Raw genomic sequence first — 134,169 nt, 5'->3', positions numbered from 1 at the left:
GCCACTTCTCGACACTTTGCAAAAAAATCTTTGGTCGCCACAAACGTCGACTTACGCCCTGGGACACTGGCCATGGGAACCAACTACCAGGCTTTGACCTTTTTTTTTTTCTGTGCATCTCAACCGGATTTGCGTGGCATAGCTCAGATGGCACCTTTGTCAATCTGTGCCTGATCTGGGCTTTGCTCTTTTTTGGACTTTCTTCTTCTTTCTTTCAGGGATTCTTTTGATCATCTTTCGGCTATAACGACTCAGCATGAGGCTCTGTTTTCATGGCACATAAGCGCCGGCATGATTGGCATTTTGAACCCGCATACATAGCAGGAGGCGTTTTCATTTCAAACTCGGCCGTTTTCCTCGTCTTTCACTTGGAACGATGGATTGTATTTTGGTGGTGGGAAGGAGGTTTGATAAAGAAGAAGTCGATTGTGGCCTGGATTATTCGAGGGAAGGGGCGGGAATGCTTTGTGCGTGACGCAGTTCGGGACTAATGAAGGGATGGGACAGGACGAGATGGTATGAGAGCAGCAGTTGGAGACTGGTAAAGGAAATGGGATGGCATTTGATGCTTTGATGGAGCGAGAGGCCAAAAGGCGCTGATGGGGCTGGATGGGGCTTGCTCTATGTGTCAAGTCCATGTATGTTGTAGCTGGCATGTTACAATTCACGAAGTGTATAAGCAAAGGATGGTCCGGGGCGTCTATTTGGTGCACGGAACGGACCGGTATTTACGACTTGAGATAGCATTTTGGCGATAGCTCTAGGTAGCAGCAGCAGCAGAATAAGCAGGAGTTAATTGGGCAAGTGCTGGAATGAGTTGCTGAATCTTGATACGTATATGCATGCCCTGGTGATGGTCCTCTTTTTGGGGGTTGGGGGTATTATTCGCACTGTATGCGCACCGTACATACAAGGCAGCTACCGCATGTGACAAGCTCTCATCATCTCACGCCAATCTGGAGCTTATTATAAGGCACCTCCTCACATACAGATCCCTCAGCCCACGACTCTACCTAGGTACCTTTACAGCTCATCCTATGCTTTGAAAGACTTTGATCTCTTTGAGGCTGTAATAGATATCCCAAGCTTCAGCCATTACAAGCACGCTCAAACACATCACCAGCCATGGACCCCGACTTTATATCCCCGCCATCGCCCACCACCACCTCCCCCCCTCTCCCCGACGCAGCAGAAGACGCCAACAACGCCTCCTCGGCCAGCAACCGCGAGGGCGACGACAGCGGCGCCGCGTCGCCCGAGATCCCGCTGACGCTGAGCGCCTCGGTGATGCTGGCGGACCTGCCGCGCGACGCGACGGCGGCGCTGGCCAGCGCGGGCGAGCTGTTCCCGGCGCACAGCAAGGTCGTGGTCAAGTTCAAGGCGGTGGGGTCGGCGCCGGCGCTGCAGCAGGACGTGTGCAAGATCTCGGCGGGGCGCAAGTTTGAGGAGGTGGTGCGGTACCTGCGGAGGAAGCTGAGGTGCAAGGAGACGGACAGCGTCTTCTTGTATGTGAACAGTGCGTTTGCGCCGTCGCTGGATGAGGTTGTTGGGAATTTACACCAGGTGAGTTTCTCTCCTTTCCACTTGTTACATGATGAAGGGTGAGAGATATCATGGGAGGGGGACTGACTAAGGAGCAGTGCTTCAAGAATGCTCATGATCAGCTGGTTGTGGCCTATTCCATTACTCCGGCGTTTGGATGAAAGCTCATGAGAGTGGAAGATGAGAGAGACACACAAGAAAGACGAAAGAAGAAAGGCTTCAGGGTGCTATCTAACGCAGTGGTATCCTTCTATATCAACCCATCCCTCTTTTCCATATCCCCTCCTCCCAGGCCTCCCCAAGAGACTCGATAAAACGCCACTTCAATGCTTGCAGAAAATAACACAGAAAACGCAATGTACGGACCGGAATGAAACCCAAACAAACAAACAAACGCCACTGCTTCATGCTGGCATGCCTTGGCTACCACCCCTCACAGGTCCTTTGCGGCCTTGGCAAACGACTCAAACTCTTCCGCAGGCATCGGATACGTGTGCTCAGGGGCAGGAAACTGCTTGCTCTTGACCTCATCCCGGTAGGCCACAACTGCCCGCGCCGCCTCGCCCCAGATGTCGCCATACTTCTTGACAAACTTGGGCATGAACCTCCCGGGTGGGAAGTTGCCAGTCAAGTCGATCTGGACAAGCACCTGGCCCGAGCAGCCGTTGCCAGCGCCGATGCCGATGGTGGGAATGGACAGCTTCTGGGTGATGAGGGCGGCGACCTCGGCGGGGACGGCTTCGAGCACCACGGCAAAGGCGCCTGCTTCCTGCACGGCAAGGGCGTCTTCCAGGACTCTCATGGCGCCGGCGGACGTCTTGCCCTGGACGCGGAACCCCCCGAGGGCGTTCTGGCGCTGGGGAGTGAGGCCGATGTGGGCAAGGACCGGGATGCCGGCGGAGGTGATTTTGCGAATGGTGGGGGCAAACTCCTTGCCGCCCTCGAGCTTGACGCTCTGCGCCTTGCCCTGCTTGACGAAGCGGATGGCTGTGGCCAGGGCCTGTTCGGGAGAGATTTCATACGAGCCCATGGGCAGATCTCCAACCTATGATGCCGCTTGTTAGTCGGGTTTGACGAAACAAAAAGAAAGGAGCAAGAGGAGAGAGCTCACGGTAAAGGCGCTCTTGGCGGCGCGGGCTACTGAGCGACAATGGAGCAGCATGTCCTCGACCTCGACCTCGTTGGTGTCTTCCATGCCCAGCGCCACCATGGCCAGGCTGTCGCCCACCAGAATCATGTCGATGCCGTTCTGGTCGGCGACGTAGGCGCTGGGGAAGTCGTGGGCGGTGATCATGGCGATGGGCTCGCCCTTTTGGTAGAGCGACTTGATGGTGCTCATGGTGACCTTTTTGCGCGCGGCCCCGGACTGGGAGCCCATGGGGGAGTGCGAGCTGTATCTGACATGGAAGAGGGTGGTGGGAGGACGAGGCGCGAGGGATGGGCGTGTTGGAGATGAGGATGAGAATGATGAGAATGATGATGATGATGATGATGATGATGATGGTGAAGAAGAGGACAAGCGGGCCGAGGGAGAGGAAGCAGCAGCGGCAACGGAGCATCCGAGGCTGGTGGTGAGTCGCGTGCTGCTGCTGCTGCTGCTGCTGCGGGCGATGGCCGCACAGGATCTGGCCGAGGCTCCGATCGGGAACATGGCTCCCAGTTTGGAAATTTTTTGGTGTTGTGTTATTGGCAGGTTTCTCAGACGTACTGTGCAGCGGCGGCGTGTATGGGAGGGTACCGGTGGGGTACTTTTGAGCGAAGAAAGTGGGAACCGGGGATGCAAGAACCTCAACGTTGCAGGATAGACGAAAGATGGAATATTAGATGAGGGCCGCGATCTGTATAAGCCAGTCCTTGCACAAGAACGGAGATGTTTATTTGGTAAGAGAAAAAAGAGACGAATGTGAATTGAAGCAAAGGAAAAGAAGGAAAAAGGGAGGAAGCTTGAGGTGGCGGACGAGGCGCTGTTTTTTAATACTTTGAATGAGGCATGCTGGTTTTTACGATGTAGAATTGAGTATCTTGGGGGCAGTCGGAGTCGGTCGGTCGGGCTACAGGAAGAACCAAGGGAGGGAAATAAGGTAAAGAAGATGGTAAAGTCGCACAAGGTAGCGTTATAGTGAGAAGAAACCGTACTGTACTGATACGGAGTACGAGTACGGGCGCCACGGGCAGAGTAAGAGTACGAGGTCACCCTGTTCATGTTTGGTGCAAAGGGCATGGGCATAGTACTTTATGGTATTACTGCTATTACTAAGGTACATCATTGTTTTGCTGCGCAGCCTTTCGGCGATTCCAGATGGGTTACTATTATGAGGGATGATGCTGATGGACAGGGGTTGATTATGTTTTGATTTTACTTTATTTTCATTTTTATTTTTGTTGTGTTATTAATGGTTGAAGCATTTGGAGTCGTTTTTACCTTGGGTGGACGGCAGTTCTGGCTGGGGGGCACGGTGCGAGAGGGTGCGGACTACCAAGGTACATAAGGTACATAACCGGTGCCGAGGCGAGGGCGGTGCGAGGCAGTTGGACGCGGGCTGCGGTGCTGCCGAGATGGCGCGCCTCGTAAGGCTGCAAAGTGACCTCGAAAGACAGATACTAGATAGTCCTTCAAAGAAAAGATGGGTGAGAATGGTGCGTCAAGGAGTATGACCTGTGAGATTGAACAGATGCACAATGACGAGAACGGGGGTGGGTTTTATGACGGGGAATCCAGTACATGTAGCTCAGCCTGGGTTGGTGCAGGTGTAAGTCGAAGCTCACTAACTTTGGGGTGCCCTTGGGAGTTGAAAAGCCTGAGCTTGCTGTGCTGACTTGCATGGGCAGGATGGATGGGGGGGGGGGGGGAGGGGGGAGAAAATGCGTATTACATAGTATCATGCTAAGTTGTTGGCTTACATGTGAATGTGCCTGGGCTTGTCGGAGGGAGGCAACATGAAGTTTTGCTGCGTCGAGATGCGTAAGGCTGAGTGGTGGGCGGGATGGATGGGAGGGAATGAGTACTAATGACGGGGAGTGTGCATGTGCGTTGCTTGTTATCGGCTGGTTGTCTGTCTTGATGATGGGAGTTTGAAGAATAGTATTCTGTTTGTCCATACGATGGAAAGGCTTTTGAGGAGTTATAACATATTCATTCCTATTCTGCGTGTAAGTCGAAGATCGGAAAAAGGACATCATCACCACAACAATTGAAAGCCATCATTGTCGTCATTCCAGCTGCATTCACGCCTTACTCGAACAAGAACACCTTGGATCCCTGCCCGCCTCCAGCTGACAATGTTGAAGTTCGCCCCTCGGCACAAACAACAGAACTAAACACCTCAAGCCCACACATGACAGACCTTACACGAAAAGGCAAAAGTGGCCAAGCGGCGCACCTGACAGCTCCCTAATACTAATTCATCAAACAACACGCAAACAGCAACCCGATGGCGTCAAACCATAACCCCCCCAACCGGGAAACGGCTCAAACAGCCACCGTACTCGTAGGTGCAGCAGATGGAACACTCACTCCCTGTAGATCCAGCGCCCTTGTCGCTAAATCCTCGGCGGCCCTTCAGCGCCGCTGCTCGCCGGAACTGGTCCGCTGGGTCGCTGTTGGACAGTAATATGTTCCACTGCCAGAATTGCCGGGGAGGGGCTGCAAGACGCGGCGGGTGGGGGAGAGTGACAAGCCGATGCAGCGGAGGGCCAAACCTGCTTTGATTGCGTCCTCGACATCGGCATCACTCCTCGCCAACTCACGACCAGATCCGTCCACTCCATCGACCGACTGACTGCCCGATTTTTGCCTCGTTTTTCATCGCTCGCCCTCTCTGATTCACGTCTACCCGAAACCTCGTCTTCAACCTCTTCCCACCCTCCGTTCCATCGTCTCTCTCTCTCTCTCTCTCTGTCCTTCCATCGTCTTCTCCCGCCGATCGACCCTCGTCTTCCGAGCCTCACCCGTCCATCCGCCTCTCCGAACCGAAACCGAATCGACTTGCTGCAAGCCTTACCGGCAACAGACACGCTACTGCAAGTCACGACGCACAGCTGGGCGACGCCGAGAAGTACACCTCGACAGCCTTGGACGCAACTCAGCTCTTCCATCTCCACATAACCCTTTTCGAGTTTCTTTCTTTCCGTTGGAACGGGCCGGAGAGTCCCTCGATAGTCGCCCATCATGAGCAGCCCGCGCCGTCGAATCGAGACTGATGTAAGTCGCCAGTCTGCGGCTTCTCCTCTGCCGCCTCGGGGAAGCGCGGCGAGTCTGTATGGATGTACAAAGGTTCCAAGGCTGATGAATCGTCTCTTTTCTCTGGATGATACAGGTCATGAAGTAAGTCGGGTCTCTCGACTCGGGCCTTGACGGACTTACAAAAACAAGTGTTTTGGCTAACAACCTCGCAGGATGTACGAACGCCAACGATGCACAACGCTTCTCTTGGCCCGACTGACACGAGCGATGCAGGTTGATGAGTGACTACGAAGTGACTCTTGTCAATGACAACAGTAAGCAGCAGCCTGAACAATCCTCCTCCAACGCTGCAGGACTGCTGACTGACTGACTCGTTGCAGTGTAAGGCATCGCCGACTGCGCCCTTTGTTTCCGCCCGTTTCGAACCGACCGATCTTATAATCCTTTTGCAAACTACTGATCACTTTCTGTCCTGCAGGCAAGAGTTCTTCGTCAGATTCAAGGGCCCAGCGGAGAGTAAGTTTTGGCATGGACAAGAAGAGGCGGAGAGCAGGCTGTTTTGTGTGCCACGACTAACGCGGCTCGGCAGCGCCCTTTGAGGGAGGTTTGTGGAAAGTGCACGTCGAACTGCCCGATACGTATCCCTACAAGTCTCCGAGTATCGGGTTTGTCAACCGCATCTTTCACCCCAACATCGATGAGCTGTGAGTCTGCACCGGAGCGAGAGGGAAGATGAAAAGTGAATGGTCTGCTAAGGCATGCCGAATCGAAACAGGTCCGGGTCTGTGTGTCTGGATGTCATCAACCAGACATGGTCTCCCATGTTCGATATGATCAACATTTTCGAGGTCTTCCTCCCGCAGCTCCTCCGCTACCCCAACCCGACAGACCCGCTCAACGGCGAAGCCGCTGCTCTTCTCATTAGGGAACCCAAGAGCTACGAAGCAAAAGTGAAAGGTGCGCCAATACCGCACGAGGTCGAACGAACAGGACGGGTTACTAACAGGCTTGGGGGTGGGTTCAACAGAATACGTCCAGAAATACGCAAACAAAGATTCCGTGGACGAGGCTGGCGCCGAGAGCGAGGATGAGGATGACATGTCCTCGGTGGCGAGTTTTGATGACGATGACGAGGAGCCTGCTGGCCAAATGGACGACGTATAGGGTGAAACACTTGATGTTATCACTTTGGACCCTTTTCTTTTCGTCTGTCAAATGTCACAGCGCTCGATTGAAGGAGCAAACCACTGCGGCCCAGTCAGCAACAGCAGCGTCACATGGGATTCAGTCATCAGCCTAACCAGCCAGCCACATCATCTCGAGTCTCGACTCCTTTTCTTCTCTACTTCGTTCGTTTCTCACCATTTTTGAAAAAGCAAGATGGGAGAGTTTCGTCTGCTCTATCTTGCCGGTACCTTGTCTGTCCCTTGTACTGCGAGTAGGGAGAAACAGACGTCTTGATCTGCAAACTTGTATCTCAGGAGTTTTGGTATGTACGTATGTCATGGATGGAGGGGGGGGGGCAGGTGTGGATGAGCAGCTCAGGGAAATGAGTGGTTTGTGTGTCAAAGTATGTTGAATAAGATACTTTTTTCGTTTAGGCGGAACAGACAGTTTACAGTATAGCTTCGTCAATCCATCTTTGATTAACATAAGATGTGGCTATGCGCCAGCTTTGGGGTATCATGTATGGAACGATGCCATGTCCTCCTGTTTCCCCCGTTTTGATTGATCCTCCTGTTGATAACGCCTAGTCTATCCAGCCCCCCCCCCCCCCCCCCCCCCCCGTGATGAAACGCCATTGACCCCGTAAAGAAAGTAAAAAGGGTAGAAGAAAAAAAAGAAGAGAAAAATAAACAAACCCGTCGCTCCAGATGTTTTCAATCAGAATCATACTCCACCAGCCCCTGCACCGACACTCTTGTCGCAACACCAGACACTACCCTGCCGTTGTCATTGTCCTTGTTCGCTCCTCCTCCTCCTCCTCCTCCTCCTCCGCCGCCGCCACCATCTGCATGCTTCCCCTTCTTTCGTCTAATGATGCCGAGAGACGACGACAATGACGGTCTTTCCGCCGCTGCTGCCCTGGTGTTTCCGCTGCTGCTGCTGCCGCCGCCGCCGCCGCCGTGATGTTGCTGTATGAGAAAGGGATCCTGCGCCGCGCGCGTGTTGGACAGGACGTTGGCTACAAAGGCCTCCTTTCGCCTCGACGCCTGCTTTTCGGCCTTGGACGCAATTTTTGGCTGCATCTGCGTCTGCGTCTTCTTCTCCGTCGCCGTCGCCGTCGAAAACAAGGGCTTCAGCAACGCCCCATCACCACCATCATCGTCATCCACCGCCCCGAAATCCACCAACGCAGCCCTCTGCGCATCCTCCTCCGCCTCCGGCACAAGCTCCAACCCCCCAAGCCCCATCCTATCCTGTAAATCCCGCGCCCTCGCGGCATCCTGCTCCCTCTGCTTGCGGCCCTTGCGAAAATCCCTCCGCAGGCGCTGGTTCAAGGCATACGGATCGCTCCAGTGGCGCTCCGACAGCGCCGCAAGATCCTCGATGCGGTCCGCCGCCATCTCGAGCCTCTTTCGGTCCGCGATTGTCCTTTCGAGGCTCGCAAAGGCATTGTTTCGCAGCTCGTCCCGCTCCTTGTCCGTCAGAATCACCGCCCCTTCTCCTTCTTCAACCCCCTCAGCAGCAGCTTTGGCGTCTCCGGTATCCCTCTTCCGCGCCCCCTCGACGACGACGTAGGCCGTGTTCTTCGGATCGGTCCTCATCTCAATCCACCCCCCGCACTCGGCGTGCCTGAAGCGAAAGCTCCAGACGGGCGTCGAAAAGTAGCTGCCCGCGCGCTTCTTCTCCGCGTTGAAGCGCACGCCCTGGCCGATGACGGTCGGCCTCGCGCAGTGCAGGCACCATATCGGGTACGGCATCTCGAAGCGCACCGTCAGGATGCCGTGCGAGGCGAGCTTGGAGGCGCGGCTGCCGAGGGCGTGTTTCCCGTGGAGGCGGTTGCCGGAGGGGACGGTGCCCTCGAGGTCCGGGGGGACGTAGCGTCCCATGTTGAAGCCCTGCATGGTGGGCGGTATTGCGCGATGTGTGAAAGGCGCTGGGGCGGTTTTGTTTTCGTTTGGTGGTGAGGATGATTTGGAGGGCAAGTTTGAGTTGCTGGATTCGAAAACGGAGAGGGTACAACTAATACGTCACTGGTGCTGGGGAGCTGGACCCTGGAATCAAGTGGGGCACTCGTTCGTGTAAGTCATCAACCGTTGACTTGACGAGTCTTGTGTCGTTCGATTCAAGTTTTAGATGTTAGGCAAGACAAGCTCATCAAACTGCTTTGCGCGAGAGTCCTGGGTCTGGGCTTCGATGTCTTGACTATTGGCAGAGTGCAGCCGCTGACAGGTCATGCCAGAGCTTGCATCACGCGGCAACACCACCCGAACTCCTAGAGCATCACGAATACACAAGGTATACCGCATCATCAACGCAACACTCCGTCTATTCGTCCCTCATCATCTATCATAATCACACCACATCACGTCCCAAGAGTCCAGCTCGGCGGCCTGTCCTTCACATCCCGCCCCCACCCCGACTCCTCCGCCCCGAGCACCAACTCCAGCGTCCACCCCTCCGTGAAGAACTCGTGCCCGATCCACGACCTCGTCCACGGCTTCCCATTCACCTTTGCGCTCTGCACGAAAATCTTGTCGTACGACGCGTCAAACCCAATGTTGCGCACCGTCGCCGTCTTCCCCGTCACCGGATGCCGGATGCTAATCTCCTCCACAAACGGCGGCGAGATCAGGTACACGTTCTGCCCCGCCACGGGGAACAGGCCCATGACGGAGAAGACGAGGAACGCGCCCATGGCGCCGGAGTCGTCGTTGCCCGGGAGGCCGCCGGGCGACGAGTTGAAGTCGGCGGGGACGTACTGGTGGATGCGCTTCGTGGAGAGGCCTGGCCGCCCCGTGTAGTGGTAGAGGAAGACGGTGAAGAAGACGGGCTCGTTGGAGATGTCCGCCAGCCCAGACGTGTGGAAGAAGTCGAGGCGCGAAATCATGGCGTCGTCGCCTCCGAGAAGCGAAATGAGGGATGAGACGGAGTGAGGGACGTAGCTTGTATGACACAGGTCAGCTTGCTCGACACAGCATAGATTAACGGGCTTCGAACTTACAAGAGATACTGCCAGATGCTGGCTTCAAACGTCTCACTCGGATTCGTAGTCAGCGAGCAGAACCCAGCCAGCGCAGAGCACGCAATGGGGTCCTGGAAGCCCCAAGTTCCGTTCTGGTACCGCGGCTGGAAGAAGCCCCTGAACCCCGTGTCGGTGCCGTTAATCAGCGACGTCTGGTCCGCCTTCCACAGGTTCTTCCAGTTCATGCTTCGTTCCTGGTACTTTGCCTGCAAGTCCCGTCTGCCGAGGCCACCGGCCAGCTCCGAGAGACAGTAGTCGTCGTACGCATATTCGAGCGTCCGCGAGATGCTGCGCGAGTTGGTCCCGAAGCCGTACGGGTCAAAGTCCAGGTAGGGAATGTAGTTGAGCTTCTTCCAGCTGTGGAGGCCGCCTCGGCCGTGGTACGACCACTCCTGCGGCTCGTTTTCGGCGTCGGCCATGACGGCTTCCAGGGCGAGTTCCCAGTCGATGGTCGTGCTGAGATTCTTCGCAAAGGCATCCGCGATGACGACGTCGGCGTTGGAGCCGCCTTGCGTCCAGCCTTTGCAGAGGGACATGCGGCAGTCGGGCATCCAGCCTTCGTGCTTGTAAATGTCGAGCAGGGCCTCTACCATTTGCGTCTGAGCATGGGGGTCGAGGATGGTCAACAGAGGATGCTGGACGCGAAAGCTATCCCAGATGCTACACACACACATACACACACATCCGTTAGATCTTCTCTCCTGGGACAAAGGGGCCAGATGTGAGCACAACTCACCAGTAAAAGGAGTCGAAATACGGCTTGTCGCTCTTCCAAAGCGGATTCTCCCCCGTGTAGTTCTGCGGCGAAATCATGTTGCGATAGACTCCGCTCCAGAAGCTCGTCATCAAGTCCTCCGTCGCGCCGCCGCTCTTGACGGAAATCGGACTCAGCTTCTCCGTCCACGCGCTCTGCGCCGCGTCGACAAGCCGATCAAAGTCCTCGAGCGGATTCGGCATCTCGCGCTCGGCGCTGCGGCACGCCTGCTCGCTGCTGATGTAGCTGATGCCCATGCGCACCGTCACGACGCCGTCGCCCGGGGGCTTGACGCGCACGAAGCCGCCGCCCTCGAGGAAGAAGAGGTTGAAGCCCCGCGTCAGGAAGACGTGCTTGGGGTCGGTGCCCGCGCGGCTGTTGACCCAGACGCCCGTCTCGTGGATCGCCGGACCGAACACGTCGGCGCAAAAGTACATGGCGTACGACCCGGCCCCGAAGCTGGGCAGAAACGTGCCGTTGCCCGTCATGCGGCCCGTCTTGTCGTCCACCTGGATCGAGGCGTTCTGCCGACTCTGCCACAGATCCGTCAGGTCCAGCAGAATCAGCGGATGCTTCGTCTTCGCTTCCTCCTCGTCCTCCTGCGGAAACGTGAAGCGGTACAGCGCCGCGTGCTGCGAGACAGTCATGTTCGCCGCGATGCCCGACTCCAGCTCCAGCCCAAAGTATCCCGGCCCCGCAGTCACCGAGTCGTTCACGTAGTGCAGCTTCCTGTCGCCGATGCGGAACCGGCACGAGTTGACGTCGCCATCGTCGGGGCAGACCTGCGGGAAGAGCGGGAAGTTGCCCAGGCTAGGGTTGCCCCCGGTGCCGCTGTCGTGCACGCTCGAGAACCCGACGACGTTGCTGCCGTCGAGGCCGAAGCCGCCCGTGTTCTGGCCGTCTACGTCCGCGGACGCCTTTGCGAGGCCGTAGGGGAGCGTTGCGCCGGCGAAGACGTTGCCGCCGTTGGTCGTGCCGATGAGCGGGTTGATGTACGAGAGGCCGTTGGGCGGCTTTTGTCCTGCTGCTGCTGCTGCGGCGGCGGCGGCGGCGTGTGCGGGCGAGGGACCGGGCAGGATGAGGGCGAGGGAGAGGGAGAGGAGGGAACCAGCTCTCAGACGCATCCTGACGAGGTGGAGAGGCCAACTGAAGCGACGATGGCCTCAATTGACTCTCGCAGACGTATATATATGTATATATATATATATACTGTATTAAGGATGATGTGCCAGCAAAGAGCGAAAGGAGAACATCAACCCGGCGAGCAAAGAGACATGGAAGCAGTCCCATATTTGTACGACATCCCTCGCGAGAGGGGGGGGGGGGGGGGGGGCAGCAAAGAGCGAAAGGAGAACATCAACCCGGCGAGCAAAGAGACATGGAAGCAGTCCCATATTTGTACGACATCCCTCGCGAGAGGGGGGGGGGGGGGGGGCAGACTCCGGCCAAGACCCTCTCCAATGCGACTGCACTTCTTCTCCGATGATATGTAACCTACATGTAGGTATGTAAGGTATACACAAAAGAGCTCTGCAGGCACGCCGGCTCTCTGCCATTAACCACCGCAAAATCACACAAACGCAGACGACGTCAGCGATCTGCATCAGATACGGCATGTCCCTCTCAGTGTGAAAGGCATTTGAATCAAAGTCACTAACGGCATTTCTGCCGACGGCTGCAGTTGGGCCCAAAGCATCCGCCTGGATGCAGAGGCATGAGGCGGTCATGATGATGATGATCAGATCCATGGGAGTCGGTTATCGTCAACCCCGCCTTGAGTGACGGGGGGAGTCGAGTATCAGTTGCCTATTGTAGACAAGCCGACCAACCAAAGAGCAGGGGGAAAGGCATCCAAGCGGTTGGAGAGGGGAGTTGAGGAGGGGAGTTGCACAGATGACTTGGGAGATGGGACGGAACTGGAGTTTGTGGTCTCGTCAGCTTGGGCGAAAGTAAAAGTCATGAGTATAAAGTGAGTCTTCAAGCCATAATTACAATATAAAAAACTTCATTCATTGCGTCGTCGCTATTCATGCATACTGTGACCCGCATCCAAGTGAATCCGCGTGTCATGATCTATAACCCAAACGTATGATATAACCAACCGTAGATGCGTGCCTCATGTTTTCATCCAAGCAGGAAAAGAAAAGAAGAAAATGGAGGAAACTCGAAACACCAGCAACAGACAGCAATCAGGACCAGCGTACGTCATTAACTGGGCCATTCGTCACATCAGGGCATCTCGAACTCGCCATCTTCGTTGAGTTTGCCGATAACGGGCTCTAATAGAACTGGGAGGATTTCGGCGGCATCCTTGCCAAAGGCAAAGTCGCCCGGCTTCACCTTGAACATCTCCGCCTCGTCTTCCGCTTCGAGGTTGATGGTGACGATGCGCGCGCCGAGCTTGCGGGCCTTGTCGATGTAGCCAGCAGCAGGGTAAACGCCCGCCGAGGTGCCAATGACGAACATGAGATCCTTGAGACGAGAGGCAAGCATTAGCATAGACCCAGCCACTACCTCGAAAGGGAGAACAAAGAAAAGGGGGAGTCCCAGCCTACGTACCAGCGGCTCAGCACGTAGCCATGCCGAAATATCCATCATCATGGTCGCGTCCAGGTCCTCTCCGAACCACACCACGCCCGGCCGCTGCAGGCCGCGGCTGCACTGCGGGCACTTGGGCAGCTCGTCCTCGGTGATGTGCTTGACGCGGTGGTACGGGTCCAGCAGCGGCAGCGGCTCACCATTGGGCATGTCAACCGAGGCCGGGGCGAGCGCGGCGCAAAAGGGGTCGTCGAAGTTGCCTTTCTGCATCCAGTCGCAGCTCTCGTTGGAGCACTTGATGTCGAAGAGGGAGCCGTGGAGGCACTTTAGCTGTGATGGGGGGTGTTCTGCTCGCTGCGAGAGGTCTAGGTGGTGGCGGCAACTCCATGGTTAGCCAACAAACATTGCCGTCAAATACATACAAGGGCCTTCCGACCCCTCTTCCCACCGATTCTCCTCCTGAAACTCACTGTCAACGTTCTGCGTCAGACACAAAAAGTCCGTATTCCGCCTGGCCAGCGCAGCCAGCGCCCTGTGCCCATTGTTGGGCTCTGCCTTGAGCGCCAGGTGCCTCCGGTAGGCGTAGAACAGCCAGACCATGCCGGGGTCCATCTTGAAGGCCCGCACCGTCGCCAGCTGGGTGGCATCGTAGTTTCGCCAGAAGCCGCCGGCGCCCCGGAACGTGGGCAGGCCGGACGAGGCTGACAGGCCGGCCCCACAGAGGGCGAGGATGCGGCGGCTGGACCGCAGCACTTCGTGGAAGGCCTCGATGTCGTTGTGAGGGGCCATGGGGCGGGAGACTGGGTCGGGTCTTGATTCGGATTGCGTTTTGTCGTGGCGGTTTGCGATTGTCTGCTTGTAGCTTGACGCTTGACGCTTGACGCTTGATGCTTGCTCTCCGGTGAGACGGGTAGTATTCGTCTGGTTAGGTATGCCGTCACCAGCGAAAGACTTGCTAATCCCACCACGACTTGTACGGTAGGCAGAAGAAGATCAAAACGCTGAGTCAGACCACCCAGGGAAATCAAATCCGTCCACGGAGAAGCAACGAGCGATGAGAGGAACGGCTCAGAAAACGATCTGACGAAGAGCAAGGAAAAGCGAGAGGTGACACAAAGGAGGGGAAAGACGCTGGCCAGACACAGAAAGCAGGAAGCAGCTCAGGTTGGTTACTCAAATAGCTCCGTCCTTGCTGGCGGCTCGCGCACCTGCACCTGCAGCAGAAGCGGCGCAAGGAACAGTTAGCGATTAATATTAGCAGCTGCGGAAAAGGCAACGAGGCTGCAGTATCACGATGGCTGGCGACTGGAGGCTTGCAGGGGCGCCAAAGCCGGGGCGTTTAAACGAGCGTTTCGGGAGGCGGGCGCGCAAGACAAAAGGACAGGAAGCTGATGACGAGAAAACAACTGAGAAAAAAAAAAAAAAACAGCCAGAGAGAGAGCGCGGCATCGGAAAAAATGCATGCGCGATGCCAGCTCTACCTGGCCGGCCTGGGCAAGGTCCTGACTGACTGAAAGCTCCATTTGACAGCTCCACGTACCAGAGACCTCGTCATGGCAGTGCGGGCTGCAGGCAGAGCCCGTCCCTGCGACCTCTGTGCATTGGGCCTTTGTGGGAGCAAAAGGACGTCATGCGATTGGAGCGCGGGCTTTGGGCAGTTGGAGTTGCATGCGATTAATGACTAGACGGCGAGCATTTTCCTCTTTTCCTCGTTGTGCGCGCTCCGCAGCGTTGGTGTTGTCGAGGTGATTGGCCGGAAGCGGCTCCGTACCAGGTAAGACGTGCTCCTGTACTTCTAGGTAGGTATTATCTATAAGCCGGCCGCATTGGACTGGCATCACAAGCTGGGCATCTACAATTTAAGAGAGAAGTTTGGTGACAAGGCAATACACGTATCCTGCCGTCGAATTTGTCTCGCCACAGGGCTGACTGATGTGTCTTTGCTTTACGGCACTTGGACTCCAGCTTTTAGAACCGGGCCAGACCCTGAAGCCAGCCCCAGCCACCTTCTATAATTAGCGACAATGGGGGGTTTGACAACCCATCAGCCAAAACTCTAAACGAAGGTGGCTTTTCCCTTTCAATGTGTTCTTTCTCTCGAGGAGTGGGTCGCGGAGATGCGATTCCATGTGATTATGAAGACTCTGAGCCTCAAAAGTTGATATGAATGAGATGTTCGTTCTCTACAGCGGGGGTGCCTCAAAGCATTATCGGCTCTGGAGAGGGGAGATTCTCATACAACTAAGTACCATATAGGCGCTTACGTAACAGTGGCAGTAACGCTGCATCACCAGCATCAACATTGGTATGTAGGTACATGTACATAGCTCTCATGCATCAACGAGGCAAACATCAGACGCAGACACAGCTCAACCATGCGCGTGGATGCAAGTGATCTGATCCAAGGAACGCACTGGGCACCGCGGTATGCACCTTGCCGCTGTCGAGGCACATGTATAGTAGTTCGTCCCATGTGTCCCGTGCAACCAACCAGACAAGTTTGGAAGCCATCTCAAGAATGCAGACGCGAGCTGATCGTCGTGCCGATTGCTTCTCAACCGCATACTACTACGACAGATATCGCAAGATGAGAGTCTGATTCAATGGCAGCCAACAGAACTTGCAGCATCGGCTCGATGGCTTCGTGTCCTGTCTACATGCGGCGGTTGCCATCACCACTTCTTACCGAATTTTGTACCATCATCGTATCGTGGGCACCACCTAACCTGGATAATGGATCTGGATTGCACGGAGACTTCAAATGCAACAGATGTACGTACTAGAAAGGTTTCAACGGTGCTTCAGGCCCATACTCGTACATGTGAACTGCGCTGAGGGGCCGTAAACGTCAAAGCCGTGGTACGTCGTAATCATTGATAGATGGATAACTTGACGGCTGCCCATCCTGCACATCGATAACCCAAATTCTCGATCTTGACGAACCCAGACGCAAACCACAAGGGCAAAGACGAAGAAAACAAACAAACAAACAAACAAACAAAGCAACCACAACAACCGGTTGGTCGGGCTCTAGTATTGCGTCAAAACACTGTCTGAGACACCACTGCCTATCTGAGGACAACCACGAGTTACCCGAGCGGGCAGTGTGCGCAGCTACGAAGTACGTAGTAGTCATAACAAAACATGTACGTTCGCTCATATGATACAACAACCGACGAGTTGAATGGTCTGCGAACAAAAGCTCCGCCGCAAAAGGCCGAGAGATTTACGACTTGGAACCCTCATCACAGCGGGAGGCAACCCGAAATCCCACTATACAAACATCATCAAAAGGGAGTACTACGTACTTCGTACTGCTGCTTCAACTGAAGCGAATTGTACATACTACATACGAGATCGCATGCACGTTCCTCTAATACCCCTCAATTTTCGATACGGCGACAAATCTCCAAGTACGAGCAATGTCTTTCGTGTTTCTGAAGCAAAGATGGCCAAAGTTCCAGATCCTCCTTTGTCGCAACTCATCGAGCCGGGAGAAAGGGAAAGCCGCGGCCACGGCTCTGTCTCATCCCGCCCTTGCAGGAGCAAAGAGCAAAATCTCGATCTTCCCCCCCAATGTCGTAGTAGTGAACCGGTGAAGGGAAGGGGAGACGAAAGCAGATGGATAGCCTTTTCCCCTTCTTCCTCCCCTTGTTCCTTGTCTGTTTCTGTACCGATACTAATAAGACACACACAAAAAAAAAGGTCAAATGAGTGATTCGGAGAGGCCAGAGCTGAAAGGGAAAGAGGGTGCGAGGGCTGGCTTGGCTGCCCGAGCTGTGTTTCGTGTGAGTCGTCGCGACGATGATTCAAAACAGTGGCTCGACAGTAAGTTGCATGTTTCAGACGGATGTGATCACGGGCTTGGGGCACAAAAACAGCAGATGAAGCTTTCCTCTTCTTTTCATCGACTTTGCTTTGGTTTTTTCTCACCCAGGGAGTAATCATACTTCGTGGTACTAATAATAAGCAAGTAGGTATGTATCTACCTCGTCATGGGTCAGAGAACAATTAGAGGTGGTTTGCAAGATCAAGCCGTATGCGGCCATGCCCGACATGATCACTGAGCAAGCAACGGAGTAGTACTACTATGATAGGTACCTTACGTTACATGTAAGCCTGCTATGAAAAGAGTCAATGCCCAGGTTGCCCACTCCCCCTCCCTCAGCGGTGAGGCCGTATTAGAAATGAATACGAGAGGGACGGTATGCAGCGGCCATCACCAACCGAGATACGTGTGAGTGACTGTGCTGAAGGTGCGAATGGAAAAGAAAAGAAAAGAAAAAAAAAAAAGACGAACCTTGAGATTGAGTGTGTGAACGTATGAACCGTATGAACTGATGTGTCTGTTTGTGGTGTAAGAGCAATTTTAGATGTGGTTTTGTTTGTAGGCGCCCTGATAACACGCAATGCATACAAGTCCACTTAGAAGGATGAAGGCGCATGCATTACTAGCAGGACAAGACAGGTCAGGTCAGGACAGGCCCAGTGTTCGTGGAATACGAACAATTCTTCTTCCGAAAAGCCTCACATGCCCGCACAAGACTTGGCTGGGGGAGAGAATCTGATCATCTACTTACTTACTTACATTGGTAGTAGTAGCCAGGATACCTACTCACACGACAGGAAAAGACACGAAGAAAAAAGAAAGAGAAAAAGAAAAAGATGTAAATTTAGAAACATCACTGCAAAAAGTGCCGACCACCCACCCACCTTAGCGCAGCGGGTTCCCCCGTATCTTCCATATCATCATCATCTTGAAATCATATCATGCCATCGGCAATCTCGTGTTAAGGCGAAAAAAAAATGAGAAAAGAGAAGAAAAGAAGCTATTCTTATCGCTGCGGTGCCGCGCATGCAAGGCTAGATGAGCTGGCGGTGCTTGTGAATAAGTGGGAGCTTGAAGAAGGGAAAAAAAAAAGGGCCATCAAATCAGATGAGCAAGCCCTGACTCGGGGCGCCGTTGATACCAGAACTGTAGATGCTTGGCGTGACAGCTTCAGTAATACTACTACACCTCGGTAACTGCAGAGGAGGCGGCCATGGCGGCTGACTCCGGAGCTAAACTCGGGAGGCAAAATCCAAAAATATCACTTGAAGGGTGGATGAGATCCAGAAGCAAGTATCCGATCATGGTTGGAAACCAAGAGAAACCAATGCATGATGCAAACAATTCACATTGTATGGCAGAGAAGGAAGATGAAGAGACTTGGAAGAATGCACGATGAAGTGAAACAACCCACTGCTCGACGAGGCAAGAGAAAAAGACCACAGACAGCCTGCCAAGCAGCCAATTTTAAGACAACGGACAATAGACGCTCTCCCATGGACCAATACGGCAATCGCCGTGCCGGGGGGCTTGGAGTTGTTCACGCATGGCATCGCGTGTAATTGGACCGGCCGGGCGCCTCTTTTTGACTCATGAAAAAAGGAAAGGACAGCCATCGAAAGTGCTCAGAAAGAAAAGGAACAGGAGAGTTGAGGATTTGCCGATACGTAGTAGAAGCAATTCCCCAGTGCTCCTGGCCACCATGAAGATGTGAATGACTAGAAACGGTATTGACCAGCCAGTGAACTCCGTGGAGGTACCCTGCTGAATACGAAGGGGGCCCATACGAAGCGCATGTGCATGTACACGCAGCACGGTGAGAGGGCAGTTGCCGCAGTGCCGTACTGTAGCAAGTTGTAGCCCAGAAGGTGGCAGCTGGAAGGGGAATCGGCACGAGAGCCTTTCCCCCTCGAGATGTGGTTTGGGGTCACGGGGCCGGCATTTCGACCTGGGGTTCCCGGACTCCTTTTGGTTCTTGTGTCTTCTTTTGACGTTCAGTCTTGAGGGAGAGGCCCTCCCGGTGCTCCGTGCGAAGGGGGCTTGAGTATGGGGTTCTGTTTTTGGGTACATGATATCATGGTCACGGGCAACTAGCCACCTGGGTACGGGGAGGACGGGAACAAGCACGGGTACTCGTACGAAGTACCCTGTTGTTGCCTTGCCAAGCACTTTCCCGACTCCTCGTGAAGAAAAGCCAGGAAAAGGAAACACAAAAGAGGGAGAAAAAGGGTGTGGAGGGGCGAAGAAGGGGAGCCAGCGAGGGAGGTTGGGCAGCCCTCCTGGTGTAAGCTGTCGGTAGGGCAGCTGCAAGTTTCCGCCTGCCCAACTTGCCAACCCAGAGCCGTCAAGTGTATGTATTGCAGAAACCGAAAACTGGAACCATGACAATTTCTTGGCTTGTGCTTCTCCATCCCCGTAGCAGAGACTGTGCTGTAGTAGTTGTAAGTACGCGCAATGCTCCGGCGATCGGACGAGCTTGGAGTGGACTGAAGTGGCTGATGGGGAGGAGCTTCTGATTGGAATAACCATTCTTCAGCTCTGTGTTGAGGACCTCTTGTGACGAAACTTTGGGGAGCTGTGCTCCGAGCTGGGTCTCATAATTGTATGAGAAGTTGCCATGGAGCAGGTTTGCATGAGTTACTATAACCGAAGTTGTCAGCCAAGGCGTTTTACTGTGCTGCTAGTAGTAGTGGACGCTCTGGCATCATGGCGGAGCAGAGCAGCCTCGGGGGAGTAGGAGGAGGGGCTTGATGGATCGGATCGGATCAGAGGGAGTCGGAAATAAAGAAGGCGGAAAGAAGAAGAAGAAGCAGATGAGGAAGGCTGACTGACCTGATTAGTAGGGTAATATCTACAGTGTTTGTCACACGGAACATGCATGAAGACGACGACATGCAGCAGACAACGAAGCTGTAGATTTGATACGTTAGATTGCTGTGCGCTCGTAGGGTGTAGCGCCTGTCATACGGCACACAGCAGCTGCAGATAGCACCAGGTACGTGGACTTCGTACGAGTCTGGAGAGAGGAAATTGATATGATTCATGGGTATCTTGGGGGTGGGTTGATGGGCCAGGTGGGATCACCGTGCCGAGGCGCTTGTCCGATAGAGGCTGGTTGCAACCGGGGCCCTGCGGCGGGGTCTCGGAACAGCGAGGGATGGGAGGAAGAGGAAGAGGCCGGCGGCTGACATTTTTACGAGATTCTGGCGACGTCTTGTAGCGGTACCTCGTACTTTGTAATTGAGGTTCCCTTTCGCCTGTTGTTGTTGTTGTTGTTGTTGTCGCTGCTTTGAAGGGCTCGGCAACAGGCCAGAAGCACAGACGGCGAGGAGGGAGGGCAAAGGTCGAGCGAGCGTGCTGCTGGTGAGGGCACCGTGCTTGTGATGTTCCGCTCGGACGGTGTTTCCAGTGTTTTTCCCAGCTCGAGGCCCGGAGTGGCAACAAGCTCGCAAGGCTCTGACGACGATCGATCTCAGCCGCTCGGCGTCTCGAAAGGGGGAGCCTCCGTGACACGACACGGTGTCTGGGCGAGCTGCACGAACGCCGCTCGATCGGAGGTGCCACGATCACAGCGGGAGTTGTCGTGCGTTATCGCCTGGTTTCGCAACCACGGCGCCTTTTGTGGCTCGTTTGTCGTCGTTGTACTCGTACTTTTGTGACGGAGCTCTGACAGTCGACCCCCTAGGCCGAGAGCATGCATGTCCAGACCCTGCAGCGCCAACGGGGCCGTCATCAGGGGTAAATCCGCCCACCAATGACGTTGGTGCCTCTCCAGGGTCCTTTTTTCTCACACCCGCTCGCAAACTGCACGACGACGAGGGAGCGACGATGCTTCGACTGCTGGACATTGTCGTACTGTGCCCGTACTGTACGTTACGGCGCCGCGTGCCGTGCTGTAGTAGTAGTTGTAGGAGTAATATCAGCGGCCGAGCGAAACGGGCGACATGCTACATGCTGCAAGGCAGCGCACATGTAACCTCCCTAAAGCAGCAGGTCCTGTGGCAGCGATCCCCAACGGCTGTTTCGAAAAGAGGTGCGAATCGCTGCTAGTGGTGATGCTTTTCTTGTTGATTACCGTGATTGACAAGCCAACGGACCGAAACGGAGCTGGAAGAGGAAGATGGGAAGAAGAAAAAAATTGGGCAAGCAAGCACGGGGCGCCGTGTGAGCTGACTGTGTGTGCGATTGTTTGCGTGGTTTTGGCTCTGGGTCTGCGATCTGGGCTGGTGTTTGAGAATCGGCGGGCCTCTGCGCGTCATATGGCCCATCTTTTGTGATTCATAGATTTTCGCTGCCTGTAAAGATTGTCGCTCATCAGTTGCTGCTCACGAAGCGAGACAGTAGTTGCAATACAGTATCGCGCAAAGTGGCGGTAGCAAAGTGCGGCGATTCATCAGAGAAGGATTGAGAAGATTGTAGATACTCCGTAGGTGGGCAGGTATTCGTAATACGAGGCTACTGCCTTATCTGTGCTGCTGTATCGTGTGGGTGCCGCTGCAGACGCCTTTGATGCGCTCCAAAAGCACCTCCCGGCGGGTTACGCGTACCGGTACGAAGTCGAGCCACCTTCACTTGGCTGCGTGACTGTGCAGTGCTTCGTATCTAGACTTAGTACCTAGGTATGAGGTAACTGCAGGTGCAGTGGGAAAGAAACGGCTGATAACGGGGAACCGCCGCCACGTTGGATCTGGCGACTGGCTGGGTCAGGCGGCCACGCAGCTTTCTTCTCTCCTCCTCATGTTCGACCCTCTCTCTTGTCCCCAATTCGAAGCCTCTGGGCGGCTGCAACATGGGAAACCGGCGACACGAGGCCCATTTGGGCTACCGGCAGGTCGGAAATGGCAGCCAGCCAGCAAATACGATGCGGAGTATCGCTACTCGCGCTGGGTGCATAGCCGCAGCCGGGCTGGCCAGCGTCGAGTATTGCTACCTTGGACGAGCACTAATCGCCAATAATTGACAGCCCGGCCAAGACTGGCAGCGCCACCAACACGAGGCCAGGCGTCGCCCACCGTTCTGGACCCTGGCGCCCTCTCCACTGCTGAGAGCCGAGGGGCTGGGGGTGATTCAGAGCTTCGACGCTGGCGGCTGCTCTGCTGGTCTCACTCGGGCTGGCTCAGCCGCCCTCGCTGGTTGGCCACCGCCGGCGCAACCAGGCAGGTATCGACAGGGGCCTCCCTCGCATCGCCGGTCTTGGCCCTGCAGGGATTTGCGACAGGGGGGCCGAGTGGTGGGACCCTGGGCTGGGCTCAGCACCACGGGGGACAGTGTGCGCAATGGAATACTGCCAGATCCAGCCCGCCAGCCAGCCTGCCTACCTCAGTCAACCGCCGAGTCCTTCACATACTAATAAGACACGCATCTCACCACCGCCTCGATCCCTCTCCTCCTCCTCCTCTTCTCTCCTTCTTCCCTCGTCCCTCTTATTAATTCCCCATCACGCTGCCTCGAGCCCCTCCAACCTTCCTCGAGCCTCCTTCCCGCGTCTTTCTCTTGCGCAGTCTCTCGCTACCAGCTCTCGGCCTCAGTCTTGACCCGACCATCGCTTAGGTGTAATAATCGTTTCTCTTCTCGCCAAATCTTTACCAGCCCGCCAATTCGGCTATATATAAACGCATCTTTTCGACCAGCACTCGCTATCGTATAATCAATCCGCAAACATGCTGTCCAAGACCTTCACCACCGCTGCTCTGGCTCTTGCCGCCTCTACCCTGGTGTCTGCCCAGACCTCCACTGACTGCAACCCCCTTGAGAAGAGTAAGTGAATCATCTGCAACCAAACGGGCAATATCGAGAGGAGTTTTGGGAAGGAGGCACTTTGACGACGCTGGATGTCATTGGGAGGCATCCGTATCTTGTTCAAGGACAAAATCACTGACAGCTCCTCACAGCCTGCCCCAACGACCCTGCCTTTGGTAAGAACTCGGGCAACTGCGACTTCAGCAAGGGCGCCTGCAGCAGCTTCGAGAGCCTGCCTGGAACAACCCTCAAGTACAGCGGCAACGGCGCTGTCTTCTCCATCAGCACCGAGACGGAGGCTCCCACCATCCGCACCGGCAAGTACATCTTCTTCGGCCGCATCGATGTCGAGGTCCAGGCCGCCGCTGGTGCCGGTATCGTGACCTCTGCCGTCCTCCAGTCCGACGATCTTGACGAGGTATGTCCCCTTTTGGTCCTTTGCTTGATCAGCAGCAAGTCTTGCTGACGTGATTCCAGATCGACTGGGAGTGGGTTGGCGGCGACAACGCCCAGGCTCAGACCAACTACTTCAGCAAGGGCAACACCGCCACGTACGACCGTGGTGCTTTCCACCCTGTCGACAACCCTCTGGGATCTTTCCACACCTACTCCGTGGAGTGGACTTCTGCCGGTGTCACCTGGCTGATCGACAACAACGTTGTCCGCACCCTGACCGCTGCCAACGCCGAGGGCGGCGCCTCTGGCCTCCCCCAGACCCCCATGCAGGTCAAGCTCGGAACCTGGGTCGCCGGCCGCAAGGACGCTCCCACGGGCACCGTCGAGTGGGCCGGTGGCTACACCGACTTCTCCAAGGCTCCCTTCGTCGGCTACTACAAGAGCATCTCCATTGTCGACTACGCCGGTGCCGACGCACCCACCTCCAAGAGCGTCAAGGAGTACATCTACGGCGACCACAGCGGCTCCTGGCAGAGCATCAAGGTCGCCCTCGGCGACGGCAGCGACGACAGCTCCGACGCCACCTCGACCTCTGCTGCCCACACCTCCACCAAGGCTTCTTCCTCCGCCGCTCACACCACCAAGGCCTCCTCCGCCGCTGCCTCCACCACCGCCGATGAGGAGACGACCAGCACCGAGGTCCAGACCACTCTCGCTACCGCCACTGCCGCTCCCACCACGAGCACCTCCGGCGGCAGCGCTGGTAACTCCACCGTCTCCGTCGTGCCCAGCGGATCTGCCCAGCCCACCAAGCCTCCCACCGTCCCCGGCAGCGCTGGTTCTCGCACCGCCGCCACCATCGGCAGCGTCTTCGCTGTCGGTGCCGGTCTTGCCCTGGCTCAGTTCCTCCTGTAAATGGAATCCTGCGGCCACGGAAACCCCTTTGGATTTGCTTTCTAGGAATGTACTTATTGCGGGCATGAAAAGCATGTAGATGGGGCGACGCGTGCGCGTGCGGAGCGGAGAGCGGACCAAGCTAATACTATACAAAATCGAGATTTACCCAGGCCGCCCTCGTTATTTTTTTACCTTGTTCACTTGTATATTTGGCAACGGGATATCAAAATCTTGCGGCACGTCTTTCGGGCTCGAGCGGTATATCTCTTTTCTCCTTTACACTTTTCACCCTTTCTTTTCTCCGACGAAAAACGCTTATAATGATCTTTTAATGGGGGAGGTCTGCTCTTTTACTCCGCCGAGTCGACTTTGTGGTTACGACGTTTGCTTGGACTGACGAAGAGAAGAGGATCGATGATATTTTGATGTTTATATCTGCTGTTGGTGTTTTTTGTTTTTGGCTTGATATCCTCCCTGATGTTTACTTTGCCTTGTTGGATCATGTATCTCGGCGCATGCCCGATTGAGGATGCGTATGTAGAAGGATGTTGAATGAGAAGCTTGATAACCGATTTCCTTACTCTCGTCATTGCTATGTATGCCATGTGATTTCATCGCCCTTGATATCTTGTGCTGTCTCTGCTTGTACTTGTTGTGAACCACGTGTTTGACGTGACTGACTCTCGATCTGATCTGACTGCCAAATCCAAACCTGGCGATTCTTCAACTCCTGCACCCCATACTTTGGCAGCCTGTTGTCAGTCTCGTCGTTGAAATGCGAGTGAATACGGGGTACGGAGGAGCACGGAGCATCCATGTTCATGACCCATGCCCATGATCCATGCCCCCCCATGTCCAACGGCCATACCCAACGGGGCAACCGTTTAAATTGCACACCAAGAGACGCGAGCTAGTGTACTTGTACTTAGATAGCGGCCTCGCACTAGTAGTTCCGTCTTCTCTTTGTCCCCCGCGCGATATGGGGATGGAGTTGGGAAAGGTGTTGTTGGGTTAGGCCCGAAGTGCACATGGCGTGGGCAAGGGTCTGGGAGGAGGCGGCTTGTGGTGCGGAAGTGGCTTGTACTCGTTCGGATAAGGGTAGTGGTGGTGGAGGTACATACATGTACAAGCAGTACGAGGTGCAAAAGTACGAGTTGATGCTAAGAGGCTCATTTCATGTTTGGTGCCTGCCAAGGGCTATTCTTTACAAGGGGGATGGATGGGTTGGGATTTGTTGTGGTGTGAGCGGTCTGTGGCTTGTGGTTCGTGATGGGGGATGGGAAAGAAGAAGAAGAAGAAGAAGAAGAAGAAGAAGAAGAAGAAGAAGAAGCGATGGAGTTGTTTCGGGCTGTGGGCTTTGGGCCTTGGACGGCCTGTGCTCGGTGTGAATTGTGTTTGAGAGTTCTTGGACGCAGTGGTTGGCAATTGAGTGAAGAGAGTAGTACCTCCAAGTGAGGGAGAGGGAATTCGTTCTGGGCGTGGGATGATTTTGCTTGACGGGCGGTTCGTGTTGCAGAAATTACATGCATGAACAATTATGTAGTAACCCTCAGGCTGTCATCAATAAAGGTACCTCAGTCAAAAAGATACGAGGGAAAATACTGGCAAGACTACCTTACAATGAGGAATCTCCGGCAAACGAATCAAATGCACCCTCTTTTCCCTTGCCCTTAGACGCTGGGACAAGGGGGAGCTTGTCTGCATCGGGCAAGAGGGATGTGTTCCCGTCATTACGGATATGACTGGGGGAGGGCGAAGCTATCGATGGTTTGGTCAATTGCCTTTTTCTACAATGGCAGTAGTAGTATCTTCGTTTGTCTAATTTGGTTTGTTGGAGCTACGTATGTAGGCGGGATGGGGGATGGGGGATGGGCGGTTTGATGGGCGTGGGATAATGATGAGGTTCTATGCGTACCTACTTAGTCGTACGCGTAAATGTGTGTAAAGACGGGTCTTTGAAGAGCATGGGGCGCGGTGGATGGGTAACAGGTGTAGTTGATTGCTGTGTTTCATGCTGCTTGAAAGAGCCATAAAGGCAGCAAGCGGCCCTGTTGTTGTCCTCTTCAATGCGCCTTGCTTCTCGCATTTTTAGCCCATTTTGTCTTTTATGCTCGTCTTGGGGCTCGCGTAAAGTACGTCCGCATCTCCCATGAGTTGCACGAGATGGCGCGTGATGGGATGGAGGTAAGGGACTGTTGATAAAGATACTCCACAGCTGCAGTCGGTCCAAGTGATCCGTACTCGCTTGTTAAACTGACAACGCCGTGAAGCTCACAAATGCAATGAATAGCCCTAGCCTACAAGCTTTTGTTTTTATAGGCATTTCCCAAGGAAAGAAGACGGCAGAACGAAGAGCTGCCCCAAGAGAAGGGCTGCGCCGAAGCAAGCGCACAAAAGGCGCGAGTCATGGAGCTTCAGCTTTGGCTTCAAGTAGAAGATCTTTGGTAGCGGCTTGGCTCTTGGACTTTCTTTTCTTTTCTTTTCTCTTCTTCTCTTCTTTCGCAGCTATTTTGCTATCATGGGGGGATGCTTCTACCAAGGATCCTTTTGGATAGTAGTTGTTCTAGTTTTGCTGCGGTGGGTGGAACGTGGGTTTGTGTGATTCGAGGGTGTAAGTGACGCAGGGTGCGATGGTGGTTGGCTTGCGAGTTTGGGGATTTTTGTTGACGGGACGGCTTTACATTGTGCTGTAGTTCTGAAGTGAATCTTGCAAGTATAGAGTTGTTCATCTACCCAGATAGGAGGAGGAGACGGTTGGCGTTATAACTATCGCTCCCGAAGAGGCGCGCTTACATGCAAGGTATGTAGTATCTATATACCACCCACGTTCGACGCGAGACGCATGCAGATGCCAACGCTGACGGGAGTTGCGTGGTACCAGAACGTATACACAGCTGTGGCAATCGCAAGCCTTCTGAGCATTGCCATCCATCATCACCAACAGCGGGTGTCTCACTCAGCCATACTCGCAACAACTGTCAAACTCGGCTCTTCATACTCCGGTAGGAAGTACTGTCAAGCATGGCGGCGCCACGGGGCAGCTCAAGACAACATCACATCATGGCTGTCTTGGACAGAGACCTGGAAGCGAATTGCGGTTCCTCTTTCAGATAGCAGGACGGGGGAAGAGCCCCATCCTGTTAGATCTTGCGAGTGTTTTGCCTGCCTTGTTGACACAAGGACACAACGTGACTGACTTCAGCTGTACGATCTCGTCAACTCTGCCATACTCGAGGAAGGTACAATCCATCCGGCTGCGGTTGACAAAGATGAAGTCTGTTATAAAGGAGGCAGGAAGTAGGCAAGCTTATGCTCTGTCTCTCCATATCCCACTTCCAGTCTGCATCTGATCCTTCAACAACTCATCCGTACAATACCAGCATCATTATCAACATTCTCATCTTCATTTATATCGTTACGTTCTATCACCTTGCTGTATCTCTGCTCTCCTTGAAAGTCAGGCAGTATCCCCCCGCGACAGACAGCATCTGCACCATGGCCCACCGCTGCTACATCGTCCCGCCTCACCTCCTGAAAGCCATCTCCGAATCCTCCCACAACTCGGATAGTATCCGCCAAGCAGCTCGATCAGCCCTCATTGCTCGCGAGACACTTGCCGCCAAACGCAGGCTGCACATTGAGTCCGTGGTCCAGAGCCGACGCACCAGCCGTGCTCCGCCGCCAACCAGTCCCTTTGTTCCCGCCTCTGTCCTTCGCTCTCTATCTCAGTCTGAGCATGTGGACGAGGAGGCTCGAGCGCGCGCAGCCAAAGACCTCGAACATGCTCTCTACCTTGAGTCTCGAGCAAAGGAGGGCGGTGAAGCGGCTCAGGCTCAGCTGGATGCAGACCCGGTAAAGTCAACGACAAAGCGATCCATCTACGACGCCGGGCACACCTCGAGCGAGAGCAAGCTGCCTGGCAAGCTTGTCCGGGGTGAGGGTAACAAGGAAGCCCAGGACAAGAGTGTCAACGAGGCGTATGACAATGTCGGAACTGTGTTGCAGTTTTACAAAGACAAGTTCAAGTGGATTTCCATTGACAACAAGAACTCCGACGTTATCAGCTCTGTACACTTTGGTGAAATGTACGAAAACGCTTGTAAGTCATGGCCTCTCCCCTTTCTATATGAAAACAGCACGTTGGCTGACGTGAGGGCAGTCTGGGATACCGAGGAGCGGCAAATGGTGTTTGGCGACGGCGGCGAGTTTCTGAGCAACTTTGTTGGCGCCATTGACGTTATTGGGCACGAGTTGACGCATGCCGTTACGGAGCATACGAGTCCCCTCAATTATCAGGGACAGCCCGGTGCTCTGAACGAGCATGTCTCCGACGTGTTTGGCATCATGATCAAGCAAAAGGTGCAGAATGAAACGGCAGCCAGCGCCGACTGGCTCATCGGCGAAGACTGCATCCTCCCAGGCGTCAAAGGAGTTGCCCTCCGGAGCATGAAAGCCCCGGGAACAGCATACAACGACCCTCGTTTTGTAAGTTGGGAGATTCTTGCCACGTAGGGTACCCCTGACTGACAACCACTCAGGGCAAAGATCCCCAAGTCGACAACATGAAAGACTATACCACGACATTCGAGGACAACGGCGGCGTCCACATCTTCTCTGGCATTCCCAACAAGGCCTTTTACCTGGCGGCCAAGGCCTTTGGCGGCTACTCGTGGGAGAAGGCCGGCCAGATCTGGTGGAAGACGATGCGCAGCGGCCAGGTGTCTGAGAACAGCACGTTCCTCCAGTTTGCCGACGCCACCGTCGACACTGCCAAGAAGGAGTTCGGAACTGACGCCGCCAAGACGGTTCGCAAGGCCTGGGACGATGTGGGCGTGACTAGGAGCATCTAGAAGAGGAGCCCGGGTGGTGGTTGGTGTACCGTTTTGTAGGTGCTGTCTTGCTGCGATTCTCCTATGAGCTCGCTCCCTAAGATGTATTCTCTTCTTCATCCGTTCCCTATAGTCTTAGTCTCTACAGTTTGGCTGAACAGAATTGAAAGAGCCGTTTCCACAATGGCATCTCCTAAGATGTAGGAATAGTAATCGAGGTGATTGCGATGCTGGAATTTCAGGAATGACGTACCAGTTTGATCAGAATGAGTGAAGGTACCGAGTACTTGATAGAAGATGAGAAACGATGAAGCCCAAGGCTAGGGAAGGTGCGACAGGCCTGAGTTCATGAAAGCATGACATGGTGATTTTAGGAAGGAGCTACTTGACTTCCCCTTGGATGACGAATTCGACATGTCCGTTCCTCTTAAGGTACCTATCTGGGGCAACTGTTTTGCTCTTCTCATCTCTACACATCCAGATCGACTTGTGGTAGGTAGTTGACAGTCCGTCGACTTGCATCATATTGCCACAAAGAGCTCGAGCGTGCTGGCCACAAAGTCAAGAAACAGCCTCATGGCTTCTTCATTCACGCCTCTCAACCGAACCGTTGGCCATAATGGCAGTTCCACAGGACCGCCGCCTTCTGCGCCGACCCTGCAGCAAGAAGGCTCCTGTCAATCACCAGACCTTCCTGTGGGAAAGCCAGACACGCCGAAGCATAATGACATCCGGCTTCGATACCAGCTCTCGCTACCAACCCTCAGGGCCCTCTCCACAATTGAGAAAGCGCCTGATCGTCGAAAGGTTCTCGAGACTGCGTGTCACGCAGCAGAGTTTCGGTCCTTCCCGATAAAGCAAGACCAGAAGAACCTGTTTCGAGAAATCAACGACCACACGGGCATTCCGTACCCGATCAATGGCCTCGTCACTGATCCATGGCAGAAGGTGTTTTTGCTCATCCAGATTGATCTCTCACGAGCAGGATGGCCCAACAAGATATCTGCAAACGGCCGGAAAGAACTGATGCGGGAGAGCGGCCGCATATACGTCGTGCTGGACCGTGTGCTGAGATGCCTGGCCGACATGTTTGGCGAGAGAGAGGACGGCCGGGGCGTTACCGTCACTCTCGATGTTCTTAGGAGCGTCAAGGCGAAAGTGTGGGAGGGCACCGAAATGGAACTGCTACAGGTCGAAGGGATTGGCGCGGCCAAGATGAAGCGTCTTACCGATGCGGGTATCAAGACCATCAAGCAACTTGCTGGACTGGAGTTTTACCATATCGAACGACTTCTCAGCAGAAACCCGCCCTTTGGGCACCAGCTGCTCACTCAACTGTCGGGATTTCCACTCCTGCATATGCAACTTTCTGTGATATCCGAGTATGTCTCTGCGCAGCATGACAAGCATGGCAAGCAAGATACCGCCGCGTCAGTTCTTCAGCAGCCCTGGATCACCAGAGTGTTGTTGGGATATAGCAACGACACTCTGCCCACCTGGTGCAAACGAAATCCATGGGCGACTTTGGTCATTGAAGGCGATGATGGCCGGCTCTTGTGGTTCTGGAGAGGGAGCGTAAAGAGGATTGAGGCTACAAAGGTCATGTTTGTCCGCCTGGATGCCAGAAAGGGGGAGAGCATCAAGGCTACCTTTGCCTGTGAAGGGATCGTTGGGACTCTCATACGAACGATACTGGTCATCTAGGATCTGCTGCTTGCAGTAGCATTGCATCTGACCTGCAGGCAATATCTCGACTTGGCAGTTTGAATCCGCTGCTCGCATCCGCACCCCACCAACTTGTTGACTGTATCGAACGAAGCGTCGATAGTATATTCATGACTTGACGGATGGCCAATGCGGCTCGTCCAGCTCTTTCTTGACCAGATTGGAAGGACATTTCCCACCACACTGGCCTGCAGCTGTTGAAACCAATGGTGACGGCCAATCTATTTTTGATGTAGCGCAATGCGAGGCAGACTGGCTCCAATCACAGTCGCTGACAACTCAACAGACTAAAAAGTTCAGCCGCAATTATTCTGGTGATCCTGGTTCGCCCCTCCGTAAGGGAGGGGGAACATCATGCCGAATCTAGGAGAGGCGAACAGAGACTGAGAGTACGAGATGAAGGAAGAGAAAAAGAAACATTATAAGGGAGAGGAAAAAACCAAACAAGAAGGGGAAGAAGGAATCAAGTAATCAGCGAGGAAAAGGAAAAGGGAAAGATGATGCTGCATGTTTTGTTCACTATCGAGAAATGGGTTCAAGACTCGCGAAGAGTGTCACAGCTGCATACTAGTTAGTGGCTTATACTGCATCGGCCGGGGCCTGATCCAGCCCGATGGATTCTTCCCCGGCAGGTCGACGCAGGACGAGACTTTGAGCCCCAACTTGCTTTTGTGCCATGAAAAGCGGCGAGAAGGTCTCATGGCCTGGGGTGCCTTCGCAGACGCGCACAAAATACGATATACGATCTGGTCGGCGTCAGCGAGCGTCGGCTGTGGCTGGTGCTTGTCTTAGCCTTGTAGCTAAGCTTAAGTGCGGCTCCGCTGCGACAGCCGACTGAAGAGTTACTATTCATCAAAGGGAACTGTTGCCGTTTACAACCACCGTTCACGATGAGCATGTATTGCATGCAAACAACCGCCGCCAAGGGAGTGATCGAAGAGCACGGCGACAGCCTCATCAGCCAGATTGACTGTTGGACTCGCTCAGCTATGGACAGCACCTCCTGGAGACGAGAGCGATAGCCGGCCTCTCGGTGCATACATAGCCGCACTCGAAGCCTAGACTTGGTCGGACTCTCGCTGCCATTGCTGGGGTATATGCACGAGCAAGATCGCCTGCAACGGTCTGGTTTTCAGCCCCGGTTCACCAGTCTCTATCGCTGGCATCATGGGGAGCTATACTCCGCACCATCCAACAGTTGCTTTGCGCCATTCCCAGAACCGCTCATCCCGCCCACATGAGCTGAAAGAATCGGCCCCGCTGCTGCACGAGTCTTTCCTCGTTCAACCCATCATGGCAAGGCATCAGTTGTCGTTGTTCTTGTCTCCGCCATAACTACTATTGTTGAATATCGCACCGCGACTGACCGCCTCAAGAGGAACGGGAACGAGAGCGTTAGGCACCCACCCTTTCGTCTTTGGTGTTGGGTGCCTGACAACCCATTGGTCCAGCAATCCTGCGCGAAGCCACGCAGCTGGACAAGCATGAAGATGGGCAGTTAGCTCAATCCATCGGCTGAACTGTGACTGTGCCACTGGAATAAGGCTTCGGCTGCCGTACTGGGAATGCTTGGCGAAATGGGCTGAAGGGTTAGTGCCGGCATGGGCTCTGTCAAACTCCAGCCCGTCCATGAGCTTCGCCAATCAAGGGCAAGATGGAGCGTTGCTTCTGGTTGGACCCCTGAATCAGGATGGCCCTTTAGCTTGTGATGGCTTCCCAGGATCCCCAAGGATTTATGAGCCAGGCACGGGGTCGAGCTACAAGAGTGATGGAACGGGGAAATTGTTGAGGGCATCTCATTGCAGCTTTGCGTACGGTAGCTGCATATAAAGGCGGCCGAGACCCTGCTTCAGCTACGGTAGTTGTACGTCTTTCTCTGTCGAGCACTCTTGCGGTCCAAAGGCAATTGCTTCTCCCTATCAGAGGTGTGTGTCGTCGTCTACTCGGTTTGCCGTCAATTCCGTCAACTCTATTCAGCCGACCACATGCCTGTCTACTCTGCTCTTCTCCTGGCCGCGGCCGGGTTCGCCGCTGCCGACAAGCTGGCAGCCATGAACATCGGGGAGGCCACTCTTCACAACGTCACCGTCGCCGGCCCGGGAGCTGCATCGTTCGGCGTCCATTCCCTCTCCGATGGCTGCGGCATCGGAATGACCACCTGCGACGTCAACAACTGCATGCCCCTGACCGGCGTCTGCTGCGGCCTCGGCAACGGCGCGTACTGCGACATTGGCTATGCCTGCGTCGACAACGGATGCTGTCCCGTCGGCAAGGTCTGCAACGGGCCGCCCACCGGCTGCGAGGGAGACCGTGATCTCTGCGGCGAGTTTTGCGTGCCCAAGGGGACTTGCGATGGAAGCGGTGGAGGTGGCAGCGGTGGCAGCGGTGGCAGTGGCGGATGCCCTTCCGGATACGAGGCCTGCGATGACGAGTGCATGCCCGCTGGCAGTGTCTGCTGCCACAACGGCTATCACTGCGATGCCGGCCAGACGTGTACGTCCGACTTTAAGTGCCGTCTCGGAGGCAGCAGCGGCGGCGGCGGGGGATCGGGTGGCGGCAGCAGCAGCGGTGGTGGTGATGGCGGCGATGATGGGCCGACTTCTTCCATCGACGACAGTTTCACTTCCAGGGGCTCTGGCAGCGGCCCTCTCCCGACTACGTACAGCCTCTCGCCGGACCCCGAGCCCACTGCCGCCCCTACCGAGTCGAACCCCTTTGGCGGCGGCGACGATGTCTTCACGTCGACTGAGGATAGCAGCCAGCCCACGCCCACGAACAAGGCTTCTACAACTCCCAGGCCTACTTCCAACGGTAGCAGTGGCAGTGGCAGTGGCGGCAGCAGCAGCAACGGTGGAAGCAATGGTGATGATGATGGCGGTGATGATGATGATGGAAACAGCAGCGGCAACGGTGGCTCCGGCGGTGCAAAGAATGGGGACAGCAGCAGCAGCTCTTCAGACGACGACGATGGAAGCAGCGGCACGATGAATGCCCCCAGCCTCATCGTCGGCCTGCTTGCTTTTATTCCCTTTGTTCTATAGACAGCCTTCTGTGTTGGGAATGTCGGACACGTAATATATGATAACGGGTGTGAGGTCTGGTAATGCTATATATCTATCTCAATGGTGATGGTGATTCCGGTGGGGGAAGGAAATTATGAAGAATGATACCTTTTTTTTGTTGCTGTGTTTTTGGTTGGGGTGGGTAGTATAATGAATTTTGCTCACAGTTCAATGAGATTTTCAATTCTTTTTCGTTTTGAGAAGTTACGTGAATGTTGGTGTTCTTGTGTTCAATATGCTTTGCGCGTTTTGCCTCTTACTACTGTTTTTCTGTTTTCATGAAGAACGAATTTAGAGAGACATGTCGATCGGGAGCTTAGTTATTCCTTTGCTGTGATGATTTGAAAGTTGGTATTTCGCCTATTCATACACAATCGTTGTATCGCTCTCTTCCATCCCCCCCCCTATTTAAACACAGGTAGTTTTACATATTCGAAGAGGGCAGAAAGTACAGACGTAAAACAAAACCGCAAAAGGGGAGGAAGTTCACCATATGCGAACCAAAAGTTCGCACGAAACGCCGTGCCTGCCCTGGTCTTTCTTCTTTCTTCTTTTTCTCTCATTTTCGCTCATTTTCGCTTCCTTCATAGCAGTTTGCAGTCGTGACAATGAGGCCAACAACGCCTTGTTTTTTTTTTCCCAACACCCCCTGTTTTTGTCCACGTCCCACCACTTTAACACTCATAATGAGTCCTACAGTTCCCTATCTGGTCCCGTCTGTTATACTTGATAGATGTTTGTTTCTTTATTTTAGTCCTTGGTTTGATAGGACATTGTTTTGTTTACCTTTCTTCACTTCCTGCCGGTGACCTGGTTGAAGCTCTCCAGCACCTTGTCCTTCAAATCGCCCTTGTTCTCGTTGGCATACTCTTCCGAGGGCGTCTCGCCAGATGAGGGAGCGCTGCTCTCGGCCTCGCCGCTGGAAGGCGGCGTGACCATCTGCTTGGCCAGCACCTTTGCCTGGGCCTCGCTGACCTTGCCGTAGACGTTGAGGCCGGTGGCAATCATGCCGCTGATGTCGCCCACGTTCCCGGGCACGACGACGGCCGTGCTCTCCTTGGCGAGCTTGCTAAAGGCCTCGACGTACTTCTCCGCCACCGCCAGGCTCATGGCGCCCTGGGCTCCGTGCGAGCCCTTGAGGATGCTCGCGGCGACGGCGTCGATTCCCTCGGCGGTCGCCTTGGCCTTGAGCAGGATGGCCTCGGCCTCACCGTCGGCCTCGTTGATGCGCTCGGCGCGCAGGGCCTCGGAGGCGAGGATGACGCTCTGCTTCTTGCCCTCGGCGATGTTGATGGCGCTCTGGCGCTGGCCCTCGGACTCGAGGATCTCGGCGCGCTTGGAGCGCTCGGCGGTGACCTGGCGGTGCATGGCCTCCACGACGGCCCCCGGGGCGTGGATGTCCCGGATCTCGTAGCGCAGACAGGTGACGCCCCAGGCCTGGGCGGCTTCGTTGATGGCGGCGGTGATGTTGGTGTTCAGGGCGGCGCGCTCCTTGAGGACGTGGTCCAGGGTCAGCTGGCCGATTTCGGATCGCATCGTCGTCTGGGCGAGCTGGGAGATGGCGTACTCGGCATCCTCGACGCCGTAGCTAAAAGCAAGGATCCTCGTCAGTACTCAGTTGATGGAGGTTTTCCCAGATTTCCCCCCATGAGCAGCTCTCAGACTTGCCGGCCAGCTGAGCAGCATAGGTGGGGGGAGGAATTTGAAGCATGAGAACCTGCAGCTCACCTGGCCTTGTACGCATCAAACACCCTCGTAAACAGCACGCCGTCGAGCTCCAGCGTGACGTTGTCCGCCGTGATGGCGCTCTGACTCGGAATCTCAATGGCCACCTCCTTCAGGCTCTTGACGTAGGCAATCCGGTCAATCACCGGCGCCAGGATGGCCAGCCCGGGCTCCAGGATGCGGCTGAACTTGCCCATGCGCTCGACGATCCACGCCGTCTGCTGCGGCACGAAGCGCACAATGGTGTTCGCGGGCAGCCGCGGCTTCTGGAAGTACGAGGGCAGCGGGCCGCCGAAGCTGCCACTGGAGCCGGAGAAGCTGGCGGGGAGGAGGGTGCGCGCGGAGGTGGTGAAGGAGGAGGAGGAGAGGTGCGGCCGGGTGCGGGGCAGGAGGAGGGCCGCGGTTGTCCTGCCTGCGCGGAGGGCGGCTCTTGCGGGTGGGAGTGAGGGCATCGTGGAGAAATCGGAAGAATGTGTATATGTCGTTATGCGAGCTGCCTGTGTATTGCTGCTTGAGCCGCCGAGTAGCTTTGACTGTCCTCGCTAGGGTCGGTCCTGGCCGTGAAGCAGCGTCACCCAGATGCCGAATTGGTCCCGAGGCAAAGCGCTGGACCAGCGGAGGAAACAAAAAGGAAAGTCGTGGCGGTCGTGCGAGGGAAAATCAGCTTCAATGTCGAGATGTCATGATGCTTGACAAGGTGCAGCAGCTTCTCGAAGAGCTGCCGCTGTGCCTTTCTCTGCTGCGTAGCCCGGCAATTACCCGATCTGCCGTGGGCCCTATGCAAACCGCTAACGTGCCAAACACCTCGGACAAGGTACCTCGGCCAAGGTCACTTCACTCAACAACTTGAACCCCGGGCCATTCCGTCATATCACTCATCATCGTTTCTCTTTTGCTCGCTGGTTCCAGTCCTGCATAAACCACCAAAAACTGCCCCGCGCACCAGGAATAGCTGCACCTTTTTGCTGCTGATCCATCCCGCGATAGACCGCCCGATTCACGACCAAGTACGATTACACTGCGATCTCTCGATTTTCGTTTGGAAAAAGAGCATTCATTATACACACACCTATAGAAGACAAGGCCCATTAGCTGCTACTCTGCGACGCAACCCCTCTCCTTCGTATCCAGCGACAGACAAGAAGGAGCTCGGGAATACCACATACACGCACGCAGCCCATCGAGAAGAGAAGAAAGCGAAGAGAGAAATAAGAAAAGACAGCAAAGATAGCCTCCGCCATGTCTGCCAAGGTCCCGCGCAACTTCCGCCTGCTGGAGGAGCTCGAAAAGGGCGAAAAGGGCCTCGGCGCCGAAGCCTGCAGCTACGGTCTCGAGGACGGAGAGGACCTGCTCATGTCCAACTGGAACGGCACCATCCTGGGACCTCCTCATGTAAGAATGATTTTGCAAGAAACCTCTCAAGAAGCCCGTCCTTGTCTCGGTATCACATTTGAGTCAAGCAAGAACTGGTTAGGACATACACAAGGCTAACACAAGCAAACACCACGTACAGTCGGCCCACGAAAACCGCATCTACAGCCTCAAGATGCACTGCGGCGAAAAGTACCCCGACGAGCCCCCCACCATCCAGTTCGTCAGCCAGATCAACCTCCCCTGCGTCAACCCCCAGAACGGCCTCGTCGACCCCAAGCAGCTGCCCTGCCTGGCAAACTGGAAGCGCGAGAACACCATGGAGACGATCTTGATTGAGTTGCGAAGGTGCGTTTCTCTTCTTCTTCTTCCCCTTCTCGCATGTATAGTGGGATTGTTGATGCTGATCTTCGGTCTGTATAGATATATGGCTGCTCCCGCAAACAAAAAGATCCCCCAGCCTCCCGAAGGATCGACGTACTCATAATTCACAAGAAAGCCAGAAAGGAGGGCGTAGGATGGAGGAAAAGCAGCCGTTGATAGATGATCAAAGTGGGCAAAAGCAGAAGCCAAAAGAAAGGAGGAAGAGCAGGACAAAACAGGCTGACGGCACATGGAAACCGTCTCCCCTTCTTTCCGACAGCTAACAAACCCGCAAAGAAAACGTCACTCACAAAGATTCTTTACGTAGCGCCATCTTCATTCAAAGCACAAATCAAGTCTTTCTCAGTTCACACAAATTGGAGGCACCAACGTCATGGCATTTCTCATTTCGAGATCGTCAACCCTTTCTCTCTCCATCGCGTACCGTAGTTGAAGCTTTGTTTCCGCATGAGCAAGCCTCAGGTTTGACGTTGTATATGAGCAACACCGCACGAGATACCGCACTCCCCCGTTTCATTTCCACAGAGGTCCCATCCGTCCATCCATTCCTCCAAAAGACTATGGTTCCTCCTCTCGACCTTTCGCCTCGACCTTTCTCGAACCCATAAATCCAACCGGTTTCGTTTTATTCCCGCCCCCTCTCTATCTCCAATCATGGATGAATAAACAAGAAGAAAAAACAGAAAGAAAGAAAAGATATAGAAATGAAAACAGGTATAAGCACAGGAAGAAGAAGATTGACTCTCCCAAATGACCAGGGGTATCATATCAGTTTGCTTGTGTCTGCCCATAAGATAGTGACAACCAATCCATGATATACAGCAATGTTCAACCTGACGAATTAGGAAAAGAGAGTATTACAAAATTGTAGTTATTCAACGACGCGTGGTATAGGCATGAATCGAAAGGTGCTCAAGATAGAGCAGTTCGTAGTTTCAAGGACAGAATGACATAGGCGCGTGTGTGAGTAAGGAAGCGTAATGTATTGAAAAGTCGTTCAGTCGTCATCTCCCCACCATCCCAGCTCGGGATCCCTCCGTACGAACCCTACAGCGCTCAAACGGGCCGTGTTCATCGCAGCACGGCGCGGCTGCTGTGGTTGGGGGAATGTCTCGTTGGAGATTGGGCTGTCTGGTCGCGGCACGTCCTCGTTGCCGTCCTCGGAGAGCCTGGTGAGCTTGGAAGGGGACATGCAGTCGGCCTGAGTTTGATGCCGCAATGATACTCTTCCCTTGGGCTTAGATGGCCGCTTCTCCTCTGGGTAGTCCCATGGGACAGACTGAAAGCCCGATGATAAGGCCGCCTCTTCCACAGGTTGGCCGTCGCTCCCAACTTGACTCCACTGGCCGCTGGAGTGCTTGCCTTGGTCGAGATATACAAGGACGTCTTCTGGTTCGGCAAAGTCCTCTGGTCCGCGAATGGAAGAGACAAAAGACGCTCTTTCGGATCCCGTGTCCGCAGTCAAGCGAGAAGGCGCTCGGTAGTTGTCGTCCTCGCCGTCAGGGTGCTCCGTAATCGGCGTGCTCATGAACGAGCTCGCTTGAGATTGCCGCGATTTCGTTGAATGGGTTGGCGGCGCGGGGAAGTCAAAGTCGAGCATCGAATCCGTCACTACCTGTACTTGGGACGGATTCGAAACATGTCTCCGAGTCGGAACAGCATCCGACTGTGAGTTGCTCGAGGAAGCCCGCTGCGACTTCTCACGCATGGCCTGGGTTTTCTTACGGAGGGCTGAGATAAGCATCTCCTCCTGGCGGGTAAGTGTCATGACGCAGCCTTGGCTTGCAGAGTCGTCAACAGACGATCGGGCAGACCGTAAATACCGGTTGACTGAGGTTGGGCTCGGTGGCACGGGCTCGTGGTCGGGCTGGCCCGACGATGTTGCTACCGATTCGCGGCGCAACGAGGATCCTGAGCCCCTTGTCAGCTGTGCCAATGCTTTTTGCCGATCCAATTCCGCCTGAGAAGGGCGACGGGCTGGCAGAACTGTCGTAAGATGCGAGTCTTCCGCGCCATAGCCATTTTGGCTGGTCATGGCTGAGCCGGTAGAGTTTGTAGATCCCACAGAGGGCTTGGGCGAAGAGGCGCGAGAGCCGTCCCTCACGGGCGGGTTCAACCGCGAAGGGGATGGCGACATGCGCTTTCGCTCGGCGCCTGGAGTAGCGATGTAAACGTTAGATGACGCGAAGCTCGTCTTCTTGCCTGGCAGTCCGCCTGACTCACGCCCCGATACCTGTCGTGCTCGTGACGGTCTCGTCTGGCCGTGGCCCGGTGCTTCTGGTAATGGTCGCATGGGAAGAGGCAGATGGTCTCTGGTCGATGCCTTCGCATCATCATTTTCCTCTTCTTGTTCAGAATCGGAAGACAGAAGCAGAACACTTTTATCGTAAAAGTCGGCTTCCTGGATGATACCGCTGTCGGTTTGCCGAGAGGCTCTAGAAGTTCGCGTGTGTCTGCTTGAAACACTCCTGGCACCATCGCCTGGAGAAGATGAGTACTCCGAGTGCGCCATCGGCTGCGGCTCATTTGATTCATTGAGGGGCTTGTGAAGCCAGTCGAGATTGCGGCGTGCGGCCGGCTCTCGCCACTCCTTCTCGCCCTGACCGCCAGCTGGATCCTTCTGATCAGCAGCGCCACTCATGAACTCGGGCTCATCCATAGCATCTCGAAAGGTCATCTGTTCATAGTGGTTATATAACGTAGAAAGCCTGTTTTCTGAAGAATGAGATGTCATCCGACGGCCTTCTACGGCGCTTTGTGGCGTGCTATCCGTCATAAAAGACCGAAAGCTGTCCTTTGTCCGTCGTTTGAACATGCCGCGGAGATCGCTCTGCCGATGGGATGCAGCAGAATATGGTGTTGTCGACGGGGTTTTGACTGAAGCGCTGGGGATACCGTTGTGGATAGTACCCATCTCTGTTACTCGAATGGGCGGCGCTATCGAGGTAAAGTCCAACTTAGGGGGCTTCCGCCGCGACTTGGGAGACTCGTCAGCATCGGGAGCAGCCTGCGTGTTCGACGAGTGGCTGCTGTTCATGACCGGGATCGAGGCTTGTCGCGACAGCGAACGTGAGTGCTTCGACTTGTCATGCCAAGATTTGATAGTGGAAGATGACTGGGCCTTTTTGAGAGTGCCAGGGAGATTCTTCGCCCCGAATCCGATGCTGTCGGTGAGGGCGCTCAACCTCCTGTTGGAAGGGGACGGTTGGCGCTCGTTTCTCCGTCTTTCGCCAGGCATATTCATATCCGGTTCATCCAGGGCCTTGTTATCGTACATGCCAACACTCACGGTTGGCAGCTTGGGGTCGTGAAGAGGAGCGTCGATGTTGAGCGGCGTCGAGCCCAAGATTTTATGAGCCTTGCTCATAGGCATCGTACTCGGAATGGCAGGCGGCTGAGGCTCCTGCGGCTTCTTACGTGCCGGCCTCGAAAAAGTAAACTTCTTCATCCTGTCAGATGTCCCCAAAGCGCTGGGGGAGCGAGGGCAAGAAGAAGAAAAAAAGCAAAGAGAAGGAAGAAGCTCCCGTCCCGACCCTGGTACCGATCGCTACAACTCCGTCATCTGACAAGATGCTCTAATGATGAGTCTCCTTCGCATCCAAGAGCCAGGCTGAGTGCGCGGAGCTGCACCCTTATTTCCAAGAACCCCAGACCCTCGATTGAATTGCTGAGAGTTCGAGTTCAGTTCGGTTGGTGAGGGCACATGCAATCGCGAAAAGGGAAAGCCTGGGAATGGCTTTGGAGTTCGCGTATCCCGCTAGTTACAGGGGCCCCATTCGATTATTTGCGTGTTCTCGCCCCTTCCCGGTCGTGGCAGCAAACTGGAAAACAAGGCAAGGAAGCAAAGAAGACGCCGCAGGGAGTACAGGAGCACCCGACTTCTCTGGCTGGGAGGCGCGTGGTAATGGCGGGGAAGATGCAAGTTGCAGAAGAGACAAGCAAGATCGGGAATGGGGGCACTCGTGTAAATGAACAAAATCTGCGGGTACCGTCTGGGATGAAGTGAAGCGAGGTCTAGTGCTCTGCCATGCTGAATTAGACCACTGCAGAATCCGCAGCCGTCTCCACAGGTCCAGTTCCTACCTTGGAGCAATATGCCTGTAGCAATGCGGTCGGCCGATCAGGGACGAGCCAGGGAGAGCAAGATGCGAGGAAACGGCCGTGGGTGATGAAGCTTCAAGGCCGCCCAGGCCGTGCGTGTCTATATTTGTACGAGCAGGAACGTGCTCCCGAGTGGCAGAGCGAAAAGAAGACGTCGTCCGAGTTATGGTAAGTGATGCGTCTGCAGGTGAAGCTCGAGGCCTGACGAACGATGGCGGGCAAGCTGTTCCCTGTCCGTTCGTCCCTTGGTTCTGCTCTGCCGTGATAGGAAGAAGTAGCGAGAGAATCAGCCCTGGCTGAATCACGAGGGAAGGGAAATGGGAAGTGGCGCTGGCATCGACAACCGCGGGAGTCTCAGACGATGTCGACAATGCTTGCAGGGCCAGGCAACCGATCACCGACCTGGATGCAACGCCAACAGCGTTCGTCTCTCCCCAAGGGCAAGGGTTTGCCAAGCTAGGTGCTGCTTCCCGCTGCAGGCTCAAAGGCAATTGACCGGCAGTAACGGTGATACGACGTGTGCCAGTCCCAAGCATGCAAGCATCCAATGAGTATGCACAACTCAATGCCACCACGACCACACCCGCGCTGCTGGACTCCGTGCTACCAGCAGTGCTAGCAGTAGCGTGCGTCTGCCGGCCTGGTGCTAAAAGGTGTAGGAACTTGCGGGAGATGAGGCGATTGTCACCTTTGCCTGCAGCCATTAGCTTCTACGCGTCAAGCACTGTAGAACAGATGGTATAGTATGTGGTAGTATTGTACCTTACCGACAGGCGCACACCTGAATCTCACTCGCGGGCAGCAGCAGCAGCTCCTTGAAGCACGGGCTCGTGCATTCGATCAGTGCTTCACAGCGGTACTTGGCGCCTGTGAACGTGAAGCCGAGCCAGGCTGGCCCCAAATCATCTCGGAGTGAGGCCCTCGTTGGGGAGACGCTAGCCACGATCTCCACGGCAGACCCATGCACGAGTCTCTGCCTCCCTGTCACCACTGGCTGCGGGCAGGTCCGGGCTCAGTGGCCTTGCAGATAGCATCCTCGTGCCAGAGCAATCAGGCGCGGCAGCACGCAATGACTTGGCTGCGCACACTCGGCTCGCTGCACCGCGGCCAGTCCGGGTGGCCTGTCTTGGACGTACATTGTGCGCATCTTGTATCAACGGACAAGGTATGTGTGTTGCCTTCTGTCTGCCTCTTTTGATGCCCTTGGCCGGTGACTGTGCACACGATGCCATCACCATCGTCATCATCATCATCATAGATCCCAGTCGCCTCGAGTCGGTGTTCGTCGGCTACTGACCAGGCGTCGGCTGTCTAATTTCCGCTGGGACCCGTCCTTGGGGGGGCTGCTGGCGCATCTCAGCCCTTTTCGCGGTGCGAGTGCGACACATGGCGAGCAATGAGGATGAGTCTCGCAGAAGAGGTGCGAAATGGGAGAGTGGGAAATGAAGTCGAGACCAGTGACGACTCGTGTCAGGCCCTTTTACCAGGGGTTCCCCTTCCAGGTTCCTACAGCAGGATCCCACGCCGTCTTAGGCCCGTCCGAGAGCACCTGAGAGGTCGGCGGAAGCCACCCCCCTGCACGGGCCGCTCAGGGCCAGGCACGGGCGACGTTTAGGGACCTTGGCGCTCCATTCGTCCGCTGAAGAGAGCACTGGCAGAGGCCTGCAGGTGGCGAGAGCGCTGGAGTTTGTGAACGGGACGCGACCATGAAATGTCCATGTCGACGGCGTCAAATGACCTCCTGGGCACGGATACGCGTTGATTGACCGGAGTTCACCGCTGTCATTTTGCTGAAGCTTCAGCCTTTTATTAATGACCTCTTTAATGATGGTTACCTCGCATCATGAGATCGTACTGTACTTAAAGATGCCTGTCCTGCTGTCAGTGATATCAGCGCGGGTACCAGCATGTACTCCATGCCCAGACCACGGCATGCGGAGTACATGTAAGCACATCTCATCTGCATGCGGTTAATCATGTAGGGCAGCAAGGGAAGGGATGCCGCTCGCCGCTGGGTTACACCCAAAGCAACTCTTGCAGGGCTGCCTTGAAGTCAACTTGTGCCAATATCAGGCCAATCACCCCTCCATACGAAGTACTTCGTACGGGCACCAAGATTACCGTGTTGAACCTGCATCAATCGACACGAACACTTCAACTTCAAGTTGTTGCCTCTGGTTTAGTCCTAGCACGAGTCAATACGCCATTTGACTCAGGCAAAAGCAACAACTGAGACATCTCACAGCAGTCATCACACTAAAGTACTGCTTCGCCCTCCTTGGGGAATCGATGGCCCATGCAAGGCCCTCGTCTGCTCCCGATGCCTTTTGACGTGAGTCCGGGGCAACCCACGTGTCCCTCTCGCTCTGTGAGTTATCCATGCAATGGAGCATCAGCTCCTCCCGTTAGCATCTTATTGGGTCTTGAATGGGCTGCATCCAAGCAGCCCGACAACTGCCGTACAAATCTGCAGTCTTAGTATCAATATCCCACCCAACGGGTAATTGGCCTGATATCCAACGTCATGCATATCGCGTCCCGTCTCTCTGTACCTAGGTAAGGTAAGATATTGTTCGCAACCGGCAGCATTTGACGTTACCACTCATTTGGGCAGAGGACGAGTTTAGCCGGTGAGATGAAAACCACAAGTACGAGAATGCACATGCCATGAATTGCAAACAAGGACAGGTTCGACAAAAGACATGCCCATCTCTTCGCAAAGTGCAGGGCGGGCACTGTCTAATTAATGCTGTCTGTCATACGTACCTCAAGGATCACCGGATCAGAACAGGGAGCAATCAATGCAGTCGCTTGGAAACTCCCACCAGCGTATCACTGTAGTACATGCAGGGACGCAAGCGTGATTCTCCCAAGGCAAGGGATTGGACACGGCAGATCGCCAGATTTGTTCGTGCGGACAAGGAACCAAGGGAACCCAAGGCGGTAAAAGGCGATTGATGTCTCGAGAGCTCTGAGCGAAGAGCAAGTGCCAGGATGCCTTGTTGATATTGTCAGCGTTTGCCAATGGCGGTGTCAAGCTGCTGGATGCCATCCTTACTGGTTACGTTGGCACAGCCTCACCGTCCGTGATGGATTACTTTCGTCTCGTCTCATCTCATCTCATCTCACAGACTGGACGTACATAAATTCAGCCCGCCCTGTACGCCGTTTGCCCGCCGTCCGTTAACACCGTTTTGCCTCCTCCGTCTGATCTGAAACAACGAAAGACACCGGCATCGTTTCGTACTGATACCATAACCGGTCATCCCCAGCCTGGGGCAGTGCCCTATTGGGTTCTGAGCTTCGAGCCCTCCAATCTAACTTTCGGTAACATCGCCTCAAGAGGAGAGACAGATGTGGTTTCACGCCGTGCCGACAAAAAAACTGCCTCCAGTCTGGCCCAACGCTAAAATCTTCATCGCCAATTCTGGCGTCTTCTTTTTCATCCATCATCTCTTATTTGGCCTTTTCTTCCCTGTCCGTTCGCGCGTGTGATTCGTTCTCCTTAGGTATTATTACCTTATCCCCTTGTCGACGAACCTTTGTACATAATTAGAGACGAACCTTTGTACATAATTAGAGACGGCTCAATGCGGAGCCCGCTGCTTGTTGACTTGCTGCCCTGGAATCGATCTATTGCTGCACGTACCGTTTGCTGGCCCGTCCTTCAGTTCTCTCTCGTCTTTTGAAGATTTCCCCTTCTTTCCTTTTTCCGAGTTCATCCCTTCGTTAATACCACTGCTTTGAATCTCGTAACGAAGACAAAGTTCATGTTTTAGACACTTGTCAAATTAGTATAGGTCCTTGCTTTGTGCCATGTGTGTCCAATGTTCTTGCACGTCTCAGCCAGCGACAAGTTCTAGTAATCCTCTGACCTCATTTCACTTTCTCGCCAGTAGTAGCAGTTGGACTAGCACTGACGAGTGTCTTGGGAAAACTGAACACGGAGTGCAGGGCAACGCATGAATGACTCGATGACAGAGTGGAGGCCGCCGCGATACTAGTAGTGCAAATTGCACCCATCATTTGCGTCTACGCCATACCTTGGGCCGAGGTGTGCATGGGTATGCTTACATACCTACAAGAACCTCGATTGATAAGCTCTGCATCTGACAGCTTTTCCACCTCTGTAGTGTACAGGAACGATCCAACGGAGAGCAATTGAATATACTCCATATACAATATCATTACAATGTCTCGCAACGACAAGAGATGGGGTTCATCATTCATCAGCACTAATCAGTCCTTCGTAATGGCGGCATGTCATTACATCTCCGAGCTCTCTTCTCACCCGCTTCATGGAACGAGAACTAAAAGAAGACAAGTAAGAAAGGCGGCGATCACCCCTTCTCCTGATGATATCTGCATCTTATTATTGCCAAAAGTATTCAGTACGGATGACTACTGCAGATCTTCTGTATCACGGGGTTCATAACAGATCAAGGATACCACGTTACCTCGCCTCGCAACACATCGAGCGCTCAGAGGCGCAGAAAGAGGGGCCACCAGTCCTGGTTCTTACCAAGACTCAGTCTGTAGCGATACCACCATTCTTGAGCTTTGGGGGCAGACTCAACAGCCTCTTGGATCCTTCTGGTTCGAAACTTGATGTTCACGCCTCTCCCATTCATGCCTTCCAGCGTGCCCTGGGCGAATCGGCGCCACCATTCGAGCACCTCCACGTGCTGGCGGAGAGACGCGATGAATATCACTTCCTCGGCGTCGAATATGACATTTTCGTCGCCTTGCAGCTTTCGCCAAGTTTCCAAGACATTTGCGTGTCCCCACCGGCTAGCTGTAAAAGCCACGCCGCCAGCATATTCAACATGAATGCCAGAAGAATGCCACCATCTCAGTATATCCTCCCGGCCATTGGTTGCAGCCCATAAGAGAGACCTGCCGGGTTTCAAGACAATGCTGCGATCCAGGGCGGCAGCATTGTGCCACCAGTCCAGGACTGATATGAGGCCGTTGCTGCTCGCTTGTTCCAGTGAGGCCTTGGTGTATAACAACGGAAACCCCGACTCCTTCCACCACTGCAGTATATGCACGTGGCCGTTCTTTGATGCGCCGTCCATCGCCTCTGTGTCGTAGACATGGCGACCTCGAAAGTGTAGGCTATTCTTCCAGTACTTCAAGACCTCGACCTGAGGAAAATATGCAGATGCCTTCGTTGGGAGAAACGCCCCGTCGAACGCCTTGAACAGCTGGGCATGGTTATGCTCGAGGAATTCCAGCACTTCCACCAGGGCAAATCGTGTGATGAGTTTCACAGCTAGAACCGGTAACATGTGAAAGTCAGCTGGCGCTTGGGATAACTTCTGGCAGATAGCACCCGTGTCACACGTGAGGACCGTCCGCTCCAGATCGTGCGAGTACGCGAGCAGAGGATCACTTGGTTCTTCAATCTGCGTGTTCCACTCTCCTGGGACAGGTAGACTGGTGCTGATGCCCAAAGTATTGGCCAGCTCCCAGTCGCCTGTGAAGCTCAGTACTTTGCTCCATAGCTCGTATGGAAGCCCTGGGAGAGTGCGCGCCTGAAACTTGGGCATATCAACGACTTCGGTGGTGGCCTCTGTATCTCGACCGAGATTGAGTAAATCAGCCTGGTTTTGGATGAGATCCAGTAAATCCCGGAATCCACTCCAATTTGTTGCTTGCTGCGGATGTGCCGCATCTTCATAGTGCCATAGTATGGGCTGCATCACTCGAATGCAGGGCCATGCTCTCTGCACTTGGCCCAACTGCTGCTGCACAGATGGGTTCAGCCATCCGCCATCGTCCAATCCAGGTACCATGATACACGCTTTCTGAGCCTTGGTCCAGCTTCGCAGTAGATCATCAAGGAAAGTCTCGCTTGCGTCGGCCAATAAGTTCTCAATACCTTTCACACCCAGGGGCACACAAACCAAGAGATCGGCCCATTCGACCAGATCGCTGATGTTCAGACCAGAGCGCCTAGGAGATGCGTTATCTAGGTCGGCTTGCTGCTCCTGAGCTATCGGCGAGTTTTGTATAGTGATGATGAGTTGATTCAGCCTCGGCGGCGGGTCATCGACCACTGCTCTCATCTCGATACGACGGTCCTTGGAGAGCCGCACCACCAGTGGTTGGGCCCAGGACGAATGCCGCGTGCCCGTGGCGGTGACGAGCAGCCGCAGAGGGCGGCTTTCCAGTGAATCTTCGCCCAAAGAAAAGCAGGCCATCATGTCAGAGGCGGCGGGCCGCGGAGGTTGATGGGACGGGGACTGCATGGCACACAGGCGGCCAGACCAGCGGGCTGAGCTCGTTTCACAAGTTCCGTAGATATGGAGGCTTGCGTGAACTTGCTCGACATTTCAGGTGCCACGGTCAAAGCGAGGATCGACCAGACGGCAAATCACCCAGACTTTTTGCTGAACTGATCCGATGCCGTCATCGAGCCTTTGCCGGCTCTTCCACGGCTATGAAAGCCCGGCTCGCATCTTCAGTTGCCTGAAGTTGAGGTGAAAATCATCAGTCTGTCGTCACATAGTCCAGCCTCGATATCGTCGGGGAAAGCTGTGTCCAACCTTTGGCCGTTTGAACGAGTCCTTGCGAGTTGATCGTCAAGGGGTGCAAGGTTCAAAGTTGCGTGTTTGCAGGTGTCTCTCTTGAGAGGTACGAAAGGTGCTGCGACTAGTCCATGTACGGCTAGGACCAACGCACGTAGAAAGGCGGTGAGAATTCTGCCGGCTCTGCTGCACCAAGGCATTAACAGCTACACGATGCCGATACGCTGTGCTGTCCTCGACCTTGGAAGAGGTCGACTCTGGGCGAGGAGCATGCCACCGCAGTATTCGCTCATTCTTGCGCCGCCGAAGCTGCAGCATATTGATCCAGACATTGCCCCCCCGTCCATTGCCCATGGGCAGATTATTCGGCCTCATCCACGATGACGACGCAGCTTCTGGCCACGGAGCTAGCTAATCTCATTCAGGAGAGCAAGAGGAAGCACAGTGACCTTCGACAGGTTTGGACTCTTTCTTTCCTGTTTGCGGCGCTCATCAGCTCATACATACCTCTCCTCATCTAGGCGGCCGAAAGATCTCTGGAAGAGCTAAAGAGTCTCGGCAATGTCCCCGAGACGGCAGCTCCTGAGTGTATGCGCCAGTGGATCCTTCTGAGCCAAGTGACATCTCGTTGACAATGACTCCCCAGTGCTCTCGCAGAAGCCCAGCTTTGTGAATCCCTTCATCATCGCGTGTGGCACCAAGAATGCAAAGTTCACGGGTATTGCCATCGTCTGCCTGCAGAGGCTCATCGTTGCCAAGGCGCTGCCGAGGTCGAAGCTCTACCAGGTCTTGGAGGCGCTGATGCAAGCATCGTCGGCTGGGCTTGACGTGCAGCTGAAGATTCTGCAGGCCCTGCCGTCTCTGCTGCAGAACTACTCCTCGGACTTGAATGGCGATCTTCTTGTGACTGCCCTGAATATCTGCTTCATCCTGCAAAGTAGCAAGAATGCCATTGTGAATAATACCTCAGCCGCCACCCTCCAGCAGCTCGTCGTTTCTGTATTTGACAAAGTAGTTGCTGAAGACAGTGAGTCCCCTGGCGCAGATGGCGAAAGCATTTCCTAACGTTTGTACAGAAACTGGGGGTGATGCCCCTATCGCAGGCGAGGCGCCCTCCGCCGATGGCAAAGTAGAACTGCGCGCGGCCGCATTGGATGCTTACCGTGTTAGCAACCTCTCTGTCCTTGCGTATACCTAGTGAGCTTCAGGCTAACAGTGCCAGATATTCAATGACCTGTGTCTCTTGACGGAGAACCAGCGGTCCGAATTCTTGCGTTTCTCGGGCTTGCAACAGACATTTGGGCTCGAGTTGATCGAGTCGGTCATTACCAACCACGCCGCCGTCTTCATCACCCATCCCGAACAGGCGCATATTCTTCGCGATCGCGTAATGCCTCTTCTGATGAGTGCACTCAAGGGAAAGCCGTCGTTCGCCACAACTGTGAGGCTCGTTCGCATCCTCTATACCTTGCTGCGACGCCACATCACCGTCTTGCCGACCGAGTGCGGCGATGCGTTGTCGCTCCTTACGACCCTCCTGGATCAAGATACCACCATATGGAAGCGGGCGTTATGCATGGAGGTATTCCGCGGTATATTCGCCGAGCATGCTCTCGTGCGTCGCATATTTGCCATGTACGACGCCAAGGAGGGCGACAGGGACATCATCAAGACACTTATCGCGACTTTTGTCCGGCTCAGCACCGAGAAACCAGCAGTCATCGGCCTCGGCCATCAATCCACGATGCCAGTCGCCGATCCATCTGGCAGCTCCAACTCATCCACAGACCAAGCCTTGATTGAAGCCACCAGTGTGACTGGAATCATCGGCGGTTCCGTTGGGTCAGAGGTCTCCAACATAGGCATCAGCGTGGCATGGAGCTCTGTCCGAGTCCCCTGCATAGATCAGCTAGATAAAGCTGAGGCTCCGACGATTCCTGAGTCATACATCTACAGTTTGATACTGGCCTGTCTATCGTCTCTATCAGATGGGCTTGCCAAGTTTATTCTACCGCTCACGGTTCCTAACGAGACCCGAACTCGGAGAAAGGCCTCGAAGCAAGACATGGGGCGTAGCTCACCTGCTCCAGCCCAGCTGGAAGCCGAAGGCTCATCTCACGGACCGCGAGAACGGTCGGCGTCTTTCAAGAAGAACCCCGTGCCTATCAATCCGTTGGACCTTGAGGATCATCCCGCCTATCCAGAAGTCAGGATCTGTTCTGACATCGTCACCGAGTGCTGGCCTGCTATCCTGGCAACCTGCTCAACCTTTCTTTATGCTTCTCTGGATTCAGAGTATTACCATGGCCTGGTTCGAGCATTCCAGAGATTTGCCCACGTGGCCGGCCTGTTGCAGCTTCCTACACCGCGGGATGCGTTTCTATCTACCCTGGGGAAGGCTGCAGTGCCTCCGAATATCCTGAGTGCGTGCGTTAATGCCGGACAGTCGCGGTCTAGCACGGCCACTACTCCTACGGAGACCCAGAACAGCGTTTTCAGTAACGCCCGTGGCCTCTTGAGCGTTGAAAACCTGACGCAAGTGTCCAGCCCCACGGAAAGGCAGCGGCAGGGGCCGTTGGATCCGTCGATAACCCTCAACACACGGAATCTTCTCTGCTTGCGAGCTCTACTCAACCTCGGTATCGCACTCGGCCCAACGCTTGGGCATGCCTGGGGCATCATATTGGAGACTTTACAACAGGCGGATTTTGTGCTCTACGTCACGGGTAAAGCGCCTGTGAGAGCCACGTCCATAAGTCGCAGCGGGCAAGACTATCAAAATGAATCAGAAGGCAACTCGCTCATGGCCAATTTTGGCAGCGAGGTCCGGTCCGTCGAGACGGCCGCGGCCAGATTGATTGAAAGCAGCGTTGACTTCCCCAATGAGTCGTTTGTCGAAGTGGTTCAAGCAATATGTGGTTTGCTGCCAGGCGAGGGCGAGGCTAAATCCAGCACTGAGAACAAAGAGCAGCAGTCGCGGCCGACTCAGCACGTGAGGTCCTCGTCTGGACAACATCGGCGAGTGCTCAGCTTCTCTGGCCAGTCGACGATATCCAATCAAGAGCTTCAGTTTGCACTAGCCAAGCTGGGAGAGGTTGCCATGATCAACTTGGAACGGTTGTTGAGATTTGATCCGAAAGAGTCAGGGTGGGAGATGCTAGTGCAGAAACTGATCCAGATGTTGGACTGGGGCGTTATCAGTCCGCCAGTCAGGACAAGAGCCTCGGAGATTCTAGCTAAGCTGGTGCTCGAAGCAGCCAACGCTGCAGGTGCCCTCCCTGCCGATATCCGCGGGCCGATTCAACTTCGTTTATTAGGGGCGCTTCGGGATTCGTTGAAGCCTCTGCAGAAGCGCGGCAGGGACATTTCTGTTGCAAACGCGACAACCGACGTTGAAATTCATCGAATTCTACTTGACGGTTTGCGAGGCGTTATCGAGGACTGTGGGCAGACCCTCGTCAGCGGCTGGGACGTCACGTTTGATATCATCGGGAGCGTTTTCACAACAAGAGAAACTGATCTCGCAGATGGAGAATCCATCATCAGCGCTCGAACCCTCGGTACACGATCGTCGAAGCTTGTGCGAGCCTCTTTTAGCTCACTCCAACTTATTTGCTCGGATTTCCTGGCTTCGTTGCCCAATTCTTGTTTCTTAATCTTGGTCGATACCCTCTACAAGTTCTGCTCTCAAGACGACGATCTCAATATCGCATTGACGGTAAGACCTGGCTTTCTGAAAACAACACCGATCTCTGTTGCTAACTAGGGCCCACACGCAGACTGTGACCTTTTTCTGGACCCTTTCCGACTTCTTATCCGGGAACGACAAGTCGCTGGATATCACGATTGACTTGTTCCAAGGCGCAGATGTGGACGCCTTGGAACGCTTGGCAGCAGAGCGCAGCCGAGGATCTGACGCAGCGCTGTGGATGTTGCTGCTGTTGAGGCTTACAGCTGTCGCCTCAGACGACAGGGTCGATCTCCGCAATACGGCAATACAGACGCTGCTCCGAATCTTTGATGCTTACGGCGAGAGGCTCAGCCCTGAGGCATGGTCAATATGCATCAAATCCGTGGTGTTCAAGCTGCTGGCTTCGCTTGAAGAAGAGCTGCGCAGTACCCAGGACGAAGAAGTGGACGAAAGCGATAGGACAGAGTGGCACGATACCGCGGTTGTCGTGCTGAATGGCATATCGACCCTGCTCGGAAATAACCTCGAAGTGCTTACGGCGCACTCATCCTTCAACGAGCTTTGGAACGAGCTGCTGGGACATTTAGCCACCCTGCTCGATTTCCACATCCTTGACATCAACACTGCAACTTTCAAAACATTGAGCCACGTACTTTCTCAGTCCGGAAACGAGGAGAAGCCCATCTTCGACGAAACAACTGTCAGGTTCGCCTGGGACTTGTGGTCTCGGGGTATCCCAATTACGAAATCTCCAAGCGGGAAAGCCCAAGACAACCAGAACTGCCTGATTGCCTACGTGGTTGCCCTCCGTGAGGTCTACAGGCTGATCAAGTCTGATTTGACTGTGGAGAGGGTGCAACGGATACTCAGCTTGCTACGCCATACCGTCGAGGAGGCTTCTGTGGGAAGCTATGCGACCGATATTGATAATCTGACACAGCTCCAAGCGCAGGTGCTGGATGCCGTGAAGATGGTTCGGACCGACATTGGCGGCGTTCCGTCGGCCTTGATTATGCAGGTTTCTGAGTTTGTGACTCTGGCGTATGACCGAGACTACGAGTCTCAGCCCCAGTCAAAGAGGACATATGTTGCCATGTCAAAGGCCAGTATGCAAATGTTGGAGGGCCTGGTGGTGAGCCACTCAACTGATGCAGACATCTACACGAGCGGGTCGATCAGCGCAGCTCTATCCGCCCTTCTCAGGCCTATTGCCCTGAAATATCAATTCCCCATTACAACGAAGTCAACTCAACCCTGGAAACTGGCTACTTCGACAGCGTTGGCCATCATACAGGCGGCACTATCGAAACTGGACAATCTCGACATACCCACGAACACAATCCAAGGCATCTGGCAGCTGGTTGCCGATATTGCAGATGGTATTTTGAGCGCCGATTGCGGTAGTCCACCACCCGGGACAGACATCGCAGAGGATGAAGCAGCAGATATTGCTTGGTTTCACAGATTGGTAGAACTGGTCATCCCAGGGATGGGGTCAGAAAGAGTGAAGGAGGAGACTCGGAGGGCATATACCAAGAGCCTGTTTAGGACATCAATTATCCACGAACCTCCACTGGTCGACAAGCTCGTCATTGAGGACGGAGGACCTGGATTGTCCAAATTGTACCATCCAAGAGCCGGACTTACAGTGTCGCTACCACCGACCCAACGCACGAGGATGGCCTATGTTGCATTTGAAGAGCTCTTCTTGCTCGTCTCAACGGACGCAGCGGCTGCCCACAGGCCGTCTAACGCCGAGGTCACGGACGATTATTCCACTTCAAGAAGACGCATTGCGTGTACCGCGGCCCCGTTCCTACTTTTGCGATGCGCGCTGACGCTTCGCGCCTATGTATCCGACCAGCCGCTCCGAGGCAAGATGCCGCAGCCCCTGAGCCAGAGGAAAGAACTGCTCTGGATGTTGCAGAAGCTAGTTGGGTTGCAGAGCCAGAGCGAGGCGATACGTCCTTTGGAAGGGGCAGTGAGCGAAGACAGGAAGCATTTGCTGAGGCTGTATCCCTTGATCGTGAAGGCACTGAGGGTGCAGGGCGACGACAAGGTGCAGTCACTTTTGAGGGATGCATTGGACGTTGTAGGGGGGGAGTTTGGCATTGTTTAGTCGGTGGTGGAAGGTGTTTCGCTTATTGATTCCAGCATGTCGATGATAGATGTACATTATTTGACAACTAATAGAGAGTCGACGCGACAACTCCAGTTCATTGCTAGATGGTTTATGTTGTCAAGATAAACAAAGTCATACCTGACCGATTACTGAGCTTCGAAGCCTTCCATATACGATGCTACTTAGTTACCAACGTCTATGTCAGAGCCTCTACTTCAACTGAAGCTTCAAAGCAGGCAAATTGATAGCTGATCGGACTCTTCAACTCTCATAGAAGTCCATATTGCCTGCATCTCCGCCTTTCATACAGGGTAAGATACAACTAGTAGAAGAATGATAGAAAGAGACCCGCCCCCGCCACACCAACAATAGAAACTGACAAGCACCAAAAAGTGACATCGCGGGGCAGAAAAAAAATCGGACATACTACAAACATCTTGTCGATACACTGACATCTCCAACTGCCACGCCCTTTTCCTCCTCCGCACCGAACAAAAACGAAAACCCAAAAGCAAGGAGGGAAAAGCTACATACACACCTTTCAGTTGGTCATGGGCAAATCCTCCAAAGACAAGCGCGACGCCTACTACCGCCTCGCCAAAGAGCAAGGCTGGCGCGCGAGAAGCGCATTCAAGCTTCTCCAACTCGACGAAGGTATTACAGCATTACACACGAAAACCCCTCTCCAATTGTGACCAAAAAGTCTTTTCTACTAACACAACTTTTTCAAAACCCCCCCCCCAGAATTCGACCTCTTCTCCAACGTCTCCCGCGTCGTCGACCTCTGCGCCGCCCCGGGCTCCTGGTCCCAAGTCCTCTCGCGCGTGCTCATCAAGGGCGAAAAGTTTGGCCGCTCGGCATGGCAGGATCGCGATGCCCGCGTGCGGCAGCAGATGCTCGGCGTCTTTCCCGAGGCCTTTACGCCCGAACAGAGGGAGGCCATAGAAAGAGAAACATCGACAACATCGACAACAACATCCTCATCAACATCTGAGCCCGCGACGACATCGACAACAACACGCCCCGACGTCAAAATCGTCTCCATCGACCTCCAGCCCATCTCCCCCCTCGCGGGCATCACCACCCTCCGCGCCGACATCACCCACCCCGCCACCGTCCCGCTCCTCCTCTCCGCCCTCGACCCGTCCTACGACGCCTCCTCCGCCGCGGGCACCCATGCCCAGCACCCGGTCGACCTCGTCCTCAGCGACGGCGCCCCGGACGTCACCGGCCTGCACGACCTCGACATCTACGTCCAGTCGCAGCTGCTCTTCGCCGCGCTCAACCTCGCCCTCTGCGTCCTCCGGCCCGGCGGCAAGTTCGTCGCAAAGATCTTCCGCGGCCGCAACGTCGACGTCCTCTACGCCCAGCTCAAGATCTTCTTCGAAAGGGTCGTCGTGGCCAAGCCCAGGAGCAGCAGGGCCAGCAGCGTCGAGGCCTTCATCGTGTGCCTCAACTTTCGGCCGCCGGCGGGCTTCCACGCGAGCCTGGAGGAGCCGCTTGGCGTCGGGCGGCGGCTGGACAGGATGGTCAGGGAGCGGGAAAGGCAGCTGCCGATTGTCGCCGAAGCAATCATGCAGTCGGTCGGAGGCACTTGGGACTGCAGCGTCACATCGGCACCGACGACATCTCACGGGGACGGAATCACAGAAGTGGAAGTCTACGACGACATGGTGGAGAACGACAGGGACAATGGGGCACGCTGGATTGCCCCGTTTATTGCCTGTGGTGATCTATCAGCCTTTGACTCCGACGCCTCCTACCAGCTGCCCGAGGACTATGTCTCTCTAGACCCCGTCCAACCTCCTATTGCTCCGCCGTACAAGAGGGCGCTCGAAATGCGCGCTGGGCTCGCTAGGCCAACGAGGTAGAAACGCGTGCTGGAATATATGAGAAGAAGAAAAAAAGAAGACGAAGTAACATGCAAAGAGACCCAATATGCAAGCAGAAGCTACCCGTGCCCGTCGAAGCGTGTCGACCGAGACTATGCAATGCTGAACCGACATGACGATATGATGAGAAGGAAAGGGAAAAGACCATGAGAACAAGGACATAGAATGGGAATCAAGATGACACGACGAGAAATAACAAGAAAAAAAGAAAGAAAGAAAAAAACAGGGCAATCAGACGACAGCCTCATTTGTGATCCTCCGGGACATCCTTGACGCCCCCGCCGGGCATCTCCAGCAGCACCAGGCCGGCGGACGGGCCCTGGTCCCAGTCGAGGGCGCCGAGTTCGCGCTGGTACATCTTGGCGGCGGACTTGTCGTGCGTCATGAGGACGAGGCCGCGCAGGTTGGGCCACTCGTCGACGACCTCCTTGAGGCCGCGCATCATCCAGCTGGCGAGGCCGCGGCGCTGGAACTCCTCGATGATGAAGACGTCGGTGAGGTAGGCGAAGGTGACGTAGTCGGTGATGACGCGGGCGAGGCCGACGAGCCTGATGTTGGATCCGTACGGGCGTTTCGGCGGACCGTTGTCTGTTGGATGGGGGAGGGGAATGTCAGCTAGGTGATTTTCCGTGGAAGCGTGCCAGGTTTGGCCCCAAAAAGCGCAACCAACGTTGCGATACAAAAGGAAAGGGAATGGGAAAGGGAAAGAAGGGGAACAAGGACGCACTCTGCATCTGCTTCTCCGACTCGGGAACGTGGTATACGCTAATGGTCATGCAATTGGCGAGCATCTTGCGCATCTGCTCCTCGGGCAGCGGGTCGTTCCACCACATGAGGTCGGATTCGAAGACGGCGTTGACGGCCTGGGGCTCGAGGTAGGCCTTGTCGGTGGTGAGGAAGAAGTTGTCTCGGTACCAGTACCGCGGCTTGCCCTCTGGGTGGGCAGAGGAAGAAGAGGAGGAGGAGGCGGCGGCGGCCTTGGAGCTCTTGGAGACGAAGGAGCCCATGGTGGTTACTGTTGTGCTGTGCTGTGCTGATGTGGTGTGTTGCGGTTTTTCTCTCTCAGGCTGGCTGGTTGTTGACTCTATTGCACGCTTTCCCTGATCGTTCTGTTCAAAGGCTCTTTTCTGCTTCTTTCTAGTAGAGACTGGACGGGTTGTGGTTCATAGAAGGGGAAAGAAGGAATGGAGAAGATGGCGGCGCGGTAGCAGTACGATATAAGTTCTAAGCTCGGCGGAACGACAGCTCAACTTCAACCACCCTTCACACACACACACCCCCTCCCCTGGTCCATCATGCTTCCTCCGTTTCTGCTTTTCCCACCCCTGGGGACGTTTATGAGTTTCCCCATGTCCTCCGCCTTTCCGCCCTGCTTCCTTTATTCATTTCTCTTCCCTCTCTGTAGATGACCTAGATTTAGAAACACTGGGGATAAGTACGTGCATAATTTCAGTACTACATAATGTACTCGTACTACTACCACGCAAGGTACAGCCTTTCCCGAGGAGATTGAGCCAATCCCGTGGCGCCGTTGGTTCATGCTAGGCGGCTAGCTGCGGCTCTTTTGGAGAGGGGATTGCATTGCATGTACATTACATGCTGTCCGGGTTTTTAGTCTCAGTGGCTTTACTGTACTTGTACGTTATCCGATGATGTGTCTCTCGTCTGTATGTGCGTTCATGTTATTGAAGGGGGTCATGTGCGCTGCTTTCTGCTTTGTACATAGAGGACATTAGTAGAGAATGTACACACACAGGCTGCGAAGCGAATCGGCACTCGGATGCGCATAGAAGTACACAGCACGAAAGTACATGCAGACTAAGAGGGGGATCAGATCGAAAAGAGATGTTCGGCGGAGAAGCGGGTCGTTCGGGAGGCGGATGAGGAAGGTCGGCGGTGATGGATCCGGATCTCGTTTCCAAGACTTTGACTTCTTCTCTGCTTGGATTCATTCCAGTATTCTTATTCACCCTTCGTCTTCTTTCTTCCATTGTTTCTGTGCTCATTCTACTGCTCAGATCATATGTAACAGGATCTGTCTATTGCAGCCATACCCCCCAAGGCCCGGCATTCTAGTCTCCCAATCCGCACTCTGCGGCCCTCCGGCAAGACGGGCTGGGGAAGGTTGTTTGGCTGTGGTTTGGTTAGTCGGCCCTGGCATCTTCATAGCATGACCCCTCCTGCAAGTCAGAAGCAGTATCTCTTAGGCAATCATTACATACTAGTCCTCGCAATCCTGCGCGCGTGTCTCGTTTGTGCAGAGCGTGGAATTGGTGATCACAAGCCGCCCAAATCACTACTACTGTAGCTTGAGAGTTGTCGAATGGGCAATGGACGTTGTGATGTTTGTTGTGGGGCTTCACCGCGGGCCCCCGAACCGGTCTGACGGCATGGGTGGGACGAAGGGGGTGGAGCGGCGGCACTGAATAGATACCGGAAACAGCGATTAACGGTAGAAAACGGGGGCTGGGGCATGATGCCTGGCTTGTGACTGGGGGACGACGTCTGGAGGCGAGGAGTTGACGCTGGTTGCTTGCACGGGGTATTAGACTATGGCTGTTGTTGAATGCTGCTGTTTCTACTATCACTACTACTGTACATAAGGTAGGTAGTCATCTTACCCCAGACCGCCCTGTTTGCTGGGGAGAGGCACGGGGGTCTCTTGATAACATCAGCTCGACCGCCTTGACGATAAAAGGACGAGGACAAGCTTGTTCCCCGTCGCGTTTTGCTCTCCTTGCGCCAGGGCTGAGATGGTCGGTGAGCCGAAGCGCCTCGTACATGCATGTGCCATGCTTGTTACAGTGACAGCAGCACGATAAGACAATTCGACACCCCTTTCATCAAATCGTTGAGGCGACTTGACGACTTGTGAGGTACTTTGTCTCCCACCGTATGTATGACGGCATGTTTGCTTGCAACAAATCAATCACCGCTTCGGACACTTTTTTTTTTTTATTTTTTATTTTTTTTTATTAAACGATAGACGCCTCTTCTGGGCTAGAGAGAGTCAAAAGGGGGGGGAAGAGAGAGATCTAAGGTACTACCTGTCCAGGTAGGTACGGAAGTACAAGCCATCTCATCCAACTGGATGCGTCTTAGTAATCGTCTTGGGATGGAGGTGACGCCGACTTACATAATACGCGGGATGCTTGCTTTTCTTGCCTCTTGTCGTGTTGCTGGATTTCTTACTGCTTCATCTGCTGTCTTACTTGGATGCATGACTGACTGCCTCAACGGCTAGACAAGCCGTGGCATTTGCATGCAGCAGCGGTTCCTTGATCAACGCAAGTACTCACAGGCATTCATTGACTCACATACACAGAGCATCCCATACAAACCGGTTCACACCAGCATCCTCACTTCTGAGTCTGTTTGTCCAAAAATTCCCCAACAAGGGCTGATTTCATTAAAGGCGTTGATCCTCTTCCTCTGGCTAACTAAATCTCCCTCCGCCCCCTCCATCATTACATCGTGTCAAGCAGACCGAAACCGCATCCCCGTCTCTTTACAAAAGACCAATGGCCGCAACACCGGCAACCAGGCAAGATCCGAGAATGGCAACTCCGGTGGGAGCGGCGCCGTTGGTGGTAAAGGTGCTGGTAGGGCGGGCGCCGGTGACGGTGCCGTTGCGGCCAGGGGTGCCGGTGGTCAGGCCCTGAGAAGCAGTGGCCGTGGCCGTGGACGAGGAAGACGAGGACGAGCCGGCGGCGCTCGACTGCACGGGGGGGACGGCCGTGGTGGAAGAAGAGCTGCCAGCCTCGGACGCCGTCTCGGACACGGACGTCTCAAAGGTCGTGGCCGGGGCAGCGGTGGGCTGCGTCGTCACCTGGGCCTCGGCGGCGGTGGTGGACACGCTGCCGGACGAGCCCGTGGCCGTGGCCTGGCCCGCGGCGGCGGCGGCGGCGTTGGTGTGCAGGTCCAGGTAGCTGGGCGAGTACGTCGCGGTGCCCGAGTACAGCGGGCAGCCGGGCACGTCCGTCTTGGGGGGAGCCCGGCCGCCGCCGCAGTCGAGGAAGTCGCACAGCTCGCCGGAGCCGGGCACGTACCAGATGCGGCTGCCGTACGCCTCGTAGGCGGGACGGCCGCTGGGCATCACGACGACGTCGGTGTAGGTGCAGCCGGCGAGGTCGGTCTTGGCCAGGGCGGACGAGGCCAGCAGGAGGGTCGCGACGAGGGATCGAACGGCCATTTTGGAAGGTTTTGGATTTGGGGACTTGAGTCGAAATTCGAAAGAATGGACGATCACGGGAAGCGATCTTTGCGGATTTGAGCGAGCGACTGGCAACGAGCGAAGTTGTCTTTACACGAAAAGAAAGGGAGAAGCCAGAGTCCGCGTCCTCCCACGGCGACGGGCGCCCTTTTTCTATTTCTGCAAGCTACTATACGACCATGAGCCGATTCCTTGGTGGCTCTAGTTTGTCCGTCGCCTCCGGGTATTCCCAAGATGAGACGCCACTAATTCGAGTCCCGTTCAGGCAATCGCCGAGCCACAGGGGGCTTCTAGACTCAGTCTGGCCTTCTAATGGGCCTGCTTTGCCGCCTGAAGTACGAAGTGTCGGACTCCTGGATGGAAGTTGAAAGGCTTGTTTGCTTTTATGACAGGTGAGTTGTACTGCTACTGGCAAACCATCATCCATCAGTTGTGACCCCTATTCTTTTCTGTAAGTTCTTGTTCCTATGGTCGTGCCGCGAGCTGAAAGGACAACTTCGCGTCCTTTTTTGCCACTTGCTCTTTGACGCTATCCCATCGCCACTTGTAGTTCTTGACCATCGTCTGAAACTTCACAAAAGGCCATAGAGTTAAAAACACGTCCCATAATAGGCCCCGGGTGCGAAGTAATACGAAGCAAGACAGCAAGCCGAAGGAAAAAACTTGGAATACCCGGGTGGAGCGATGGGATGAGACCCTAAAACCCGGAGCTACAGTAGCACCAATTGGATCTCATAAGCTATCAAGCCCTTTCTGTCCGAACCTATTTGTCTAAAATTAGACTCGTAGGATAACCTCACTCAAGCTTGCATATACTGAGAAGGTAGGGAAAGCATTCGATTTGATAGTCACTTTGTATGATCATGTTTGTCACGAAAGTAGAACTGAAGCGCGATCAGCCTCACATTAGCACATGTGCTTTTTTTCGCCTTCTCAGCTGGGCGAGTCATGGGGCCCCTCCCTTTGCTTTTCAAACACTAGGGCCGTATCACCGCATGAATGGAGACCCGAAACCCCTGTCCGGAACCTCTCGGCAGATGCAGGTGATTTGATGACAAAGTCATCTAGTACATATGCATAAACAAACGAGTGAGGAAATTTGGGCCGGATAGGCAAAAGAGTTCCTCCTGCTTGTGTTTTGGTGCTGGAAAACTGGTTGATGGGATCGTGGTAGATGAGTGGCAGATCGTCGAATTGGACGGTAAGATGATTGCGAAGAGTCCTTTTTCATGTAGTCCGTTTCTCGGGTGCAGTAATGACAATGTATGTATCTCAAGTAGTCTTATATGTAAGGGGTCGGGTATATAAGGTGACGATGGACAACAAGGTTGGCGTGTATGTTTTGCTCTGCAACAGCATGCTTGGAAACGAGATGCATCCGAAAGACGAACATGAATAAATCAAGCCCCAATATACCTCGCACAACAGGAATTGCAACAAGAATGCAAACAGGGGATATCACAACTCGAAAACAAAATCGCCTACAAAATCATCTTTGCAACCTTCAATGCTTCTCCTCCTCCTCCTCCTCCATCACAGCTCAGTTATAACTTCCGGGCGCGGGCCCGAAATACTGCCCTTCGGGCAACGTCTTGAGAACGCAGTTGTGGTCCTCGCATCCCATGCTCACCACCTCGTTCCCCCACCAGTCGAGCGTGATGCCCTGGTACGTGACGCCAAAGAACTGGACAATCGCTGAAATGGCGATGCCCGCAGAAAATGCGGCAGACAGGACAAAGTTATACTGGGGATTGTTTAGTCAATCTGTGCGATCAAGCATGGGGGGGGGGGGGGGGGCCACTGTCTTGCTTACCTTGGACCACAAGGCCAAGAACCTGCCCTTGATATAAACCCACGAGAACAGCGCCACAGGCACCGCAGGGAGCAGGTAAGTCATGTTGTACGGAGCCCACAAGATGCCACCGTTCAACAGGGCGACGGGATGCGTCGCGCGCAGCACCCGGTTCCTGGGAAAGTACCTGCCGAGAAGCCAGAACATCACCACCACGGCCACACCGAGCGGGAACCCGAGCAGCGTCGCCGAGTACTGGCCGCCCACGCCCCAGATCTTCTTCGGCCCGACGGTGCCCCAGAGGACGGCGGCGGTGAAGAAGGTGTTCTCGCCGGGACACGTGAACCGGAAGGGCGCGTCCGGGGTGCAGACGTCCTTTAGGTGCACCTGGTACGAGACGATGCTGACGCAGACAAACGTCGAGACCAGCGTCGGCACCATCTGCGCGCAAAAGGTGATCCTGGGCGGGATCTTGACGTAGTGCGCAATCTTGAGGTCGTTGGAAAAGGACAAGGCGTGGGAGCAAGTCACGTAGCCGTACGTCTTGAAGAAGCACATGGCGAGGGCGTTGCCTTCCACAAACGACCCCCCGATAAACTCGGCCAACACGTTGAGCGTCACCTCAATGCCCGTCATGGCGTAGATGATTCCCGTCGGGATCATGAAAATCAGACACAGGGCGATGCCGTAGAAGACAACGCCGGGGCTGGTGTTCGTTGGCCAGGACGCAATCGCCGCGCAGCCGAGCGCAACGCTCACAACAAGCACGAGCATGTACCACCACTCCGGCACTTCCCGATACTTCTTCATCAGACGGTTATGCACATCCAGCACCTGTCCGCTCTCCACCTCTGCCTTCTTCGAGGGGCGGAAGCTGTTGACAAGGTCTTTGAACCCCATGCTGATTTCCAATCTGTGGTAGAGGAAGCCGTATGTCAAAGCAGCAGTATATATGCTGAAAAAGAACATGTAATTAACCACGTTGGCAGCCGAGAGATATGGCGGCGAATAGGCTTGATATTTGTCCCTATCGATGATGCCCCTATCGTCGAGAATCGCAGTGACGTTGTAGCGCTTGCCAAAGTGATCGTAGGGCTGGTTGGAGTTGATCGGCAGATAGGCAGTGTAATACGTGTTAGTGTAATAGACTGTGATGATAATCACCGAGGTCAAGAGCATGCCGACGAACAGGTTGATCGTACTGAACAGCGGCACCATGAGGGGGTCGAGGTTGTAGGTCAGCACGTTCCAGTCAAAGGTAGGCAGCGGGTTGATGCCGAGGCCGTTGTTTGAGCCCGTGATGTGAGTCAAGCTGGCATTGTTCGGTGCGATCCAGGTCATCCAGCTAAAGATGCCCAGCGCTTGAAATATGTAATTGGGGAACCAAAAGTAGACGAACATGAGCGAGAAGGCGTAGAAGAAGAATTTGAATCGGGACATGCGCCACACCTTGCCAAACGGACCCAAAGCCGGAGAGTTGCCCTCCGTATGAAAAGCACTATTCAGCGCAATAGTGACGAGAGCCTGCGGCCAGACACAGTATGATGGGTAGACGAGGAACCTGCGGCAGATGCCGGCAAGGCTGTAGCCGATAAAGTTGCTCGACAGGGCAATCAGGATCTGGTAACCAAAGTTAATCGCCCACCGCTGGTTGAAGAATTGTGGGAGAAACTGGATCCAGATAATGTACTGGGTATACGGCGTGCTCTTTGCAATGCTGGCCATCAGCGTGATGAGCATATGCTCCTTTCGATTGAAAGGGCCAGGGTTCAAGCTGTGCCGGACACCAAACAGCGTGATGCCCACATCGGGCAGCCACCACTCCATCATCTTCCCTAGAGGATAGGCCAGTAGCTGAGGGACGTTGGACGTAACGGCGATGGCCGGCTGGCGAATGCTGAAGAAGCCGTTGATGAAGGCAATGGCACCGGAAAACAAGATGCCCAGGACCCAGGCTCGAATGGTTGAACACGGCATGGTAGGGTCGTCGTGGGGGGAAACGACGCTTCGGACCTCTGCATAGGGGCTGTTGGTGACGACGAGTGCGGCCTGGATTTTCATCTCGGATATTTGCCGCTCATACTTGGCAGGCTCCCTTGAGATGTCCTCGTCATCTACAGCCTATGTGTTAGAGCATGGGTGGTTTGATGAAGTTGAGAAAGCTCCAGCAACCTACTCAGGAAGTTCTCGATTCTCTCAATGACGTCCAAGGGGAAGTTGGGATCTCTCTTATGGAGCCGATGAAATGTGGTCAGGAGCTAGGTAGGCAGTGAGCACCTGGTCAACATCTCTGAAAGAGCCGCAGTGGATATCATGAGGACCTACACTTCTCACTTCGTCAAGAGAGTAAGTTGCTGCAAGCTCCTTGGCCTCTTGCAGGTCATCCTCCGTCACGTGGAGGTCTCTCTCTGCAGCCACATCCTCCCCTGCGAACTGAGGCACCTCGCTGGTTTCGTTGTGAGTCTATCAAAGTCTGAGTGTCAGCCACACATCACAGAAATAATACCCACGCATCTGAGACACGCACGCTGGTCTTCTTCCTCCCAAGGACACCACCCGTGGTACCCGCGACAGGTCTCTCAGCTTGCTCAGACATGACTGCAGGCTCTGAGCTTCCAATGCCTCTCCCGTGTTCTGCCCCGGCCCAACAACAGACGAATTGTTGCACCTCAGATGGACAGGAGGAAAAAATGAGTGCACGATGGAGGGCAAAAGAGTACAGGAAATCCCGGGGAACGAGCAGGATTTATGCCTTTTCTTGTCGCACAAGCTGGCCTCTGCTGTTGGGTCTGAGACAAGAGTTAGAGTTCGGGTTGAAGCTCAGCTGTGCTTAGCACAAAAGCTTCTGATGGAGCCCCGAGAGGGACTGATAAGGTGCGGTGCGCTGGGCAAGAGCCTGTTGCGAAGTGGCTGCTCAGTCAGTCCATGTACATATCAGACAGACAGATAAGGTAGCCATGCTACCATTGAGACTGCAAGCAATGCATGCCGGAGCCAGAAGAGGTTGATCCTCCAGCTTCAGCCAGGACCTTTTGTCGTGTGTGAGCACCTGGCATCATCTTGTCATATCCTGCATGGGTCTGCCAAGGGCCTCGACTTTGCGTGCGTGCGTCAAGGCCAGGACCAACGAATCTTGAGAATCACAGGCGGATCATACCTTACTTTCCAGATGGCCTTTGTACTACTGTATCCAAATTGGGGTCCATAACACGGAGCTGGATTCCCGTTGTCCCTCCTCAAACCTACAAAATGCCAAGGGATATGGGGTACAACATAGGTATATGACACCAAGTATCGTGCCACGGAGTTGATGTATCAGGTTCCAGAGGAGACTTTGGCGGAACTCGCCGGCTGCGTGCCTCCAAGCCTTCCACCGGCAACGGCCCTCCACGACCATGCTCGTTCGTAGTTCTGGCGATCTGATCAAGTATCTCAAGGTCGGGAAGCCCACTTGGTGCGAGATGCGGAACGGCAAGATGCAGCCACAGATCGTCGAGGCCAACCAAGTGCGCCGACTAACGCCGAACACCAGCCGTCCTTCGTCCCTCGACCAAACTTGCCATGAACTCGCCGTTGTACAGTAGCACAGCCCAAGGATAGCAGCATCCTCGCTCCACCTTTTGGGAGATTTTGTGAGACACCAGTCCGCCGGAAAGAGGCAGGGCCAAGCACCGATCCCGGGAGTCCTCACAGAGGCAACATTGTCAAAGAGAAGGAACTTTTGCGCTGTGATTGATTCCCCAAGGAGGAAAAAGGCAGTGTAGCCGCCGCCAATTCGCGATCCAGGAGATATAGATGCCTTACACGAGATGCCGCCTCTCTTTGAACAGTGGGAAGCGATAGATAGTCCTGCATGTTGTGGAAAGAGTTATGGCCGGTCCCGAGCCTGGCCAAGGCGTTGATTACGTCCCCCGCGGTTGGTCTCGACCACCAGGTGGTGTCATCCGCTTCGGCGATTTGAGGTTTGCCACCCCCAGAATCTGAGCGGATCTTGTGCTTTGCCGTCGGCGGTAGTAGTAGTCTGTGTTAGATGGGCTGGGCTGCTTCGCGGGAGGAATGTATGCAAGGGATCGAGGGCCTCATCTTGACGAGTCACTTGCTTATGGTGAATGAGCGGGTGGGTTGATAGTTGGTACGTTGGTGCTGATATCAGCGGTTAGCTTCGATACTTGTTGCTCGAAGCCATGGGAGCGTGAAGCTTCGAAGGGGCATCTGAGGATGCTGTCCTTGTCCTCATCCGGCAACTTCTCAAGTCTCGCAAGATCAAAATGACAAGAACAAGATCGTGAACCTTATCTTATCATCCGGAAACAAACTGTGGTCTGTGCGCCTACTACTTATCAGCCATGGCGCGCTGACCAGGTTCTCCGCTGGTATCTCACAAAGCCTACCTGGCAGTACCACCGCGTAAATCGAATAAAGGATTACAAACAGAGTACCATTACTGCTGCTAAAGTTCAAACGGTCAACCACGTCTTACCTGAGAAAGTCAATTCAACTGATTAACACGACATCTTCATTCCCTGTTCAATTAGCCACGGAGCATACTGCAGGATCTTCCAGCGTCGTTATATCTTCTCATCGGACCACCTTGTGACGATGCAAGTTGTTCCCCGCCAGTGACATGCAAGTGCTAAAGTATCAGGTACTAACGTGCCCAGCATCAGCTCAAGACTACCCTATCGGTTGGCAAGCCGCAGCCGCGTATCACGCAGGCCTTCGTGGGGTCGTGTTCCGGCCAGAGTATGGACGTTCCTTGCTCATAGATGCCTCACTAAGCAGTTGATTAGAGTTATAGTGAGTTCTCTCGAATCGAGGTGGTAGCTCACTCGAGAGACCTAGACACAGCTCAATCCTTTCAATCTACTAGTATTACTAGGTACACTCTACATATATCAACGGCGTCATGTCCAATTGCTGCGGAATTCAATGGAATCACAATGTCAGAGGTAACGAGAGCTGGATAGTATCTTGTATGATTATTTATCATCTATAAACTTAGCGCATCGTAAAGCACTGGAAATGCAGCTGGTCCTGTGTATATGCCACCGGCTTGACATGGCCACGGTTGTCAACATGTTGGGTGTTCCCGCTCATTTTCAGAAGCATCACAGAACATGGAACCGCAGACGGATAGTCAAGTCAAACAATGAGCATATACTATAGCTTGAGATAAGAAACAAACAATGCACCAGGTAGGTGATGATACACGCGAACCATCTTCCCTCGGAAACCGTTTTAGTCAAACAATATAGCGAAAAGGAAAGTGAAACAACTTCCGTCTGAACAACACATGATGCTTTTTACTCCGTCAATACACCAGATTGCGACAGTGCAATCCTCTTCCAGTGATCACGCTCAGCCTCGAGCTTCGCAATACGGTCTTCCAGCTCTTCAAATCGCTGAGCTTTCCGCTCACGCGACTTCCGAGCGGCCAACGTATTGCGAGCTCGCTTCATGGCCACAGTGTCGTTGGCGTCTTCAACAATGATGGGAGGCAGGGGCTTGTCTCGGCGGCGAGAGTTGACACCAGAGACGGAAGAGTGTCGGGTGCTGCCCGTGGGAGAGCCACTCGACGGCTTCTTCTTGCCGCTGCCACTGCCACTGCCAGATGAAGATGATCGGTACATGGGCTCTGATTTCAGAGGCTTCTGAGCGGGCGACTCGCTTGGGTTGACAAGCTCGTGGCTGGCTGTATCAGAAGGGAACAAGGGATACCAGGGGTCGCTAGGACCGTTATCAAATTCGGCAGTGCCAAAGTTGGGAGAGACGTCGAACGAATCAAAGTCGGGACTGCCATTGTACAGCGAAGGAGAAGTCAAGGCAGTCAGGGCCGCAGAGTTGGGCGCCGACATGAAGGGCTCTTGGACCAAAAGATCCTGGGGGGACACGGTGCCAAGGTTTGACGCTGCGCTCGAGGCGCCGCTGCTAAAGTCAAAGCTGGAAGCGACAGCCGGAGAAGAGAAGGCCGTGGAGGCACCTCCTTCGAAGACCGTAAAGTCGTCCAAATCGACGTCTGTTGAAGGGTATGAGCAAGGGTGATCAGGAGGAGACGAGTCAGAAGAGTTGCACAAACCTGCAGCGTTCATCATCTTGGCGGTTTGTGTCAGGTTACCAGTGTCGGGATGGAACAAGGGGACTGGTGGCCGCGCAGTGCGAGAAGACCGATTCAATGAGACAGTTGAAGAGGGAGCCGAGGATGCGTAGAACTGATTCGATAAACGATTGCCGTATGCAGAAGACAATGCTGGGTGCCCGATAGCCTGGAGAATCTGGGCCACTCGTTGGTTCTGGACTGCGGGTGAAGCGTGCTTCTCGCGACGGGAGTGACAAGAGTGACGACGTTGGCTAGGTACTGCAATGCGACTATTATGATGTTGACGAGGCGGCGGGTTGTCGAACAGAACAAAGTCCTGCTGAGGGCTTTCGACGGGGTTCAGGGGCAGATGCTCGGATGGTGCCGGCAGGGCGGAAGCTGAGTTGGGAAGCCATGTTGACTGGGGATCCGTGGTGAAGACTGAAAAGTCTTGTGAAGAAATGTTGGCGTGGAGAGAACTCGTGCTGATGCTATTCAAAGCAGGGCTGAAGTTCAGGTCGACCGAATGGTGAGCTGAACGAGAAGATTGAGTGGGGAGAAAGTTGTTAATGTCCTGGGACTGAATTTTGACGGAGGGGGAAGAAACGCTCTGGAAGAGGTTTGTTTAGATCATCTTGAAGGCAGCCTGAGGCTTCGAATGCTGTATGTATTGTATGATAGGGACGTTTGGGGGTGGAGGAGAAGAAAAAAAAAAATAGAAGGGGACAAAAAAGAGGCGTGGCCGTGGCTTGTTATGTATTTCTCAGGCAGCAACTTTTGGTGGTCGCGCACGAGCGGGTACGTACCCGGCCAGCGCGGGCGGCGGTACAAGGCGAGGGCTCTGGAGGCTTGCGCAGCCCTAACAGCGCACGGCGCCAGGCAGCCCGCCAGGCTGTTAGGCACCCGCCGGGCGGACCACTGGCGGCCGTGTACTCGCACGTCGCAGGCGCTGCAGCAATTGGCAAGCCAGAAGCGCGCCCTTGCCAGCAGTTGTGGCCCCGCCGGTGAGTCACACTTTTCAGCGCCATGCCGCTTTAGGCCTGGCCGGGAGAGCGCCAGCCCCAGTCGGTGCCACCAGGCCTTTGGCGGCTTTCCCCAGCCGATCCAGGTTGATTACGGCGAGGAGCGTCACAGTGCCTCCGGTACGGTGCAGTCCAACGCCTCTTCCTGTGGCATCACGATGCCGCTGTGCCGGCAGTCGGTTGAGCAGACAGGGCGAGTGCTGTAAGTCGCGTATTGAATCCAGAGCCCGGATAACTCACGGGACACGTCAATACCAACTCCGTATGTGAACACCTTTGCGGAGCACTGCGCAGAAACAGAACAGAAGGGGAAAGGGCCTCGTCCGGCTATCGAGTCGAATACTCCATACTGGATGATTCTTTGGTGTTGTGTGTGGATTAGCAATCCATCATCTGCTTGTGCCGCTGCTCGCTACCAGCCTCTAGCCTCGATTAGCTCCAAAGCCAGGCAGGGTGCGAATCCTCCTCCAAAGTGCCCCGTCCGGACCAAGCCTTGCTGCACAGTATCACTCGTGATACTACCTCCGTACTCCACGCTGGACATGTTCCTCCTGCGCGGCGCGGCTTGGTTGCGACAGCATCTCGGCGGGATGTGCTTCCCGTGATAATGTTAACACGTCAACCACATCAATTTCAGCTTCCAGCACACGTTACACGCGTCGTATTACCGACGATGGCGTGCAATTTTACGTTGACATGGGGAAAGCCCATCCGAAAGCCCAACACTGAGGCGCAGAGAATACAGGTCTCATCTTACCCGCTGCGGCTGGAACTTGGTCCAAGGATACATAACTGAGTAGTAAGGAATGCGCACAGTAAGATTAAGAACCTGTCCGCTTTGAAAGACCTCCCGAGCCTCAGTAAGCAAATCTCCAGAAGAGACGACGTTCGCCTGCCCGTTCGAGCAAGACGCAGCGCATCACCAAAAACCGGCTTCGCGGTGCAACCCCCGGACAATGGAAGAAGATCCTCTTGTCGTGCCAATGCAGCCCTTCGGAGCCCGCGATGCACATGCTCTTGCAAACGTAGCCTCGCACACGCTGGCCAACGGGCCTAGAAGAAAGCGCACGCAAGCAAGTGACGACGGCACACGGGACAACCAGGCTTTGCAGGCTCAATCAAAAGGGAACAACAGGCCGTCACATGGAGAAACCGCCCGCAAAAGGCCTCAATCTGAAATTACTCCGTACGGATTGTCCCCTCCACCAACTGTGCGGCTGGCTGGAATGCCTCATTTTCTGTTCCTGGCTGTTATACGACGACAATACGACACCACGCCTGGCTCTCTCTAGACCCTGGTGGCGCTTCCTCCTTACTTGGACAGGATAGTCCAACAGTCAACGTGCTACGTACTCGTACATGCGTAATCTTTCTTTCTTGTCTGTCTCGTTGCTGGAAACAGGACACGATGTCCTTCGTTTTCATCCTTCTTTTGTCAATTCGTCGCGGGCACCATGAAGTCCTCCCATTGGCTCACTGCATCCCGTCTGCCATCCAACTCGCCGCAACCAATCAGCAAGGCTGGGCTGGACGAGGGGGTTTTCCCAGAGGACAGAATTGCAGGAAGATTGACCAGAAAAGGCCTCTTCTGCCGTTATTACCAGCCCGCGGTGGAGGACATTGACCCGTGTGGCTGAAGCCAAGGCGCGCTGCTTTCAACGCTATTGCATGGCTAGGAGGCTCTGGTTGGACGTGCCTGGTTCTGTCGTGGCTCAAGTTGCAGCAGCGCTGGTTCAATAAGTCAACAATGCAGAGCCGCCCAGCACCACCGTGAGCCCCGAATCGAATGCGACCGAGCGATTGGCACCAAGTCCAAAGTCCTGCTATTCCGCACTCCGCAGTGGTACTATCGCCGACTGCCGTTTGTACGGAGTACGAGTACCACTACCGATAGCAGCAGGTCCTGTAGGACCACTCGTTTTCATAGGGCGTCCAGGAAGCTGTCGGCCTGGCGCTTCGCCCGCCTCTCCCCCATGTCCTTGCGGCGCTGCTCGATCTCGCGCCGTCGTGCAGCTCGCTGCTCCTCGCGCTGTTTGCGCAGCTCCTCGGTCTTGAGCCTCTCCTCTTCTAGAGACTTCATCTCCTGCGTCCGCGTCTCCTCGTCCTTGCTGAACTTGTAGAACCCGACGCCCTTGGTCCGGATCTCGTGGTCGGCATCGTAGTGCTTCAGCTCGGGCGGCGTTGCGCTCCTGTCCCGCTTGCGCGCGAGCTCCTCCATCTTGTCCGGGTCATCCGGCACGAACGCCATCGCTTGGATTGCGTCGCCGTATATGAGCTTGCTGGGGGCGCTCGGCCGGGCGGACATGCGCTCCAGCTCCTCGGCGCCCAGCAGCCCTCTCCGTATGCGACGCTCCATGCGTTCCTTTTCCGCCCGCGTGCTTCGCCGCGTACGCCCAAACTCGTCCTCCCATTCAACAATTTCCTCGTCGCCGCTGCCATTCGCATCCTCGTCCGAGCTGGACGTCTCGTAGTCGTCGTTGCCCTCCGTCGTCTCGGCCCACTTGCGGTCAAAGTCCACCAACGGCGCCGCCTCGTTCTCCTTGGGCACGTAATCTCCGCGCTTCATCGCGGCGTAAAGCCGTGCCTTGCTCTCCATTTTGCGCTTTGCGCGCTCGAGTTCCCGCGTCTCATCTTCCGTCCCGGCCACCTCTTTGAGCACCAGCTTTTCTGACTTGGCATCCTTCTCCTTGCCGCTGGTTGTGGTCTTTTTGGGCTTGCTTGTGTTGCGAAATATGTCGTCCTTGGCTTGTTTCGAGGGCCTCGCGCGCCCAGTGGTCGTTGACGTGGATCCCTGGGCGGCAGAAGTTGATATGAGTGATGTGAGCTGGGCTGTAAAATCCAACGAAGAAGAGATGGCCTCTTTCTTGTGTCGCTTTTGCGGCCTCTGGCCGTAGAGATCTGGATCTTGTGGCATGTTGTGATGTCTTCCTGCGTGTCCGTGTCTGCGTGTGGCTCTCTAGCGTGCACTCTCCAGGTCGAGTGTAATCGCTTTCGAGCAGTGAGACTTCTTCAGAGCAAAGAGTTACCCAAGTAGGTAGCAAGGCGTATCGCGTAGAGACTAACTTGAAGGTTGCCGTCTGATCATTAAAAGAGTACAAACTTTGATATTGCCTCCGTGCCACTGACAAGCTGGACGTCACTGTATCTTTGATGACTAAGCAGATTCGCCTTGAACACCGCTTCGTCTCTGGCACGAGTGACAGCTCAGCTTGTGGTTCAGGCACGACATCTTGAATGGCAAAGGGGAATGACAGGACGTGAGTCTACATTTTCCAACTACAGATTACAGGTTACCAATATTTTCGTTATAGAACCCAGAAGCATCAGACCTATTACACAGGCCATGTAGCTTCAAGTTTGGTGAATACGGTAAACATTTCGGACCAATCCAATGCTCTCTGACGAAGCTTTGCCCCAAGCCCTTTGAACCGGATGAGTTTTGGCTCGACTCCAGGGTTCGGGGAATTGGTGTAGGGGTATCACGTTTGCTTTGCATTTGTTCAGTCTGAGTGCAAGTCTGTAAAAGGTCAGGGGTTCAAATCCCTTATTCTCCAGACTTTTTTTGCTCCTCCGGATGTCCTGGCATTGCCTTTTGCTTCTTCTCAAGGAAGAGGGCAACCATTTCTGCCCACTTGCGTTTCTTCGCCATTGTTAGATGGACTTGAACCCCGAGGCGGCATATTAAGAGAACGCTTCTTCCGAAGCAAAGCGTCACCAGCACAAGGTTCCATTGCGTCAACACAACACATGCCAATGCTGTGGTAGCTGCAACTACTACATACTATGGACAACTGCACAGAAATAACCAGTGATTCGTCCGCGAACAGTTGATGCTACAGCCGTCATGCTGGGCCATTGGCCTGTGCTAGCTTCAGCATAAGCTCTGCGAACCCCACCATCAAGCACACCTATGTACTACTATCACCCCGCTATCGGACTTGAAACTCATCATCTTCCCCCTCGAGCTCTTTTCGCAGCATTCGTCCACTGTCAAGATAAAATGTCTGCCGTGAATCAGGTTTACATCGCCGTCATTGGTACGTGCCCCTATGAGACGCTGGATTGATCAATTGACTCAAGTAACCAACAATTATACATTAGGCGCCGGTGGCGTCGGCAAATGCTTTCTCAACCAGTTGCAAGGCCTCGCTGCTCGCAGGCCGTCTCCCAAGCTGAGCCTCTGCTACATCTCGACAAGTCGCAAGGCTCTGTACAACGTCGACTACTCCCCCGTCAGCCTCGAAGGCGTCACCGAAAGCCTCGCTGCCTCTACACAGGCCCCTCCTCCTCTGCCGCAGGTGATTGATTATCTGGCCGCCGCACCCGCCAAGGTGGTCTTGATCGACAACACGAGTTCCCAGGATGTCGCCGATGCCTATCCCCTGGCCTTGAGCCGAGGCCTCAGCATCGTGACGCCCAACAAGAAGGCGTTTTCCGGTTCGTATCAGCTCTGGCAAAATATTTTCACGGCTGCGGCAACTTCTGGCGCCAAGGTATACCACGAGTCGTCGGTCGGCGCTGGTCTGCCAGTCATCTCCACACTGAAGGATTTGGTTGAGACCGGGGACAATGTTACCAAGATCGAGGGTGTCTTCAGTGGCACCATGTCCTTCCTCTTTAACTCTTTCGCGCCGACTGAGGGTCAGGGTGGCAAGTGGTCGGAGGAGGTGAAGAAAGCAAAGGCCCTCGGCTATACCGAGCCGGATCCGAGAGATGACCTCAACGGCCTCGACGTCGCCCGTAAGCTGACTATTTTGGCCCGCCTGGCTGGCTTGCCCGTCGAATCGCCAACGTCTTTCCCTGTTCAGAGCCTTATCCCTAAGGAGCTCGAGGCTTGTTCGAGCGGAGACGAATTCCTCGACAAGCTGCCCGCTTTCGACCAGCAGATGGAGGACATCAAAGCTGCTGCGGAAAAGGCTGGAAAGGTTGTTCGATTTGTCGGCAGCATTGACGTGGGTACTCAGCAGGTCCAGGTTGGACTGCAGCAGTTCGATCGCTCGCATCCAATTGCCGCCCTCAAGGGCAGCGACAACATCATCAGCTTCTATACTGCGCGGTATGGTAGCAATCCTCTGATCATTCAGGGCGCGGGTGCCGGCGGAGAGGTGACGGCTATGGGTGTGACGGGAGACCTTATCAAGGTGCTTTCGCAAATCGCTTAGAATATATATCCAGGATATCTTTGTGCTTTGTCAAGAATATGCCCAATGAAAGAGGCACGCCCAATCGCAGAATTCTCGATCGCTTATCGTCGCACCGCCGGTGGCGCGTGTTGCTCGGAACTAGTAGTTGTCGCCTTGGTGGTGATGTTTGTTGTCGTTGTATCGGCTCTCGCGGGGATCTGCGCCTCTTGCGTCGAGATGCAGTACGTTCTCCAGACCCATAACAGGATGTCGAAAATGACGCAAAGAACAAAGGGAACGCTGAAGAAGAGGCCCAAAGCCAGCTATTCCAGAGGGTCAGAGCGAGACGAGAAGCAGAGACGTCCATCAAACCAGCACTCACGCTAATCCACGATATCGTGCTGACGAGAAAAGCAGAACCGGGAAATGAGAGGAATGCGAAAATGCCAGAGGCACCCCCAAGCGAAACAGACATGGCGCACAGCTCTCGAGGAATCAGTCGTGGTGGTGAAAGGGAGACAAGAGCCCTCCTTGTGTGCTTGCGAAGACAGCAAAGACAATGGGAAGCTCAGGAGCTGTCTCAAGTTGCTGCTTTTAGCTGGTAAATTTTAGGCCGGTCTGCGCAAGGTGCTGTCGCGATGTCCAGGGGTCGGAATTGAACATTCCAGCGATTGGCGATCCTTCGTACTCGGTACTTGAGGCCTCGTCCCGGACAGCTTTCCAGGAGCTCCGGTCTCACCACTGGATCCCGCCACGCTAAAGCACGATTACCTCAGACTGTCACTCAGTGAGCTGACATTCGTGATAAGTGGACGGTTGTGCGCTCGTCTTGAGTTGTTGATACGAGAAAGCACAGGTTATTGACAGATGATCCAGGTGCCGTGCCTCGGTACGGCCGTCGCTGGTACCTGGTTTGAGAGCTGAAACTGTTTGGGGGGTGGGTAGGTAGTATTGCCGCTAGACCCAATCCAGGTTTGTGCCATCAAGCGCATGCTACTCTGTGATACTGACCGCTTTCCTGTTTTGTCTTACCAAACTTTCCTCAGTCGCCAAGTCAGATAGTATCGACTTCTCATCATCTACCGCTCCTCAAAACTCATTCAGAAGTACTGTCAAAGAGGCCGGATTCAAACAATGGGAAATCAAGCCAATAAGAAAGAGAGGCGAGATCGATTCAGGGAGAGAAGAGGCCAAGATGGCGTCGTTTTGCTGCCCCGGAAAAAGCTCTACCGCCAGCGAGCTCATGCAAATCCTTTCTCAGACCATCTATTAGAATAGTGAGTCTGCCTCAGTTTGGAGACTTGCTTCCGTCTACTGACTGTTTGAAAGCCCAATCTCGCCTGAGCATATGGATTGGTCGTCGTATTACCCTGCTTTCGTGGATGAAGAAGCGCCAAAGGAGGAATCTAAGCCTCCACGCATGAAGCAGGATGTTGAGGTTGTCGACATTGGATGTGGCTTTGGAGGTCTGCTCGTCGGTCTCGCTCCAGTTCTACCGGACAAGCTCATTCTCGGTGCGCCATTGCCCTTCTGCAGCCATGGGATCAAAAGCCTGGAAACTAATGTCACGTCCTAGGTCTGGAAATCCGCACCACAGTAACACAGTTTGTGCAGGAGAGGATATGGGCATTACGCGCACAAAACGAAGGCAAGCTATATCAAAATGCGGCTTGCATACGCGCAAACACGATGAAGTTCCTGCCCAACTTCTTCAAGAAGAGCCAGCTGAGCAAGATATTCATATGCTTTCCGGATCCGCACTTCAAGACGAAAAAGCACAAGGCACGGATCGTTTCAACAACTCTCAACTCCGAGTACGCTTACGCCCTACGTCCCGGCGGCATCATCTATACAATCACCGACGTCGAAGCGCTGCACGAGTGGATGGTAGAGCATCTTGACGCGCACCCTTCCTTTGAGCGTGTTAGCAAAGAGGAGGAGGAGAGTGACGAGTGCGTCAAGATTATGCTGAGCGAGACGGAGGAAGGCAAGAAGGTGGAGCGGAACAAGGGACATAAATTCGTAGCCCTATTCCGCCGTATGGAAGATCCTCCGTGGTAATGAGGGTGTTTGAGGTAGGTCAAATGAATAGTCGTATACCCTGTTGGACCACATTGATCCATTTGGATGATGACACAGGGGGATCAAAAATGTCAGTATTTGTAGTCGCACATTATTAGCACGCAATTGCGCATCAAGTTCTGTATCTCAGTACTTGTTTGGTGAATTTTGGTGGAGCTGTACCCCATATGTGAGCAATACGGAACAAATCATAGGTATGGCAATGATAAAATCAGGTGCTATTTAAATCATGTGAAGTGGCATTTCGCGCTTGTATCTCGCTGTTCATGTTCATGCAGGAGGCCTTGCCTTATCATTCACGGCTCCCTTCTGCAAGACTGAATGGAGTGCTTGCAGGTGCTACGTAATGGTGGGCCGGCCACTAATCGATAACGGCTGGGGGGTTGCAACCGCACCCGCTTGGAGCATCGCAGTCGCAAAGCTCCAGCCCCATACATGCCGCCGCCGCTTCCTCGCTCACCGCGTCTTTCAACAATGATGCTCAGCAGGCGACTATGGCCCTGAAGCGAAGAGATGCAGTGCTTGCTGGAGTGGCCTACTTCATCGCCTGGGGCTACGCCGTCAGCTGCTTCTCGGCGCTGCGCTGGGTGGGATATGCCTTCGTGGGCGGTATCGTCATCAGCTTGCTCTCGCTTATCGCGGCTCTCGTCCTGACCACACAGCACCCTCACAGCGATCGACAGCCACGGCCAACCAGGGTTTCGTTTCTCAGCTCGCAGAGATGGCGCGCCGAAGCAGAAGCACTGCGACAACGACAAGCGTACCACAGGGAGCCCCTCGACCCGAGCTTTCCTCAGGCGTCCCGAGCTCTCGACGAGCTCCTGGAGCTGATCCTCCGCGACTTTGTCCGCTCATGGTACTCTCACATCAGCCAGAACCCGATATTCGAAAACGAGGTGGACAAGGCCATTCGGCAGGCACTCCTCAGCCTGGTGGATTCGCTGCGCAACAAGGACCTTGCTGATGTCGTCACGAGCCGTTTTGTGCCCATTCTGACGGCCCATTTCCACGACTTCTACGAGGCAGAGAAAGCCGTGCGAGGAAGGAAGCTGAACCGATCCGTCACCGAGTCTGAAGAGCTTGATCTTGCCATTGCGTCCAAGTTCAGAGATGGCAAGCTACATCCGGCTGCTTCGCTCTCTTTTCCGGACACCAAGATGGTCCAGCAGGATTACCTACGATCGTTGGTAGAACGGCTTCTGCCCAAACTTCTCTCCAAAAAGCTGCTCTCCAGCCGGGCCGTCTCCATAGTCGTGCGGGAGATTGTAGGCTGCGCAGTCTTGTTCCCCGTCGTCCAGCTGCTGGGCGACCCTGACACGTGGAATCAGCTGATAGAGAATCTGGGCCGCTCGATGCTTCAAGATCGATCTACCGTTCGCAAGCTCAGGGCTGCGCTGGACCAGCACGCTTCTCCTACTCCGAAATCCAACAAGATGGCCATAGCACCGCGGCTGGCTCCTGGGGACAATGAGCGTAAATTTGAAAAGTTCATTCGCGCCATCCGCAGGGTCGCCAACCTCTCTGACGCACGGCGATTCCGCAGCGAAGTCGCCAGTCAACTCAAACGCGACTCCTTACAGGCCAATCAGGATCCAGTCTATCTGCGTCGACTGGAGATGGGAAAGCGACTTCTGGATGAGAGAGTGCATCACTTGGCGGCGGGAGGCAATCGCCATGCGCCTCTGCCAGCTCCCTCTGCAACGCCTGGGTCTACCTCGAAGCTTGAAAACGCCTCTCTCGTAGAGTTGTTACGCGATCCGGCAGGTTTATCATACTTTATGGAATACATGGACCGCCAGCGTTTGATGCCCCTGGTTCAGTTTTGGCTCGTCGTGGATGGCTTTCGCAACCCCCTGGAAGATGACGGCCAAGACGACGAGCTCCCTTCTACATTGCCCATGTGGACAGAGTCGGACCGCCTAGACTTGCTTCAAATCCACCAGGCGTATCTCTCCAAGCCGGAACTCAACGTACCGGAGTCAGCCAAGAAGGCTGTCAAGGAATTTCTCCAAGCTGGTGTATCTGCCACGCCCGCCGAGTACTACAAGGCCAGGAGAGCCATCCTGAGAGCCCAGAGTGCAGTATTGGAAATGATGCGCTCTCGATACTTTGAAGGGTTCAAGAAATCAGACTTATACTACAAATGCCTCGCATCGCAGGAGATGTCGCGTGCTACCATGTCGCCACCGCCCCCTTCTCACCAGAGTCCTTCTACATCAAACAGAGCTCAATCATATCAGTCTAAGCCCAAGCCCACCGCACGGTTTGCTCCGCTGCCTGCGGGCCCATCCAGACGACTCTCTGGATCCATCTCTGACCTGAGATCCGTGCATACGAACGGCAGCGGCTTAGATTCGCTTACCGCCTCACGGAGGTCGCTCGACGACGATCGACCTGCAAACCCCCTCTTTGACGACGACGATATGGACAACTACGGAATGGTAGACTCAGTGCAGAGCTTGGACCAGGGTCTGTCGAGGCAACAGACCCCTGATAAGCAAGTAGTCCAGGCCGTAGAGCAAGCACTGACGGACATCTTGGATGATCCCAGGCCGCAGACCGCCGAAGATCTCCGAGCCTCTCTGTTCGACACCGAAGACAACATGTCGAGCCTTTTTGGTAACGATAATGACTCTAACCGAGGTTCGTTTGATGCTGGTAGACCTCAGTCCACGACAAAAGAGGCTGGCAAGCCTACTCTATCGTCATTGGGGCTGGTGAGCGCCGCCTCTCGAATCGGCGTATTTGTAGACGATGACCTCTTTGGGGACGAGGACAAATATCTCCCGGATGGAAGTGACGATGTCGATGAAGACGGCCAATCCGACGAGGAGGACGAGATCCACGAAGCCGCGCCTGGCGACCTTGGATTGGCGGAAGCCATCACAGCGCTCACCAACGACATTGATCGCTTGGTGGCACAAGAGGCGGTCATAGAATCCTTGACGAAGAAGGCAGAGCTCACGAACAACGCAGCAGAGTTGCGGATCCTGAAAAAGTCAAAGATGAGTCTACAAAGGGAGATTCGACGGAAAGAATTGCAGCGACAACAGTACGTGATACAGGAAAGCGACAACAGTCTCTACGGAAGGTCGGAAATCAGGATCAAATCAATCCAGGTGGGGCGAGAGGACGATGGTCGAGAGTTTGCTCTGTATGTCATCGAAGTCCAGAGGAACGCGGGTGAGCAGATGCCGGCGTCGTCCTGGGCTGTGATGAGAAGATATAGCGAGTTTCACGAACTGCACCAAAAGCTCCGCTCGAGATATCCCTCGGTCCGGAATCTCGACTTTCCCCGCCGCCGTGTGGTGATGAAGTTCCAGAGCGATTTCCTCCGCAAAAGGCGTGCAGCGCTGGAGAAGTACCTGCGGGAGCTGCTGCTTCTGCCCGATGTGTGCCGCAGCCGTGAGCTGCGAGCATTTCTATCGCAGAGTGTCATCGCGCCAGGCGCCGCGGATCCGATGGACCGAGAGAACAAGAAGGACATGATGACTCGCTTGTACGACTCGGTAGCCGATGGCATGGAAGACATTCTCGGCAACATCCCGGTGCTCGACCAGATCTCGGTCGCGGGACAGAACTTGATTGCGGCGGCAACCAACCAGCTCAACACGATGCCGCTCAACACCGGTGAAGAAACATTCCCTGCTGCGGAGGCCGAGGCTGAGCTGGACGCCTTTGAAAACAAGGAGATGGAGCCGTTCATCAAGCCCATCTGCGACATCTTCCTTGAAGTCTTTGAGCTCAACAAGGGGAACAACTGGCTACGAGGGAGGGCTGTTGTGGTGGTGCTGCAGCAGCTGCTTGGCGGAACGATTGAAAGGAGAGTGCGAGAAAACATCAAGATGGCGGTGCAGGAAGAGTCGCTGCTTCGATACATGGGAATGCTACGAAGCGCACTGTGGCCGGACGACGAGCTGGTTCGGGATCGGAAACCACGCACCGCTGCGGAGAAGAAGAAGACGCGAACCGAAGCCAGTCTGATGCTCGCAACTCTGGTGCCGGACTTGGCGGGAAACGTTGTAGGACGGGTCAATGCTCAAGCGGCAAGCCGACGCCTCTTTGCAACGTTTAACAACTCCAGGCTCAAGTAAGAGAATCCGCCTTGTCCGCTGATCTTTCGTGCGTGTAAGCTGTGCTGACTTATACTTGCAGCTCTCACCTTGTGTTTACAATACTTGATGAAATTGTGTCGGTCCTCTTTGATGAGGCTTGAAGCGTTCTCTGAGCATCCATTACATATACTGGAGGGTTGGCATTTTGAAGCATTATGAAGCATGGCGTGGGCGTTTGCCGTTCAGTTTAATCCTTGTCTGCTCTCTTGTTTCTTTCACATTATTATCCTCTCCTTGTTGTTCACTTGAACCTCGCTGCAGATTACCTTGAATTATCCAGCGTGCTCTCTGAGAGGTGGTTGGTATGAAGATTGTATGAAACAGTTATGCAGGTCCAGATTCACTCGTCTTAGCAATAGATGGAGCTTGCTGCCTATCATAGGTCGATGAATGTGATATATACCTTATCTTTCAATAATGCCGTCTCTCCTGTCCATCGTTTCGATCGAAATTGTGTCTAGAAGGCCCAAGCCTCACGATTGCCATACCGCGTACCTGAATCTATGTAGCACGAATCACCTTTTAACACAGAGTCCTGGCGGAGATGAGAAATCCGTATGTACTACTAGTACTGGTAATCGGAGATTCCGATATATCGACCGATTAGATCCGCATTGAGGGAGGGATCCGTGATCTGCAGCATCCAGGTCAGTCTTATTCAGCCAAGCCTGCAGAGCGCCTCCCGAGCCACCGATTAGGTACGCAGCTGCCGGAGGTTGATTAATCCCGATCCGTGTGGGCTCCCGCACGTCCTGGGCGCGGTGGGGGTTTGCCTTGACCTTAAGCCATTTACTACTAGCATCAGCCAGCACAGCTTCCTTCAAAAGCCACATTGAACCTTACCTTTGACTTCTGCTTCGCTTCCGTCCAGGCAGATCCTCTTTCGCTCTGCCGTCTCTGCTCCAGCGGCCGCCGACGAGGAACTCGCAGACAGAGCGCCCACGAAGAACCGCTTTGCCTCGCCTCAACCCGCCAGAACCCGGTCCTTCAGCCTCGCAATCCCGGCCTTTAGCCGCCAGCTGCTTCGACAACATCCCTCCCTTGACTCGCTTCGAGACGGTGACGACGACTTTCCTCGGGCAGAGAATCCTCTGGCTACAGGACAATTATCCCGCGCTGCTGTTTCGGCGACTTCCCATCTGCTCAGTCTCGCAGCCTGCGACCCTCCTCCAGCCACTGTCGGGCCGTAAGGGAACCCCCCCCGAAACCGCCAGGATGATGCCATCCGCGCACGTCTACGGCCACCACCAGTTCAATCCCCAGGCGGATTCGGCCTGGATGCACCAGCAGGCGGGCCATCACCAGCAACACGCACACCAGGCCGCCGCAGCCGCCGCCGCGGCTCAGCAGCAGCAGCAGGCTCAACAGGCCCAGCAGCAGGCTCAGCAGCAGCAACAGCATCAGCAACAGCAGGCGGCCCAGCAGCAACAGGCCCAGCAGCAGCAGCCACCGCCTCACTATGGACGCATGCCCGGCGGCCACGCAAACGCCAACAACAGCATCGCGGCCACCCACGGGCAGGATGGTGGACACGACAACATTTCGGAGGACAACCGGCGGACGATGGCGTACATTGCGGACCTTTTGAGCGAGAACACCAGGGAGGCGGCTCTTCTAGAGCTTAGTAAGAAGAGAGAGCAGGTGCCTGAGTTGGCTCTGATATTGTGGCACTCGTTTGGTATGGGCTCCTGTTTTCGTCAAGTTCCTTTTTATCTCTTATCATTCTCCCTCCCTTGCACTCTCTCCTGGTACTCAAAAAGGCGATGCTGACCGGATCTCCCATGTTCGTAGGTGTAATGACATCGCTCCTGCAAGAAATCATCTCTGTATACACGCTCCTCAATCCCTCGCAACTCACAGCGGCCGCCTCGAACAGAGTGTGCAATGCACTGGCTCTCCTCCAGTGCGTGGCATCGCACAACGATACGCGGACCCTGTTTCTGAACGGTAAGCTACCCATCAGCGAAACTTCTTCTGGTGGATCTCAGACAAAGTCGCAGTATGGCTAACGCACCGGCTGACAGCACACATTCCTCTCTTCCTCTATCCTTTCCTGAACACGACATCCAAGTCCCGTCCGTTTGAGTATCTCCGCCTGACAAGCCTAGGCGTCATCGGGGCCCTAGTTAAGAACGACTCATCCGAGGTGATCAATTTTCTTCTCACAACCGAGATTATCCCGCTGTGCCTTCGCATTATGGAGACTGGATCGGAGCTCAGCAAGACCGTTGCCATCTTCATTGTTCAGAAGATACTGTTGGATGACAATGGCCTCAACTACATTTGCGCCACATACGAGCGATTCTATGCTGTCGGCACTGTCTTGAGCAATATGGTTGCTCAGCTTGTCGAATCTCAGACTGCTCGCCTGCTGAAGCATGTAGTGCGATGCTTCCTTCGGTAAGGCTGTTCCAAAACAAAGAAAACGAAGAAAATATAAAAATGTAGTGTTCTCCCAGAATTGTGTGTGCTGACCAAAGATTGATGCAGATTGAGCGACAACGCCAGAGCGCGAGAAGCTCTCCGTCAATGCCTTCCCGAACCCTTGAGAGACGCCACGTTCTCGTCTGTTCTCCGTGACGATGCGGCCACTAAGAGATGCCTCGCTCAGCTTCTGATCAACCTCTCCGACAATGTTGTTGACCCTAACTCTGCTGGTGTCTCTGCTCTATAAAGGAGAGGAAGAGAATGAAGATGGGAGAACAGAAACGAGACGTGCAGAATCAGGGACAGGAAGAGCTCCCCCTGATGAGGGCAACTTACGGAGTTTTAGACAAACGGTTTTTCACGAAATTATGGACGGCAAAAGAAGCAGTTGACGGACAAAAGTATTGCGCCTTATTGATACCCGCAGAATATTTCTTTCCATCTTGATCCGAGGCGCTTGACGATGTTCTTTGCTTCGGCATCCCGCGAAGGAGGCGGGAGTCGTGCTCTTCCGAGGCCTGGACAAAATCTAGACCTTGGTTGTACCATTTTCAGCCAGGGCGAGGCGGATCATGTATGCACTGGGATCGGTGCCTTGTTTTTAACAACGGGGGATTTTTTTTTTTTCTTCTTTTCTTTTCCTTCTTCTTTTCTTCTTCACGTATTTTTGTTCTTTTTTCCCTGCTATAATGTTTTTATCTACCACCTGTCTCGCTTTTTATACACTTGTTCCTACGGAAGACAGGAAAAGCAAGGGTACATCAGCGGGGACGGGTTGCATATTCAAGGCGAGTCTTCTCTCGGGTTGCGAGTGGGATGTGGTCTCTCATGAAGGATCCCAGACTATCAGCAAGGCGAAACATGCGGCCGTCGGTATGGTCGGCTGTTCACTGCTGGTCCGGATCTGCAGATGCGTGCTATTTCCTTGTTGCGCATGCGAGAGAAGATCGTCGTTGGAAAAGGCGTCAAGGTCACACACAGGTCAAGGCGTTGGTTTAAGCCCGAGGGGATGGGGGGGCATGGGGAGAGGGGCCGGGACAGTTGACATTTGTTTTGTTTTGATTTGAATATTTTGCCGCGGATAAAAAAGAGAGAGTGCGAGGTTTCGAACAGACTTGGCGAGACTGGAGTCTGGATGAGAGATATAGGGGGACCGGGTTAGCGGTTGTGGTATGTACGAAGTATGAGAAGAGTTGATTGTATTGTATCTACCTACCTATGTATGTGTGTACGTAAGGGCAGGGAAAATGTAACTGTATTCCTTTTTTTTTTTTTTGTCTGGTACGACTTTCTTGCATACGCCAGTGGTGCTTCCAAGGCCTCTTTGATGGTCGGACCGTGTAGTGAAACAAAAGGAATCTGAGAAAATGCAAAGGGGAGCGTACATCGCCGTCGTCTTATCGAAGACAAATAAGAAGAAACAAGAACACTCTACAGACACGCAAGTTGAATATGTGTCACAACCTTCTGCCATTGTCTAACATCTCTCTCTCTAACCTAACTCAACGCCTAACAAAAACAAAATAGATATTGACACCGTTTTATGCATTGCTTGTGTAGGCCCCGGCTGCCAACCTCACCTCAACCCCCTTATAAATCGCTGCCATCAGCAAAAAGTTCAACTTCATCCCCCCTCCCCTTTTCCTAAACATTCCCTTTGCATCCAATTATCAAAAAGTATCTCATGCACCGCCTCTTTCGAAACGTGTGCCCGTCCTCTTATCCAGAACTAGGTTAGCAAAAACCTCTTGCTACTCTATTTTTCTTTCCGAACCTCGCCCCTTGTATGGCCTTTTTTTTTTGTTGGCCTTGGGACGTTTTCCGTAGAAGGAGCAGTCACGGGTAGATGCATGTAAATCTCACGAAAGAAGCATCTCCCATACTAATGCTGGACTGTGTGTTTGTTTGGTTGTGACATGATGGACAGGATGAGATGCTAATATGCTGAATGAGTATGTATGTAGATTGTAGGTACGACGCGTATACAAACACGGACGGTGTAAGGAACTGACACAATTCCAACTACTACCTATCAGCAGTTCAAGCAAGGCGAGCGAGAGGAAGCGAGGGAGGTGAAGGGGGCAAAACCGGCGAGAGAACAGAAAGGTATCTGGGCTGTCCCAGAGAACTCATTGCCCTAGCCAGGAATGTTACCAGTTACCAGGCTTCTGGTTGGCAACTGAAGAGATTTGAAGCACTACCAGACTGGGCGAGTACGAGGCTTCATCGCCATGCTTACTTGGTATCTGGTACGAATATCAATGATAATTGCCCCATTTCGTCAAGTTGGCGGTCTCTCGGCGCAACAAAAGCGGAAAAGTAAAAGTGCTACATCATCAGTAAGAGACGCAGAATGGACATGAAGCATGGAGCAAGTGATAAGAGAAAGGCATGCAAAAGAGTAAAACGTTGCATTGGGCGGCTACTGACATACACATGCTTGCCCTGGCTTGTTCGGACGCTACAACTCCCCAGGCACGGGAAACACTAAGCTGCCGGTAGAGTTTGAGACGGAGTGAAGTGGTAGTAGTAGTTCGAGCCATCAAGGTTAACGAGGTTGAATACAACCTTAACTTGTGCGGAGTAGGGAGGAGGATCATATCCTCCTTTACTCACTACAATCGAGCCTCACTCCATTCGTGCAGGGGACGACGCTCGCTCGCCTGCGGCTCAGGCAGGGGGTTTGCCACAACCGTTGGACGACGTCCTGGATCCTCAGTGACGATGCGGTGCCGTCAAAGTCGGCCATTGGCTCGCTTGTTCGTCTGCCAGTCCTGGTCATATCTGGTGGAGGAGCCTCCAACTGCCGGCCACGAACTAGCAGACGGGTGCCAACTCGGTAACTGTCCACCTCGGAGCACGCTAGGAAGTCAAAGAAAAGTCATACATACATGCAGCATCAAGCATAGCCGATACCAAGTATACGAGAACTCCGGCACCAGCTCATCAGTTCACGCCTCTTGCTAAGCGAGAGGTCTGCGGAGGGACCATCTGTGAGAAGCGTCAACAACTTGTTTGCTTCAAACAGTGCATGTGCGTTCTTGTATTCAATCTCGTGCATCTGCATCTTCTTCTTCTATGGTGACTGGTACTTGTATCCATACTGCTCCTTCGCGGCATCGACAATCTTCTTGTCCTCGGCGACCCTGGCAGCCTGTTCGTCATTCAGTCCCTGTCTTGCGTCCAGGAATGGGGCTGAAGGGACGTGGAAGCCTCTCTGCACGGCGGGGCGGTCCCAAAGCCGGAGCAGCCAAGCCTTGACGTTGGGAAACTGGTCGTGAGAGATGCTGGTAAAGGGCAGGCCGTTGACCCAGCCCACTAGAGCAATGTCTGCGATGCTGTACTTGCCGCGGCCCGGCCCAACAACATAGTCACGGTCGGCCAGCCGGGTGTCGAGGATGCCGTAGAGGCGTTCCGTCTCTCCAACGTAGCGCTGGATGGCATAGGGGATCTTCTCCTTGGTGAAGCGAACAAAATGGTTCGCCTGGCCCTGCATAGGTCCAACGCCTCCATGCTGAAAGCCGATCCACGATTCGGCACGTGTGTAGTCATCCGAGTCAACAGGGAATGAGAAGAGGTTCTTGGTGTCATAGCGGCGTGCCAAGTATCCAAGGATAGCGTTGCCCTCAAAGACGGCCAGGTCGTTGTTATCATGGTCCACAATGGCAGGGATACGGCCGTTGGGGTTGATGGCAGTGAACCAGGGCTCCTTCTGAATGTTTTGCGAGATGTTGATGCCCTGGTACGTGTACTCGAGCCCGTACGCCTCTTTGAGCTCCTCCAGCAAGATGCTGGCCTTGTGGCCGTTGGGGGTACCTGTTTGGCTCGGACAAAATCCCTGGTCAGTGACAGATGAACCTCAGGGGAAAGGGCTTGTACGCGAGCAAGGAGGGACGGGGATCTTCTATCCCCCGGGACTACTGGATCATTTTCCCCGACAGCAAGCATACAGATGTGCCATCACTTGTACTTGAGAGACGGGGAGCGAAACAAGTCAATAACTGAGGCCTGATCTGGCAGGAACTTTTTTGATTCTTCCTGGCGAGACAAGGTCTTGGGTGTAATTCAGCCATGTGATGCCATCGGTGCTCGTATAGCCATAGCCGCGGATATGCTTCTTCTCCGGGCGTATGGGTATTCGAAGCAATCGGTGAGATTGCAACGCAAGTGCCAGGGGCCGGCGTCAAGGACACGGCAGCAGTTTGCGATGGCGTTGAGATTCGTCCACGCCCCTTGTCGCTGAGAAGCAAGCTTGGCAAAAGGAAAAGCAAAGAAGCAACGTGTGTGTAGAGGAAGATGCAGGTAGGTAGATTCAGTGTGTGCGGGAGGATAGAAGTGCGTTCATATGGCGTGCTGGTACACGAACTAGATGTTCCCAGCACGAAAGCATACGGAGCACGAATATGGACTCATATGTGCATATGCTAGAGATATGTGCAGTCCCTCGATTGGTATAAAAAGGTATGTACATGGAGTCGTACATTTGAAGATCGAGATCGAGACCAAGGATAGAATACGAAAGCAGTCGAGGCAGAGAGGGGCTTTGGATCCGGGGCTTGATATAATGGAGACTAGTAGGAGTTATGCTTACCCCAGGTCAAGAGCTCGATGCCCTTTGTGGCAATGAGGCCAGTTGGACGCGCCATTGGTGCTGATGCTGGTGCTGATGCTGATGCTGCCGCTGCTGCTGCGAGATCCGACGTGATGCTGCAAGGGGTGGTGTGGTGCTGATGCACAAGTCGTGTAGCCGTAGCTGTGGTTGTGCGCAGCAAAGATGCGAGGTTGAGGGATGAAGAGAGGACGAAGACGAAGATGAAGACGGAGACGAAGATGGAAGAGAAAAGCCTCGATGTCGTCATTTATATTGATCCAGATGCAGCTACGAACAGAAAGAGCGGCCCTCTATCGATACAGTATTTGACGCAACAGCTTCTCTTTCTTGTGCCCTCTCGTCAGCGACTTTGTCCCGCTCCTCATCACTACGTAATCCACGGCAGGTCTTGCGAATGGCTTGAAGTGGGAACGAAAGCAACTATATCGTATTTGTCAGGAAGAGGGGCACGCAGTTCGTGCATTACACATCAGGATAACGAGAAGACGGAAACGAAATACGCTGGATTACTTAATGGTCGTTCTATATAGTACCAGTATTGATGGTGTCGTGTCTGTCTGTCTGTCTTGTCTGTCTAGTTGAGAGCGTATCTGGTCGGATTAATCAGCGCTCCGGGGGCTTTCGCGACGCCCCGAAGATGTGCGTTTCCACGGAGTTATGTAGGTTAAAAGCCGCACTGTAGCGTAACGTGGTGTAAGTCCTGTACCTTGTTTCGTGCTCGATCCTCATTGAGACTCGCCGTGGATGGTGATTGATTCATATACTAGACTAGGAGCAGTATCAACGGGCTTCTTCATGTCTTCCACCTTCACCGGCAGGATTGTCTCGGCGGATGGTTTCTTCCGGGAAATGCCTCGCAAACCGGGCGTTGATTGCACGTGGCAGCGAGCTGCAACACCACAAGCGGCAGAGACTGGATTCATTCATCCATCGATCATTGTCTCGACTCTCGACCTTGCTCGTGCGTTATTATTATTATCGACTCAACTCGATACTGCGTCCTGGACCTTCCAGTTGTTGCTTCTTATAGACACGGATTCAAGCCATCCGAGATGCTAACCCGCATGTGGCATCTGGCTATTACTGCTTCTATCCCATCGAGCCACTCCCATTAATAACACGCGCGCGTCTCTTCCGTACCTCATGCACGCAATGCCCGTCTAGGCATCTTGCACAAAACAGAAACTAACAAGCCCTTCTTCTTCTCCTCGTGTCTTCTCCTTTTGCCCCGACGGGCATTATGATCGCCGTCCCGGGCCGTCACTTCCCGCCGGGGACCTACGAGTACTGAGTTGCCGGATATCGCATGGCAGGAAACTTGAACACTATCCCCGGTTCCCCGTGAACTAACTGTACATACCTATGTACAGAGTGATACGATATTATGCTCAATGGCAACGAGATGCAATTGCCGCTCGCTTCCCCTGCTGCTGCCCTGTCGAAATGCTACCTTGCTCCCCCTTGCTCGTCGACATGCCTTCTCTAACCCATCGGACGAGGGAAATGGGCTAATACTGTAATAGGGACGGGGATGGACGTGCATGCAGGAATCCATCATAGAGGCCAAACAGGCACGTTCCCGCGAGTGGCAAATGGGAATGTTGGGGAGAGACCAAAAAGGGCAAAGGAGAAAAAAGAGGGCAAATTTAAAGATGAAGCACAGCAAGGAATAGAGGGAGGGGAAATGGAAGAGAAGGGGAGCAAGGGGTCTGGTCACTGATGCATCGACAGGGCAAGGAAAGAGGCGAAAAACAGAGGCCCCAAAAGAGTGACCACCAAGATGGAAAGGCCATGCCAGAGCATGGGGAGGGAGTGTGAGGAAGAAGACGGGAGGCGAAGGCAGAAGGGATGGCCTGTCCAACCTTGATGGCCTCATCTGTGTGATTCTGTTTTCTGATGCCCTTGTTCATGTCGATTGCTGGCTGCATCGACGCAATGGCCTCGCGTTCGTTAGCAATTCGAGATGCCATGCGCATGGATGGAACAGGACATGCATATATGGACCTGCTTGTACGAGACTAACAGATGGGAGTTACCAACAAGACTGTAGCATTGCAGGGCCCAGTGCCTTATCACTGGGACAGAAGCACGGGGCAGCAAGAGATCATGAGGAGGAGAAAGAGGAGGAGGAAGGAGATGGTGATGATGATGATGATGATGATGATGATGATGATGATGATGATGATGATGATGATGATGATGAGGGAGCACAAGCAACACGGCAGGAGAGCAGAGCAGAGCAGCAGAGGGAGACACAGAGCCGCAGACGCAGAGGTCGGACAGAACACAGCAGACTCTTCTAGTAGATTCTCACCTCGTCGTCCCACGTCGCCTCGCCTCGCCTCGCAACGGCGACTTCATGTTCCTTCCGCAACGGTGGCCGTGCATGGCCGTGGGTGCGTCTGCAAGTTCGCTCCTCGTATGCACGCGTACATTGCCGTCCCGTCCCTACATTAGCACGTACTTGTACTCATCACAGACATACGATACATATCTACAAAGCAATCGAGGTATACTACTAGGAGGTCGCAGGCGTGAAAGAACAGGCGTATTGCGTGTACTCGTCCAAGCTTGATACGCACCTTGCCTTTACCAGCAAGACACGCTCCAACGAGACACTCTCTGCCATATTGTCGCCAGTGACATCACGTCGAAGTTCGTCTCAAGCCATACGCACAATGCTCCCCCTCAAACGGCAATTCCATGCAAGGCCCGTCGTTGCAAATCACTAAGTTATCTGGAATAGCCCGTTTCTTTGTATAAACATGGGGAAAACTCCCTCGCTGGCGTGTGTACTTTTGGGGGCCGGGGCGGGAGGCGCAGTTCTCTTTAACATGTACTTACTTTCTTACACGAATTACACCGAGCAAGCCGTTGTGCCGCGTGGGCAAAAATAACAGGCCAGTAGAGACTTGTGCTTTTCCATCAAGAGGATTGGGGAAAAAAAACAAGGTGAGCCCACTGACGGTCGATCATCCAAAGTCCTACATACAAACGCTAAAAATAACGAACCCCCCCTCGTCGAGGCTTGTCCCTCCTCGTTGACTGTGCCTTGTGCTAGTTAGTACGAGTACAAGTAGGTATGTAGTAGTATTGCTCTAGGCCCTGTCCGGACATGTAAATAGACGCTGTGATCCCGGCCAAAGATCATGGCATGGCAAGGCGTGTGGATCGTGATGTGACTTTGTGTCTTGCAATGTATCTTGCAATGTATCTTGCTCCAGTCGTCTTGGACAGATGCAGCAAATCGTATAATAGCCGGTTCCTTGTTAGTTGTACGAGGCGCGGCAAACGGGCCTCTCCATGCTCCGGCTAACTCCATCGTGATTCCATCGACTCCATCTGGGTTATAATCCATGCAGATGATGAACAAGGCCCTCGTAGATGCTGCACATTGCTGCTAGTAGTACTAGTAGTAGAGGTGATACTAGTAGTACCGGCACGAGTCGACGCCGTACACCCTGGCTACAGGTACAAGTTCTTCTTCTCAACTCCCACCCCAAAATCCTCACGATCCCACGCCTTTCGTCGACTCCATCCATCCTCACACACAAGCCATGTAACCCAATCAAACAATCGTCATTTCCTTGGTTCCATTCCAACATCCCACCCCCATCCCTGCTCCAGCCCCGTTACGAAACCAGAAGCAATCGGCGACCATCTTACACAAAAACTGTTAAAAAAACGTGGCCATCTCCCACTCTTTGCTCCTCTCCCGCCCCCCTTGTCCCCATCCCGCATCCTGGCCCCTGGCAAACTCTCTCATCCGCACGTGTTCTCAACCCAGCCATGTTCCGTTGCCATTCAACTGGACCCCCTCCCATTCTTTGGCCCCAGCCATTCTGCTGCTTTCACGGATCCTATCGAAACACCATTCCCTGCTTCTTCTTCGTCTTCCTCTGCTTCCAATACTACACACCACTGCCCTCTTTGCGTCTTCGTCTGCTTCATCTTCTTTTTCCTTCTTCTTCTTCTTCTTCGTCTTCTTCCACATGTACCTACCTCTTTGATGATGCAAACGCATCACCACCACCGTCACACGCCCCCTCCCTCGGATCCTTCCCGCTGTCCCTTTCTCCCACTCTCCTCGTGCTTTCTCACTCTCGCTTGCTTCTTCAAAACGTGAAATACATATCCATGCTTCCTTCTTTCTAGTAGTAGCTCCATCTCTTTGGATTCCTTGCAAAACATGGCGAATCCCCTGTTGACGAGCAAGCAGCAGTGACATCGCCACAATCCAAGCGGGCACGTGTATCTTTCAGTCTCCATGTCATCTTCGGCATTACATGCACCGTATATACATTGCGAGAAAAAGCGGAGGCTCGCAGGTTCTGAAACCTCCATGCCAAGGCAGCAAGCAAGCTCGCCTCTTGGGGGAACATTGGGCACGGTAGTAACCAAAAAACGGATGGAAATGCAAGAGGAAAGAGAGCGAATGAAGGAAAAGCCAGAGCAGAATGAAAAAGCCCGCTTTGCCCTTGACTGCTATTACTCTGCAAAGTATGTGTCGGTGCAAATCAAGTCCGGGCATAGTATCAGTCTACGCCGTTGCATCTCAGGCCCTTCCATCAAGCCCTTCCATCCCATCCCACCATGTAACATGAAACGAAAAGGGCTGAGAAGGAACATTGAAAACCGATGCCTTATCGCCATCATCCCAACCAAAAAGGCTCAGCTTGAAGAGAAAAAGAAAAGGGACGAAGGAAGAAACAAAAGCAACGGTGGGTGGTATACGCAAGGCCAGAAGATAATCCCTCCGGAATCCTGTCCAACCTTTCGCACCCGAGCCGCCCGTCTTTCCTTCTTTGCCTTCGATTGTTTCTAGAACGATTGCCTTTTCGCGGAAAAGGAGCGGCACAGTCCCATCAAACAAATCACATTGCTAGGCCGTGACATCGAGAAGGTCGAAAGGATCGCGGGCTGCAGATCGTCCCACCAGCCCCCCTCCTCCTCCTCCTCCCCTTCCTCAGTATTGTATGTACTCACTTTTTCCTCTGCTGTCAAAGGCTTGAGCTGTTGCCCTGTCATCTCAGTCGTCTCAATAAATGCACATCCTTATTCTCCTTCTTCTTCTCATCCTTCTTGCGCTCATATTCAACACGCATCTTCCTTTGGGATCAAGATAGAGCAAGGCCGAAGAGTGGCGTCGAATTCCATCCCACTTCATCCCACTCTCCCCCTCCCACCCCCCGTCCCGTCCCGTCCATCCGTCCGTCATCCCGGAGGGGAGCAATACATGCTCCGTTCCCGCATCGAGCGCAGTGTGCGTCAAAACATCTGATGAGCGAGCGAGCGCGCGCGCGTGTGTGTGTCCCAAGTATAGCGCATGCAAGTCCGAGGCAGCAGAGTCGTGTGTAATGCGAGCAAGTTCCTGACAGATAATGCCGGCGTTTGCGTATCGAGACACCGTGCCGGCCAAGGGAACTGGGGAAGGGGGGGCTGTTCAAGACCGCACAGCCCGGAACCCTCAGTCCTCAGCCCTCTTACCTCGTACATCGTCGCCATCGCAGATCGCAAGTCCTTTTCGTAGCAGTCGTACCAGGCACTCAGGACCCCCAACCCTCCAAAACCCCTCTACAGCAACGCCCAGAAACCCCCCTCCACCCTCTCCGCAGATATCTCCAGCACGCAAACGGCTGCTGCATGAGCTTCTCAAACAAGCAACTCTAGCGAAGCCAAGGACATCAGGGAACGGAAAGAAAAAAAAAACCACGAGACGCCCATGCCTATTCCCTCCCTCCCCCCTCCTCATCCCGTGTGAACACGGCTTGTCCCAAAAGCTTTGACGTCTACGGAGCCCCAAGAAGAGCACACGGGTTTCCCAATCTCTTTGCTCCTCTCTGGCTGCAACCCTGCCCCTCAAGAAGGCGTGTATGTAAGGTACATACAAACAAGCCAAGTAGTAGTGAAAGCGTGTAAGACAAACCCATCGAGGCCCTCAGATACGCGCGCGCGCAGCAGCAGCAGCAGAGACAGAAAATACATGTAGGGTAGCAGCAAGTCGTATATCCGCAGTTGCTGCCATGGTATGTACTCGTAGTACCGACTGCAGAAGCCGGCCGTGAACCAACGACGGCTCCCCCCCCCCAGGGCAGAGTGTCGCTAATGCTGCCCTGAAACGTGCAACAACGTGGGATTTGGGGCAAGCAGAACCTCGTGGAGAACGAGGGGCGTGGTGGTGTGATGGCGTTGCGTCGTGGAAGAAATGGAAGCAAAATAGTAGCATCATCTGCAGGACATGGAAAAGCGGCATGGTGTCTTCTTCCCTCCCCCCCGGAAGGATTCCAACCTCGCCGTCCATTCTTCTCGATGGCATGCTGTCCGTCTCCCGGCCTTTTCCTCCAGCACAACTATGTCGTGCCGTCTCCGAATCCTCCGTTGCAAGTCTCTCGCTATCCCACTTCCTTTCCCATCTTCCCGCAATCCCGACCATGCTTTTTCATCCCATCCCACTCCACGCCCGTCGATGAATCAGGACATTGACGGTTGCAGGGCAAGGGCAGACGATGCGACGACGACGCACGAGCCTAACACCCCAGGGCCCCGACGTTGCCATCAACTCTATCCGGCGCCCTGACAGGCACACACAAAAAGACACAAACCTGCCCAGCCCATCCAATCATCACCCGTCGCTCCTCGCTGCAAGCAGACGCGGCTCGCAATGCCGGGCTCCGTTGTCCGAACTGCCTGCTCCTACTTGTACATACTGTATGCTCGAAAGAGGCTATTGGTATTACTACCAGGCCCTTGACAGAGGACCAATTTGCCTGTCAAGTTCCGGCAAATCCTCAACCCCACGCTTGCTTTTGTCCCCCCTCCTCCTCCTCCTCCTCTCCTCTCTCCCACGCCCTCGATCTAGTGTCATCATTCGTATCACACACAGCGTGCCGTGAAGTTGCAGCAGGGTAGCATTGATGTGCAGGTTGGCAAAACTTATCGGCACGTTTCTTGCTTGCCTTGGCCATGTGGTCAATTAAGCTCGAAAAGGGCAATTATGGCGACACATCGCTCGCAAAACCCCCGGGCTGTGATCTGTTTTCCCTTGCCCTTTGATGCTAATTCCTGGGGTTGAATTGACTTGTTTCTTTTTGCTCTTCTTTGTATGTGTGATATCATTGCAACGAGGGGCAAAACAGACTCGTTTGCATTTGTTCCCCTTCTTGCAATGGTACTGTTCTGTTCCTGGTCCCTTGAAAATTCCTACTACTACTACTTGCAAAGATGACAGGGGGGAGGACGATCCGCCGAGAAAGAAAAAACCGTGAAATTTGCTCGGAAACGGCGCGGCTAGAAGAGGAGCTAGACATGGGGGGATTTGAAATAAAGAAGGAAAAGTTGATGCAAGGGAATGATGAAATGAAAGAAAAAGAAAGAAAGTGGAACTTACAGAACAGCATCTTCATCTCCTCCAAGCCCTGTTGATCGTCCCCCTCATCACGATAGAATCACCACCCCTCAGCACACACAGCTCAGCGGTAGCCAGAACCCAGCTCTCTCTCCCCAAAGCATAGGCCAAGATGCCACCAGACAGACCCCAGGCATCATCACCCATGCCCCCCGTACTGTAATAACTAGTATTGCCCTCATCCCCCGTCGCCTGTCCCTCCTCCTCCACGGTTCTACTCCCGGTGGCTTGGCACAAGTCTAGCGCCAGACAAAAGAAAGAACAAAGTGCAGTTGCAGTATCTCGTCTCGAGTATCTAAACAAAGTGGCAAATTGAACAAGGGCCCCCAAACGGCGATCCACCAGTTTGCCTGCCGTCGTACGAGTAGCGAGTGCGAGCAGCAGCTCATCAATGGACCAAATAGGCAGGCTGCTTGTCATCTGAAATAGCTGTGATATATCATACGCTTTGTTCCATGTCATTATACATAAGCCACATTGCCTTACGATATACACGTACTCGTAACATGCAGGACAAGAAGAAGTACGGCCGAAAGACAAGACAAGATAAAGTCGGACTCATCAAACAGCAAGGCGAGTGTATCTCTCCAGAGCCCCCACGAGGATTGAGGCCGAGCCCGGCAGAACGAAAAGCAGCAGAACAAGGAATCAATAACACGCATCATCCACCCAATCCCTCCCGAACATCTCAACATGCTCGCGATTCCCGACCTTCGCCCTCCCGGTCAAACGTCAACAACGTGCTGCCTCGGATCACAAACGCCCCCCCCTCTCCACCTCCACCTGTTCTCCTACCCTCCCCATACCACAAACCTGCCATGCCTTGCCATGAACGATGCAGACCTGCAATCAGTAGTGGCCTCGCGTAGATGTAGATTGGCAGACCAGGATGAGATTCACAAAATAAAGAAAGAAGCAAGGTAATAGAAAACGAGAGCATCACATCATGACATACGGAGTAGTATTACTATCTCCGGGACCTTGCCTCTCCCGTCCCTTCAGCTCAACAACCCGCTCATCACGCACACTCCCCCCATCACCACCAACACCAAAAAAACAAGGCAAGGCATCTTTACACCAATAATTGCCCGCTGCTGCACCACATTTCCATCACTCTCTCTTTTCCACATGCCATCTTGAGCATCGACACTACTACTAAGACTACACCACAGCCCCGGCAATGACCCAAGTTCAAAATCTCAAAAAGAGCGCCAATCTAAAAAAGAATCCAACTTCGTTCCCCACGAACGTTGCATCACCCCTCTCCCCCCCATGTCCGCCCTAACCAGCACCTCGCAAGAGAATACTCATACCAGCCAAGATGCTCCTCATCCGTGCACGACAAGAAGATTCCCGCTCTTATTTGGGGAACAAGGAAAACGCCCACACAACAGATACTAATCCCCAATAAAACCACCGTACCGTAGCATTGCATTGAGAGTCCATCTGCAAGCTGCTGCTGCTGTCCCCTTCTCCCGCCCCTCGGGGATCTCAATCCTTCAAAGCCCCTCCCACGCTGCTTGCCACGTTCTTCTCACAAAGCAATGCCACCCTCCCTCTTCTTCTTTCGACGAGCCGCATGATACCTCGTACACACACAATGAAACCACGCCTCTTTCTTTTCTTTCCCTTCTTTCTTCTAGTCTTCTCTTTCCTGCTGTTGCTAGTAGTATTACTACTACCTTACCAAAGGCGACTGGTTCCTGGATTCGGTAGCTTCAATCCCCTCGTTTTTCTTATTCTTACCCCTGGGCTGGGCTGGGCGGGGAGCTTCCCCTCTGAACCTTCCCCCCCTTGGGTCAGGTCCCGCATCGAGGGTCTGCTGGCGAGCGCCTATTCGACCATGCCGGCTCTTTCAGCTCAGTACGCGTGCATCTGGGAAGACACGGTAGCATTGTCCCACTGGGCAATTCTGTCATTGTTCGCCTGGGGAGGAGCCCCGGATTGCGTCCGCTCACGAGCACCATCTCTCCCCTCACCATGGACGTCCCCGAGGGGTGTGTGTGTGTGTGAGAGTGAGAGAGAGAGAGAGAGAGAGAGAGAGAGAGAGAGAGAGAGAGAGAAAGAGTCATACGTACCAAAACACTCTCACTCTCGGTCCCTTTGATACTCTCTTCAGCTCCCAAACTGGCCAGAGCCTTCTCCGACAAAGGCGTCGAGGCTCCCACACATCAACTCATCCATACCTTACTGCCACGTGCACCGCCCGCCCTCCAACTTCTCTTCCCCGAGTGACGCCAAAACCTAATAGGCAATGGGTTCATGATTCCGTGCAGTAACGCGTTCGACTAGAGCGGCAGGGCCCCTGGTGCGGCTCACCCAGGCGCTCTCCCCCCCATGCTCACGGCCATCTCGACATCGCCGACCTATCCGGGAATCTCTGGGCCTGCTCCATAGCCTGATAGTACCTAGCAGTCCCAGGCAAGGCCTCTCTATTCTTGGCCCTCTCTCTTCCAGGCGTCGTGATTGCCCGTCGGCGACTTCACTCTCCAAACAGCCCTGTCCAAAGTGAAGATCCAAGGCGCCAAGTCCATGCACGACACTCTTCTAGGAATGAAAGCCCCCATCCCCCCTGTGGGCGAGCACATTCGGAACACAAAGTTCCCAGCCCATATTCTACAGGTACCAAATGGGTAGTACGAGTACATCAAGGTTCTACGGAGTCATGCTGGCCCCTCTCAGAACAAGGGGACCTACTCAACCGGTTGTCGCGGCGGTAGCCGGGTGCTTGCCTTCCGGCCACGAGTCGCCTGTCGTGCCTCTTTTTAGATACGGTTCTGACAGCACTGACTCAACCGACTTGGTCCCGCAAGAGCAGGAAACCGGCATTCGACTCAACGCCGGGGAGGGGGGAGCCCAGCATGATTCATGGAGACGCTCCCTGGGGCCATCTGCTGTGTCAACGGCATGGACCACAGCTTCACTTACCGAGGAAAGAGGACCCTCGCAATCTGTTTTGTGAACAGATGATCTCCACCACTGCTTGATTAGTCTCTGGTCTTCTCTTCTCGTCGATACGCCCCATGTCTCTTTTGGCAGGTAGACGCCAATGTAGGGGAGAGGGAGAGGGAGATGGAGAGAGACAGAACCTGTATCAGCGACCGCCAGAGAACGTGAAGCACAATTACAGACCTCATATACCAAGGGGCACATGACATAACACGAGGGCTAACCAATCGCCGCGTGTGTGAACCGCATGAGTTTTGTGGAAAAGATTCAGCGGCATCCAAACGTCCTCAAGCAACCGGGATGCGTGGTTCCATGGGTTGCAGAGGCGCAAGATTCAGGGTGACGAGGTCAGGGGAAAGGAGAGAATCCCTCTAATACTTGGAAAGCGGCATGAAGTAAATGAGAACCAAAACACGGGATGCAGCACCTCCCACCTGTTATTACCTTGAATGAAACTAGCCATGACGGAGGAGGAGAAGTCAATTAGGCCGTTTGGTGAAGAAAATGTCTGCGTAGCCGGCAAATAACCTGGCTAGCGCTCGCTGGCATTATCGGAAATGGCCCGTCAGAGATGTGCATGTCCTTCGTATGATCCGGCGGCCGGGATAGGCGAGTTGTCGAGATGCCTTTTTCAGACAGTCATTTTACATGTACGATCGCCGTCGATCGTCAATCACACAAACAACCATCCGACTCCGACGCTTGCCGCCAGAAGGACCAATACGAAGTGCACAAGACATCCATCTAATCGAGAATTAGTTCAGCTTGTAAATTGACACAAGGGGGCAAGTTGGGGGGATTCTCATGCTGCTTGCCTCACCCCGTCGCTCATACAAACCCTGAGAGAAGTTCTATTAAGCTTGACACTTGTGCCTGATTATTCGAGATCCCCGTCTTCTGCGGTGGCAGGCGGCGGGCGGGACTACTTTTGCTACCGAAGCCTAACTTACTCTGTAGTCACAATACTCCTGAAAGTAGGTAGCCTGCTTCCGGGGTCAGTTTCGTCTGCCATTCGTGGCAAGGTCTTCCCCCCAAGCGTTTCTGCTTTGACTGGGGATAGGGCAGAGCTATGCTGCCGGCCACCGAATTTGACAGCAAGGGAGAAAGAAGGTCGGGTGGTTTGCCCGAAGAGAAACCATCCACTGAGCGCCACATCATGCGGTCTTTTGTTGATAAAGACAACATCCAGCCCAGGGGAAGAGTTGAGAAGGTTGCTGAGGGGGGAAAGAGGCGTTTGCTAGCCCATTACAGACAGCTTTGGCGTGTATGAAGTAGAGAGAGAGAGAGAGAGAGAGATCAAGAGGTGGAAAGATGATGGGTCGATGCAGAGTGCGAAGTAGAGTGAGGAGGCTCAGGTATCCAGGAGTAGAAGCTGTCGTTCAGGAGACGGTGTGAACTGCCTAAAGGTACAATCTTGATACATCTTCAGTGTTGCCCAGATGGGCCAAAATGTGACGCTCCATGCACTGCTGTACATGTACTGCAACGCTATATGCAAGATGCTCCTGGCAGGTGCATACGGCGACGCCGTGGTTTGAGGAGAGGCCAGCACGTGTTGGTTAGTGATAGGGACGGTGTCTTTACCTCATCCGCCCCGTTCTGCAAAGGCGCGAAGACGCCTATTGACTGGCTCGTACTCGCACTCTCTGGGCGGGCGGAATCGGCAGATGGCAGAGGGCAGAACCGTGACGACTTGAGACCGAGGTGCAGAGGGTGAGCTGTTTTGCCAGCATCTCAAGCAATACAGCAAGGGCGGCTCTGCGATATTAATTAGCCTCCAAATGGCCCGTACGACTCGACATTGGAGTCGAATCGTAACCAAAGCGACCTTGGCAAGATACTGTGACCTGCGTCATGCTCCCGGCATTCGCAAGGCAGCTCCCCCAGCTTTCACGACGCCCGCAAACAACTATCCCGGACGGGCGGCAGTGCCAATACTGTGAGTCTTCTTCCCACACGCCCGGTAACGGATGCTCTGTGGACGGCACGACGTACTGCGGTGGCATGGTAGCTTGGGTAGGTACTTGTAGAACTGCAAGTAGCAACGGCAACGAAACACCATAGTACATGTATGCTTGCTCCAGGCCTGGGAAAAGAGAAGAGGGGGAGGGGGGTGTTCAAACGCATGCCTGGCAACTCCAGACTGTGCAGCATCTCGATGAAACACAGCCGGCCAGTTTGCCACTATCGAAGGGCGGTGTTGGTATCATTTGTGATATCACGATGGTATCTGAAAAACAGTGACCGCAAGAATAGCTAGAGATGCAAAGCAGCACCAGCAAAATTAGACGGTATGGTCCTCCTGGCCTCGGCGAGACACCGATCACCAAGCGCTGCAGGCATCCACCACAGGACTGGGTTGTCGACAGGCCAACTGCGCGCTGCAGGCTGCTGCTGCGACTGGAGCTGCGTTCCGGGGAGGCAAGAAGCTTTGGAGAAACGTGGACACTGCAGAAGAAGCTGCATGCAACCAGCTTTCCCTTGTTGCCGTGGGCCCGTCGCCAGTCTGCTCTCTGCTTCTCGAGGCCCGCACCAGCTCCAAAGTTTGTGTGCATTGTCACGGGCTCCGCACAAGACCATGCCCACATATGCAGTGCTGTGCTGTGTGTGTTGCAGTGCAGCGCACGAGGCTCGCCCGCTGCGGCGGTGCCCATCCCGCCTTTTCTCCCGCAAAACTGAAGCTGCCGCACTGGAAAAGGGCGGTCGACCAGGGAGCACCGACGAGAAGCCAAGATGGGGCCGGTTGGCCAAAGTCCACCAATGGCGTGGCGGTGCCAGACAAGGGCACCATTGACGCACCGTGAACGGGTTGCACGGCATGGGCGCACTGGGGCACGACGCAGTTGTTGTGGTCGTGTCGAACAAGCTTCGAAGCCGCCATTTTACAGTATTGCTGGGGTGGTCGTCGAGGCATGACGACGAGCGATGGACAACCAGCAGGCAGGCAGGCAGGCGAGCGAGCAAGCATCGGAGAAGAAGCAAAAGCTAGGGGGTTCGGAAGCAACAGTCGCCGAGCTGCGTACGAGTACGCAATCCAACCGGTCTCAGGGAATACGGCGAGCTGTCTGTCTTGCTGCAGGAAGTATTTGGCGGTGTCCTTTGTTACAAGAACCGAGATGCTAGCAATACTGTAGCTCCATGCGAGCAGGTCGGAATCCTTGGAACCAGCAGGAGCATTGCTCTGTATTCTCCTTTGACAAATCTTCCTTTTCCCATGTTAGCGCCAAAAGCAGTAGAATAAGCGAAGAAATGATGAAACCAAAGCATGAGGCCGGCAGAGCTGGCTGTCGGCGAATCAATCCAACTGCTCGCCGTAGAAAATGCCATCTCGACTTTCCAGCGACAGCCAGCGCGCGATACCTGTTTCGGGGGATCTGAGAAGCTGTGGGATACCCAACGGGCTGGGGAGAGGTTCCCCTGGTTGCTCGCCGAATCTCTGGCACTGCACCACCACCCGGTTCCGAGACGGCGACCCGTTGCAGCGCGGCCAGGAAGCCAATGGCAGGGGAAACGCCACGTCTTGCCAGGCCCGCAAATGGAAAGCAGACGGTCTCGCTGTAGGTACCTCCCAGCAGGCAGCTTCCCGGGAGAGGGGTTCGGGGAGGGGAGCGAAGGCAGATCATTGGATCGCTCAAGGGCTCTGGCGCCTTTGCTGCAAAGGAACCCTTGCGAGGGGGGGGTGGATGTCTAAAGAAGTTTAGCACAGATGCGATGCGACGGTAGGGATCCTGGAGGAGGGGGAGTGGACAGAACGTAGGGCTGAACCAGGCCAGGCCATCCCACCAAGAGCAAGCACAGGTTGATCCAAAGGATCCGGCCAGGGCAGCCAATGGGCGGCCGCGGACAGCACCCTGGCGCTCTGGCACTCTGCTGGCCAACAACATCCCTGCCCAGACCTCCCGCACCGCGTACGCCCGCTGCACAGCGTCCCGCTCGGCATCCCCGAAGAGACGTCGAATTAATTGCTAGACTCACCGCTGGAACAGCAAGAATATGGGCAATGTTTGAGCTGCAGAGCAGCAGCTCTGTCGTGGCACCTTGCGCTACATCGGGTAGCAAAGTCAACCTGGCGTCCGAGAGCTTTGGCCATGGTCCCGTCTGCTGTCGCATCTTGGTAATCTCTTTTTCGTCTGACCCAGCCCTACAGCCCGAGATCAAGTACCGACCGACGCTCTGGGTCAGGCAGACAGGCAGGCCGACTACCTTGATGAACCGGTGTAATCCTGACGCTGCTCGAGACACCCATCCGGGACTGGCCAGTCGACTACTACCAATCCAATGCTCGCTGAGGTAGGTACTTGTCTCTTTGATTAGCACAAGGACGAAACAGGAGCGTCCACTGCGGACAGGGTCTTCAAATTGTCTGGAACTTTGTTGTTCTGCAACAGCTGCTGCCGCCTCTCTACCTTTCCCTCTCTCTTTCTCTCGGATCCCTTGCTGTCTCTCCATCTCCCGCTTGCCGGTCCATTGTGATGCATCAATTGCGATGCGTTGTCGAGCGACGACCAGCTGCAGGGCCTCCGGCAGGAGCAGAAGGGCTGCAGCAGCGCCAATGAGCTGTTTCTCGAATCGTACGAGGGGGCAGCTCCTTCGTCGATCAAATCTACATCAATGACGAGGGGGTCAAGCAGCAGTAGCATGATTGCGTCTGCGGCGTCTGCAGGAGAGCGAGGCATCGCCCACGCCCCCCTTGACAGGCGGGCATGGGAATCTGTCACCTCACGTGATCGGCCTGGAGCAACGCGGCAAGATTTAGCCCACAATGTATGGAGCCGCCAATCAGAGGCCGGCTGTCGTTACGGCTTGCTGTTTTGGAACAGTGCAAGAGCCATGATTGCCGAGTATTCAGTACCTGCGCAGCCCCGGCCAAAGCCTGTCAGGGCTGAGTAACCGGGACTCGCGGTCGTGCACGCTTCACGGAGAAGCTGCTCCCCTCCTCCCCGACCGACCCCATCTATCCGCGTCTCTCTTTCCCATCTTGCACGTCCCAGCCCAGCCAGAGGGCAGGAAGGCAGCCGGCCCCGCTCCGTCAAACTAGCCCCCAAAACGAGGGTCTCGTCGTCGATACTGCAGGTGCAGGTGCTGCTACTGTACAGTACCGTGGATGAGGGACGCTCCATGCCCAATGCCTTACATTAGCACCTCTATTAAAAGTTGAGGCCAAAGCAAAGGGACTGATAGGACGGCGACGATGGCCCTTATTTATTAGTCGGTTCGTCGACTGAATGATGGCACCGCATTGAGAAAGACCAGAAGCTCCGGCTTCAGCCTCTAAATCCTGCCAGGTGGTCTGGAACACCCCCGGGGAACAAAAGAACCTTAAAATCACCACTACTACCTCTGCTACTACATACCGTGGCAAAGATGGCCGGCGAACGCCTTGTGGCCGAGGCATACTCGCCTGATTCGACGAGATTACTATTTCTCGCACAGGACCAGCCCGTGATGCCGTCCCTCGCAGCGATGTTCGGCAGGCCCAGGGCGTGCGTACTTGTAATACGAACAAGTACAGCGCTCGTCCATGTCCTTGCATGCATGGGAATGGATGCGTAGCCTCCCTCGTGAACAGGGGGCAGCGGCGTCATCGGGGAGTTGAAGCATTGACTCTGGGCTTGGCATCAGGGCTGGGTGATGATCGAGTTCCCTAATGGCATCACCGAGATCTACTGAGCGCGCGCGAAGGAGGTTAGGGAGGGCAGGGAGGGATTGACGGCTGAGTGCGGGAAGTGGCCGAGGAGAGGACGGCAGGAAGAGAGAGGAGCGCAGGAAGAGGAAGAGGAGGAGAGGAGAAAGGGGGCAAAACGAGAGATGGGCAGGGAGAATCCATGAAGCATCGTCGACAACCGTGCCGCCACTCAGGATGCTGGACATCCGGGCCGGAGGTTTGTGTCCCTGGAAGCTCCATTTGCGACATCCATGGGAGCACCGCTTTTACCCAGAGTTTGGGTTTGCAGACAGGACAGTGGAAACGGGCGCTGCCTGTGTCCCCTCTCCTCCATCCCATCCTGCCGCTGGTGGGCTATCTGAAGCTTTTGGCGGTTGCTCGTCTACATACCTACGGGTAGCACGAGCTGCCTTGCCCCATTTCCTCAACCGTCACCCCATGATGCCGGTGCAGCATCCATTGATCCCCGGGCGTGGGGGCCAACCACTGCGACACAGTAGCGACCGGATTGGGCAAGGCGAAAGGGCATCGATTGCTGGGGACTCTGAGGCCATTGGCCATTCTGCCGACCTCCTTGTTCGCACTCGCCAAGCCCAGACGGAAGAGACATGTCACCGGTCGAGCCTAGCAGCACCTTGACAAGCCTCCCCGCATACGATACAGGCACCGACCATACTGTGCATCGTATCGTAGGTATCGCAAGTACTGCGCCCTTTTGGGGGGCTTGTCTGCTGGCTTTTGTCCTGTCCTGCTGGTTATATCGATTTTCTGTCCTCTTTTTAAGCTTCGCTTGGGAAGCACGGCACGAGAGGAGAGCTGGGCGCGCCCGCTTCGTATGTTTTGGCCAGGTTCCTGGTCATTAGATTGTCCAGCTCTCCGTAGCATCTTGTGCTTGGCGTTATCACTACGTGTTAACAGTATCTTGCCTGCTGCTTGCAAGCAGCTCTGCCCAGCAAGGACCACGTTCCCAGAGAAGGATCAGAGGGAAGGGGGGGAGGGGAAAGGGAAATAAGCAGCCAATCACCCGCGTGAGAACCTTAGCAAAGTTGCCATTCGGGAAAAGCAATGCAAGTCAGAAAATAAGAAGTCAAACGGTTCAAAGGGGAAAGCGAGGTGGTTGATGACGATGCTGTCATTCTTTGGCGTCTGTTTTAGGACGGCAGTGCCGGACGCTGAGTGGTAAGGCTGAGATGCGCGCCGGCAGCTGCAGCAAGTAGCAGCAACACACAGACGCACACTCACACACGAAACAAGGCAACAAGATAAACAGCATCGAAACGACGCCTAGGATTCGTCCCTTTGCTGGCGTTACGGGGATTGGTGCGAAGTTGCCGTTCGTCGCACGTTGAGGCGAAAAGGACGAAATGATTTACATCTTAACCAAGGTGCCGCGGAAAGGGCCAAGGCATGTTCCTTGAAGGTGGCACCTAGGTTGGAGAAAGAGACATAGCCGGGATGACGGGGGGGGGTGGGAACTGGAGCAGCGAGCTGTTGAAGAAGTTGGTGTGTGCAAGCGGGAACGACATGTCCAGTGCATCTCCGTAGGGCGCGCAAAAGAAGGGAGTGGATTCGTGTCGTTTCGCTCTCCTAACTCTCTGGCACGAGGCAAGACGGCTGGCTATCTTAGCCGTACCCGTACGGATAGAGGCGGATCACAAAAGGTCATTCGTCGTGACGCTTTTTGCCTGGTGTTGAAGCTTCGTACATACTGTAATAAACTATCTACCTAGGTACTGGATCCATCTGTGTGAAGGGCCCATGTGGCCAAAACGGTCCCAGTTCTCATTTCGCCAAACATGATTCCACGGCTATCGGCCAATGCACGATATCGGACATTGGCCTTCATCACCCCATGAAGGCGACACCGTACTCCAGCGGCCGCAATCGCAATTCCAAATCGCCAAAACAAACACCCATGAACCTTTTCCGAACTCTCTCCCACACTCACCTTACATACAAGTACAAAGGCAAACCCGAATTACCTCTTTCGGTCGCCGGAGGAAACAAGTCCCGAGGCAAATCATCATCACCTTGGAGGAGATTGACCTTGTTATTAGCGGCAGCACTTTGTATCGAACCCAAAGACACCAACCACACACACCCCTCCCCTCATCCCGTCACATCCTCTCCCCCATGCTAAACTCATCTTGCCTTTTTTTCCGAGGTATCAAAAAAAAACAGGTGTAAGGAACAGGTAGCTTCTCACCTGCTTCTGCGTGCATCGTCAGGACCCCTTTCGCTCCATCTCTTTAAACCTTGCAGGCGCGCGCACGCGGTCACTTTGGCGTTGCGGCTTGAAAGCCAGCAGGTTTGTTGCTGATGCCACCACTGGCGAGGGCGTTGTGAATCGTCTACATCGTGACATGTAGGTACTCTGGCTGCGCTATGGATTTTGGTATCTCCGGGATTATCATGTATGTCACGTTTGGGGGCCATCTCTGCCTTGCGTCAATGACGACGACGAACAAGCTCATTGGCGGCGTTTCTTGTCTTGCACGTAGCCCTACCATGTGGTTCCCTCTTCCATCAAGAATCCCCCCAAATCTGAGGTCGCCCCTGGAGCAGATACCTGCCATTTCCTAATGCGAACAAAGAGTAGAATATAAAAGAAAAAGGCAAATAGATTAATTGCAGTGCTACCGTTCAGTCTTGCTAATGCACGACCAACATGCTGTAAGAGTCAAAGGGGTGGGCGCTGCTGGAACGGTTGGTGGTGGCCTCTTTTTTTCCCCCGTCGCTTGCCGCTCCCGAAGACCTGGAACACGAATGTCTCAGATGCTTCTTGTTGGTTGTAGTAGTTGTACTAGTACTCGTACATGTATTACTGCTTTCGATCTGGCCTCTCCTCAGCTCAGCGTATAATTTCCCTGTTGGAACGCCGAACCCCATGGCAAGGGATCGTCCGGTCTAAATCGGACACAGATCAGCCCTGGAATCATGCAGAGAATGGGCTACTACTGCAATTGTCATCACTGCCCTGGGATTAATCAGCACGCTCAAAGCAAGGCGACATCCACATAGGCGCCGAGCTACCCTTGAAGTTCATTGGCATCTACATCAGTAGCTGTACCCATCGACGAGTAATTATTCCAAGCGAGGTGTTGAAGATACCAAGCATCACGTGTGAATTCCAGGGTGCGGCCACTGATATCAAATAGCTTGACTCGTGGTTTACAGATAGGGCAAACGTAGGCTACAAGCTCCAGGCTATTCCGAGCTATGTACTCTCATGAGGGCATCCACTGGACAAGGCAAGATAGTATTCCACTCCAGCGGTAGCCGCAGGGTAGCCATGTATTACCCACGATGCGTATCAAGACGGAAGCGAGGGTCGACATTCACGTCGAACGTCATTGGAGGTTTGGCGCCGAAGAGCAGCACAGCGAGAGCCAAAATAGATACAAAGCTACAAGCGAGCCGCGTCCCAGGCGGACAGAACAGGCAGACGACGGACGAAAGCGGAGACGCTTCCTTCTTTACGCAGGCCCCCTCGTCGATGAAGTTTTGGTGTCGATAAGGCACTGAACGAGCTCGTCAACTCTTGCTTGCTTGGGTCGACACGGGCCCCATCAAAAACACGAGCCCCAATAATGGAGCCTCACTCACAGGGTCAGAAGCCAAAAAGCCAAAATCAGAAACCACTCTCTTTGCACTCCCCCAGGGTTGGCGGCAAATCGACGCGGGACGTGTGGGGAGCCCAAAAGGCGCAGCGTCTCTTTGGGGGTCTGTGCTATTTTAGCAGGGGGGAAGCTTTCGGGATGTGCAAATGCTGGACGCGGTTTAGCGCGGACGGGTTACCTAACCAGGCCCCAAAAAAGGCTGAAGAGACAAGAAACGCGGGGGGTTCGCTTCTGTGATTGGACAGGACAGCTAGACGGGACAGGGTGTGGGAGCCAATCAGAAGCCCCTGAGCAGCTTTAAAAAGAAACACGATCTAACCATGACGGGACGAAGATACCACCTGGGTACGGAATACTTGGAGTAGGTACCTTCTTGGAGACAGACAAGGCAAGAGGGGGAGGGGTAAAATGGAACTCGGGCATCTCCCGAGCGCAGTTTGGAGCTTAAATGGCTGTCGGGCACGGGAGGAGAGTTCTTAGTCATCGGGCTTGGGGTGGGTTCGTCTGTTATTCCCGAGCCGGGGCTACGTATGTACTAGCAGTACCAACTTATCACGAGCTTGTCTTGTCTGTGCCGTCTGGGCGGGATTGAACGATGCCCTTCAGAAAGCTTGTGGCCTTTGGCAAGGCGATCATGATACCACGGCGGCGGGATTTTGCGCACAAATCGCCAGCCGGATACCGCCAGTGCGGCTCGTAGCCCTTTCGTTGGGCTGCGCTACCGGGAGTGAGACGGAACCTGAGCGATGGGGAGGGGTTTGACTTTACAATTTGGAAGTTCACACGTAAATCCTGTCGTGATCGTGACGGGTATCGTCGCCCATATACAACAAAGTAAGCAAGCCTCACGGCACTCGCAACAAGTGGCAAGTCGGGAGTCGGGAATAAGGCTGTCGCTGCTTGCTCCCCGATAAGGCGGCCCTTGTGGAACCGCCATGGGCGATCGAACTCCTGATGTTTCTTGAACTCGGTACTACTAGACTACTGCCTGGACATTATTACGGAGAACTGCGTAGGGGAACAACGGCGTTCCCAAGCTCCGTTCACGCCGACAACTTCTTGATCTTGCTCGGAAAATGCTACGTTCCGCTACGACTCTGCGGTATCCGGTCATCGCCGTATATTGTGACTTTGCCCTAGCTCTGAGGGGGTCTTGATGTTACACCGGTTGAACAGAGCTCGGCGACTTGAGGTTTGATGATCCAGGGCCTCGGTGACATGCGCCATCAAAGAAAAGGATGGGGCCTTGTTAGTTGTAAACGCCGTCTGAAGCACTTGTCACGGAAGAGTCCGCCGAAATACAAGCAAAATGCTAGAAAAAGGAGAGACGGGGCCAAACGGGATAGCAAGTAGCAGTAGTATTTAGTGCGTTGCAAAGAAAAGCAAAATCGTACGACCATGTTTGTAGGGCGCCGCTGCGGATAGTTTCATCTTGTTGACCTTGAATCTTTCCTTGCGTCCGTAAATAGACTCCCCTAGCATTGGCTGCAGCGATGATAACATGTACCTTACATAGGGAACCCTGAAGGTTCTCCGGGATCGGAAATCCGCAAGTTGGAAAGAATGCAGAGACAAACAATTTTCCACGCGCTTTGCCTCGATGGAGCTAGAGAACTGACGAAACTAGACCAAAAGCCCAGTAGCAACAGCAGCTGGATACTACCCCTTGCAGTTGAGGCTTCGATTCGCATTCGCATATCCAAATGTTCCATGGTCCGAGTAAGGCAAATGTAGATTCGAAGCGTCAGGATTAATCAAGGCATAAACTCGCAACCCTGCATCATGAATCAGGAAAGGGAAAAAAAAAGGCATGGGAGGGGAGAAAACCACATGGCAAGGGGAGACAAAACCCCGGGATTCGAGTTCCGAACAGACGAGATACCGGAAACAGAAGAAACGACGAACAGCAAGCAAACAACAAACAGGGCCCCTGCTTGAATGAAACCTTACAAGCCCAAAATGAACCTGTCCACAATTCTTGGGAACATGGGGACATTTCAATTGCAAACCCCATCCGGCTGTCGCTGGACGCCGCGATTGGCCGTCTCAGGCGGAACCTCCATGCCGCTGTGGAGAGACGAAGATCCGACGCTGCGCTGCCGCCTATCAGTGTTAGAGAAGGCCGATTACCTGAGCAGGGCGAGGCTTCCGGGGCTCCACTGCAGTCGGCGCAAGATTCGTCCGGCGCACAATTTCATGCCGCCGGATGGCCGCCCATGCCGCAAGGGGGTGTCTGTCTGTTCTTCTCTGAAGAAGTTGTTGTTCCTGCGTGGTAGCTCCTTGGTGGTGGGTGCGCCGCAGAGGGACCTGGGGAGGACCTTTTTTTTTGCGGCGAGGCTTGCTAGCGGAGATACAAGCTGTCTGCATGTGGTTGTGAGCTTTGGGCCATTACTGCAAGTATCATCTTGGGTTATCATCCAGCAATTGCGCGTCTACGTACGTGGCAACAGAAATAGAAAGCAAAACCTCTTATCTCTCATGCTGTTTTCTAGTAGTAATTCCCGTTTCTCCTCGGTTTGTCCATTGCAATTCTGCCGACAAAAGCCTGTCAATCTTTTGTTGCTCAGCACCCGCACCCCATGCAAACGATGATGGCATCTTTCTTCCTCCTTGGCATCCCCAATTCCATGTACACGGCAAAATGGCTAGCCCTGTAAGTTCCTCGTCTTCGTCTTCGTCTACAACGGTCCCGCGACCGGCGCCTTCGTCGTCGACTTTGCATCACACTAGGCCATCCAGGAAATTGCATCCGCCCATGGGGCCCTGTATCAAAACCTGTACGTACGTAGTAGCCACGGGCATCATACAAAGTACTTGTAGTACATTGAAGCCTTGCCCGTTAGTACATGTATTCCCATTCTCGCCTCGCCTCAAGGGGTCCCAGTCGTACGGATCCAGCCCACCGGGAGTGGACCGTCCCAAAATGCCGGTTATCCGCCAAAAGAAGAAGAGCAGTTGCGTGTTTTTCCTCTCTTCCTGGTCCAAGCTCCAACGCCTTGTTCTTGAAGGAGCTGTAGACAGGAATGTGCGGCTAAGAGAAATTCCCCCGGAACGCCCTGTTCGCAAGCCTCGTGCTAGTCGTGGCTTGCCCAATGCGGCACTGAATGCTTGAGGAATCCGGCGGGCTGGTTAAGGTAGGGGTTTGATGTGCGCCGCATTCGTCTAGGACGGCCCTGTTCTGTGCAAGTCCTGCTATCAAACCTGGAAACAATTCAATCTGGGCAAATACAGTGGGCGTCTCGATCAAGAAGGAGAGAGCTGCCATGCGCAACGAAAGGAGATGAGTAGATGTCAAACCACGAAGTTTGTCACCGCTGTCGCCCCGATTCCAGTGCAACCCTATGAGATCAACCGCCAGCCCTTTGCCAATCTCTCTCCAATACGAAATTCCACTTTGGGCCAGACAACAAACCAACAAGGCTCAAAACTCCCCTCCCCCCATCGATCTCATCGTTCCCTTCTGTCGGTATCCGTAATAACAAAGTTTACTGTTACACCCGTTCCTCCCTCTCCACCCGCGCATCCCTTGATGGCCTCGTAACCGCGCCTGCGGGCGCATCGCATCGCAAAAGATGCTTGTTATTACCCAGGAGGGCGTCTGTGGCAAGAAAGTCACGCCAAAGGGTAGGTGCAAGGGACATGCCAGTGATTTTGATACAGTTCTCACGCTGTGGGACACTCGAGCTCTCTCCCTTTGGTGAACCTTCTTTTCCCGTAGGTAGGCAGATGTCGTGATGCCCCCCCGTATCATCACGGGTTCATAGCTCGACGATCCCCCTCTTCCAAATCAAATCTTAAAACCAAACGCGCCGCCCCATCCCTCTAAACGAGCCGCTATAGACATTACGTCCTTGGCCTTGGGAGGCTCATCCTGGGATCTCCAACAGCTCCGTCCGCGCCCGCGGAACCAGGTTTTTTTGTCATTCAGGATTTTGGGGGCGCTTGATCAACGGTGACAAGCCCCTGTGATTCCATCATCGATTTGGATTTTGGGGCTTGATTTGCATTTTGCGTTTACACGACACGGAATAAATGATAATAAATGATGGCTAATACGAAACAACTTTCAAAAAAAGACCAACCACGAGCCGCCGCTTAGACGCGTTGTATCACCATCACCCGTTTTCCCTTTTTTGCCCTTTGGCCAACCAACTTTAAACGGCTCGCAGATACATACCTTAGATATGTAATACCTAAACAACCTAATTCAACGTACTCCGTGCTAGATCCTGAGACCAAAGGGCGGCAGTGCAGCATCCGGTCTTTGTGGCTTGTCGAAAGGCGTGTCGCCTGTCAACACGTGTGTGTCTGTAGAAAGTCTGCTGCCCTTTCCCCCTTCCGGCTTCCTGCGGTGGCGCTCAACTAAGTGTGTGTGCAAGGGGCGGCACTTGGGCAAATCTCCAATCTCTCTCCAATCTCCTACATACGGCTTTTATTTGTCCATTTCGCCTTCTTTTACCCCGTACGGAGCTTCTTTTGGTGCGTGTTAGTCCGGTGCCCCCCCGTAAACTCCGAACCGGCCAGAAAGGTTACCAGATTCGAGGGGGGGGTAGGGGTTAGGAGATCCCAGCAGCATTAATTTCAAATACTTTTTCACATAGCGAAACAGCATTAAATCGGACTTTCGAAAATCGCTTCGGCAATCACTTTTGTTCACCGTTTCCTTTCCTTTTTTCTGGGGTTTGTCTCTGCTCGGGAATATCTTTGTTGTCTTCCTTGTTTTACCCCCGTTGACCCTGTATGTTTGTTGGCGGGCTTGATTTAGACTCAGGAGAGAGGAGGCTGGGGGCGCGCCAGCAATAGGGACGCAACACATGCAAGCAAGCAGTCTGTCAACTGCAATCCTCCCCGAAAGTTGTGGCCGCTTGTGGGTAAGAAAGTAGCAGCTGAGAGAGTTCTCACATTCATCTGCACAAGGTGCTCGTAGGGCGAACCAGATCCAAGGGATAAGATTTGTCCCCCTTCCCCCCTCTTCTGGCCCCCTCCCCTTACCCCGTTGGACGGACAAGCAACGAGAACCAACCGGGCTTTTGCCTATCCACAGCGTTGGGATAGTAGGGCTGAGAGGGAGGCTCGGCAGACGTTGACATGTGGCAGATGGCGTCCCGACGGCTAGGGAAGACGACCCATTGGCTGGGCTCGGGGACCCCCCACTCTCATGAGCCTTTTTGGCTGCCTGGGGGATGACACAAAAGGTCACCGGTGATCTAGAGCCCTGTTTGAGGCAAGGGACAGGCCGCCGCTACTTGGTGATGCTGCCTTTGTGCAGAGGAACTTGCACTTGTAGACAAACTTGTATGTACTTTTACATGTATTTATCCAGGCATTCGCTGCTGGTGCGGTACGAGGTACTTTTCACTTGGTCCCCCCCCTTGTCGTCTTTCCGTCTCTCTTCCTCTCCCCCCCTCGTCAACTCGTTTTGCGACGGCCAATTTCGTGCCGGGGCCGGGATCTTTGGGGGACGCTTCCGGGACGCCGCGGTCGGCCGTGGGATGACCAACAGCCTGAATCTTTTTAATGCTCACACATGGCGCGGCACGTTCTTTTAGCCATGAGAAAAGGCAAGGTGAAAGAGAGAAGAGAGGAGAAGGAGCAAAAAAAGTACATAGCAGAGCAAGTGAGTTGACGATTCCGTTGTGCCGAAAGCCTAATGAAAGGGGTGCTCATGACGAGGACGATGCTGATGATGCGGGCTTTATCCCCCACCCTTGTGAACACGAGCCCTTTGCTGCAGATGGCATCGATTGCCGCAGGCATCGAACCAAGCCAAAAGAGCCATTTGATTTTGTCTTTTCATTGGGCATTATGCTTTTCCGGAGGCAAAAAATCAATCCAAAGAACTCAAAGACGAGAATCATTTCCTCATTTTTCCTGCGGAGACAAGCAATCCTGATAGCAACTGCTTGGCGCAACTATCAACATCCCACAACCCCCTCCCGTAGGGCTCTCTCAGTGTCTTTCCCTTTTAGTATGCGCTTCTCGCTGCGAGCCCAGATATGATGGTCCCTCTCGCTAGCTGCGTATCAGATGCCGGTTGGGGAAAAACTGATTACCTCAACTGGGCTGGGGGGGTAGGAGGAGGCAGGGCAAAGACGGGGGAATTTGGACGCCGGCGGGCCCTACGCGTTCCCACTTACACCGGCCATTTCCCCCCTGCCCTGCCCTTGTTGTGCCCTGCATGCCGCATTCGTTTACTGGCTCTGGCTGCGACTTTGGTAGACGCGGTTGGACTTTTCGGTATACCTTACCTATTGTTAGGACTCCCTCTGCTTTCGCTTCCGCGTGTGTTGATGTGTTTACGTGTATGTGGGCGACCACCTGACCTGGGCAGGCAGCAAGACTGTCTGATTGGGGGGGCCCAAGGAGAAGCAAGATGAGGAGTCTCCATGCTCGTACGTACGCAACGCGGCATACAAGCGATGCATCGTACAACGCAGCAACAAAGACCCCCGCGCGTCCCCATGCTGCACGACTCGCCAAACAGAGAGACCAGAGAGGCTTGAGGAAGCGGGAGAGAGGGCGAATACATGATACATACATTCCCTTGCGTACACCGTACCACATGTCAGTATGATAGATACCTACCCAGCAAAGGCGGGATCGGGTCAAGACAGCGCGCATCTTGCATATGATGGGACTTCGTAGCAAAAAACAAGAGGTGGACAGCAAGAAGACGCCAACAAGTCAAAAATTCCGGGTAGCCTGTTAAACGAGGAAAAAAGACAAACCACGTTGGCACACACGGCCGCGGATGGAGGTGGGTTGGGACGGCACGGTTAGAAGGTTGGGCGCTGACAAGGTGGTACCATGGGAAAATCGCCATGTGCTGCAAATTGAAAGGTGGACGGGGAGCAATTGGGGATGGGTGGGAAAGGGAGGCAAGGGATGGGGGGAGGGGAGGCAAAGGGGGGAGTCCCTCCATCGTCGCAAAAATTGCCAGAGATGTTGTGTGATATGGCATGATTCCCGTAGCCAACAAGCTTTAACCGCTACCTTGGTTAAAGGCACAGAAACGATGCCATCTATACATAGATAGCAACCGTGACGGGATCATCAAATCATCAGAAAAGCCGCGGATGTCAGCAAACAAGCAAGTAGCCGCGAAGCCTTGGGGGTCTTCTCTTTGGAACGACAAGATGAGACCCCAGCCTCCCCCCCCCCGGCAATGAGCCAGCCATTGAGTTATTCCCACCTCGCTTGGCTTTTTAGACTCGGCGGATTAGAAGAAATGAAGCTAAAAAAGCAAAGCTCGATGAGCCAAAGAGAGGCAATCTTGTGCACGAGAGAGAGAGAGCTGTCTGTTCTGCCCGCGCGTTAATAGTCCTGGCGTGATGCTGGGGGTGTTTGGATGCTCGGCGCTTGTCCGCGGCTCTTTTTTTCTCTGGAGGGGTGTGTTGTGAGAGAGGGCGGGAATGGGGATGAGACGGAGAGCCACCACCAAGATGAGAAGAGACGAGGATGGGGATGAGGGAACAGGGCCAACGGGATGCGCGCTGTTCCCAATCTCGACAGTGTACTAACTTTTTAGTGCCGCTGGGGCCTACCAGGAGCAGCAGTTGTAGAAGCAAGAGAGGAAGGAAAACGTATCCCCAGGTTGCCCTTTGGTAGGGGGTGTTTGGTGATGATGGCCCAAGTGGAAAGCCGCCGCCTAGTAGTCGTACACAAGGTACTTGTAGATGGGGAAGAAAAAGAGGCTTGGAGATTTGAGAGAGACAAGTCGCATCTTGCTGTGCCGAACAAAGGGCCCAATCACAGCTTGCCTTCCCCCATGTCCCATTTCCTCTCTCACTCTGTGTGTGGACATGGGGTGCAAAGCTATGGCTGGATGGAAAAAAGCGTGGATTTGGTAATGGGCGTCATGGGCAGGCCAAAAATAGCTGCCCTTACACAAGCACGTTGATGCCACGAGTTAGGCTGAATTCAACCTCCTTGGTGGCGCCGCCAATCTTCTTTTCCTTTCAGTGTCTTTTTTGGTTCTGTCAGTGAGAAAGGAAAAAAGGGAACACCGCCTGCCGGCAGAGCGAGTCTCCGGTGAAGGCTGAGCCCTCCCAGGCCAATGGAAGCTTTTGCGGGTTGTTCTTTTCTGGCCTGGATCCAGAAACCGGTTCGAGGGTTTTGGCTAACGCACGCCCCCCCTCCCAGTCAGAGAGAGTGAAGCTCTGTTTTGCTGGCCGTCGCTGCTAGTTTGGCGTTGTGAAGCTTGTAGTTCTGGGATCGTCTATCTATTTACAGATAAAACAAGCGAACAAGAAGAAACTGAGAGAGTCATGAACATGGGGGGCGGAGGAGGGGAAACGGACGGGGACGAAATGATTTGAGATTTGGGGAAAAGCGGGCAGTGCCACCAAACACCATACAGTATCACAGTACGATCTCGTCTCTCTTCTTCCCCCATCATGGTGTCTCTCCTCTCTCTCTCTCTTCGCTCTCGTTCCAGGCGACAGCCGAGGGGGGAGGAAAGTGGGAACGCTGCATTGCTGGGAAGTTCCATGTAAAGTCGTTTCCCAAGCCCTACGAGGCTATCCTACTTACCTTACTACTATCCTGCCCACACCTTTTTGCTCTTCCGCTCGCCATTGACGTTGCTGGCCACGCTTCGCCTGTCATGGGCCCAGCGCCATGGCTTGGCCATCCGCGCCCTCTCATTTGACGTCGGCCGTTGTCTCGGGATGAAAGAGACGCCACGCCGCCAGGGGGCGTTATCCCTTTGGCCTTTTTGATTACATGTTGCCAAGTGCCAGTGGCCTAGTATAGTACTTATTTGCCCATATTCGGGAGTAACAAGCAGAAGAAGGAAAACAAAAGGTACCTGGCGCTGCGGCCATCGGTTGCTGATGCCGCGTTGTACCTTTTCGGATTTGCTCCAAGCTTGTGTGGTTCTTTGGTTCGTAGCGATATCCGTGTCCCCAAGAACCACACGCCTTCTCCACGTTTTGCCTCACTTTTCCCTGAATGCCGCAAGCCTAGAAAGTTACGTCCGTCCGGTAATATCATGCTACTAGTATAGACAGAAGAACCCAAAGATGGAGGTGAGGGGGGGAAAAAGAGAGGGGGGATTATCCCATCGTGATGTGCCGCTTGAGCCATTGGCCCTACGGGCGGAGACCATCATGAGCCCTACAGCGAAACGCCACCGCCTTACTACCCAAGTTTAAGGTACGAAAAAAACACAACGCTCTTTTGACATCAAATGCTTTTTTGTTGGGAGAGAGACAAGGGCACACAAGTACTTTTGTTCCAGCACAGTACTGTTAAACTTCCCGTAGAGGGGAAAACAAGATGATTAGGGGAGTAAGAAAAAGGTGAGGAATGACAGGGCCGTCAAAAGGCCATCGTCCCGTCTCCCCAATTGCCACCATTGAAAGCCAGCAGATCCGGCACGGCAAAAGTTGGCCGCTGGCGATATCCATGGAGGCGCGGAGCAGACAACTTCCGTCCTGGGCCCTGGGGGGCCGATGTGATCTGGTGTGATTTGAGTTGATTGTAATCTTTTGCAAATCTTGGCTTCTCGTCTTCTCGCACGGAGTCGTCTGATACGAAGCTTCCCCCAAAGTTGCTGGGCAATTTGGACTTCGTCTACGCGGCATCCACTCTATATGAGATATCACACGGAGAAACTCGTGATAGTCATACAAAATAATCAACGTCCAAGACTATCTACATGCTCGGGGTTTGACGGGTTGTCTTGGCGAGAGACTCGTGCTGCCGCTGTTTTGGGAGCTGTGTCGAGTCATGGCGCAACGAACCTCTGGGCGGGACGCTGTGCACTGACAAGGAACAAGATTGGAAGGGGGGCCGCCGCATCGGAGCCACGACGCGCCCCCCCTTGTGCCGATTCGGGCGGCTTGGAGAGCCCCAATCCTGTTGACTCGGGTGAAGCAGGTGAAGACAGCTGGGAGCTTCCAAAATCCGAGGCGGCGATAGACAAGTAGGCGAGGCAAACGGAGAAGATCCATGCAGAGTATCACCTATTGCCGTGGATGTACCTACATGCGTGATGCACAGCAGCACGGGGTTTACACTCGGACAAAGTCGAGGTCGACATGGAGCACAGTATCTCGTTGGCCACCGCTGGAACCGGTCTGCTTGCCGATTTTACCGATAGCCGGTTGAACGCCTAAAGCAGAGGCAGAGTTGACGGTTGAGACCCCAAGAGCAACAGCCGGCGCCGGTCTGCTCTTTTGTCTTTGCCTGCGTGCGTGCCACAGCGGGCTGCCATCCAAACGCAAAACGATAATCCCGAAGCCAGCAGGAAAGAAGAACATGCTCAACGGCACGGCAAACAGCAAAGTGAAAACCCGAGGAAAAGCAGAAACAGGAGCGGCCATTTTCTCCCTCTTGTTCGGGCATCCGGTCGGAGGAAGGCCGCCGGCAAAAGGTCCGCCAGCAAGCACCAACTCGCATATTTCCCCCCTTCCGTCCAGAAGGGTGGCGGCATGCCCTTCCTCCCAAAGGTGGATTGGCCAATGCGAGGCGCGGGATGGCCAGATGCGATTTCGTCCGAGATCCTTCTCCTACGCAGTCGCGGCACCGCAGGAATGGGCGGGTGCCTTAGCCGTGGACGTTCCATGTTCCTTTCTGGGCGCAATGTTTCGAATGCAACGTCTTCGACGTCTAGAAGGCCCGCGGCTAAGGGATGGTAAGTAGGTAGACAGCAGATGGCTTGGGCCTAGCAGGAGCACTACTACTGTAGGTCGCACTCAGGAGAAGGCAGAGATCCAACGAGGTCGAGCCGTTGTGTGTGTGCCAGACTAGCAGATTGGTTGGCTGGCATTATTAGCATGAGCATGAGCATTGGTGAAGCAAGCATAGCACCGACTGGCAGCAGAGCCCATGCCACGGCCTGTCAGCGCAGCCCTATGACGACGACGGCTCTGCGTCCCCCAGCCCAGGCATCGCAGACAAATGCCAGCCAGCGCTGGCTCTGCATCCCTAGTCCTGCCACTTATACCTTGCTTGCCGCAACCTAGCCAGACCGACAGTCTTGCCATCAAATCGCCATGCCGCGAAGTTGCAGCTTCAACCAGCACATCATGCTTTTTCCCTCTCTTTTGTTCGGGGGGACCCGGGCCGGTCTTGGTGTGTCTGGTGTGTCTCTGTCGGATTTGCAAGTTGCGAATCGGCGTCCATGGCCGTGTATTTCGAGGCGTGCGAAGCCGGCCGTGGTCAGCGGTGATTTGCCGGGCGTGAGGGCGGAGAGACGAGCCCAGCAGCCCAGTTGTCCCGGCGCACGGCCTGGAGCCCCCCCGGCTGTCGCATCCTGCTCATCATTCAGTGTATACTAGTAGTAGAGCTCGACGACGACACGAGCAAGCGGATGCTGTGGCAGTGGCCGCAAGGGAGCCGGCGATGAATGCTTGCCGCATGGGGCTCTGGATGCGGTGGATTCGACGTGCCTGCCTGCGGAAAACCGGGCAAATTTGGGCCATGTGTGCTACAATTAGTACAGACGCGCGCTAGGCCCGGATGGGCGAGGCCCAGCACTGGCACTAAGAAAAGTACCGCCCGGGAGTCCCCTGCCTCTTGCGCTGCCTCTGCCCTGTACCTCTGCCTTGTACCTCTGCCTTGTACCTCTGCCTTGTACCTCTGGCACCGGACCCCGACTCTACCGTCACGCCCTCCCCCGAAAGGCGGCAGCGCCACCCCCCCGACACTCTGGGTCTCCCCCCCGCTCTATCCGCTTCATCCCACTCGCACGCAGCCTGCAGAGCCTCCCACACCATCGCCTACGAAGTCCTTTGAAGCCACGCCCCCCGGACCCCCTGGACGGGATACGCCAAGGTACACGAGCGCCCAGAGCTCCAGGGCACACTCCCCTCCCCCTGCCGCAGCGACATGGCCTGCAGACACAGCCAGATCCAGCCCAGGAGCGCGGCAGGGCCTTGTACCTGCTCTACGCCCACTCCCGGGGCACCGATCGGTCATGCTCGAGGGGAGAGACGGGATGGGCCTGTCACGGCTTGTGCACGCCTTCGAGCCTCACGCCTTCACGCAAGCCTCCAAGCCTTGAGCCCTTCACTCCACGCTCCATGCCGCACGCCGCAACGCCGCACGCCCTGCTGCTCACACGCTCCCCTCCCACGCTCAACGCAACTCCCAGACCTCACAGCAACGCTAATTACATAGCACGAAGCCCTGCAGCAGCGTCAGTCCAGGGTCTCCCAGAGCGACACACACCACACTCACACACACTGAGCTCTCAGATAAGTCGAGGATCTAGTATTTAACTCGCGTCATCCTCCCATCTGTCCCAGCCCGTCATGCCCATTCCGATCCAGCAACCGCTCAGACTCCCATCTGTCTATATAATATCAATCGACCTTCTCATCTCCATCATCCCAATCATCCATCTCATCTCTTCTCTTCAAGACAACATCTAAGCGAGAGCCTCCAGTCACTTGGTCATCTCTTCCCCTGCATACCAGCACCACCAACAGAGACCGCCTCGCTTCATTCTTCGTCACCCCTCCTATCACAGCTTGGGTCGACGACAGTGTCCTATATACACCACATCAGCTCCCAACAACCGCCAACCAACAACATCACCGCAATTCTCAGTCACAATGGCCATGTACGCCATCTCACAACAGCACCCCTACGCCTACGCCGCAGTCCCGGCACCGGCTCCTCCTCCTCCCAGGCACTGCTCCAACCACGGCACCAGCAGCGCCTTCAGCAGCTCTGCGCACCCTGACGAGGACTGGACCAAGATCTCAGACCTTGCCGAGCGCAGGAGGATACAGAACCGCATTGCTCAGCGCAACTACCGTATGTTCTCAGCGAAAGAATGGGGGGAAGCGTAGTCTTTGGGGAATGACTCTAACACTCTTCTTCTGCAGGCAAGAAGCTTAAGCGCCGTCTGGAGGACCTTGAGCGCCGCGCTGGATCCGAGGAGGGCGACGCTGAGAAGCAGCCTTCGCCGGTGCAGAGCACCACCAGCCCCAGCAGCAAGGTCACCAAGCGCCAGTCCATCTCCAAGGCACACAAGGCTCACCAGCCTGCTCCCGTCCGCCTGCCGACGCCCCCCAAGGCCATCGTGTCCCAGGGCCAGTTTACTCCCCCCATGGAGTCGCACGAGGAGCTGGCCTTTGCTCCTCCCGCCTACCACCACCACGACGAGCGCGAGCGCTCCAACACGCCGCCCGTCTTCTCCTACACAACCTACCCGGCCCCCGACGAGCTGCTCATCAACCCTTACGGATCTGCCCACGCCTATCCCACCATGACCAGCGCTGAGGCCTACCCCAACTACCTGGCCGCCACTGCCATGCCCGCGTCGCTGCCGCCTCTGAGCCACTACAGCGAGCCCATCAAGCGCGAGCTGTATCCCGACAACGTCATCAGCCCCTACATTGGCTACGGCTTCATGCCGACTCACGACATGGGCATGCCCACTCCCTACGACCCCTCCAACCCTCTGGTGAGTTCGGCTAGGCATCATTTCTCCTACTCCCGGGATCTGCGTTGCTGATTCTGAATGCCACAGACTCCTCCTCTGTCGCACTCATACGACCACTCGGCTGCCTGCTCTGAGACGGGCTTCGAGTATCCCACCACCCCGCTGTCCATGCCCGGGTCTCCTGCCATGATCCAGCACCAGCACTGATCGGATGCAACGCAAGAAACACAGAAAACGCAACCAAAAGAACAAAAAAAAAAGCAAGAAAGACCAGAAAATCAAAAACCAGACATCATTTTTTCTTATATTCCCCGTCATCTACACTCCGACGTACATATATGCACCGTCTTGTCACAAAACAACAAGCTCTTCAATCCTCCCCTCCGCCACTTCGCCTGCCACCGGCGGTGATGTGGTATCACGAAAAATGATTTCTGGTTTTACGCAGGGGGCTTACAGCACACGACCAGTGGGCAATGGGTTTTTCATGAGGACGAATTAGCATGGCGATTGTGGGTCTCGTTCATTTCTTCTTGGGGAGCTCGGATGAGCTCAAATTACTTCTTCGATACTTTTGTGTTACCATTTTTTTTCTTTCTTTTACGAAGTGGAAATCGGGATGACCTGGAAGATGGGCTGGGTTGGTTGGCGGGCGTTCCAAGGAGCAACGGATTGATGTGATGAGCATCTCATCTGGCTTGATCTTTTGGGTACATGTAACTCTTTTAACCTGATTGCAGAAGCACAGGTTTGTTGGATATAGCTTCTTTTGTTCTTTCTTCTTTGTTCATCCTCTTTGGAATGATTTACTAGATATCCTCACCGGACTACTCTGCCGGACCGGGCACTAGAAGCGTGCTCAAAATAACAAAAAAAAAAGAACACACATTGTTACAACAATCACAAGCTTGCCTCTCTTGATACCAAACGTGATTTCAAATAGTGATGTCGATAGCTCTGAGCTTTACCGACCCTACGGACGAGCCGGCCATGCTTGCCGAGACGATGGCTTGAGAGGCTTGAATTCACAGCCCAACTGCCATGTGGACGAGCCACACAACAACACGCACACCACCCACCCACTCCCACGACTTAGAGAGCAGAGTGAGAGAAGGGAAGATGCGGCCGCAGCGGTAAAAATAGTAGCGCCACATGCGCCCGGCGCCTGGTGTGCAAGCGAAGGCCCGTTGCTTTTTGGTGCCCTTTCGACTATTTTATTCTATTTTACCAATTTGTTTTTCCATGGCTTCTTCTCTTTACGGAAAGTTTTCGCGGGGAGACTTTTGGTTGGGTCGGAAGAGCGGAGCTCTTCAACTTCCATTATGTCTTGTCTGTCTTCGTCTCTCTCACCCATTCGTTTCCTTCCTTTGATAGGCTACGCTGGCTAACACCTATCTTCGTACGTGATATCTACTACGTGATGGGCACGGTGGGCTTGATGATGTGAGGACGGGGTTTACTCGATTCTGTTTGTCTTCTTCCTATCTGACTGCGGCGAATCGTTTGCCTGCCGGTGCTATCACTGCCGTACTGTCTTGTCGCCGTTCGGAAGGGCAGGATGTCTTTCGGCCATGCCTCTTGTCCAACTTGCTTCTTCCCATTCTTCCTTTGCTTCTAAACCCGAACGCCAACTCTCATAGATACCCTCTCCTTCGGTATCGTGGGTGGTGCGCCGCGCCGCCACGCTCGTCACCCATCAAGCACGTGGGAATGGAGGCGTTCGGTTGAGCTCGCGCGAATGTGATTTGGCATCCCATCGTGCACTACGACTTTTTGCCCTCTTTCTTTTGCTTCTTGGCGTGTTCTGGCATGTGCTTCGGTGGCTTGCCTCGGACTTTACTCTTACTTCCTTTGACAGGTATCTGGGCCATTCTCCGTCGCCCGTCGTCCGTCGGTCGGTCGTCCGCCCTCCGTCCTCGACCTACTGCTGCCCTACCTACCTTAGTAGCAGTGCTGTAGCATCTTCGGGGCACCTGGAATGGATGGAAAAATCCCGAGCATCTGGAGATGAGGGCTGCCCCGGAGTATTCTTCCTCCGTCGCAACGGCCGCGCCCGATCGGAGGCTCCGTGCGACACATCACCTGCCTAGCCTTAGCCGAGCGCTGAACTCTACCTTAGTCAGGCTCCGGTTTCGAGCTGCTCTGCAACCTTGACCAAACAAGGCTACCGCTGGCGAGGCTACCAGCCTTCTTGCATGCCCCGACAACCTTGGGGGAAAGCCTTTTTTGTTCCCATCGCTTGTCCGTTACATACGTTTATCCCGATTAATAATTCCAGAGAGACATAACGGCTTTTGGGTTGTCTTTTTCTTGATCTTGAAACCGAGAGAACCGCCGCCGCGCCCTATCTTCTGAGCCCACGATGCGCGCCATGACTAGCAGTAGCTGGGAGCAGCTGCTCTATCTGTATGGTGGAGACCAGTAAGAGAACACCTCTGCCCCCCCCTCCTCCTCCTTGATGATGGGCTCGCTCGCTTCTATCCGCTCTTGTATCCATGTCATAGCTGTCATACCTATCTGCCGCGAAACGGCGTCGCCTCTTGTTGTTCTCACCCCTCGCTGTTCCCTTTGTGATATGCACACTGTGACAGCCCTATCGCCCCCTCCCTAGCTTGATGATGACATGCCTGGATCGGGCATGAGTCGGATGGGCGTTGGGGAATCTAGACCGAGATGGATGGTTTTTGGCTTGCTGCTTGCTGTTTTGCTCTGTCGTGGAATATTCCATGTGCCCCTTTGTCGAGCGTGTATGACCGGAGGAGATGGAGAACGGTCAAGGTGAAGCCATGGAGGCAAACAAGCGTGCAAAGCTATGAGAGCAACCTGTGGCTAACTGAAACTCGCCCCCATGGGGCCCCGACCTTGAACAAAGACCATGGGACTCCTTGCTATGGGTCACCTCAGACGATCGAGTTCGCGGAGGCGCCAGCAAGTCCCACCTCTTCGTGGTGAACCCCGAGAGGGCCCGCTTCTACGGCCATCTGGATACCAAGACGCTGGGCGGCGCCGGCTTCGCATCGCAGCATAGCCTGGGCGTTCTGGACTGGAATCTGTCTGGCTACGATGGCATCGTTGTTTCGGTGGCTCAGGCCGATGAGAAGCGGTATGCCCTGACGCTCAAGGACGCGATACCGCCGCGGAGAGACGACGGGCGCGAGGAGGCGGGCATCAGCTGGGAGGCCATCTTCACGGTGTCTCGGGAGGGATCTCAGTACGACATGAAGAAGGTCTATCTGCCGTGGAGCGCGTTCAAGCCGACCTATCGCGGGAGGCCGAAGCCGGACGCGAAGCCGCTGGATCTGGCGCATATCAAGAGAGTTGGTTTGATGATGCGAAGGTGAGAAGACGTCCTTGGACTTGCTCGTTTATGTTTGACGTTCCAATGTCCAGTTATTGACTTGAGTTGCTTGACAGTTTTTTTGATGAGCAAGATGGGGACTTTTCCATTGACATTCATGCCATTGCCGCATGGAGAGAGATTTCAGATGGCAGGGCAGAGACAGCAGAACAGGGAGACGAGGATGAAGACGATCCCAAGGTTGCTGCGGAGGCTGCAGCGGGGAAGAAGGTGCACTCTCGTCGGCGTGTTTGGCTTCGACGATTGCTGTGTGGTTTGCTTTGAAGGGGTTTGCTTCAAGGGAGTGGTATTGATAGGCAACGAGGGGATAAAGCATATAGTCTGAGCATGTTGTCGTGACTTATGACAACTTGTACGGATAGGCAACTCTTATACCACTAATGATACCAACTGTTTGCCTTCTCAAAGGGCCAATCTCTTGCTTTCAATGCAAATTGATCATCCTGACAACGAGAGTCACTGCACGGTGACTGAATGTGCGAATAGCTTCTTGCAGCTGCATCACGGTGCCGGTGGCATCGATGTCGTCACCGGTTCGGCGCAATCGAGCTCCTTCCCAAACGAAGCTCTGAAACAACCAACACGCGTTCCTTCCCTTCCAATTGGAGCCTGCAATGATTCATCAATCCGATTATCAAACCGCACCCCCTCACTTCTCGCACTCATGTCAACCGATACCATCCTCCTCTCTTCCATTCTTCAAGAGACCTCTCTTGACACTTCATGATATTCTTACCACCACACGGCATCAACTCGACGGCTATAACCCACTCACCACAATATACAGTCAGACTCTAATCGCCCTTTTATCAGCAGCCACGACGCTCATCCTCCTTACCGACTTGCACTCCCCCTCCAGCGGTCCATAGCCCCCTACATAGCCACCGCCCTCGCCCGCCAAGGCTGCCGTCGTGATCTCCTCACTCATCGTCTCCCGGAACGGAGCGCTACTTGGACGTCTCCGGCTCCGCGATCCTGTCTGGTTGTCGGCGCGCGCTAAGTCTTTATCTCCCCGGGCTGTCATCCCGACCTGCTGGTACTGGTGGCTGATTGCTCGTGCGGGAGCTGCTTATGCCGCTGCTTTGCTGGCGCAAAGGAAGCTTCCTGGGCTGCTGCTGCTGCTGCTGCTGCCGCGCGTGCTTGACGTGCTGACGGGCGTCGGGCGGGTGGTGGTGCGGGTGCGGATGTCGCTCCGGGAATGCTGAGCTGGGAGCTGGGAGGGAGCTCGCCGTGGCGGGAATGACAAGCTGCGTGAGCAGTTGCGGCATGAGCTCTCTCCGCAAATCTCCCTGTAATCCCGGATTGTCCTAAGCCGAGGGTTTGGATAGTTATTCCCAAGACAACACACGCACGCATACACACTGCCTCCTTCCTACCTATCTGCTGGACGAAATGAGACCGAAACTAATTGCTCTTCCACCACCAAGCACAGTTGGCTGCTTTCTCTTGTACCGCATTCTCACCACCGGCCATGATTCCAGATTTATTTCCATCCGCCACAGGCCCTCAAGAGAAGCGAGAGCCTTCTATCCTCCGCTGCTTGGGATTCGCTCGAGCTTGTGCCGGTGATGATGCCCAAGCGCATTCCTTCGTCTGTGTTGGCTTCTGCCCTTCCCACGGTTATCGCCATAGATGTGATTGGTATATCGTTCTAGCTTGCCAGATTCAGATGTGAAATACTGACACGTGCGTAGACGAGCAAGTGGTGACGAGAAGCAACTGAGCTACATGATGAAGCTTTCATGATAAGCAGACTATTCTAAAAGAGGCACGTTTCTCATCTCACATACATACTCCGATTAATCAACAACCTGAACGCCCCCTCCAATCCTCCCCCTGACGGAAAGATTTTACTCAGGGAGCATATACCTGACGGGGATGATTGACACTCGATTCACCTTGAAGGAAATCATCCTTTGGACCGGTCTTGCCACTGCGACTGCCGGCGTCCTCCTCCGGCTGCCCATCCAACAGTCTCTAAGGCCTCTCGGGGTCACGCTCTGGGCATTCTCATGATCTCCGTTCTGTGATTCGCCGGTCCTATCCTTGCGGCATTCTTGCCGGTGAAAGTGTCTGGCATAGCCCTGTCTAAGGCAAAAGCATGACAGGCTGTGCGCAGATGGAAAGGATTATCAAGGATGGAGGAAGAATACGCAGAGGCTCTTCACGATTACGATGGCGCGAACTTCGTGCCTCTCCAATCAGGCAGAAAGGGCAGGCAAACTTTGCAGAGACCGAGGTGAGTCCCCCCTTTCTCCTCGATTCACCTTGAACTTGATATGGGCATAACAGATGTATATGATGTTTATATATTTGGAAGAATATGTGCTTTGCCTTCAGCCCATAAGGATGAAGACTGATATAGGTCATGCTTGGTACATATCAACAGGCCATGATGCAATTCCCTCTCGTTTTGCTTTCACACCACCTGCCCCTTTCCGTTCCCTACTTTTGCGCGACTCATTTGTAAAAGGATTTGACCTTTTCAATCTCGTCGTAGCTACCCAAGAAGATGCCTGACCGGTCGTGGATGTGCTCTGGTACAACCTCGAGCATTCTGTTCATTGTGCTATCGACGGCTTGGCCACCAGCTGTCACATATCAAGTTAGCTTCAGCTGAGATCGACATAAGATGTGGAGGAAACTCATTGGCACTCACCATTCTCAAACACCATGGCCATGGGCGCACACTCATAGAGGATACGCAGCTTGCCCTTTGGGCTCTTCTTGTCCGCCGGATAGGCGAAGATGCCTCCGTACAGAAGCGTTCGGTAAGCATCGGCCACCATGCTGCCGATGTAACGGGCACTGTAGGGCTTGCCGTCTTCTTGGGCCTGCTTGAGAGAGTTGAAGTAGTTGATGGTGTGGTCCTCCCAATACAGGGAGTTGCCCTCGTTGACGGAGTAGATGTGGCGCGACCTGGGAATGCGCATGTCGGGGTGAGTGAGGATGAACTCGCCGATGCCGTTGTCGAGCGTGAAGCCATTGACGTTGCTGCCCTTGATGGTCATGACGAGCTGGGCGGAGGCGCCGTACATTGTAAAGCCGGCGGCGACGAGCTCGGTGCCGGCCTTGAGGATGTGCTCCTTCTGGGCGACGTCGACGCCGTCGGGGATCTTGTGAATGGCAAAGATGGTGCCGACGGAGACACCCGCGTCCAGGTTGGAGGAGCCGTCGATGGGGTCGCAGGAGACGATGTAGCGGGCGCCGTGGGCATGGGGGAAGTGGATCTCGTGCTCCTCCTCCTCGGAGACGAGCATGGCGACCTTGCCGCAGGAGCGCATGGCCTCGATGAAGAGGTCGTTGGAGATGACGTCGAGCTTCTTCTGGTCGTCGCCGGTGACGTTGGAGGAGCCGGCGAGGCCGGTCAGGTTGACAAGGGTGGCGCGGCGGATGTAGTAGGCGATGGACTTGAAGGAGTATTGGAGGGCATGGCAGAGGAGTCTGGCAATGGTGGTTAGTCTATGGCTGCGATGTGGTTTGATGGGAGTTTGAGTGACAGCAGAACATACGTAAAGTCTCCGGTGGCTTCTTTATGCTTAATCTGCTCCTCGGTGAGGAACCGAGTGAGGGTGATGATGTGAGTGTTGACTTTTTCGCCCGTGTCGGTCATGGTGGCGGTTATGATGTAATTGGGTTGGAGAGCTTCGTTACAAGTTGGGAGAGCTTCTTTGGGTGGTGACTGTATATCAAAAGATGACAATTGATGGCTGGCTGCCGGAGGTGTGTTTGGGAAGGGCAATTGGTCTGAAGGAGAAATTGGAAAAAGAATTGAGTTTTGAAAAGTCAAGAAGAAAAAGGGGGCGATCGTTGGAGAAACAAGTCCTGAAAGTGGTGTTCGTAATTGTGGTGTAGGTCACTTTTTGCCTTCCTTGCTACTAACACTGGGTCTCGAGAGTTGAGTGCTCCAGCAGTTATATGGAGCGATGACGCGGGGTATCGGTATCGTGGGGTTTCTTTTGGAGAATGACTTCGGGAGAGAGGACAACGAACAGCTGCTACCCACTGGTATATAAGGAAGGGAAAAAAAAGAGAACAGGGGGGGTTGAGGAAGAAGAAGAGAAGGAGAAAAAAAGAAAGGAATGATTTGTTTTTGATTACGGGATAGCTTTTTGATCACACGACGCGCCAAAGCTGGGCGTTTTTTTCCCTTCCGGCCGGAACTAGATGGGCAAATGGGCTTGTGCGCAGGGAACTTTGCTTCGATTCATAACATAGTAACATGGACGGCTACTCTAGGCCTTGACTATTACTCGCTCTGTGCTTTGGTCCCCTTTTTTACAAGGGGGAGAAGATGGGGGGCATTATCAAGTCTTAGTAAAGCAGCGGCAAATCAGAATGTGAAGCAATGGGAGCAGACATGATATAACCGACTATACCGAAGGGGACCGGGACCCGGAACTGGAAGACTCGGGGGGGCGCGGTTTGCTGGCTACGGCACTTGCCGGATGAGGGGAGCTTTTTCCTTGCCTCCAATTGGTTCCTCCTCTCTCCCACTGAGCTTTTCTGTGCCTCATTCCTTTACTGAGCAAGGAGAGGAAAAGGGAACAGATGGGGCCCCGGCTCAGCCCGTGGGCCTGGATTCATGACGGTGCTTCCGTCCGGTATAAGTTGGAAGAGGATTTCCCGGGAAGACAAACAGAAGGACGAGACGAGACGAATTGAAGGTTTGCCCGATTTGGGGGCGTCCACGTGCGGGTCCTTGCTGCAGCTCGGGATTGAGAGGAGGGGAGAGAGTGCCGAGGGAGTTCCGGTGCTGTAGGTACATACAGTAGGTACTGCCTATGATGCGGATGGGGTAATGGTTAGGTAAGGGTCGTTTGGGAGTGGGGAGGAGGAGCTTGGGCTTGTTTTCCGGTGTATTGCCGGCTTGACATGCTTGATGCTTGCATGATGGCATGGATATTCGAGTGATTACATAACGCAGGCGGTAAGTACCGCCCCTCTTGAATTACCTAAGCCTGGCCTGGGCTTCTTTTCTTCACGTGCAAAAAAAATGCTGCTTGATGCCTTTCATGTTTCTCCCGGGTCTAATCCGGCAAAACCTCAAGGTAGTACCCCAGTTGTTTCAACCCTTCATGTCTGAGAGTTTCTCCAGCTTTTTTCCCCCTTCTCCAGGAAAAATTGTGGGGAGCGCGCAACGAGCCCATTGAAAGTTACCTCGGCATGTTTTCGCCCAGCGACAAACCACACCCAACTTCGAACTGCCGTCGTCGGCTTTGGCGACCCTTTTTGTTGGATAGTAGGCGGTTTGTGGTAGTTCGTCTTACAAGCCCGAAAGTTGACGGCTAAATCAAAGGTGAGAGCATCTCTTTTTTTTTTCTCTTTTCTCCCTCTTTTTACTTTTTCTCGTTCGTCTGTGTTATACCGCTTCGACCGGAACTTGACGGGTTGGTTAGAAGACCGCCCTTTCGATTTCCTGCTTTTTTGCTTACTTACTTACTTACTTGTTCTACGACTCAGGTGAAAAAGGAAGAAGAGAGACGTCACCGAGACCGGCATTCATACCGAAACTTGCAGCCGACGACGAACCGTACGATTTTCACCTCCAAACGAAGCGCGTGCCACACTCTACACCAACTCAAACCACCCAACAACTCATATAACCTCAAAAGTCAAAACTCCTCCTCCTTGCCTCCCAAAGAAAATACAAATCCATCACAAACATCGAAAACCACTCGCAACCATGGTCGTCGACACCCTCGTCTACCACCCCACGGTAGCCCACTACCAGCGCTTCGTCGCCACCACCGTCGGCCGCGACAAGATCCTCCGCACCCTGCAGTACTTTGCCCGCTTCTACGCCTGGTACCTGCTCCGCACCAACGGCTCCCCCTCGCAGATGGCGCCCTGGAACGCCGTCAAGAAGCAGTTCGGCCTCGTCCGCAAGGTCATGCGCGTCGGCAAGAACGTCGAGCACCTCCGCGCCGCCGCGCAGGCCGCCGACGCCAAAGCCGTCGAGCCCTTTTTGCGCTACGCCTCCGTCGGCCGCCAGCTGGGCTACGCCGGCTACCTCACGCTCGACTCCCTGACCGTGGGCGACGCCGCCGGCATCAGGAAGTGGCGCCATGCGCAGACGCTGCAGCAGCATGCCTATCGCTTCTGGGCCATGGGGCTCGTCTTCAGCATCGCCGCCCAGGCGTACACTCTGTACCGCCTCAAGCAGCGCGAGGCAAAAATTGACCGCAAGGACGGCGAGGGCGTCGTCGAGAGCAAGCGCATCCTGAAGTGAGTGTTACACAACCAATTTACTCTGCCTCAATAACAGTTCGGGACTAACAACGTGGAAAACTAGGGAGCGAGCCGCCAGCCATCTCCAGCTCATCTCCGACGTCTGCGACTTGACCGTCCCCTCCGCCGCCCTCGGCTGGGCTGGCTTTGACGACGGCTTCGTCGGTCTGGCCGGAACCGTCAGCAGCTTGATCGGCGTCTATACCCAGTGGAAAAAGACCGTCTAGGCTAAAAGAGAGATGTTGAAAGATATCTGCTTCCTTGTTTCCCAACCTCAGCGCCCCTCTTGGAAAAGACTGGATGTCATCGACTTAGAGAAAGAAGGATATGCGTGTGTATGTGCGTGTGTGAGTACAGAAACAAGTTCGCGGCGCAAGCTGGGTTGGATAATGCCAATAGCGACAATTGCCCCCCCGGGGAAGCATCCTTGACACAACTGCTCAAACTACGGAGTACATCTGCGGTGTTTATCGCGTCCCATCACTGTTATCTCTTGGATCTGCATCTTTCTGATTTGAGTCATGTATTGTTTGATAGCACGTATTTTGAGTCGACCTATCTCTGTTGCAAATGTCAAGTAAAGTTGGAAAACAGAAAAGTAAAAAAAAAAAAAGAAAGCATCAAGTACAAAACGAACAAAGACCGAGTAAATCCGTGCGTAGTCCCGTTACATCGTACAGCCTGACTCTTGCCTCCCATGTGATATCATTTGCTGCGGGATGTTCCGCTTGCCGTCGGTTTCAGCAGTCCCAGGCCAGTCTGCTTGTCAGGGCCTCGGTCCTGGGGCCCATCCTCCGGTTTTCATTCCTATCGAAATGGCAAATAGCAGGCTGCTCGATCCATCGATGAGGTTTCAAAAAGCTCCCACCACCGCCCTCATAAGCTACAAACCTGTAACAACCAGCCACTCTAGGCTATCGTCCAGCCTTTCCGGACCGAAACATTGGCGTGAGGTAATCTATCACCTTAGGTCAAGGCCAGTTCCGCCAAGATAGCGAGCGCATGTGTAATGCAGACACACATAGAAACGGGCGGCGGGGGGAGAGAATAAGAGAGCTGTATGACGTGGGCTCTGAGAAGAAAAGGAATAGAGAATCAAATTTACCAGTAGCGCCCGCCACGATCGTAGTCACGCGCATACCCTCCCTCTCTGGGGTATGCTGGCTCCCTCGGAGGAAATTCCCTTGGAGGTCGATCATACGCAGGTCGGCCGCCGTTTACATAAGGGTCGGCAGGTGGCGGGTAATCACGCCGGTAAGGCTCTTCATAGCGTCCTCGGGGCGGCGGGTAATCCTCCACCGGTCGACGAGGGGGTGAACGATAGCGCGGAGCCCTGTCATCGTAGTACTCGCGACGAGGGCTTCGATCGCGGTAGCTGTACGCCGGAGGTGCTTCGCGACTGTAGCCTCGGTGTGGTCCTCCTCGGCGATCGTAGTTATCAAACGCTGGGGGCGGGTAGGGCCGGCGTCCTGGCGAGCGGGATCGGGCACGGTCTCGAGGTGGCATGTCGGGTTGAGTCTAAAGACGTCAAGAGTCAGCAAGCGGCTCAAGAGAGGGACACTGGTCAGAAGAGCCACGTCTGTAACTTACGTCGACAAGGCACTGGACGCGACTTCCTTTGAATTCGCGACCGTCCAGCTTTTCAATAGCAGTTCTCAGGTCTGCGGCAGTCTCAAATTCGACGAAGCTAAACGGCAGTTTGTTAGCAGGCATCGCTGATGCTAAGAGAACCGAACACAAACGTACCCTCGTCCATTAGAGTCCCGGCCAGTCTCAGAGTACACCACATCAAGGCTTGATTGACGGGCGAAATCTTTCAGGTCCTAATCGCAAATCCACGTAAGTCGGTGCCACGGAGGAACGCCTCGAGATAAAAAGTCCACGTATCGGTAAGCCAAAAAAAGAAGTACGTCCGTCAAGTCAGGAACCAAGGATGCCAGGCCGGAGTCGCGAGTCCAGAACGAAGGGGGAGGGAAGGACGATGCGGGGCACATGTGGCGGCCCGATGCAAGGCATGGCAAACCAAAAAGCTCCAAGTAGATGATGGAAAAGGCACGCAAGTCCCGTGGAGTCCAGGAGCAATAAACTGGGAGAGGGAACAGACCTGCCAACTGGTATCATTCGGAAGTCCCGTAATCTGCATTCGGTGAGGAGTTCTACGCGGTCGCGGCGGAGCACGCTCGTGCCCCATACCGCCCTCTCGGTGTCGAGTTCCACGGGCAAACTGAACAGTGAGGCGTTCTCCCATAAAATCGGATCCATCTTGATTTGTATTGTTAGCGACGAAGCGGAACGACGACGACGGGAGGGAGGATGTTGGAGCAATGACATACGGAAAGCTATATCACGGTAGCAAAGCGCGAATGGTTAGCAACGATCGACCGTGCGGCAGGCTTTGATTGAACACGGGCGGGCGAACCTGGGACGACATCACGGGCATCCATTGCATCCTTATACTCGATGAAACCGAAGCCATTCATCAGCTTCACCTCGGTGATCTCTCCAGTGCCGTGGGTCGCAAAGTGAGCCTCGACATCGGATTTGGTAGCTGCCGGAAACCAGTTAGTGGGAGCCACGGGGATCGGGAGAGCAATGGAGATGGACCATGTCGTGGGAGGTTTCCCAAGTACAGCCTGGTGGACGACACCTCAGTCATGGCGACGACCTATCGAGCCCGCGTCTAGTCAGATGGGAGATGAAGAGTCCGGAAACCTCTGAACTGCTTCTCTGCAGCACCTGGGGCCAGGATATTGGTTCCTTTCCTTCAAGGGTCCGGCAAATCGTCCAAGGACACGACTGGCGAAACAAACAAGCGTAGAGGCCAAGCGGATGAAGAAACGAGGAGACGATTAACAGCTAGCGGGAGGGGCTGACAATCGAGTGCGAAGCTGCAGTCGAGCGAGAGCGAGGAAGAGAGCCAAAAGAGCGAAAGAGGCTGGCGGCTGCAAGGTTGCGAGGATGCGAGGACGGTCAGCGGCGGCAGAATCGCCGAAAGCGGCATAGCAGGCCCCGCGTTTGGAGTCGCTAGCGGCAAAGAGGCAAAAAAAGAGAGGCACCTGCAAAGAGGGAAAGATGCCCACGATGCCACCTGCCGGGCCTTTTTTTCTGCCGCCCGCGTGCACTCGCAGCAACGCAGGTGACCATGCGAGTCGAGACCCGCCTTTTCGGCTCTCCGCCTGCTCTGCTGGGTCTCTTTGGGATGGTCCCGATTACGTAGTTTGAGGGTACGGCGCGAGATGCTGTGCATGCGGCGCCGCGGAAAGTATCTGGGGGAGAGCAGGCTAAGGCGGCTTTTCAATTATACGCGCATAACAGACTGTACGAGTACGAAGTACCTTGCAACCTTCAGCTCCAAGCTTGCAGTACCTTATCTCTCACCCAGCGGTTAGCGTGTACGTGGTAGGTAGGTAGGGATGGCACTCAAAAGCACTGGGCTGTAAACCTGGCATTACGCAGGACTAGGTACCTTATCAACAGCAGCCACAGCAGTCACTCGTCTTTGCCTGGAGCTTCACTGCGTCCGAGGCGTTATCCCGCCGGTATCATGCATGTTGTGGCATGGAACATCAACAGGCCTTGACGATGTTGATGTCATTACGCGTATTAGCAGTATCTTGTAAATCGACAAGGTGCCTAAGTGTAAGGTATGCAACCAGTTGCTGAAATCGAATCATGGTAAGTGTCTCAGAGCGAAATAAATCGTGATAGCATCGTCGACATGCCAAGAAGCCCAACAAGCGAACAGCAGCAGCTCCTCGCCCATGATTCTTTCACACTACAGACACGAGAGATACAGACGGAGTAGCGAGGCCAACCCGAAGCTCCCACGTCGCGAATCATATTGCTATTTATTAGTACGTATTCTAAGCGTTGATACTCAAGTAACCAAAAGATGTATGCCTCATGTGCTCCCCATTGTGTGAATTAAGCGCCACCCCAAGACAAGTTTTCTCTTCCCTCGGCTGGTTCCCCGCCAGCCCATCCCAGATTCCTCGCACTATCATAGGTAGAACTAAAGAGTGCAAAGCAAGAGAAGAGAACGAAACGACAAGAAAAAGCGAAAAACTCCGGCTACGTACGTGAAATGCCGCGACATGCCATATACAAACGCACCCTCTCCATCTATTTTGCAGTAATTGTCATAACTCGCCAACATGGCGAAGACCATCTCCCTTTGCCAAAACGGAACACTCCCTTTCCCGGTCCCTTTTCACCTCCCCTTGCCTGCATGTCTCCAGTGAACAGTACGGTATGTGCCCACCGACAGCTGCACTACCCCACAATCCGCGCCCTTTAACTCATGTTTCTCGTATACCCAAGAGAAAACAGGGGTGAAGTAGAGCAAAGCGATCAAAGCCTCAGTTCCTTGAGAATTTGTTCGGCCATATTCTTGTACTGCCAGGTGTTTCCAGTCATTCTCTTGAACTGGATGCCATGCAGAGAGAGCAGAGGAACCTTGACAATGAAAATCTCAAATTCCATCACCATGCTGCCTCCCAGGTCGCTCTGCACCTGCGTCGTCGTCTCTCCGGGCACGCGCCTCGATGCTCCTCCGCTCCTCCGGGGGATGCTATCCAC

At 54.3% G+C, this 134,169-nt stretch overlaps 33 protein-coding genes and 1 non-coding gene across 34 annotated transcripts in view; 17 read left to right on the top strand and 17 right to left on the bottom strand.

The window, feature by feature from the left end:
* Positions 1–498: 498 nt before the first annotated feature.
* BBK36DRAFT_1176740 (APG12-domain-containing protein) lies at positions 499–1,704 on the top strand (the record flags this gene model as incomplete). Its single annotated transcript, XM_024896026.1, has 4 exons — positions 499–516; positions 634–638; positions 1,221–1,563; positions 1,641–1,704. The coding sequence occupies 4 exons, from the start codon at positions 499–501 to the stop codon at positions 1,701–1,703; spliced, it is 429 nt and encodes a 142-aa protein (XP_024747907.1).
* A 271-nt stretch (positions 1,705–1,975) lies between these two features.
* BBK36DRAFT_1123190 (ketopantoate hydroxymethyltransferase) lies at positions 1,976–2,920 on the bottom strand (the record flags this gene model as incomplete). Its single annotated transcript, XM_024891021.1, has 2 exons — positions 1,976–2,587; positions 2,654–2,920. The coding sequence occupies 2 exons, from the start codon at positions 2,918–2,920 to the stop codon at positions 1,976–1,978; spliced, it is 879 nt and encodes a 292-aa protein (XP_024747906.1).
* Positions 2,921–5,710: 2,790 nt separating this feature from the next.
* BBK36DRAFT_140708 (hypothetical protein) lies at positions 5,711–6,890 on the top strand (the record flags this gene model as incomplete). Its single annotated transcript, XM_024897473.1, has 7 exons — positions 5,711–5,743; positions 5,825–5,832; positions 5,999–6,040; positions 6,204–6,241; positions 6,315–6,429; positions 6,501–6,682; positions 6,753–6,890. The coding sequence occupies 7 exons, from the start codon at positions 5,711–5,713 to the stop codon at positions 6,887–6,889; spliced, it is 555 nt and encodes a 184-aa protein (XP_024747905.1).
* Positions 6,891–7,866: 976 nt separating this feature from the next.
* Positions 7,867–8,793, bottom strand: BBK36DRAFT_1093929 (DUF455 domain protein; the record flags this gene model as incomplete). The annotated part of the gene is made up of 1 exon (XM_024889050.1): positions 7,867–8,793. A coding segment is annotated over one exon (927 nt), but the record flags the coding sequence as incomplete, so codon positions are not given.
* Positions 8,794–9,254: 461 nt separating this feature from the next.
* On the bottom strand, positions 9,255–11,792 carry BBK36DRAFT_140701 (glycoside hydrolase family 92 protein; the record flags this gene model as incomplete). The annotated part of the gene is made up of 4 exons (XM_024897472.1): positions 9,255–9,834; positions 9,894–10,574; positions 10,651–11,698; positions 11,738–11,792. 4 exons carry the CDS (start codon positions 11,790–11,792, stop codon positions 9,255–9,257), a joined length of 2,364 nt encoding a protein of 787 aa, XP_024747903.1.
* Positions 11,793–12,897: 1,105 nt separating this feature from the next.
* On the bottom strand, positions 12,898–13,995 carry BBK36DRAFT_1123065 (DHS-like NAD/FAD-binding domain-containing protein; the record flags this gene model as incomplete). The annotated part of the gene is made up of 3 exons (XM_024891011.1): positions 12,898–13,140; positions 13,228–13,571; positions 13,677–13,995. 3 exons carry the CDS (start codon positions 13,993–13,995, stop codon positions 12,898–12,900), a joined length of 906 nt encoding a protein of 301 aa, XP_024747902.1.
* An 8,700-nt stretch (positions 13,996–22,695) lies between these two features.
* BBK36DRAFT_1096064 (glycoside hydrolase family 16 protein) lies at positions 22,696–23,713 on the top strand (the record flags this gene model as incomplete). Its single annotated transcript, XM_024889084.1, has 3 exons — positions 22,696–22,792; positions 22,927–23,192; positions 23,252–23,713. Coding segments are annotated over 3 exons (825 nt in total), but the record flags the coding sequence as incomplete, so codon positions are not given.
* A 3,849-nt stretch (positions 23,714–27,562) lies between these two features.
* On the top strand, positions 27,563–30,600 carry BBK36DRAFT_1123263 (matellopeptidase-like protein; the record flags this gene model as incomplete). Its single annotated transcript, XM_024891032.1, has 4 exons — positions 27,563–28,166; positions 28,227–28,552; positions 28,606–28,899; positions 29,560–30,600. 4 exons carry the CDS (start codon positions 27,563–27,565, stop codon positions 30,598–30,600), a joined length of 2,265 nt encoding a protein of 754 aa, XP_024747900.1.
* A 2,006-nt stretch (positions 30,601–32,606) lies between these two features.
* Positions 32,607–33,662, top strand: BBK36DRAFT_1123641 (hypothetical protein; the record flags this gene model as incomplete). The annotated part of the gene is made up of 2 exons (XM_024891082.1): positions 32,607–33,483; positions 33,580–33,662. 2 exons carry the CDS (start codon positions 32,607–32,609, stop codon positions 33,660–33,662), a joined length of 960 nt encoding a protein of 319 aa, XP_024747899.1.
* Positions 33,663–34,475: 813 nt separating this feature from the next.
* BBK36DRAFT_1122694 (hypothetical protein) lies at positions 34,476–35,860 on the bottom strand (the record flags this gene model as incomplete). Its single annotated transcript, XM_024890971.1, has 2 exons — positions 34,476–35,271; positions 35,412–35,860. The coding sequence occupies 2 exons, from the start codon at positions 35,858–35,860 to the stop codon at positions 34,476–34,478; spliced, it is 1,245 nt and encodes a 414-aa protein (XP_024747898.1).
* A 787-nt stretch (positions 35,861–36,647) lies between these two features.
* On the top strand, positions 36,648–37,266 carry BBK36DRAFT_1170269 (UBC-like protein; the record flags this gene model as incomplete). The annotated part of the gene is made up of 3 exons (XM_024895424.1): positions 36,648–36,800; positions 36,922–37,127; positions 37,203–37,266. 3 exons carry the CDS (start codon positions 36,648–36,650, stop codon positions 37,264–37,266), a joined length of 423 nt encoding a protein of 140 aa, XP_024747897.1.
* An 894-nt stretch (positions 37,267–38,160) lies between these two features.
* BBK36DRAFT_1160739 (hypothetical protein) lies at positions 38,161–40,611 on the bottom strand (the record flags this gene model as incomplete). The annotated part of the gene is made up of 1 exon (XM_024894318.1): positions 38,161–40,611. The coding sequence occupies one exon, from the start codon at positions 40,609–40,611 to the stop codon at positions 38,161–38,163; it is 2,451 nt and encodes an 816-aa protein (XP_024747896.1).
* A 5,134-nt stretch (positions 40,612–45,745) lies between these two features.
* On the bottom strand, positions 45,746–47,470 carry BBK36DRAFT_1123050 (hypothetical protein; the record flags this gene model as incomplete). The annotated part of the gene is made up of 1 exon (XM_024891009.1): positions 45,746–47,470. One exon carries the CDS (start codon positions 47,468–47,470, stop codon positions 45,746–45,748), a length of 1,725 nt encoding a protein of 574 aa, XP_024747895.1.
* Positions 47,471–48,177: 707 nt separating this feature from the next.
* On the top strand, positions 48,178–53,607 carry BBK36DRAFT_1123401 (hypothetical protein; the record flags this gene model as incomplete). Its single annotated transcript, XM_024891049.1, has 6 exons — positions 48,178–48,255; positions 48,319–48,385; positions 48,444–48,824; positions 48,874–48,962; positions 49,056–51,515; positions 51,577–53,607. The coding sequence occupies 6 exons, from the start codon at positions 48,178–48,180 to the stop codon at positions 53,605–53,607; spliced, it is 5,106 nt and encodes a 1,701-aa protein (XP_024747894.1).
* A 554-nt stretch (positions 53,608–54,161) lies between these two features.
* On the top strand, positions 54,162–55,481 carry BBK36DRAFT_1170265 (FtsJ-domain-containing protein; the record flags this gene model as incomplete). The annotated part of the gene is made up of 2 exons (XM_024895423.1): positions 54,162–54,264; positions 54,355–55,481. 2 exons carry the CDS (start codon positions 54,162–54,164, stop codon positions 55,479–55,481), a joined length of 1,230 nt encoding a protein of 409 aa, XP_024747893.1.
* A 265-nt stretch (positions 55,482–55,746) lies between these two features.
* On the bottom strand, positions 55,747–56,509 carry BBK36DRAFT_1170264 (hypothetical protein; the record flags this gene model as incomplete). Its single annotated transcript, XM_024895422.1, has 2 exons — positions 55,747–56,090; positions 56,230–56,509. 2 exons carry the CDS (start codon positions 56,507–56,509, stop codon positions 55,747–55,749), a joined length of 624 nt encoding a protein of 207 aa, XP_024747892.1.
* Positions 56,510–59,010: 2,501 nt separating this feature from the next.
* Positions 59,011–59,694, bottom strand: BBK36DRAFT_5984 (hypothetical protein; the record flags this gene model as incomplete). The annotated part of the gene is made up of 1 exon (XM_024898332.1): positions 59,011–59,694. One exon carries the CDS (start codon positions 59,692–59,694, stop codon positions 59,011–59,013), a length of 684 nt encoding a protein of 227 aa, XP_024747891.1.
* A 1,561-nt stretch (positions 59,695–61,255) lies between these two features.
* BBK36DRAFT_1170262 (OPT-domain-containing protein) lies at positions 61,256–64,103 on the bottom strand (the record flags this gene model as incomplete). Its single annotated transcript, XM_024895421.1, has 6 exons — positions 61,256–61,459; positions 61,529–63,621; positions 63,684–63,765; positions 63,833–63,879; positions 63,950–63,980; positions 64,014–64,103. 6 exons carry the CDS (start codon positions 64,101–64,103, stop codon positions 61,256–61,258), a joined length of 2,547 nt encoding a protein of 848 aa, XP_024747890.1.
* A 1,845-nt stretch (positions 64,104–65,948) lies between these two features.
* On the bottom strand, positions 65,949–67,663 carry BBK36DRAFT_140648 (hypothetical protein; the record flags this gene model as incomplete). Its single annotated transcript, XM_024897471.1, has 3 exons — positions 67,584–67,663; positions 66,826–67,523; positions 65,949–65,957 (listed from the first exon to the last, which is right to left on the bottom strand). Exons 1-3 carry the CDS (start codon positions 67,597–67,599, stop codon positions 65,949–65,951), a joined length of 723 nt encoding a protein of 240 aa, XP_024747889.1. The 5' UTR covers positions 67,600–67,663.
* Positions 67,664–70,526: 2,863 nt separating this feature from the next.
* On the bottom strand, positions 70,527–71,519 carry BBK36DRAFT_1123580 (hypothetical protein; the record flags this gene model as incomplete). Its single annotated transcript, XM_024891073.1, has 1 exon — positions 70,527–71,519. One exon carries the CDS (start codon positions 71,517–71,519, stop codon positions 70,527–70,529), a length of 993 nt encoding a protein of 330 aa, XP_024747888.1.
* Positions 71,520–72,064: 545 nt separating this feature from the next.
* Positions 72,065–72,159, top strand: BBK36DRAFT_t134. The gene has a single exon. It is a non-coding gene; the product is annotated as a tRNA-Ala (tRNA).
* Positions 72,160–72,444: 285 nt separating this feature from the next.
* On the top strand, positions 72,445–73,817 carry BBK36DRAFT_1135845 (homoserine dehydrogenase). Its single transcript, XM_024892780.1, is given in 3 exon segments — positions 72,445–72,513; positions 72,528–72,642; positions 72,707–73,817. The coding sequence occupies 2 exon segments, from the start codon at positions 72,606–72,608 to the stop codon at positions 73,765–73,767; spliced, it is 1,098 nt and encodes a 365-aa protein (XP_024747887.1). The 5' UTR covers positions 72,445–72,513; positions 72,528–72,605; the 3' UTR covers positions 73,768–73,817.
* Positions 73,818–73,850: 33 nt separating this feature from the next.
* Positions 73,851–74,203, bottom strand: BBK36DRAFT_1160730 (hypothetical protein; the record flags this gene model as incomplete). The annotated part of the gene is made up of 2 exons (XM_024894317.1): positions 73,851–74,051; positions 74,111–74,203. 2 exons carry the CDS (start codon positions 74,201–74,203, stop codon positions 73,851–73,853), a joined length of 294 nt encoding a protein of 97 aa, XP_024747886.1.
* Positions 74,204–74,862: 659 nt separating this feature from the next.
* On the top strand, positions 74,863–79,904 carry BBK36DRAFT_1122886 (RGS-protein; the record flags this gene model as incomplete). Its single annotated transcript, XM_024890989.1, has 4 exons — positions 74,863–75,005; positions 75,058–75,242; positions 75,305–75,785; positions 76,232–79,904. 4 exons carry the CDS (start codon positions 74,863–74,865, stop codon positions 79,902–79,904), a joined length of 4,482 nt encoding a protein of 1,493 aa, XP_024747885.1.
* A 1,236-nt stretch (positions 79,905–81,140) lies between these two features.
* BBK36DRAFT_1170257 (Rcd1-domain-containing protein) lies at positions 81,141–82,599 on the top strand (the record flags this gene model as incomplete). Its single annotated transcript, XM_024895420.1, has 4 exons — positions 81,141–81,603; positions 81,717–81,872; positions 81,950–82,325; positions 82,416–82,599. The coding sequence occupies 4 exons, from the start codon at positions 81,141–81,143 to the stop codon at positions 82,597–82,599; spliced, it is 1,179 nt and encodes a 392-aa protein (XP_024747884.1).
* Positions 82,600–85,428: 2,829 nt separating this feature from the next.
* On the bottom strand, positions 85,429–86,998 carry BBK36DRAFT_1160727 (glutathione S-transferase; the record flags this gene model as incomplete). Its single annotated transcript, XM_024894316.1, has 2 exons — positions 85,429–86,168; positions 86,944–86,998. 2 exons carry the CDS (start codon positions 86,996–86,998, stop codon positions 85,429–85,431), a joined length of 795 nt encoding a protein of 264 aa, XP_024747883.1.
* A 14,149-nt stretch (positions 86,999–101,147) lies between these two features.
* BBK36DRAFT_1142510 (hypothetical protein) lies at positions 101,148–102,208 on the top strand (the record flags this gene model as incomplete). The annotated part of the gene is made up of 4 exons (XM_024893531.1): positions 101,148–101,226; positions 101,305–101,608; positions 101,818–101,889; positions 102,139–102,208. The coding sequence occupies 4 exons, from the start codon at positions 101,148–101,150 to the stop codon at positions 102,206–102,208; spliced, it is 525 nt and encodes a 174-aa protein (XP_024747882.1).
* A 6,354-nt stretch (positions 102,209–108,562) lies between these two features.
* On the top strand, positions 108,563–109,333 carry BBK36DRAFT_1142509 (hypothetical protein; the record flags this gene model as incomplete). Its single annotated transcript, XM_024893530.1, has 3 exons — positions 108,563–108,893; positions 109,002–109,039; positions 109,253–109,333. 3 exons carry the CDS (start codon positions 108,563–108,565, stop codon positions 109,331–109,333), a joined length of 450 nt encoding a protein of 149 aa, XP_024747881.1.
* A 9,833-nt stretch (positions 109,334–119,166) lies between these two features.
* On the top strand, positions 119,167–120,209 carry BBK36DRAFT_1142508 (hypothetical protein; the record flags this gene model as incomplete). The annotated part of the gene is made up of 3 exons (XM_024893529.1): positions 119,167–119,371; positions 119,443–120,023; positions 120,090–120,209. The coding sequence occupies 3 exons, from the start codon at positions 119,167–119,169 to the stop codon at positions 120,207–120,209; spliced, it is 906 nt and encodes a 301-aa protein (XP_024747880.1).
* A 2,164-nt stretch (positions 120,210–122,373) lies between these two features.
* BBK36DRAFT_1123678 (CIA30-domain-containing protein) lies at positions 122,374–123,624 on the top strand (the record flags this gene model as incomplete). The annotated part of the gene is made up of 3 exons (XM_024891086.1): positions 122,374–122,423; positions 122,875–123,339; positions 123,417–123,624. The coding sequence occupies 3 exons, from the start codon at positions 122,374–122,376 to the stop codon at positions 123,622–123,624; spliced, it is 723 nt and encodes a 240-aa protein (XP_024747879.1).
* A 2,033-nt stretch (positions 123,625–125,657) lies between these two features.
* BBK36DRAFT_1135841 (fructose-bisphosphatase) lies at positions 125,658–127,302 on the bottom strand. Its single transcript, XM_024892779.1, is given in 8 exon segments — positions 125,658–125,789; positions 125,802–125,951; positions 126,020–126,804; positions 126,873–127,034; positions 127,113–127,140; positions 127,151–127,160; positions 127,235–127,253; positions 127,265–127,302. 3 exon segments carry the CDS (start codon positions 126,971–126,973, stop codon positions 125,821–125,823), a joined length of 1,017 nt encoding a protein of 338 aa, XP_024747878.1. The 5' UTR covers positions 126,974–127,034; positions 127,113–127,140; positions 127,151–127,160; positions 127,235–127,253; positions 127,265–127,302; the 3' UTR covers positions 125,658–125,789; positions 125,802–125,820.
* A 1,744-nt stretch (positions 127,303–129,046) lies between these two features.
* Positions 129,047–129,818, top strand: BBK36DRAFT_1123198 (peroxisomal biogenesis factor 11; the record flags this gene model as incomplete). Its single annotated transcript, XM_024891024.1, has 2 exons — positions 129,047–129,588; positions 129,656–129,818. The coding sequence occupies 2 exons, from the start codon at positions 129,047–129,049 to the stop codon at positions 129,816–129,818; spliced, it is 705 nt and encodes a 234-aa protein (XP_024747877.1).
* Positions 129,819–130,692: 874 nt separating this feature from the next.
* Positions 130,693–132,247, bottom strand: BBK36DRAFT_1160721 (hypothetical protein; the record flags this gene model as incomplete). The annotated part of the gene is made up of 7 exons (XM_024894315.1): positions 130,693–131,109; positions 131,182–131,278; positions 131,338–131,414; positions 131,696–131,853; positions 131,925–131,930; positions 132,011–132,139; positions 132,196–132,247. The coding sequence occupies 7 exons, from the start codon at positions 132,245–132,247 to the stop codon at positions 130,693–130,695; spliced, it is 936 nt and encodes a 311-aa protein (XP_024747876.1).
* A 1,694-nt stretch (positions 132,248–133,941) lies between these two features.
* The window catches only part of BBK36DRAFT_1122751 (protein kinase), a gene marked incomplete at both ends in the record, with an annotated part of 3,073 nt that continues 2,845 nt past the window's right edge, over positions 133,942–134,169 (bottom strand). Inside the window, one exon of the mRNA XM_024890974.1 lies at positions 133,942–134,169. This exon is cut by the window's right edge and continues 1,214 nt beyond it. Within this exon, the coding sequence (XP_024747875.1) occupies positions 133,942–134,169 (228 nt within the window).

The sequence above is a fragment of the Trichoderma citrinoviride genome (genome assembly GCF_003025115.1).
Source record: "Trichoderma citrinoviride strain TUCIM 6016 unplaced genomic scaffold BBK36scaffold_10, whole genome shotgun sequence".
NCBI classification, from domain to species: Eukaryota; Fungi; Ascomycota; class Sordariomycetes; order Hypocreales; family Hypocreaceae; genus Trichoderma; species Trichoderma citrinoviride.
Note: the sequence above shows the minus strand (reverse complement) of the source record. Positions and strands in the feature narration are given on the sequence as shown.

What these genes read in the sequence shown, in the direction of transcription:
- BBK36DRAFT_1135841 (XM_024892779.1), bottom strand. Translation starts at nt 126,973, where the DNA reads ATGACCGACACGGGCGAAAAAGTCAACACTCACATCATCACCCTCACT. An exon ending in GAAGCCACCGGAGACTTTAC is followed by an intron (nt 126,805 to 126,872) that starts GTATGTTCTGCT and finishes CACCATTGCCAG; the next exon opens with ACTCCTCTGCCATGCCCTCC. An exon ending in GGCCATGGTGTTTGAGAATG is followed by an intron (nt 125,952 to 126,019) that starts GTGAGTGCCAAT and finishes GATATGTGACAG; the next exon opens with CTGGTGGCCAAGCCGTCGAT.
- BBK36DRAFT_1135845 (XM_024892780.1), top strand. Translation starts at nt 72,606, where the DNA reads ATGTCTGCCGTGAATCAGGTTTACATCGCCGTCATTG. An exon ending in GGTTTACATCGCCGTCATTG is followed by an intron (nt 72,643 to 72,706) that starts GTACGTGCCCCT and finishes ATTATACATTAG; the next exon opens with GCGCCGGTGGCGTCGGCAAA.